This window comes from Ochotona curzoniae, unplaced genomic scaffold, assembly GCF_017591425.1.
Source record: "Ochotona curzoniae isolate NIBS_2020 unplaced genomic scaffold, NIBS_Ocur_1.0 scaffold_2587, whole genome shotgun sequence".
In the NCBI taxonomy this organism is placed as follows: domain Eukaryota; kingdom Metazoa; phylum Chordata; class Mammalia; order Lagomorpha; family Ochotonidae; genus Ochotona; species Ochotona curzoniae.
The window spans coordinates 20,990,541-21,133,963 of NW_024467096.1; the positions used below are offsets into that span (position 1 = coordinate 20,990,541).

The window sequence follows — 143,423 nt, forward strand, 5'->3', positions numbered from 1 at the left end:
GTCTTGGATTCACCAGAGCACAGCTCTTCCAAGGGACAGGGGTGCTATTAGCATATCAATTCCCCACCTGAAGTATCGGCCACTACCTCTGGCCATTGTGGGAGGGCCTCAGGCTGATCTCTTTATCATTGAAAGGAGAGCAGGAAGAAGTAATACACATCTGCCTGAGGCCTGGAATGTCTTATGTCTGGTATCTCTGTGAGCTTTTGTCCCAAGGCCAGGTGCCACGGAAACAAGGAATTTTCTTTTTTTATGGAGAAACATCTTTGAGGGAAACCTTTAAAAGGTGCATTTCCCACACTAGGGTTTCTATTTTCCTCCTGCCACTATGGCAGGGGGTAAGGGTCTTTTCTATCTCAAAACCCCCTCCTGTCACTAGGACGGGAGTCTTCTCTTCTCAGCTTTTCTAATAAATCTTGCGTTAAAACTAAACTGTGTCCGCATGAAAATTCTTCTTTCCTGCGAGACAAGAATTTGAGGTTGCTGCCATACTCGGAGTCAAAAATCCTGCAACAAAAGGATGGAACAACAGTGACTCTACTTTCAAAGCAGGGAACCCACCAACCTCCCTTAATACAATAGGTTTTGAGAACAGGTGTGTAATGGGCTAGAAATCTAAATACTGGCTAGTGACACCCAAACAAAAGCTAACTGGCCTGAATCCTTAGAAGTGGGATACATCAACATAACTATCTCCAAAAACAAACATCAAAAAAGTTAATAATCTCCCCCGCCTTTGGATGCCATTATCATTGGAAAAACTTGTGAACTGCCAAAACACTCAGACACATTAATGTACTGTGAGGAAATTGTTCCTGGTAATGCATGCTTTTCAGCAGCCCCACTTGGAGCTTTGCAGTATACACTTCTCCACAAGTAAGTGTTCTCTTCAAAGGGAGAGGCAGCAGAGGTGGCAAAACAGAAATACAATATTCTTGGAGGTGGCTTACTTTGGACAGTAACGAAGCCTTCCTCGCTTGCATTCCATTTGCTTCTTCTAGTAATTTCTCTGCCCACATAAGCTTTTCAGGCAGGTTGAAATCAGCTACTCCCAAGCCATCTCTAAGCAGGAAAACTCTTGTTTTCCAGGTTGTGCATTTTGTGTTAAGGGATGTGAATTTCTATTTTGCCCCGATCCCTTGCTGTCTTAGAATATCTCACTGCTTTCCACTGGGTTTTCCAACACGCAATCAATCTTAACCTCTCAAAGCCCTTAAATGTCTGTTAAGTGACAGTGCACAGGAACACGGCAGAAAGGAATCAGAGGAAATAAAATTGGCCTTGGAGGGGAAGCAATCCAATACCACGCGAGGCTCTGCCACTCCCCATGCGGCTCCAGGTAATGTGCTTAATCTTCCTCAACCTCGGTTTACTTCCCTGTAAAATGGGAGTAAAACACACAACTCACAGAAGAAGCAGAAAGCAGCTCTGGAGCAGGTCCTCCGGTACTACCATCTCTCAAAAATGACAAGGGAAGAGTCAGGGAGGCAATCAGATCGATGCCTACATGGTTCCAGGGGCGCACCACTCAGGCCCCCACCGCCTGGGCGGACGCTGAGACATACACAGAGATTTGATGTTTTTCCTTTTTCTTTCTCACAGAAAGCTCCCCCCCCACCCCCCGCCCCACTGCGGAAAAACGAAAATCTGGATTGGAAAAAAAAACAATTTCATCATCTTCGTACTACGAGTGTTTCACTTTCGTCATGGTCTTTTATATAAGACGGCCACATTTTTTCCCACAGTCGCAAGCACACGGAGCCTATTTTGGCATCCTCGTCGGTAAGGTGCCGCTAGATTTATTCCAGGTGATAGTGGGAAGCAGTTAAAGACGGAGGAGCGGAGAGCTGCGGGGGTGTCAGGCTCTCTTCTGATAACGGTTCAAACCTTTCTCGTGCACAGAAACTCCACCAAGAACTCCTGTGCAATGGAGTTACCCAGGGCTGTGTCTTTAAATCGTTTGACGTCAGAGAAGGACTGCTATAGCAACCGTCTGTCAAACTGGAATTAACTCCAAAGGAAGGGGGGGGGCAGGGAGAGAAAAAAATGCTCCCAGGCGGTTCTTGACTTCAGAGGAAGCAAATTGGAGAAGTGCATTTATTTTGTGGCATTTTCAACATAAAAGACCTCCAGAGAAATGTGGGGGAAAGTGGATTGAGATGCATGTGGCGTTTAACTCATGCAGAGACTTGGCAGGGCCATCTGCGAGGCCTTCCAGTTTCACCAGGGACTCCAGTAACAAGGGCTCCCAAGTGCTGGGCGTTAACTTGCAGCCGGGCTCAGGGCGAACCCTACTTAGTATTTTTAGCACCTTTGTGAGGCAGGTGTCGCTCCTAACGTGTTTGTAATGGATCCGGGCCCCCGAGGCGGTCCCAGCAGTGATGCGAGAACAGGCCCTTCAGGGTACTCTGGTCTAGCTCTGGGCTGCAGTTTGCGTTGGTGCGTGGAGAAAGGCGCAATGTTCACCCTGGCGGAACCCTGGGGGTCCCCGCTCTACCCCACGCCCCAGCGCGAGTGCACACCGACGCCAGCGCGCTCCCGGGAGGGAAAGCGGCCGCACTTCGACGGGCGCTGCCCGGCCGAGGCGTCCGGGAGCCGAAGCCGACGAGAAAACGAAACCGCCCGGGAATTCAAAGGCCCCCTCACCCCCCTGCCTTGTAGCAGGAAACGAGACAGAAAATAGGAAGCAGAAGCTGCGCGCGGCGCCGGCTCCCTGCGGCCCCCCGCCCCTGCTCGGGCCGCGCGCTCCGGGGCTGCGCAGGCGCGTCCCCGCCCGGCCCGCGCGCCTCGTGCCTCGCGCCTCGAGCCTCGCGCCTCGCGCCACGTCCCCGCCCCGGCCCCGGCGCGCAGCGGACTTGGCGGCTGGGAGGGCGGACCTGGGTGTGGCCGGCGGAGCTGCGAGCCGCGCCGCGCTCTGCACGCCGGCTTCGTGGCTCGAGGGGCGGCTGAGCGCCGGGAGGACCCGGGCGGCCTCAGGGAGACGCGGACCCCAGCTCCATCCATCCAGGTGGGCGGCGAGCGCGCGCGAGCTGTGATCCCCGGGCTGTCGGAGGAGGGCGGGTGGCGTGGGGTCGCCGCGCGGGGCTAGCTCCGCTGGAATCCGCCCCGGGTGGACTTCGGGGCCGGCTGCCCCGGGGCCCCGACGCTGCCCTGAAGGGACCGGCGCCCCTCGGCTGCGCGCCGCTGCTGCGCCGGGACCGGCCCTCGAGGGGACGCCGTCTGGGGCACTTCCTGGGTGGCTGGGACGCCCGTCCTGCGGGTCCTGCAGACCCCGGGTTCCTCTCCCCGTTTTCTCCGGGCGGGGGATTGGGTGGAGAAGCCCGCGCGAGCTCCTGCTTGCCCGGAAAATAGCGGATGTTCGGGGCTGCCCGGGAGTGGTGGTGGGTAGAGAGAGCCGGGAACGCTCTGAAAAGTTCTCCACTGAGTGCGAAAACGGGTCGGGCGGTCTCGCGTTTTAAGCCCACCGGTGGTGGGTGCGATTTTGGGGTTTAGGGTACTTGGAAATTCACGACGGAAGAGTTTTTCTTTTGTCTTTCTCTTTTCTTCAAAACGCGAACGATGGCCTCATCCTTTGTTTATTGCTCTCCGGTGGTGAAAGGTTGTATTTTCAAAAGTTTAAGAACCGACTCTGGTTATTATTGATGGAAAGAAAAGCCTTGTGGTTTCGCCTCTTTTCCCTTTTCTGCCCTTTCTCGCTCGAGGAAGGGCGAGGGTGGATTTCTGTCCTCCCTAGCCTCTGACGGAGTTGCTGGGCAGTTTTCTTAAGATCTTGGAGATGTAATCGCTGATGAAAACTTTTATTGTCAGCGCTTCTCGGCGTTGCTGCTGGAGATGGTGACCCCGAAGTTCATCTCCTGGCAGGGAGAAGGAGCTCTCGAGGCTTGGTTAAGGTGGGGGCGGGGGTGTCGGGAGTTGGCAGGGCAGCCGGGGACCGGTCCACTGAAGAGTGTGCTCGGAGTCTGCCGTCGCACTTCAACGCTCGGCTGTCTGATCCTGATTGGAGGGGCAGAGTTTGGTTTAAAGATCCTCTGAGGATGTTCTGCTTCATTTTGTAGGGGAACTAGAAACTTTAAAAACACCATTTTGGCAACCCTTTTGTGTCTGCCCTGGTGCCAGATCGCCAAACGGATGCATAATATGGCTGGCGATACACTGGCACACTTGCTGCTCTGAACCGCAGACGTTCTTTAGCACATTATTGCGAGTCATTGGGCTCTGCTAACCTGTAGGGTCGTTTTAAATCACTGACGTTAAAGTATGTCAGCACGTATTTCTACACTTTAAAAATGGACTCTGGGGCAATCTCAAAATTAAGAATTGGAGCGAAGTGTTGGGCATTTTGCTGCACTTAGCAAGTAGCTGCTGAGATGATGTGACCCCCTTGCTGCTTTCATCTGTGTTATTGAAGTCGGCTGGCTGTTGTGCTATACCTTGTTAACTAGTCTGATCTGTGTGTAGTATAAGATTTGTTCATTGTAAAAGATTTATTGTTTGAAAGGCAGTGTTGTAGAGCTGGGGGATGGGAGGGAGGGAAAGAGAAAGATCTTCCATCCACAGATTCACTACCAAGTGCCTGCAGTGGCTGGGGCTGGGCCAGGAGCTCTGTCCAGGTCTCCCCCACGGGGTCGTTGGGTCATCTCCTGCTGTGTCAGGTTTGCAAGTGGAGCCTCCGTGCTCGCGTGGGATGGAAGTGTTGCTGGTTCCAGGCGAAGCATCTGTCCTGAGCCGGGAGCAATGCTATACATTGTTCTATTTGTATCTCTTAGTAACTTGGCCACATTACCTTGCCTGTGGGATGTTGAGTAACTCAGCTAGGATTCAGGGCAGCACCTCTCTCTCTGAAGTCCAGATTCTGTTTGTGCTACCTGAGCTTGGTGTCCGTGTGAGGAGTGACCTCAGTAACTTGTAAGTGTGTGCGTAAAATTTCCCAGACATGCCAGAGATTGCTGTGTGTTGCCTGGGCGTGACCATCACTGTCTTTCCACGCTATTATACACATTCTCACCTCAGTTCTCCTCTTCCCTCACCTGGTTAAGTGCCTTGTTCAGAATTTACGTTGATCTGTTCGTAGGGCAGAGCTTGCCCTGTTGACGTTAGTAGGTAGTGATGGCTGAAGTATTTTTCCCGAATAAGCCTCTTTTTAAGGTGAGTGTTCTGGAGTGGATGCAACTCATCAGGATGGTTACAGTTTGTGATATGAGACCCCTTTGTTAGCTCTCAAGTTAAACCAGAAAGGAAAATGTTTTTAATTATTTGAAAGGCAGAAAGAGATCTCCCATCCACTGTCCACGTCTTTTAATAACGTCACCAACCAAGGCTGGGCCTGCTCAGAGCCGGCAGCTGGCAACTCAGTCTAGATCTTCCACTTGTGTGCTGGGGATTCAGGGGGATTCAGGTGTGAGAGCCAACAGGTGCTGCTTCCCAAGGGGTGTGCCAACAGGAAGCTGGAATCAAGAGCAGAGGCAAAACTTGAATCCAACTACTCTGATGTAGAATGTGGGCATCCGAAGCAACAGCTGGCTGCTCCAGCGGGTGCGTCTTCTGGAAGACACTTTTATAATTTTCCTTTACAATTGTCCCAGAAACCACTTACTTACCTACAGGAAGTAATGGGACTTGACTAAATTGAGATAGCGGAAGGCATGGCATTGCTTTGGAAATACTTCTTTGTATAGTTTTGAGTTTTGGAAACTTGCCAATCTTTCAGATGCTCCAATATAAAATTAGTAAGAGTGGAGAGAAGCTTAACCTTAGAAATAACAACAAATGAGCCAATTGTATTTCAAAAAGGGATGTCAGTTCCCAGAAGGAAAATTAATCAAAGTGAGTTTTAAGTGTAGCACTTTGTATGCCCTTAATCTAGAGAAAAAAAGAACCGAGAAAAAGAGAATCTTGAACTCTGTGTAGTAGGCTCTTGCTTGTATGCTAAATGTATAGCAATTCTGAAACTGTTATGTGAATTGCATCATTGAGCAAATCATTGCCATTTTGAGAGCTAGAGGTTTCGCTGTGGAAGAAGAGAAATAAAAATACATATCAGAGGGGTTGACATTGTGGGTTAGACCACAGCTTGAGATGTCAGCTAGTTCAAGTCCTGGCCCCTTCCAATCCGGTTTCCTGATAACATGCCTGGGAAAACAGGAAAAGTGGCCCAGGTACTTGGACCCCTGCCGTCCACGTGGGAGACGATGAAGCTCCTGGCTTAGTTTGAGCCGAGCCCATCCCTGGCTGTTGTAGCTGTTTGTGAAGTGGATCAACAATAGGAAGATATCTCTGTCTGCCTCACCCTCTCTGTTGCTTTACTTTTTAAATAAAGAAATATGTATTTTTTTTTAAATATAGAGGCCACTGTCTCATTTGTCCCGTGGCACAACAAGTTAAGGTGCCACCTGCAATGATAGCATCCCATTTTGGAGGTCCAATTTGAATATTGGTTACCCCATTTCCTATGCATCTCTCTGTCAAGATGGCCCAAGTTCTCAGCCCCTGTCTGTACATGGGACATGGCATCTGGCTTTGGCCTGGCCTCGCCCTGGACATTGAAGGTGTTTGGAATGGTCACCAGTGGAAAGGAACTCTTCCCTTCCTCCACACACTCTCTGCCTCTTAAATAAATAAGTAAAACTTTATTGCTTTCTTCAGTTCCATATATCTTTATAAAGAAAAAACGTTTTATTTGTTTGTTTGAAAGAGCAATAGAGATAGATCTTGCAAGAACTGATGAACTTGCCAGTAGTGAGATCTGGGCCAGGCCAAAGCGAGGATCCTGGTCCGGCCTGTGCGTCTCCTAGGAGTAGCACCACCCGAACACTTGAGCCAGCGCTGGCTGCCGCCTCTATTCCTTGATCTCCCAGGAACTCAAATCCAGGCATGCTGTTTTGGGATCCCAGCTGTGCAGAGTGGTGTCTTAATCACTGTCTCTGGATAACTTGCTGGATTGGAGTTAGGTGTCGATATGTACTCATGATTAAACTCTACGCACCTGCATATTTCTCAGCTCTGATGGAGAGCCTGGAGGCAGTGACATCCAGGTAGCAGCAAGCACCACTAACACCAGTGACTCAATTGCCAGTTCCTGATCTAGGGCAGGGAATGTTGAAGATGAGCCTTGACATCTTGAATGTCAAAGGAAGGATGTATTCAAGAAATTGATGGTCTATCAGCAGGATGTGGGAGCTAGCTGGAAGGCTCTCATCCAAATGAATAATGGTAGGAATGGATTACAACCCATTCAATAAGAGAAGAGAAGGACGGAGCTCTTACTAGTAGAATGCTATTTTTAAAAATGCAGGAGCATAATAATGGGCCCGGTGTGGTAGCTAGTGGCCAAAGTCCTTGCCTTGCATGCACTGGGATCCCATGTGGGCACCGGTATGTGTCCCTGTGGCCCCACTTCCCATCCAGCTCCCTGCCTGTGGTCTGGAAAGCAGTTAAGGACAGCCCAAAGTCTTGGGACCCTGAACCCAGGTAGGAGACTTGGAGGAAACTCCGGGCTCCTGGTTTTGGATCAGCACAGCTCTGGTCATTGCGGCCACCTGGTAAGTGAATCATCTGATGGAAGATGCTCCTCTCTCCTTCTATGTATATCTGACTTTACAATAAAAATAAAAAATGAATAAAACGAAGGAGGAACAATAATTGGTAACGTGAGTTTGCAGCCATCATAGTAATACGAATACAAGTGAGTGCTCCACAGTCTCAGGTGATCTCTCTAGAGTAATGACTGGAGGGAGGCAGTTCTTTCAGCGGGGAAACCTGGCGTGTGCCACCGTGGCCAAGGAAGCAAAGCTGGCCTCACCAGGGCAGTTTCCACATGTTCTTCTTGCCGTGCCAGATCTGGAGCTTCAGGACTTCTCTGTGGTAACTGTGAAATGCATAACCAGACTCATTATCAGAAAACAATGGGAAGACCTTAATTGAAAAATCATTCTCCAAATTGGCTTGTACTGTCCAGATATGTCGGTGTCGTGAAAGGCAAAGGCTGGGGCACAGTTCCTGGTCACAGTAAACTCCAGAGGCATGACAGTGCCATGCAGGCTAGTCACTAAGCTTGAATATGTGCTGAATTAATAAATAATAGTATTGTATCGATGTTAAATGTCCTTAGCCTGATAGTTTTACTGACTTTGTGATAGAATGCCCTTGTTCTTAGAAAACAGTAAGTTTTATTTCTTCTTGTTTTCTTTTAAAGACTTATTTATTTATTTTATTTGGAAAGACAAATTTACAGAGAGAACAACACAGAAAGAGCTTCCAGCTGCTAGTTCACTGCCCAAATGGCTGCAGTGGCCAAAGCTGAACTGATCCAAAGCCAGGAGTTGCTTCCAGATCTCCCACATGGGTGTGTGGTCCCAAGCATTTAGGTCATCCTCCTCTGCTTTCCCAGGCCACAAGCAGGGAGCTGGAAGGGAAGTACGGCAGCTGGGACACAAACCAGTGCCATTAGGGATCCCCCTTTGCAAGGGGAGAATTAGCCAATTGAGCCATTTGGTGGGGGGAGGGGCATTCATTCTTAAAAGGATATGTAGTAGTAATTACATACAGTCAGGGCATATGGCACATTATCCCTAATTGGTAAATCTTAATGAAGGGCATGAAAATATACCCAGTGCTACCATTTTGAAGTTTAACGTTGAAAGGGAGAGAATCTTCCATTGGTGGTTGAGAACGAGCCGGAGGAAGGGAAGGAGGGAGAAAGGGAGGGGAGAGAGAGTGCCAGCCAGTGAGGGAGGGAGGGAGCAGTTTGGTGGTACTCCAGGCTGCTCCTCTATGCTGCTAGCATGGTATATAGGTACAGGATCTAGTCCTGGCTGCTCCACTTTTGGTTCAGCTCCCTGCTTGTGTCCTGGGAAAGCAACAGAGGATGGCTCAATTCCTTGTGACCCTGCACCCATTTGGAAAACCCAGAAGAAGATCCTGGCTCCTCGATTTGGATCAGCTCATCTCTGGCTGTCGTGGCTGCCATTTAGGGAGTGAACTAGTAGATGGAAGACCTTCTCTCTCTTTCCCTGCCTCTGTAAAATCTTCCTTTCAAATAAAAATAAATTTAAGAAAGAAAAAGGAGATGGAGAGTGAGAGAAAGAAAATGAACCTTCCATTTGTTGGCTATTCCCCAAATGGCCACAACTAGGGATGGGTCAAGCTGAAGTCAAGAGCCTGAACTTCCACCTTGTCTCCCACATACGTGACCAGGGCCCGAGCACATGAATCATCTTCCCTTGCTTTCCCACGCATCTTAGTAAGGAGCTGCCTTGAAAGTGGAGCATCCAGAACTGGAACCAGCACACATATAGGATACCAGCGTCACAAAAGGCATTTTAACTTGCTGTGACACATGCTGGCCCTGTTTAAAAATTTTTAATCTAAAATTTTTGAATGCAAAGTTAAAAATAAGACTTCAGAAAGTAATTAACTTGCTTCAAGAAATATTCTTTGGAAGATTCCATGTGGGCTATTTAATCCTCTCCTGTCTTCTGAGCCCGCTGGAGAGACTTCTCCAAGGAACCATTCCTCTCAAGCTCAGCCTCACTGGGGCTTGCAGTTACATGGGGGATGGGGGATCATGGGTGACTTCCCTATTAGCTGGGAAGCCCACCCTGTCCCATTCTCATCCCTGCGTGGGCATGATTTCTAGCTATTCTCAAAAACTAAATGATACCAAAGTCCACCCGGTGCTCACCTAAGAAGTCTGAGCAACCCTTGACTTCCCATTTCACTCCTCCTCTCCTGCTCGTCTGTCAGTGTGTAGGTCCATTTTCTGCCACAACCAAGAGCCTGAGACTAGATAATTTATGAAGTGTGCTGGGGCTGGCATCTGCAACTTTGGCGTGCAACATATGGGTGCTGGTTCTAGTCCTGGCTGCTCCACTTCCTGTCTAGCAGAAACAGAAAAGCAGGAGATGGTCCAAGTATTTGAGCCACCCAAAAACGGAGAGGAGCTCTTGGCTCAGGGTTTGGACTTGGCCCAGCCCTGGGGATTGCAGGCATTTGAGGAGTGAGCCAGCAGATGGAAGACCCCTCTCTTTCTACCCCGTTCTCTTTGTAACTAACTCCACCTTTCAAATAAATAAGGTAATTATTTTTTATAGAAAGGGGAAAGTGTGTCTTGGGTCACAGTCCTGCAGACCAGCAGCTCCAAGAGCATGGCTCTGATGAGAGTTTCTGTAGAGGGGCAGGTAGGGGTGTGCAAAGGAGACCCTACAGAGAGGCCGCTTTCCCTGATGACAACTGCTCTCACAGTTACTGATCCAGGCCTGCAACTAGTTGTTACTCCCTCTTCGTGGCCTGGCCATCTCCCAGCACCACCACCACACTGGCAGTTGCATTTCAGCATTGAGTTTGGTAGAACAGCAAGCCCTGTGTCACCACTACGTGTCAAACTACATTCCTTCCTGGTGTGGGCTCTTGCAGTGGCTGCCCAGCTGGTCTCTCAGCTTCCACTGTCTGTTTCCCAGCAGCTTGCACTTTGGGAGATGGAAATCAAGTCAGATCCTTCACCATCGATCAGAAGCCTTTGCTCTTTCTATCAAGATCAGCGGTCTGGACCTGCCGCGGTAGCCTAGCAGCTAAAGTCCTTGCCTTTCCCACACCAGGATCCCATATGAGCGCCAGTTCATGTCCCAGTGGCCCTGTTTCCCATCACTCCTTGCTTGTGACCTGGGAAAGCAGTTAAGGATGTCTGAAAACCTTGGGACCTTGCACTCTTGTGGGAGAACTGAAAGAAGCTCCTAGCTCATGACCTCGGGATCAGTTCAACTCTGGACATTGTGGCAATTTGGGGAGGGAGTCAGTGGACAGAAGATCTTCCTCTCTGTCTCTCCTCCTCGCTATATCTCTGACTTTCCAGTAAAAGTTAAAATAAATCTTGAAAAAAGAAAACCCACAAAGATCAGAGGTCTGTGGCGTTTGCCCACCTGCCCAAGCCCATCGCTCATCCTCTGGGCCTGTGCTTTGCTCACAGTCCTCCAGCCCCACCAGCTGCTGGGGACCCAGAAGCTGGGTTAGTTTCTGCCTGGGGCCCTTCACACTCATTACTCTGCTGGGAGTGCTTTTCTGCATTTAAGGCACAGCTCATTTCTTTACTTCGTTAAGGCCTTTACTTAGATTCAATCCTTTAAAAATAGCTTTCCTGGTCACCCTCTAACTCCTGTAGGTTTTTTTTTTTCCCCTCACTGGTTCTGATTTGCACTTTAAATGATGTTATCTGTATTTGGGCCTTATTATCTGTTTGCTGGGATAAAGTGGGTCCACAACGGAAGCTTTGGATTTGTTTACCATGGAAACCCTAGAGCTTGGGGTATGCCTGGCATTTGGGAGGGGACTCGGATGTTGGTTGAATGTGTGCGTGCATTGGTATTTGCCAACTCTGTTGCTGCTGCATTCTGGCTAGTTCTGTCCCAGAACAGGAGGGAGTTTGTAGAGAGTCCTGCAGCATCAGTGCTGTTTAAGGGTTTTGGGTGATGGTGGTACAGCTTCTCTAGAGTCTGTGTTGAGTATTTCTCCTCTCTCCTTTGTCTGCCCTCTGGTGGAGGTGGCAAGCAGCAAACAGGTAGAAGAGACCCAAGAACTTTGATCACAAACAGGAAAATTTTTTTTTAAAAAATCAGATGTGGAAATTTTAATTTTGCATAAGCCTCCACAGTGATCATTGTAAGACTAAAAAATGAGAAGAAATGAGACAATAGTTAAATTTGAAGAGTGACCTGCTTAGGGTAAAGAAACCATTTAGCTCAATCATCCTTTTTTGATGACGTTAAAGAGTTCTGTCTTAAATACACTTCTTTTCCTTAAAACATGTTCATTAATTTTTCCATCTTTAGTGGGGCAGTCATGTCAGTTGCTCTGCATTGACTTTTTTCTGTGTGGATTAAGGTGCGGGAAAGGAAGTGCAGACCCTACAGCTGGGTCCTGAAGCTGGTGCCCTTGGCTCTAGGCCTCCCTGTCTCCTCCCAGCTGAGGTGCCAAGGGTCATGCTGGTTCTTGAGGACTCCTTGATCCTGCCTTGTGCAACAGGTAAAACCACAGTCTACGATGCTGGCATTCCATGTGAATGCCAGCTGGAGTCCTGGCTGTTCCACAGGCACTGATTACTACTCAGTGTAGCTCTCCCCGCTGGGATAGCAGGAACCCAGTTACTGTGAGCCATCAGTGCCGCTCCCAGGAAGCTGAAATCGGGAACCAGACTTGTGAATCAAGATGTGGGACATGGGCAGCTTACCTGGTGACCGAGCCACTGTGCCAAGTGCTGCACCCTTACGTCTCTGTTCAATATTATACACACTTTTGCTTTTCCAGTTTTGGCTTTAGCAGGGTTTGTAAATACCTCTAGGAAGAGTTACTATGCCTTTTTTAGGGCAAACACTCACTAACATGACCTAAGCTTGCTTATCTTACTTGGAACTTACAAAAGGAGACTTTGTTCAGGGGAATAGCATTAGTAATAGTGTGTTTGTTTGTCAGTACTGGGAACTCTAATATTCTCTTGCTAGCTACATAGTATTCCACTGTATGAATGTACCATATCTGCTCTCCTGTTGTTTTACTGGCATGTGACATAGGTTATACACCCCGTGTTTAGGAAATCTTTATCCTTCCTTGAGATGTAAAGATGGGAGCTGGAATTGTGGCGTAGTTGGTGCAGGCACTACCAGCAACACCAGCATCCCCTGTCGCAGCTCTGGTTGGGGCCCCAGATGCTCCACATCCAATCCAACTCCCTGCTACTGCACCTGCGAAAGTGATAGAAGATGACCCAAGTACAAGGACCCTGGCCACCCATGTGGGAGACCCAGATGGAGTGTCAGGCTCTTGGCTTCAGTCTGGCCCAGCCAAGACTGTTGCGGCCATTTGGAGAGTGAAGCAGCAGAGGGAAGATCTCCACGTGTGTCTTCACTCTGTATCACTCCAATTTTCAGATAAATAAATCTTTAAAAAGTAAAGATAGTGAGAGATTGGTAGGGAAATTTAGTTTGTGATCGCATACCAACTATTCCTTTCCCTGGGAAACATCTCTGCAGAGGATTTGTGGGTGACTAAGGGACAGTGAAGCCCCAGGGATCTCTTGGGAACACTGAGGAGCCCCACTAGAGTGTGTAGCAGTGGGAGTGCCAGGGTTGAAATAGTAGTAGGAGAGTCAGGACAGCAGAAGAAAACTGCAACAACAAGTGCACGGGCTACTCAGGCATCCTGGTGACAGTGCATGCCCTGTGGGGCTTGCACTGGGGGAACACTGTTGGTGGGCACAGGCAGTGGAGGAGAGGGGAGAATCCCAAATAACCAGTCTGAGTCACTAAGCCTGAGACCGTGATTATGTGGTATGTTAGTAAATGTGACCATGAGGTATTGGAGGTAGTCTCTAGTCATCTTGGAACACTGTCGCATGGGCACATTTGCCTTTTAATGACACCCTTGCAAATGTTAGATGTAGGTCTATTCCAGTCAGGTTGCACTGGAAGACACTGGAGGCTATGTGCTGTTACTGCTTATTCTTAGTAATTATTGTATAATAGGACATTTTTACTGAAACTATGAACACAGGGAATTGTGCCCACCTTTCTTTTTTTCATTTTTATATTTATTTATTTATTATTATCATTTAATGATACAGTTCCGTAGGCGTGGGATTTCCCTTACCTCCATTCCACATCCCTTCCCCCCACTGAGTTCCCCTATATTTTTAGTATAGTTCTTCGTAAACAGTCACATGTCCATCATTGCGGGCGTGGACAATGGCAGAGAGTCCAGCATCCTATTGTCAAGATATAGTTAACTGTTTCATTGGCAGTCCATCTGGAAATAGATGATGATCTATAGAATTAGATCTGAAAGATCATCTGGAAATAGAGATGCTCACTGCATTGTATCCTCACATCTGGACATGATAATCTCCATTACATAGTTACCATACATCCCCTTAAATGAAAAGCCACATACAAAATCAACAACAGGAAGAAAAATAGAAATTTACAACACCATGAAGTTCTCAAGAGGTTTTGATAGCTCAACATTTCTGGACTGCTGGCAATCCTGCCACTCCAGTTGTGATGAAATCTCTCCAGAATCCACTGGCTGCTATGGTCCACCTTAGGGTTTCTGTCTGCCCAGTTATTCACTGCCAGTGCTTGGCTGAGGTAGTTGATCAATTTGTTCTGTCTTCCGTCCTCTGCCATGGTACCAGGTGTCCTCTGGAGGCTCCAATGTACTGCCATATCCTCCACGTGCATCTGGATATGCTGTCCACTGCTCCATCTGAGCCACTGAGGAGGCCGAGCTCTGACACATGCATTCCACGGTCAGACCATGGAACCTGCAATTCTCTCTGTGGTTGGGGTTGTGAGTCCGGCGGTTCAGTTGGTCGGGAATCGCTAAAGAAACCTCATCTGAGGCCATCCTAGACCTGGTTCTTGTGTGTGCATGCCAGTACAGTGTCTGGCACAATCTGTCACCCAAATCCGCCTACGCACACACTGGTGAACATGAGAGCTAAGATGGGGGCAGATCAGGACAGGAAGGGCCTCAACATGTGATGACCTACATGTGAGCTGGATCAGGGAAAAGCCGAGCTGGGCTGACTATACCTTCTGGTACATGCATAACTGATGGTTGCAGTTGCTGGGTCAGCTCTGTCTCCAGCCCTGTGTTTTATGCAAACCAATGGGTGTTGGAGTCCACCCAATCCTGCCCACCACGTACTCGGCCTCCATGCAAACCAGTGGGAGCTGCAGCTTAGTTGGAGCAAATTGCGAAACGGCCACCAGGCCTGCTCCCTACCCTCATTCCCGTGCTTGCCAGTATGAACAGCTGACTGGTCCAGTCAATTCCATATCCCATTCGGCTCTTGTACATGTCAATGGGCATTGAAGCCAAGTTCATCCCAACCAACCCCACTATCCAGTCCACACTGGTGCCAGTGAGTGCCACCATTTTTCTAGCCATGCCTGCGCCTGACAGAATTTGGCTCCATATCAGCATCTGCCAACTGATGTTGCGGCAAAGCCCAGGCCACCCACACACACTCTGGCTTATGCATGTACCAGAAGGTATAGTCAGCCCAGCTCGGCTTTTCCCTGATCCAGCTCACATGTAGGTCATCACATGTTGAGGCCCTTCCTGTCCTGATCTGCCCCCATCTTAGCTCTCATGTTCACCAGTGGAAGTAGTAGCCCAGTGGAGAAGGGCCCGCCACTCCCTACTGGGTCCATCCCCCTGGGGGGGTTTCACATGTATTGGTTTGGTGCTGCAGTACAATCTGGCACAATCTGTCCCACCTTGACATTTGCCAGTGGGTGCTGTAGCCTGGCCTTGCCTTGCCCACCCTCAATTCCAGCTCATGCTGGTGGTGGCTACAGCCTATCCCAGCTCTGCCAGCCCCCAGTCCTGGCCCTGATGTGGACTGGCTGGTATTGTGCCCCAACCTGGCCTGACCCATGTTCCATTCTGGCACTTGGATTTGCCAGCTGATGATGTGGATTAACTCAGCCTGGCCTACCCTGGCCTGTGCCAAGTGTATGTTGGTAGGTACCATATTTTGGCCTTGTCTGGCCTGCTCCCTGTCTTGGTTCTTGTACTCACCTGCAAGGACTGTATCCCGACAGAGGAGTTTCCCAAGCTCCTCCATCAGGATCTCTCCCAATGCCAGATCTCGTGCACACCAGTGGATCCATGGGCCAGCCCTGCTTAGTCTACCTCCTGTCCCACAGGAACAGTGACCTTTCCTGACTGGCCCTTACCCTATCTGGTTCTTGTTGGGTGCTACAGTCCAGCCAAGCCTGGTCCGTACTGACACAGCTCATGCCATGGCTCAGCAGGGGCAGAGACCTAGCCAAGCCCATCCTATACCCACCCTGGTTCTCACGAGCACCAGATGGTGCTGGAGTCTAGCCCAGTCCAGTGCATCTCAGACCCAGCCCACACCCATGCCAAGGGACCGTGCAGCCCTCGCACTCACCAATGGGAGTTACATCCCAACCAGGGTGTTCCCTTTGCTTCCTCCAGGCCTGTTCTCATCCACAGATCTCATGCATGGCCTGTAGTTGCTCTAAACAGGCCTGGCATAGCCCCTCATCTATCTTAGTCTTTGCCTTTGGATGCTGTAGTCTGGCCTGACCTAGCCAACCCCTAGAACCAACTCTTGCTGGTGGGTGCTGCAGCCTGGCCCTGCTCATCTCTGGCTCATGTAAACCAGTAGGTGTGATACCTTAGCCTGGCATACCCTGCACTCTATTCTGGTTTTTGCGCTTGCCGGTGTGCTAAGATTTGCTCGGTCCTGCCCTGTTTGCTCCCTTCCAAAACCAACCCTGACACTTGCCAACGGATGGAGGTACTTTGCCCAGCTTGCCCGACCCCTAGGTTTGGACCACATGCTCAACAGTGGGAGCTAGGACTCCATAGGGGAGTTTCCCAGATTCTCCCACTTGGCCCACTCCCAGACCCAGATCTCATATATGCCAGTGGGTGTTGTGCCCTTGTCCGGCATAGTCTACCACTCCATCTTGACCTTTGTATGAGCTGGTGAATGTTGTGGGCCTGCCTGCCCCACAGCCCATTTTGGGATACACATGCAGGTGCTGCAGCTTGGACCTGCCCAGCTTATTCTCAGCCCCACTCCCTATGAGTGTTGGCGGGTTCCATGTTCACATGTAGCTCAGCACATCACTACCCCAACTCTTGAGCTACCCAGTGAGACTTGTATTTCCGTAGGGTTGGGCCCACTTATCCCCCACAGAATCCCCTGGACCTGGTTCTATCACATGCTGGTTAGTGTTATGACCCTGCCTAATGAGACTCTGGCTTAGGGATCCAGAATCAGTTTGTCCTATTAAGCAATCCAGAAATGGTAGACATGTGGCACAGACCTTGGGACACTCACCTCCCACATACGAGTGCCTGTGTCCCATACCTGCTGTAGGTTCCTGACTCCAGCTTCCTGACAGCATGGACCCTGCCAGGTGTCTGTGATGGCTCAAGTGGTCAGAGTCCTGCTACCCACAGAGGAGACCTGGAGCCAGTTCCAGGCCCAACCCAGTCCCAGGCCATTGAGACTGCTACGGAGTGAGCCAGTGATTGGAGCTAGTGCCTCTCAAGTGAGTGAGTAAATGTGAATTCTAAGAGGTGGAAACACTCAAGTTGTAAATGAGGCAGGCCAAGGATATGACTTGTGAATCAGAGATTTATAATTTACATTGCTAGTATTTGGTTTACCACATCTTAGAATATTTAAGCTAGAAGTTCTTGTCAGAGAAGATAATTTTAGGATGAAGTAAAATAAAATCTTTTTTTAAAGATTTATTTTTATTATTTTTTATTGGAAAGGCGGATATACAGAGAGGAGAGACAGAGAGGAAGATCTTCCGTCCAATAATTCACTCCCTAAGTGAGTCCAACGGCCGATCCTATGCCGATCCGAAGCCAGGAGCCTCCTCTGGGTCTCCCACGCGGGTGCAGGGTCCCAAAGCTTTGGGCTGTCCTCGACTGCCTTCCCGGGCCACGGGCAGGGAGCTGGAAGGGAAGCGGGGCTGCCGGGATTAGAACTGGCGCCCATATGGGATCCCAGGCGTGCAAGGTGAGGACCTTTAACCACTTGTGCCACCGCGCCGGGCCCAAAAATAAAATCTTATACTGTTTTACAAAGCTCACAGTTGTTAAATTTGAAATCTTTGGTACGTAGAGTTCACACTTGATTTTGGTATCATATTTAAAATTCATTCCCTTTCATAGCACTTTCACCCTAATACAACTGTTGCTGGTTATCTGTCTTTCTCAAGAGCTAGTGAACTTTTCTGATGGCTTAGGTTCCTGTGCCTCGCAAAGTAGGTTTAAATCTTTGTGGAGTAGATGCATGAATCACATGGTGATTAAGTTTGATCATAGGTTAGAATCGTGTTCTTATGTACTTCATGACAGTAGATAAAAGAAACAGGCATAGTACAATAATTTTTTTTTCTTTTGTAAGGCAGCATTAGAAAGAAAGAAGGAGAGACAGATTTTTCATCTTTTAGTTTACTCCCCAAATGGCCACAATGGTCAGAGCTGGGCCAGGCCAAAGCCAGGAGCCGGGAGCTTTGGCTTATTTTAAGACGTAGTAAGAATGTGAATAAGTTTTAATGTCTTCCTATTTTTTTCAAGGATTTAAATGTTCTATTTGACCAGGAAGACATGGTGCCTGTTGAGTTGTTCCTAGGAATTTCTTAATGCATGAGCACACATTCCTGAACTTGCCTCCAGTCATGGTTTTAGACTGCTTGGTAAGTAGAGTTGAGACCCGTGGTCGTCTGGTGGCATCACCTGCCCAGCTTGCTGAGATGCTCACAGCTGCGCCTACCCAGTTTCTGATTCTCTGGGCCTGGGAAGGGGCTTCTCCTTCGAATTTGTTGCTTCCTTTATTTGTAAAGATTTATTTATTATTATTGGAACAGCAAATTTAGTGGAAAGAGATCTTTCCACTAGTTCACTCCTCAACAAGTAGCTGCAACGGCTGGGAGCTAATCTGATGAGAAGGCAGGAGCCTGTTTCAAGTCTCCCACTTGGGTGCAGGGCCCCAAGGTTTTAAGTCTGTCCTTGACTGCTTTCCCAGGTCACAAGTAGGGAGTTGAATGGAAAGTGGAGCAGCCGGGATACGAACTGGTGCCCATATGGGGCCCTGGCACTTTCAGGGTGAGGATTTAGCCATTGAACCATCGTACCAGGTCCTCTCCTTTGAGTTCTAGTAAGTTCCTACATAGTCTGCTGCTTTTAAGAAACAAAAATTTATTATTGATTTTTTTTTAAAGTGAACTGCCCAAAGTAGAATATGAGTTTTTATTTAATTAATGTAGTTTTTTAAAAAAGATTTCTTGTATTTATTGGAAATGCATAGTGACGGGGAGGGAGCAAGGAAGAGAGAGAGACATATTGTATCACTGTTCATTTCCCAGATGGCTGCACCAGCCTGGGCTGGGCCAGGCTGAACTCAGGAGCCTGGAGCTATGTGCAGGTCTCCCACGTGGGTGGCAGAGACCTCTGCTGCCTCTTAGTGCACAGCAGCAGGAAGCCGGATTGGAAGCAGAGGTGCAGCTGAACCTGTGGCAGTCCTAGGTGGGATGCTGGTGTCCCGGGCTGTGGCTTAACGCCCTCGGAAGCAATACCTGCCCCCCAGAAACTGCTGATTTAGACTGGCTGGTGAAGTTTGCAGCTGCCAAACACGTTCTTCCCTGGCACACACTGGAAGGAAGGCTCAAATGCTGAAAGAAGCACCTCAAAGCACCCGGCTCCCCGAGGTGAGGAGCTGCCAGTGGGGTGTCGGGGAGGGGCTGTGATTATCAGGCGGCCCAGATACCTTAGGGAAGGCCGTTCAATTGATAGGACGTGTGGACTTTTGGCTGGCAATGATTTCATTTTCCTGTTTAAAAAAGAATAATTTACTTTAACGACAGTTGGAGGAGTGGGGAAGGCTTCACTTGCTGGTATGCTCCCCAAATGGTTGTAGCAGCTAGGACTGGACCAGACTGAAACCTGGATCTGAACGCCATCTGGTTCTCTGACCTGGGCGACAAGGGCCCAGGCTCGTAGGCAATCCTCTGCTGCCGCCTTAGGAGAATTAGCAGGAAGCTGGATCGAAATCAGAGCAGCTGGAATTCCACCCAATACTCCCGTGTAGGATGCCAACAGTGCAAGCTGTGGCTGTTAACCTGCTGTGCCACAGTGCCATCCCGTATTTTCCTTTTCTGTTTAGAACATTTTGTTATCGTATCTATCACACAACAGCTATGGCTAATATTGTGTAATGTTCGCGGTTGTTACTTCTTCAGTGTTTTCCTTGCAGGGCCAAATGAGCTCTGGTTAAGTTCCCAAGGACAACCCAAGTTCCCACACATAATTCTGAGGTAGTCGTTAGTGTCCCTGCTGTACAGACAAGATAATTGAGGCCCAGAGAAGAGAAACTGTTTCTAGGATCACACTGTAAGAGTCGTCACCTTCAGGTGTCATGAAGTTGTATGAACTTGGGTTAAGTTCATAACCTCCTTGTATTAAGTTTCCTCTTCTGGTGCTGGTGCAATGACATACCAAGCTAATCCTCCACCTGTGGTGCCAGCATCCCAGATGGTCAGTGGTTTGTAGCCTGCCTGGTCCACCTCTGATGTAAGCTCGCTGCTCATGGCCTAGGAAAGCAGTAGAGGACGACCCAAGTGTTTGGATCCCAGCAACCATGGGGGAGCCCAGAAGAAGGTCTGGCTTCTGACTTCAGATTGGCTCAGCTCTGGCCATTGTAGCCATTTGGGTAGTAAACCAGCAGATGGAGGACCTCTATCTGTTTTCCTTTTCTCTGTAAAATAAAAATACATCTTTTTAAAGAAATAATCTCTTTCATAGAACTAGAACAAGGGTGATTCTGTTGCCTACTTCCTAAGGTTGCTTGGAAATTTAGTTACATGTAATGCTCTATACAGTGTGCATGCACGTGAGAAGTGCTCAGTAAATCTTCTCTTTGCTGGCCAGCTTCTCCTTTTAAATTTAGAGGTGATTTTACTCCTGGGCACATCCTATGCATATCCTCCTGGTATGGATTAAAAATCAGTAATATTTTGTCCACAATTTGGACATCCGAGAAAACTAGTTCCCCTCTCCCAAATCCTTTAGCAGCAAAACTTGTGATCTGAGCACATTTGATGGCAGTGCAATTCACATCCATATGAAACTAAGTACCATCTTTTTTGTCTGCCAAGTATATCCCTGCTGCAGCAATGTCCCTTTCTGACTCTCTGAGGTGCTATCCTGGCATCCAGGTAGGATGTTGATGCTGTATGGAGTGAGTGCACTGAGAACTTCCAATACTGAAACACACTTGGCCCTAGATTGAGATGACAGATTGTAGGCCTTTGTGTGGATGGGACCTGAGCTTATTCATATGTGTCCTGAGTTTCTGGTATGTTCTGTAAGAATGAGTCTATCAGGCCATAACTGCTAGGGGAAGGGGCAGAGAATGTGGAGGGTGGTGCCTGCTGCTTGATTGCCTGGCACACAGTACAGACAGCCTGCAGTTCACAAGAGGTGGAACTCACTTACTTTGAGGATACTTAATGCTTAACATCATGCGTAAGCTGGTAGCAAAATCAAAACAGAATTTAATGCCTTATGCCACAGTTTCAGCTTGTTCAACATCTACTTTCTTGTGTCTGCTTGCTCCATGTAGCTCCAAGTTTGTGGTCAACTTCTTGAGAATATTTTATTCTTGGAGATATTTGTATATGGAATGCTTCGGGTGAAGGGGCATGTGTAGTTTTAAATTCTCAGTTGAGAAAGATCTATAAGCTTTAAATACCTGATTATTTATGGATTTTAAAGCTTATTTTTAAATATCTCTTTTTAATGAGAAAGACAGATTTATGGAAAGGACAGATAGAAAGAGCTAGTTCACAGATAATCTGCTAGTTCACTCTTCAAATGGCCACAGTGGTTGGAGCTGAGTTGACCCAAAGCTAGGATTGGCTTTTTTCTGGGTCTCTCATGCAGTTGCAGGATCCTGAGGCTTTGATTCATCCTCTGCTGCTTCCCCAGGTCACAAGCAGGTATTGGGAATTGGGGTATCTGGGACACTAACCAGTGCCCATGTGGGATCCTGGCACCTGGCAGGCAAAGGGTTAGCCACTTGAGCCATTGCACCAGGACTTACAGCTTATTTGTTCAAAGTACAAGAAATATAAACCTGAAAAGTGAAGAAAAATTCTAAAAAATTTAAAATTGACTTTACTGATGAATAGATATCGATTTTTACATTTGTTTAAGATGCCAGAAGAGAATGAGAGGGGTTAGAGTTCCTGTTTGCTGATTCACTCCCAAAATGCCCACAATGGTTGAGGAGCAGGGCTGACTGTGGGAGCCTGGAACTCAGTTCAGGCTTCACGTTGGGCAGGGTTCCCTGAGCTCTCCCTGCTGCCTCCCAGCATCTGCAGAGGAAGAGAGCTAAAAGCAGAGCCAGCAGCAGGTGACAAACCCTGGCACTACAATGTGGGGTGCTGGCAGCCCAATAGGAGTCCTCACCTCCAGGGCAAACACTTCCCTCTGATGAATAAACCTTTTTGTTTTTAAGATTTATTTAATCATTTATTTGAAACTCAGCATGCCAGAGATCAGAAGAAACACATACATACAATCTTCCATCCATCCATATAACTGCCTCAGAAGGCAGGAGCCAGGAGGTCCACCCAAGTCTCCCGTGTGGGTACAGGATCTCAAGCACTGGGCCATTATCCGCTATCTCCTGGGCGTGTAGGCAGGAAGCGGTATTAGAAGTGGAAGAACCATGACTTGGAGTGACAGCTGGACATTGGATTCAGGAGTTACATACTGTGGCAAACCTACATCACTGTACCCATTGCTGATGAAGTCAGGTTTACAGAGAGAAGGAGAGAGAGCAAGAGAAATCTTCCATCCACTGGTTCACTCCCCAAGAGGCTGCAATAGCCAGAGCCGAGCTGACCCGAAGCCAGGAGCCCAGCGTGGATACAGGATCCCAAAGCTTTGGACCATCCTCTGCTCTCCCAGGCCACAAACAGGGAGCTGGATGGGAAGTGGAACAGCTGGGATACAAAACTGCACCCATATGGGATCCCAGGCACATGCAAGGTGAGGATTTTAGCCACTAGGCTACCCCACACTGGGCCTGATGAATAGACTTTTAAAAAACAGAAGTTTAGATAGGAGGTCATGCGTATGGGGCACGGAGGAGACCCCAGAGTGGAGTGGGAGGTCAGGAGGAGGCTCGCATCCCAACCCTGAAGACTCCCAGATCCTCACCAAGCACCGCCAACATGGACACCAAGGACTACATCCCAACCGCTAGGGAGACCACAGGGCATAGGAGTGCCTTCAGAGGCTGAGAACTCTGAGGTCACCCATCCCCATCTGGAGCCTCCACAGGGGATGGAAGAAGTTCAAACTCTGCAGTGCAGAAACCAGTGCCATCGGAACGACGGCCAGGAGCCCTGAGCGATCTGCAGAAACAGAAGAATAATAAACTTCCTCTGGGAATAAGGAGGCGAGCTCTCTCTGGTCCTAGCCTGGCTCTGGCTCTAGGTCCCCACCCTCCCTCACAGTGACCATTAGGATCGCTCCAGTAACCCCTCAAAACAAACAAACAAATATACATACAAACAAAAAATCTAGAATGGACAGACAACAACATGGAAAGCTTAGAATCAGACAGGAAACGCCCAGCATGGACCCAAACAGGCCTCACTAGGTGGGACACAAAGATTAGTAATGCCTCACTAGGATATTGGGGATTTCTCTGCACACCCATCTTAAATTAAAAAAAAAAAAAATGTATTGTACCTAAACTGATAACTGTATGGAATCAGGTTGAATACAAACCAAAATTGAAATGTCTATGAAGAAGTCATAGGATGTAGTTAAGAAACCGCATCTTCCTATCAACATACTGTTAATCAGTGTCATGTCAATTGATGCCATGAGGTTGTAAATGGCTGTTGAGGTCATGTCAGGGCCTTTAATCGTTTGGGATGATGCTTAGCTGGATTTACCTTCAGACCAGAGATGGTCTCACCAAGAAATCGTTGAACCCACTAGGATAATAAGACACTGGACTTTATGCTTGATAAATATTTCCAATGAAAGAACCACAACTGAATTTGAACTGTGGTAATGCAACAAGGTGGAGAAATCCACCCTGGGGAGAGGGTTCGGGGAGGGGTGGGGGGAATCCCAGCGCCCATAACACTGTGTCACATAATGCAATACAATTAATAAAATTTATAAAAACCAGAAGTTGAGCCCGGCGCGGTGGCGCAGTGGTTAAGGTCCTCGCCTTGCACGCCCGGGATCCCATATGGGCGCCGGTTCTATCCTGGCAGCCCCGCTTCCCTTCCAGCTCTCTGCCTGTGGCCCAGGAAAGCAGTCGAGGATGGCCCAAAGCCTTGGGACCCTGCACCCCCGTGGGAGACCCGGAAGAGGCTCCTGGCTTCTGATCGGCATAGCATCGGCCCGTTGCGCTCACTTGGGGAGTGAATCATCGGATGGAAGATCTTCCTCTCTGTCTCTCCTCTCTGTATATCTGCCTTTCCAATAAAAATAAAATAAATCTTTAAAAAATAAATAAATAAAATAAAAAAAACCCAGAAGTTTAGAATTTAAAAATTACCATTTAAGGTATTTGATGTCTTATATTATCTTTCCTGATCATGAAAATTATTAGTCGCTAAGAAATAACTTGTGTTGCTTTGTCTTGCATGGATTGAAAGAGCTGTTCACTAACAGCAGAATAATTATGCAGACTACATAATGCTGGCCTTTACTGAAAGTTCTGCAGACATTTTAAGATGTAGAGTAAGAAGGCCATTGAATTATGCAACTGGATTTTTTCCCATTTTATCTTAGACCGAATTGGCTTAGATACAATGGCTCATTGGTATCTTTTGATATTTGTAACTGGTACAGCTGAACTTTCAGAAGGTAAGCAATGGGCTGCTTTCTGCCCAGTGTAACAATGCCTCCACTTTACTCGGAGAGCGTCATTTAAAACGTGTCCCAGGAATCAAGTATTCATGTGGAAAAAGAACTCAGTCAAGTTATGGTAATTGAAAATAAGATCACTGTGCTTTTTAATCAAAGTCTGTTAAACTGTCAGTTTAAAATTGCTTTAGTCAGCAGTTTCAGTACCAAAGATAGTGATAAACAATTCCAACACAACCTTGAGCAAAACTCACCATCAGTGAAATTCCTTAGCTATTCCAGTGTTTCTTGCTGATTTTTCTTTTTGGTAAAGGAAGGAATGGTTCATATATGAGAATATCTCATACTCCTATTTATCATTCCTTCCTCCTAAAAGTTTCTTTATTAGCTGATGGAAGATAGAACGCTGGCAGACTTAACGTAGATACCTAAGAAATGAATGGAATTTGTCCTACAAAGGGGCAAATGCAGGAGAACCAGTGTGGGGTCATGAAAGTCATAGGAATACATTTTAAAAAGATATCATCAGGGGATGCTGGACTGTCTGCCATTGTCGGTACCAGCAATGTCAGGACACACATAACAGACTGATGGACTTATGACTGCTTATGAAGTAAACTCTCCCATCTCCTCTCCCCGCTGCCCATCACCATCCATTGGCTGTATCAGCTAGAGTGGAGCGGATCCAAAGCCAGGAGCCTCTTCCAGACCTGCCTAGTGGGTACAGAGGCCTACAGTTCCAGGGTATCTTCTGCTGCTTTCCCAGGCCACAAGCTGGGAGCTGGATTGGAAGCAGAGCATCTGGGGCACAATCCAGCATCCTTGGGATATTGGTGTCAAAGGTAGAGACTCAGCCCGCTATGCCATTGTGCTGGCCCCACACAGGATACCCTTTAAGAAGAGCCAGAGGCCAGCATTGCGGCACGGTGGGTCAAGCTGCTACCTGTGACACCAGCATCTCATAGGAGCACAGTTCGAGTCTTGGCTGTCCCACTCCAGGCTGGCTCCCTGTCAATGTGTCTGGGAAAGCACCAGAAATGGTGCCAGTGCACAGGCCCCTGCCACCCATGTAGGAGACCAGGAGGAAGCTCTGTACTCCTGACTTTGGCCAGAGGCAGCCGATGGAAGATTGTCTCTTGCTCTATCTCTCCTCTCTGTAACTCTTGTTTTCAAACAAATCTTGAGAGAGAAGGAAGGGAAGAAAGAACAGAGTGAAAACAGTGAAGTGATGAAGAACCTAGGTTTCATGGATAGTTGGATTTAAACCCCAACTCTACCCTAAACTAGAGCAAGTTATTTAATGTAAGTCCGAAGAGTGCAAAAATTACCAATTATGTGTGTTCCTCCTAAATACTGTTCTATTTTTCCTATGCTTTAAGAAGAGGAAGGAATGAAGGAGTGACGGAAAAGGAAGAAAAAGGAAAGGAAGGAGGGAAGGAAAGGGGGAGGGGAAGGGAGGAGAGAGGACGGAGGGAAGAAGGGAAAGTTGCAGGGGCAGCATTGAGTACCATGGGTTAAGTGCTGCTTGGAATACCAGCATCCCATGTCAGAGCACCAGTACAAGTCCCAGCTACTGTGATTCTGATCCAGTGTGCAGCTACTGCTCCTGGGAAAAGCAACAGAAGGTGATCCGAGTGTGGAGGGTCCCTGCCATGCACCTGGGAGACCCAGGTGGAGTTGCGGGTTCAGCTGTCCCAGATATCTGGAGGAAGACCCTGCAAATGGCCAGTGTCTTTCTCTCGTTGTCATGCTGCCTGTCCAATCTTCAAAACGAAAAAAAAGTATTAAGCTATTTATTTGGTTTAGCTGTTTTGAATTGTGTATAAGTGATATTCTGCTAGCATGTGACTCCTGGGACTTACTATTTTTCTCCTTAATATCTTCACATTCATCCGTGTTGTATATAATAGTGTGCTCACAGCTTTGTAACAGTTCACTGATCACGCATGCCAGTTCTTGACTTTGTCAGTGGGCATGGTGTTCTCTCTAGTTTATTGTTGTAGAACACTTTACACTCTCCACTTGAGTTTGTATACAGTCTCTGAGGACTCGTACAGGTGCAACCAGAAGTGGAACTGAACTGTCAGGTTGAAGAATAATGCATATCTAGGCCCCGGCACGATGGACCAGTGGCTAAATCCTCGCCCAGCACATGCCAGGATCCTGTATGTGTACCAGTTCATGTCCCAGGCGCTCTGCTTCCCATCCAGCTACCTGCTTGTGGCCTGGGAAAGCAGTCAAGGATGGTCCAAAGCTTTGGGATCTTTTATCCATGTGAGAGACCTGGAGGAAGCTCCTGGCACCTGGTTTCGGATCAGCTCATCTCTGACTGTTGAGGCCCCTTAGGGAGTGAACCAGTGGATGGAAGATCTGTCTGTTCTTTTCTGTAAACCTGCATGTCTAATAAAAATAAGTACATTTTTAAAAAAGAAAGATAATACATATCATTACTTTTGTTACATGATACCAAATTGTTTTCTAAGGGATTATCTTGGTAGAGTGTGAGTTGACATTTTCCGAAAACCTTGTTAAACTTTGAAATTTGAGAAAAAAATAAATGTAATCACTAATATATGTGAAATGGTATCCTGGCTTAAAGTTTGAAAATTATTTATTCTTATTTGAGTGGCAGAGATATAGAGGAAGTTCTGCCAGCCTCTGGCTCATTCCATAAAGTCGCAATAACCATGGCTGAGTCTGGCTGAAGCCAGGAGCCTGGAACTCAGGGTCTCCACATGAGTGGCAGGGGTCAAGCACTTGCTCTTGCTCTCCCTGGGCTCATTAGCAGTCAGCTAGATCAGAAGAGAAGCCACCAGGACATGAGCTGGGGCTGGTGTGGGATGTTGGGGGCTGGTGTGGGATGTTGGTATTGCAAGCAGCAGCTGCGCTCCTCGTGTCATTCAGGCTGCCTTAGTATCCAGAGACTCGGTGTCTTATTTGCATATTGTCCTCTGCTGTTTTCCTGCTTTTGTTTACCAATTCATATCTTTGTATGTTTTCCTATTGAATTGGTAGTCTTTTCTGTTACTAATCTAAAGGAATCGTTTTCTTTTTTAATTTTTTTAAGACTTTTTTTAAAATTAGAAAGATATACAAAAAGGAGAAACAAGAAGATCCTCCATCCGCTGATTCACTCCCCAAGTGGCCACAACAGCCGGTGCTGAACCAATCTAAAGCCAGGAGCCAGGAACTTCCTCCAGGTCTCCCACGTGGGTGTAGGATCCCAAGGCTTTGGGCCGTCCTCGACTACTTTCCCAGGCCACAAGCAGGGAGCTGGATGACAAATGGGACTGCTGGGATATGAACCAGCTTGTATATGCCATCCCAGCGCTTGTCAGGGGAGAACTTTAGCCAGAGGCCACCATGCTGGGCCCAGGAATCATTTTCAAAATTCTTGTTCTAAGGTGTTACTTGAATTTTCAACTTGCTGCTATCCTCTCAAGGCTGACTAGGTGTTTGCTTTTCCGCCGTGGTTGATTCTGCATTAGTTTCTTTTTGGTTTGCCTTCCGATTCTTTGTTTCTCTGTGGAGTAGAGGAGAAAGTATTCTTGTGGATAGGTGTGCTTACGTAGCCCCAGCTGCTGGCACCAGCAGTCACCCTTTTGTTAGTCTTCTCATGCTGATATTTAGGGATTGTTGTTAAAAATCAGCAACAGCACATGCTTGTGCGTGGCGGGCTGTGGGCCAGGGTGCTGGGGAAGGAAGCTTCAGTGAGCCTTTGAGCTGTTGGCCTTTAAAGAGATTCTCTTCCATATGCCAGAAACAAAGGAAACGCCTGATTGCCCGCGTCTTTAGCGTTGCAGCCCTCTGATCAGATCTGTGGCCTTGAGGAAGTCCCGCTCGATTTTCTGTTTTACACATGACACATGTAGATGGAACAGATTTCTGTCTAGAGTCACTTCCTTTTTTTTCCCCTCTATGATTCGGAGGAGGGCTGATAAGAGATCGCTTTTTGATTTCCGTTCCTAGATTGGAGATTGTCCTGAGCTTGGAGCAGGAAGGCTTGGGGTTCATTTACATTGCTGTTGGCCTAAGAGGTGGGGACCACTTGTCATCTCCAGCAGAGGTGACTGTCTTCCTTCCCCCAACTTGCCTTTCCCCGCCTCCGTGGGTTTTCAGGGTTTTAGGCAGTAGTTGGCTGCTCTCCTCCTTACTGTCCCTTGTGAAACTGTTGTGTCAAATAAGTGCAGGCTGAGGAGTTAGGCTTTGCTGTCAGCTGTCACGGTCCGTGCCACGGAGGACTTTGTTTCTCTGGATTTGAACCTGCTGGAGGTGGACTCACCTATCATCTGCGAGGGACTGGTATTGCATTGTTGTGTAACCAATCCCCTCATAGCCCTTCAAAAGAATCTGGGGCTCACTCTCTTGTACCTGGTCGGGTGCTTCCTTTGCTCTGGCCATATCCAGGACAGGTAATCTCCTGAGCATGGTCCCTGTGTACTGCTTAAATGGGACAATGGATATAGCAATGTTGTTTCCGGTTTGTGTGCTGTCAGGAGTTCCAGGAGAGGTGAGGCCTAGCAGTAGTGGAATGTGGGCAGAGAAGCCAGGGAAAGGTGAGTGTCTGCAGCTTTGTGTGTCCAGGTTACTCATTGCATGTCCCTTAGGATAACTTCTATTGTTGGGGAAGCTGGGACATAGGTCTTCAGCTTAATGGATGGACTTGAGGGTAATGACCATTTGTTACTCTGGGGATTATGATTGGTTGGATTGCCATATGGACTTGTGATTTGCTATTCTCGTGTGCTCTATTATCACCAAGCATAGGTAATAAAGACTCCTTAATAAACCTTAGACATGTCTGGTGTGATCTCGCTCGCACCCTACAATGGCAACACAGTGCATTCCATACTAGTTGTTCATTATTTGTATTTTTCCACTAACATGTTTGAAGATTTTTCATATATACTATTTCAAGGTGTTTTGTTGTTGTTGTTTGTTTTTGCACCAAAATAAACCTACGCTCTTGTCCTGCCTTTTCTAGCAACACAACATCTTTCGTAGACACAACGTCTGTTTACTGCTAACCCACTTTGGAACCTCATCTTGAAGCACAAAGCAAAGAGACTGAATCGCTTTAGCTTTCACCTGGGGGGTGGGTCTTGGCCCACACTGTCCTTGGCTGACTCCTGGCTTGCCTGGGAGTGGTTTACCATTGGTTTCTGCAAATTCATGTTTAATCGGTGCTCTCAGGAGTCCTGACACTGATGAATGGGCAGGAAAGATCAATGCGGGAATCCTGTGTATTCAAAGTGTTCTCTCTCCCAAGTGCCAAAGCTATTTTTTAAGTGACGAGTTAGCTCCTCTTTTTAGCAGCACAAAAGAAAGAAGGGGGACAGGCAGCTTGACATTTCTTTTCAGACATTCAGAGAAAGTTGGCATTTATCTGCTGCAAGCAGTCCAAGGGTTCTGATTTTGCAGCTGACGGCTCTGACTGCCCTGTGCCTTGTAACTGCCCGTTGCTCCCAGGCCTGCTAAACCTAACTGAAGTCTGTTGCCAGGAATGAGGTCTCAGAATTCAGAATCCACATGAGGGGAAATGGGGTCATGTACAGGCAACTCTCTTGAAAGGTCTTTAATTATTCAAGGGAGAAAAAGGACTGTGGTATTAGTGAATTGTGACATCAAGCATTTCTCTATTTTCTCCTCAAAGGGGAGACTTGAGCGTGTTTAACCACTGATGCGGAAACTCCACAGGTCGTTTAGTGGGTGAAAGTGGGGTAGGGTTTAACTTTATAGTTGTCAGTTTCAGCTGCTGCTACCTGAACATATTGACCCATGTTATCGTCAGTAAAAGGCATTCAAACAGATGTGAGGTTTGTTGTACTGCACTAAGATATGAAGTTGGATCCCATCACCTGGAAGGATATTTGCCAGTATGGGTAGATGAGACCTTAGTAGAGTCAGGTCTGTGGATCAAACATGCTTCCAGGCTACAGGCTGTCTGGGAGATGAAATAGACAAGGTGAGCAGGACCAGGAGGAAGCCAGGAGAATGAGGGGTCCCCTCTGGGACAGGTGGCCCAGTCTCCGCATAAATTAACAAGGAAAAAAATTTGGAGAGGCTTAGCAGACCTGATCAAGTGTATCATGTAGTCCTTAATTGTATCTTGATTTGCACAAATCAAATATACAGAAAGACACTGGTGGACCAGTTAGGGAAGTTTGAAAATGAATTGAGTAATCAATACTTACTGTTTTGGCAGCTATGATCATGAAATTGTGGTTTGGTAGAAAAATGTCCTGGTAGTTTTAGGAATGTATGAGAAAATTTTCAAAAAGTTTATGGATAGGGCTGGCACAGTGGCAAACAGGCTAATCCTCTGCCTGCAATGCTGGCTGCTCCACTTCTGATCCAACTCCCTGCTTATGGCCTGGGAAAGCAACTGAGGATGGCTCAAGTCCTTGGTCCCTGCACCCACATAGGAGCTTCACATCAGCTCAGCTCTGGCCCTTGTGGCTGTCTGGGAAGTGAACCAGCAAATGGAAAATCCATCTCTCTTTCTCTCTCTCTCTCTCTCTCAATTTAAATCATTTTAAAATAATTATACATTCTTCATTAACTTTTTAAAAAAAGAAACAATGCACGGGTTTCAAAATTTCTTTGATCCAAAGTAAACTTAACCTTTTAATTGATTTTCTTCTTTTTTTTTAATGACACTTAATATTTAACTTAAAAGGCAGAGGGAGAGACCTTCATCTATTGACTTATTCTCCAAAGGGCTGCAAAAGCTGGGCTAGACCAGGCTGAAGCCAGGAGTGGAGGTGTTACTTGGGTGTCCCATGTCGGTGATGGCTCAATGACCTGGACCAGCTTCTGCTGCTTTCCCAGGCATATGATCAGCAAGCTGGGATCAGAAGTGGAGCAGCCAGGACTGGAACTAGTGGTTCCCATATAGAAAGCTAGCATTGCAGGCAGTACTTTAACTCTAACTCATGCCACAATGCCAGCCCCTAACTAATTTTCTGAAATATTTCAAGTACCCTTGTGTATTGAAGTATTTAGTAGGAAAATGTTTTGATATATGCAATTGACTTTAAAGTACTTACCAAAGACAAAAATAATTGAAGAAAATACAGCAAAAACTTAATATTTTATACATTACATGATGCATAATATAGATCTTTAATATGCTGATTTTTCTACCTTTGTACTAAAAAAAAAATTCCCAATAAAAAAGACTAAAGCAATGTAGGAAAAAAGGGGAAACAGATTGAATATCCTATAATATTATAAGATTCCTGAAAAGGTAGGAGTTTAAAAAACTGGCAAAGAAATTGATCCAATTTTCAAAAAGGTCAGTTCAGTTACTGGCCTACTCAGCAAGGTGGCAGCAGTGCTCTGGCTCCCTGGCACATTGCTTCCCTCAACAGTGCCCTATCAACCAGGGGGTGGCCTTGCAAGGGAACTGCTTGTGTCTGGGTTTGCCATTTGTATTCACCGTACCTCCATCCTGTTGGGCACTCAGCCTGGCAAATCTCCTTTAGTTTATGCAGATCTTTGTGTCAAGTAACTGCTGAAGACAGCTTTTGCTTTATGTATGTGGCTGTGTGACGGGACTGTTGTAGGTGAGTGGCAGGTGGCTTTGAATGTGCTTAAAAGTTTTGAAACAGGTGGGCCTCCTTGATACTCCTTTTCAGCATATGAGCAACTCAATAGGAGGAGCTTAAACTAATCTTGGTTTCCCAGGATTTTATTTTGGCACCCAGAAAATAGGCATCAGAATCTGTAGGATTTTGGTTCCAAGATAGCACATGCATGGTCCAATGTGGGCAAAGGTTGTGACACAAGATTTTGCATATTGTTTGGCAGAAGGAAAAAAAGATGTAGGAAAGAAATAGAGAAAGTTTTGATTAGTAGGTTGATAGAGCACAGTGTTAAATTGGAAGGGAAATGTTCAAATGATTCCAGTTCTTCTCAGTTATAGTTACGTGCCGTACCAGTCATTTCCACTGGATTTCTTTTATTATTATTATTGTTATTTTACTTCTTTTTATCATTATCATTTTATGATACAGTTCATTGGCCCTGGGATTTCCCTTACGCCCAATCCCCTCCCCTCTCACGGAGTTCCCCTATATCCTTACTGTAGTACAGTTCTTCATACACAGTCTCGTGTCCATCGTTGTGGCGTGGACAGTGGCAGAGAGTCCAGCATCCTATTGTCAAGACAGAGTAACCAGTTTCATTGGGAGTCCATTTTTGTCTGAAGTAGACATGCATACTGCATTGTATCTTCACATCTGGATATGGTAGTCTCTATTACACAGTTACTATACATCCCCTTAAATGAAAAGCTGCAAAACAAAATCAACAACAGGAAGAAAAAATAAAAAAGAAATTAACAACACCATGAATTTGACAAAATAATTTTAAGCTTATTTCTGAAAGAGTTAGTGTATTTTTTTTTGCCATAATCTATGTGACTGGAAGATAGGTGCTAGAAATGAATTAATTCTTTCTTGGGGCATTTGGAGTTAAGGCAGTCATTTGAGGCTAGAACTGTAAACCAAGGAGGTATGAACTGGGATCTAATGATTGGAGAAGCAGAGAAGATCGTTCCTTGGAAAGAGGAAAACAGCAAATGCGAAGAGACTGAGATATGGAAGAGATGCCAGGGGAGTCTGGTGGCTTCCTGTCCGAAGGTAGTGCTGTTACTGTCTTTGGCTCTGTTTTATCCTAGCCTTAGAATGAATCCTCCTGGGCCCAGTGCAGTAGCCTAGCAGTTGAAGTCCTCACCTTGACCGCGCCAGGATCCAATATGGGCACCAGTTATAATCCCGGTAGCTCCACTTCCCATCCAGCTCCCTGCCTGTGGCCTGGGAAAGCAGTCGAAGACAGCCCAAAGCCTTGGGACCCTGCACCCATGTGGGAGACCCAGACGAGGCTCCTGGCTTCAGATTGGCGCAACTGCAGCCGTTGCGGCTGCTTGGGGAGTGAACCATCAGACACAACATCTTCCTCTCTGTCTCTCCTCCTCTGTATATCTGCCTTCCCAATAAAAATAAAATACATCTTTAAAAAAATTGAATCCTCCTTTATTTGTCAGCCTATTATAAGCTAGTTTATTTGCTGGAAACCAAAGCGTTTTAGATGCTCGTAATATAGCAAAGGATAAAGCAAGCCAAGACCCTGCCTCTAGGACCTTCAGTATTACCAGGAGAAAAAAATCAGCTGCAAAAAAGTCAATATAAGCTCGATCATATTGAGTCTTACTGTGAAAAATGAGGCAGGTGGGAGGGACCTAGAGGGTAGAGTGGTTGGGTGCATTTGTGTTGGCAGTGATGGGTTTTCTGTGAAGGCAGCAGCTGAACAGGTGTACGGGAGCCAGCAGTGATGGCCCAGGTGGGGCAGGTGTTAAAGACATTGTGTTCAAGGAACATCCAGGAGGCTTTCAGACAGCTGGGGCAGGGTGAATGAGAGAGGGAAATGAAGTCAGATACACAAGGTGGGGTCTCCCTTCTGCCCACCGAGTGTGTGTCTGTGTCTAAGAGATAGCGGTTGCATCCGTGGTCAAGATGGAGAGCTTAGTTGGCTGAGGACTGTGAGCATGAGTGGTGCTTACTGCAAGGGCTCACTGGTTGCTGTGGTTAGACTAGACGGAGAGTGGGCAAAGACAGCAGAATGGAGGCCAGATGAGAGATGATGGTGGCATGGACCGAGCAGTGAAAGTAGGTCACAATCATATCTTTTTTAAAAAAAGATTGATTCATTTTTATTCAAAAGGCAGATTCACAGGAGGAGAGGCAGAGAGAGAAAGATCTTCCATCTGCTGATTCACTCTCTAAATGGCTGCAGTGGCGGAAGCTTCCTCTGGATCTTCCACATGGGTGCAGGGGCCAAGGGACTTGAGGCATCCTTCTCTGCTTTCCCAGGCCACAAACACAAAGCTGGATAAGAAGTGAGACAGTTGGGGCTCCAGCCAGCACCCGTAAGGGATGCCAGTGCTTGCAGTTGGAGGATTAGTATGCTGTGTCACCATGCTAGCACCAGTCAGAAATTTTTTTTTAAATAATTGACATGATTTCCAGTAAATAAGATGGGGAAAGATATGAAATGCAAGTTAAAGGTGATAGCCAGGAGCTGGCATTATGGCGTAGCAGGTAAAACTGCTGCCTGTGACACCAGCATCCCATATGTGTGCCAGTTTGCCTCCATAGCCCTGACTAGGCCACTTCTTACCCAGTTCCCTCTAACGGAGGGGTAAAAGCAGACCACTGCCACCCACATGGGAGACCTGGAGAAAACTCCTGGCTCCCAGCTTTAGACTGAGCCAGTTCTTGACCTTGAGGTCACTGGCGGGAATGAACCAGCAGATGGAGGGTCTCTGTAACCCTTCCTCCCTCCCTCATTCTGCCTCTTAAAAAAAAAAAAACAAGCAAGCAAAACAGATTTTTTAACAAACAATTGCAAGGAGAGATTGTCATGTACTGAATAAGGAGGGGTTGGCGTGGGGCAGGGACAGGTTGGAAGCAGTCAGTGGGTCACGCTGTTTCTGCTCCCCAGATGGGGTGCCTGCCAGTGCCCTGGGAACTGCTGCCAAGTGTCCCTTCCCGATTCCCCGCCAGTCGACCTGGAATGCTGTGACTCCGGATTTCTCTTCTGTCTTCTCGCTGCCACCCTCCACAGAACCTTTCAGAATAATCCAGGTCTCCGTTTACTAAATAAATAACTTAAAGCTCTAGTCATAATTGCTATCTCACTTTGAGTTTCAGAATGACCCAAAAGGAATTAGCATTTCACTATTACTAAAGGTAGATTAAACCCAGGCAGGTGTTACACTACTGGGAGAAAAGCAGCCATAGCCTTTCGATAATGCCAAATTTATGATAACTGTACCAGTGTGCCAGCATAGTTGCGTATTCTAATTCTTTTAAAAGATACATGGGGAAGATGACAAACACTGGCCTGGGACATGCCACCCCGGTCCCCTAGGGCAGGGACACTGCAGATTGCCCAAGGAAGGGGCCTTGGAATGGGAGCAGCTGAGGGCATGTTTGACAGGGAAGAAATTACTTCTGGGGTCTTCCATGGATTGGGCCACTGCCCTTGCAGGAATACAAGAGAGCTGAGATGAGGTGGTGTCGAGGAGTGGAGCCAGAGGGCATGTCTGAGTCAGGCCAAGGCTTCCTCCCAGGTGGGAGACTTGGGGTGGGCTAAATAGCATGGCTTACTGCACACTGATACTTGGAAAAGCTGGGGCTGGGTGCATGCCTGGCTGGGTTAGGGCACAGTACCTGCCTGCGAGTGTTAGAGCAGGAGGTGGCTGACATCACGCTGCACCACAGCACCCACCAGAACATGAGAGAACCAGATCTAGGAGCAGATTCTGTAACGGACTTAGGGCTTGCCTCTGAGGGACTGCAGCACTCGCTGGTTTGTGTGACAGCTAGGAGTGGTGACAGGCTGGACCCCAGGACTTACCTGACATGCTAGGGAGCTGAGCCTGCGAGGAAGCTGGGCTAGGCCACAGCAGCATCTGCTGGCACATGCAAAGGGATTGAGGGAAGACTGTGCCCAGCAGGGCTGCAGCATCTGCCAGCATGTGTGATACCTAGGGATGGGGCATGCCTGGTAGGGGACTTGGGGAACTCTCCTGCTAGGCTGCAGCCCATGCTGCGGAACACAAGAACTGGGAATGGACCATTCCTATCAGGGCCGAGGCACCCGCCAGCATGCATGATACAGCTCATGCTGGGAAGCACAAGAACCGGGACTGGGGATAGACCAGGCCAAGAAGAGCCGCAGCACTGGTCAGCATCTGTGTGGAGGCTGGGCCAGGCCAGGCCGTAGTAGATGCTGGCATGCATGACACCCAGAACAGAGTGAGCCATACGCAGTTTATGAAGAGAGCTGGTTGTGGTGCAGGCCAGACCAGGCTAGGCCACAGCGCATGCTGCCACACACACAAACTGGGATTGGGGGTGGGCCTGGTGGGGATTTTGAGGAGTCACCCCAACTAGGCTGTGATAATCACTGGTGTGTGTGTGTGAAGACTAGGCCTGTTGCAGGCTGAGCTAGGCTATGCCAAAGCAGCATCAGTTCTCATGAGAGGTGGGATTGGAGGCAAGCTGTCCAAGCAGCTGCATCCACCACTGTATGCATTGGCTGGTACAGGTGACAGACCATACCTGACCTGTGCTGGCTGGTGCACATAAGAGTCAAGTCTGAGGTCACCTTGGGTGAATTCTTGAGGAATTCCTTAACTCGATCAGTGGACTCAAACACCAGCCACAGGGAAAACCACAATCTATGTGGTCAGACCTTGGAGTGCATGCATCAGGCTGGGCTCCTCAGTTGCCGATGCCTGTACAGTAGACAGCATGCTCAGATGTACACAGGGGACATGCTAGCCAACTCATCTAGGCCAGTCGAGGACATCAAGTGCCTCGTCAGAGGATAGAAAGAAGAACAGGATGGACCACTCTCCTGGCCAAGATTTGCCACATGTTCTTAGGCCTGGGGATGCACTAAGGTAGACCTGATCAGTCAGTAGACCTTGGGAAGATTTTCTCAGCCTGCATACAATGAAGCTGACAGCATTTCAGAACTACCAAAATCACTCAATTAACATCCTCAGAATGCTCTTCCCCACATTGGGGTCTCTAAGGCGCATCAAAGGACTGTCCCCGTCCCTCAGTGCTGATAGACTTTGACGGCAAGGAGTGGCTCCCTATACTCTCTCTCCTTCCCCTTTCAAAAAAAATGGGAACATTAAAAGGAAAATTAAATTTTAATAGGTAAATAGAAGATTGAATCAAACCTAATCTCCCTCTGTCTTGTCTCAGTTTTATTTGGTAGTGGCTGAAGTAACAGGTTGGAAGATGAGTGAATTGGAGCAGTTGAGGCAGGAGGCAGAACAGCTGCGCAATCAGATCCAGGTAAGACTGTTTCCATTTTGCAATGTTTACACTTGTATTTACTATCAGCCATGTACAACATTTGCTCATTAGTTTGTCAATGTGCATATAAAATCCTTTCTAGGGCCAGCCAAGATTTATGTGTTTTTAACATGCTTCTATATAACTCTCCCAAACTCATTCCTACCCCATTCCTGTGTGGATGAAGGGCTCTTGTGTTCCTGCAAAGTCAGGAGTCTCTCTCTGACTGCAGCTGTGAGACAGACTCTTTCCCTCCTCACTGCCCCAGAACCCTAGATTTCGGGTGCAATATTACCAGGCAGTCACACTAGGAACTTATGAATCTCTAGAATGTTTGATTACAGAAACATTGAAACTATTAGTGACAAAATCAAGACACTCTGACATCTTTTGCCTTTGGAAATCAAAACAGTAATGAGGATGAGCTACAGCTCTAGCAGAATGGAGTTGTGTAGAACTTCACACCATAATAGGATGGGGAAGAGCTGCCAAGTGCACTGATGCAACAGCCTGCGAGAAGGTGCTGGGGAAGCGGCCTGCAGCTGTAAATCTCATGCAGAGTAGAGAGCATTGTGGAAGGGCCAGTGCAGGCAGCCCTTCCCTGCCACCACGGAGCAGAAGCTTCCTCGGGCTCTGCTGGTACTGAGGACTGCTAAGGAAGGCAGGTGCTGAGAGTGACATGACAAAGACATTCCATCTGGGAGGAGCTTCTGAGTGAGCAGGTTTAAGGCAGACTGGTGATGGCAGCCTGGCAGCTGTCTGCTTCGTACTCAGAGAAGCGAAAGCTAAAATAGGGAGCTGGGCACTGGGCAGGGAGACTCTAAAACCAAGCCAGCTGTGATCCTTTTTCAAGGGGATGCTCTCACAAGAGCTGTTTCCAAAGAACTTGCTTAAGTGAAAAAATAAAATCTGAGTAGAGAGAATGCAAGAAAAAAGAAAGGGGCAGGAAAAGCAATGGCTTCGGGAAGAAAGCTCACCAGAAAAGTGTTGATTTCAAGTGGAGTAAAGTCATAGCCAGACTTACTGCGAGGGTTCCAAGGAAGTCCGCATTCAGATGGGAATAGTGCGAAGTGGGACATTTTAAAGAGCGAGACTCTCAGGAGTGAGCCTTGACATCATTCTTCATGACCTTGGCTTAGGTAAATATGGCCAAAAGTACAAACAACAAAGGGAAGGTAGACAAATTGGACTTCAGCATAATTCAAAACTTGGTGTCAAAAGACAGTAGCAAGAAATGAAGACAGCTCATAGCACAAGAGAAAATATATACAAATCACACATCTAAGAAGGATCTAGCATGTAGTATGTACAAAGAACTCCTATAACTGAACAAGAAAGCTTAATTTAAATATTCCCATAGGTTTTGCATACATACTCTTCCAATATAGATACATGTACAATGTATGTGTGAAGGGTCTTTCAAATGCTTCTGGGAAGTGTGTATTATAAAATTATGGATTCTTTTTTAAAGAGATTTTTATTTTCATTACAAAGATATACAGAGAGGAGGAGAGACAGAGAGGAAGATCTTCTGTCCGATGATTCACTCCCCAAGTGAGCTCAACGGCCGATTCTATGCTGAGCTGCAGCCAGGAGCCAGGAACTTCCTCCAGGTTTCCCATGTGGGTGCAGGGTCCCAAGGTTTTGGACCGACCTCGACTGCTTTCCCAGGCCACAAGCAGGGAGCTGGATGGGAAGCAGGGCCACTAGGATTAGAACTGGTGCCCATGTGGGATCCTGGTGCGTTCAAGGCGAGGACTTTAACCACTATGCTATCGTGCCAGGCCCAAAATTATGGATTTCAAATTCACTTTTAGTTCTGTTTTGTCACAAACTTTTTTAAGTACCCTGGACACTGAAAAGAATTAAAAATCCAGGTGTACACACAAAAGCCAGTATATGAATGTCCATAGCATCATTATTCATAATAGCCCAAAATGGAAATAACACAAAGTTCCATCTCCTTTCATCGACAGACTGAATGTGCTGTATCATGCAGTAGAATATTAATCATCATAGAGAGGAATGAAGAGGTACTGACATGTGCCAGAATTGGGGTGGGCCTAGAACGACCATGCTTAGCCAAAGAAGCAATCCTGGAAGGACCGCATGGTGGGACTCCCAACTTTACAAAATGCCAGGCTCTGGAGGAAGAACATGAGTCAGTGATACTAACGGGGCGGTGGTAGTGGGAGGTGGAGAGAACAGGAATCCGTGGGGTGCTGAGTTTATTTCTTGGTGTGATGGGAATGTTTTATTACGTGTGTGTATGTATGTTAGCCAGATGTTTATTTGTTCATCTCTTGCCTTTGAAGTATTCCTTGATGAAATCCTTGGCTTGAGACTCTTAGCCATAGTCCTTAAAGACTGCACAGCTGCAGCCAGCCCCTTGACGGGGCTTCCCCTCAGTTTATTTTACAGAGGCCTACTGTCATTCCCCATATTTCTTATCATCATCCTTAGGAAGTCTGATCTGGTGAACAGCTCACAGGGCTCCACCAGTTTGACACACATAGGCTCATCACAGTTGGATGTAGGCAGGCCCAGGGGGTGTGGCACTTGTCTAAGGCTCTAGGTCTTCAGGGATGCCCGCGCCAGGCCGTGGTGGATGAGGGCGGTCTTCAGTACCTTTTGTGAAGCAGCGTTCCTGTCCACTGCACCTCCAGCAGCGATGCCTTCCTCAGCCATAATATGGTGGGTTATGAGTGAAGCCAAAAAGATTTTTTTCATATTTATTTATTTTTATTGGAAAGTCAGATTTGCAGAAAGAAGGAGAGACAGACAGAAAGGTCTTCTGTCCACAGCTGGTTCCCTCCTCCAGGGGCCACAATGGCCGGAACTGAGCCGATCTGAACCCAGGAGCCAGGAGCAGCTTCTGAGTCTCCCAAGCAAGGTCCCAAGGCTTGGAGCCATCCTTCACTGCTTTCCCAGGCCACAAGCAGGGAGCTGGAAGGGAAGTGGAGCAGTTGGGATATGAAGCAGTGCCTGTATGGGATCCCTGCACATGCGCTAGGCTGCTGCGACAGGCCTGTGGAGTGAGTCTTGAATGCACTTGGGGCTCACCTCCGCAGCGACAGCCGAGAAAGGAGAATGCTTTCGTTAGATAATGACATTGGGTACACAACGGTATAAATGTACTCAAAAGCACTGACTTACATGCTTCCAGTTTTATGGGAATTTATTTCAATAAAAATGGAAAAACAAAGTGTGATATAGTGTTTATTTGTAAGTTGACATTTTGAGAAGAAAATGTTTATTCCTATCCAGAGGTTCAGATCTCATTGTGTTGTAATCGGCTTCCTCTATTTCAGGATGCCAGGAAAGCGTGTAACGATGCAACACTGGTGCAGGTAAAGTGTTTGTGTTTGCAACTGGATACCAATATAAATTACATTCAGATTCTTTTGATTAATACTTATTTAGCAATAATAAAATAAAGCATATGAAAACATTTTATGATTTGTCATATGCTATACAGAGTATGTATTTTTTTAAAAATTGTTAAAATATGTGTGAAACAATAAATTCCATAAAATATGTAAAAATTTTTTGTTATAGGGAGTCTTAGGAAAGTTTCATTAGCCTAATTAATATTAATGATTTCCATTAAAGAATTTTATATTGTGTGAATATAAAACTTTCTTATGGACAAAGTTGTGACTGTCTTAATACATAGTACTAAATTTTCATTTGTGGCTGATTTTCTATTAAAGCTTAAAGGCAGCAAAATTATTCTGTGAGTTACCTACTGTAGGTAAGAGAGAATAGCACATAATGTAAATTAATCATTTTTGTGAGCGATGTGTTGATTCTACTATGTTCTGTAGAATTATTGCAGTATCTTTAATTACTGTGTATTTATTGTATGTCTACTTTTTAAATTGTCTAAGTGTTTCTAGTTTATCTTTTGAACTATTTCTAAGGTAAAAGCTAATTTTGGTTGCTTTCCAAAGATCACATCAAACATGGACTCCGTTGGCCGAATACAGATGCGAACAAGACGTACCCTGAGGGGTCACCTCGCTAAGATCTATGCCATGCACTGGGGATACGACTCGAGGTTTGTCCGTGTCATTTGTAAACTGTTGGCACAGTTATTTTCATTCGGAATCACCGTTTGCCTTTCTAAACGAATTTATATAAAAAAAAACCTATATGCAGTGCTTGCAGAAAACACAGCTGCTATGAGCATGTGACTTTAAAGCATCATTAGCATTTTAGAGATTTTAAAATCTTTAATATGGAAAATGAATTTGCCTCTTCGAAGTATCCTTATCAAATAATCTGGAGAAACTTTTATTTTAAAAAGACTTACTGATTTTTATTGGAAATGCAGATTTAGAGAGAGAGAAAGAGACAGAAAAAGATCTTGCACTGCTTCAGTCCCCAAGGCCACAGTGGCCACAGGCCACAGCTGAGCTGATCCGAGGCCGGAAGCCAGAAGCTTTTTTCAGGTCTCTCAAATGGGTTCAGAATCCCAAGGACTTGGGCCATCCTCTGCTGCTTTACCAGGTCATTAACAGCTGGGATGGACCTGGAGCATCCGGGACCCAAACCTATGCCCGTTTGGGAGCCTGTTGAGCCGCCTCACCAGACCCCAAACTGGAGAAACTGTATAAGATTCTTTTCTTTGTTTTATGGTATTGTGCTTTCTTTGTAAAAACGCCCAAAAGCAGTTTTATTAGGGAACCTGAAATTTCAGATACTGATTGTATACCATATGTATAAGTAACTGGATATTGCTGAAGCCATTTCTTACTTAAATTCACAAAGGATGGAATTAATTGAAACAAAGATATTTTCATCACATGTGGCTTTCACTTCTCCAGGCCCAACCATAGACACATGTGCTCTGAGTACAGGCACTCGCGTCGAGTGCACACGGGCGTGCACAGTGCCACCTGGCCTGCAGCTGGACAGTGCGGTCACCATGACTGTGCCCCCGGTGTCACAGTGCGGCCTGGCCTTTGTCCAGACTGTCTAGCAATGGCAGGTCTGCTTGCGGTTTGGGCTAGTCCTTTGATTAATCTTATAGGACAATGTCCAAACCAAGCAATTATGTTATTATTTTTTACTGGTAGGACTTACACATCATTTTCTCATAGAAGCCTCACTTGGTGCTCTCCGATGTGAACAGAATACCTCAGTGCAGAATGCAAATGTCTCTTAAGGAAGGAATAAATTTTTTTTTTAATTAACTATGATAAAGTTAGGATGAATGTTTCATCTTTTTCATAAAGCATCTTTTTAAGTATTTATTTTACTTGAAAGTTAGAATTACAGAGACAGACAGATATTCTGTCTGCTGTTTCACTCCCTCCCTCAATGGCTGCTAAAACCAGAGTTGGGCTGGTCTGAAGTCAGGAGCCAAGAGATGTCTTTGGATCCCTCACACGGGTGCAGGTGCCCGAGGCCTGCTGCTTCCTGAGGCCCCTAGCATGGAGCTGGAGCAGAAGTGGAGAGCTGGAAACCAAAGCAGCACCCACGTGGGATGTTGATGTTATAGACAGAGAATTAGCCTGCTACACCGTGGTGCTGGCCCCAAAGAATTTTTTTTAAAGACTTTGAAGAATTTTGAGATAAAAATAACTTGCCTGTTGACATAGCAAAGTTTTAACTCAAAATAGAATCACTTGAGACCTTGGTTGTTGCTTTCCTTAAACATTTCTCAAGATTATTAATCCTCATAGAGAAACAAAAGTATCACCCAGACCTTCTTATCTTGTCTTCCCACCCATTTTGATTGCCAGCCCATTACTTTCTGTTCTTCCTGACTCATACAGTGATGGTAGCAGCTGATCTTGAAGGAGTGTTTAGTCCTATCCCTTACCGTAACATCAGATCTTCCCTTTTGTAAAAGTAACAGTGGCTGTTGCAGAAGAGCCTGCAAATGTTTCCTTAGAGGGAAGGGAACAGTGCTGGGGGCAGGCAGAGGATAGTCATTTTTTTTCTCTTTTGTATCATTGTGGATACACAATTTTAAACTATCATAAAAAATAATACTATAAAAGCCAGATCAGTGACTAATAAATTGTGTAATAGAGTTCATACACCATAGTCTGTAAACAAAGCTTGGAAGTGTAAACCCAGCCTGCTTTTCTCAACTTGCTTTTCTTAGTTCTAGAAACACTATAGGTTCAATTCCTGAAACTGCTGCATTTTCTGTCTCTTGTCATTGATCATTCTTACACCCCTTTCCTCAAATACAGGCTGTTTTTAGCTCTCAGAAATCTGTTTTTTCATGACACGTTCTTTCTTGTTCCTCTCTTAGTAAGTTTCCTGTGTAATTTTAAGTGCTATCATCACCCCTCTGGTGGTTTGCACTTACTTGCTTTCTTACAAATATACATAAATGTCCCAGCAGATGGTAGAGGCTCGAGAGAAGCTGTGTATCTTGAGTTGAACCTGTGACATTGATGTTTGCCAACTGAACGAGATGGGATTGTCAGGCCCATGGGTCCTAACTGGATTGTTAGGAAATTTCAGGAAAACATTAAACTAGTTGGCTAATATCTACCATACTCTAAAATAATAACTAAAATTTTTGTCGCCATGAAAAAGAGCATAGCCAGGGACATTTTGGTCATTGTTTTATTTTATAATTTAAACATGTTAGAAATTTGGACAGGTAGCAATAATTTTTTAGGAGTTGAAAGAATTTTTGGTATAAAGATTTAAATTAGAAAGATTGTATCTTTTCTGAGCTGTTCTATTTTAACGTGGTGCATAGCAAGCTACTTTTTTCCTTTGTGTATCAAATTATTTTTGTGTTTGTTCCTCTAGGCTGCTAGTCAGTGCGTCCCAAGATGGAAAATTAATCATCTGGGATAGCTATACAACAAATAAGGTAAAATTTCTTATCATTCTTTCACATACTCGTATATTTGTTTGCTGTCCACCAATTCTTTTATTTATGCTGACAAATTTAGTTGCTTTTTAGGATAAGTTTATTCCATTTATTTTCATCTATAGCATTTCTTTAGTCATGGTATTAACTTTTGATAGTTGGCCCTTTCCTATTTCCAAGCACGAACTATGGGAACATTCTTTTGTTTCAGTCTTATATTTCATACTTGAAATATAAGAGTACCATTTTACATATAAATGAAATTATAGAGAAAGCTCTGATTTCCTGGTAACACAAGGCTCCTGAGATTTTGATTTCTCATTGTGGGTGAACTACACAGCTCATGTGAAGCTGTCCTCGGCCGACTCCAAGCATTGAGCTGTTTCTGGACTGCTCATTTGCTAGGTCAGAGGCCAGGTACGAGTGGCTGAGGTCTTCTGGTGGCCGAGACGGTGGAGTCTCTTCATGTGTCCACTGGAAGGAATCCCTGATTAAAATTTGTTGAGTGTAAAGAAGAAGCTTTGAGAATATTTTCCTAAGTCCAATACATTTATACTCTCTGTAAACATACACTTATTTTTATTAAATATTCAGAAATAGTATTTGTACCAATTGAGCAGTGCCCTCAGAGCATGCCCCACACTGGGGACCCTGGAGTGGCTGGGAGGGTCGGTGGGGCTTTTCCTTTTATCTCCCCCTGACCCCAGATACAGGGAAAAAAGAAAAAAGAACGTGGAAACAATGGTGTTACCCACATTCCTGTCGCTCTTGACCCTTTGTGCTCTAATCAACTATGTAAAGATTATCAAAATAGAATAATAATTTAAAGATAATAAAATAAAAATTATATTTGTGAAATAAAGATGGAAATTTTTAAAAGCTAGATAATGATAATTTTTAAAAAATGTGAATTAGCATTAAATATGCCCCAACTGTATTTTCCTAAAACAAAAACAATTGTGCTTTTACAGATTACCCTTTTAGGTGAGTTGAGAGTGCAGAGTAAGCAGGAGGCATACTGATGACTTATAGACTGTTCAGACTTGGCATTCCCTCGCACCTTACAGTTTTCCATCTGCTAGTGGTGGGTGTGAGGGTACCAGGCCACCAGACAGTGGTGACCAGATCAGTACAAGACTGCCACCAGCGTTTGAGAGAGATCTACAGAACGTGCCTTAGTAGGATGGTGGTGCCATCTCTTCCCGGGAGAATCATTTTATCACCTGAGAAAGTTGCTTGTTCCCTCCTTGTGTATTGTTCAGTGGTTTGAAGGAGGAAATTCCTCCACGCACTAATGCAAAAGCCATAGAATTTTAGTAAAATCTTTAACACGTGACACTTAATTTTCCAAATGGCTATATTGGCATTGAGACATCTTTATGCCCTTGCTTCTGTTGAAAGAATTATTTCTGAAAGGCCATTTTGTAGTTCCAAATGGTTTGATAATTTAGAAAAAATAATGGGCATTTATTTTTTTAAGGTTTGTTTATTGGACAGGCAGATTTATAGAGAAGGAGAGATAGAAAGATCTTCCATCTGCTGGTTCATTCCCCAGATGGCCGCAATGGCTGGAGCTGAGCTGATTCCAGATCCTTGGTGCAGGGTCCCAAGGCTTTGGGCTGTCCTCCTCTGCTTTCCCAGGCCACAAGCAGGGAGCAGGATGGGAAGTGGAGCTGCCAGGACACAAACCAGCACCCATGTGGGGTGTTATTCTAGGAGATGGAGGATTAGACAGTTAAGACAATGTGCTGGCCCCAGTCATGGCATTGTGATGCATCTTATGTTTTGTTTGTCATGGCTGATTTTCTCAAGCCACTTCATATGTTGTATTTGGCATGCTTTTTTTTTTCAGATGTACTTATTATTTTTTTTTTAGTAATATTTACTTCCCTGTAAACAGTTCAAAAAAATAAAAGCCCATTCTTTTGTTCTTAATCCTAACCCTTTGCGTGTGGCCTTTGTCCTGCAGATGCACGCCATTCCTCTGCGGTCCTCCTGGGTGATGACCTGTGCGTATGCGCCTTCTGGTAATTATGTGGCTTGTGGCGGCCTGGACAACATCTGCTCCATCTATAACTTGAAAACCAGAGAGGGAAACGTGAGAGTGAGTCGGGAGTTGCCGGGTCACACAGGTGAGCTGCACTGTTTTGTTCCTCCCTTTCTCTCCTGCGTCCTTCCGTAGAATGCACTCATCAAGGACAGTGAGTGACACCTACACTCCCCCAGTCACACCTGGGCGATAAACTGAGGGAGAATAGAAATGAGTCTAAATAAGGGAGACAACTGCACTGGCCAGTAGAGCCAGTAACATGGACACCGCGAGGGTCTGGGGATGAAGCACCGACAGGAGACCAGTGATGGTAGAAGTCTCTCTGAAGTCTCCCTTTATTACTTCTTATATACTCTTTCTCCCAAGCCCTTTAACAGAACAGTAGGATGCCAATGAGTCTGATTAGACCAGGTGCTTTTAGCTTCAAACCCATTTCCTGTAGTGCTCAGCTTAACGAGTGCTAATCAACTCCTTAGCCCACAATAGACAATTGCTTTTTATAATCCTGTGTTTGCTGAATATCATTTTACTTTTCTTTCAAAAATAGTTGCATTATTTGAGTGGGTGTTTAGCAGTTAAGATTCCTGCGTCCCATATTGGAGTTTCTGCGTTTCAGCCTGAGCTTCAGCTCCTGGAAGGAAGAAAAAGTCCTGCTGCAGTAATTGGGGCCTTGCCTTCGTGTGGGGGACTTGGATTGAGTTTCCAGCGCCCTTCCTCAGCCCCGCCCAGTCCTGGCTGTGGTGGACATTTGGAAGTTGATCAGTGGATGGGATCTCGTGCTCTCACTCACCTTACTTATGTGGAAAGTGGATGAGACAAGTGCAATCTCCTTTTCCTCTCTGCTGTCTGGGGGAACTTGAGAGAGAAGGGAAGAGGGCTGCTCCCAGCAACCCAACAGCATCAGTATCCAAGGATGTGGGAGGGCCACCCAGTGTCCTCCCGGGTCTCCAGTGTGGAGCATGTTCTGAGGATAATGCTTAAGTGGTTTTGATAGTCTTGAGATGCAGTGATTTCATCACTCCAGGGTTGTGGAAATCCTTCCAAGGTCCATTGGCTGACATAGTCCTTCTTTTTTTTTTTTTAAGATTTATTTTTATTATTTTTTTATTGGAAAGGTGGATATACAGAGAGGAGAGACAGAGAGGAAGATCTTCTGTCCGATAATTCACTCCCTAAGTGAGTCCAACGGCCGATGCTATGCCGATCTGAAGCCAGGAGCCTCCTCCGGGTCTCCCACACGGGTGCAGGGTCCCAAAGCTTTGGGCCGTCCTCGACGGCTTTCCCGGGCCACAGGCAGGGAGCTGGAAGGGAAGCGGGGCTGCCAGGATTAGAACCGGCGCCCATGTGGGATCCTGGGCGTGCAAGGTGAGGACCTTAACCACTGTGCCACTGCGCCGGGCCCTGACATAATCCATCTTAAGAGTCTTCATTGGCTCAGATATTTGTCCGGGAGAGCTGTCCAATTTGTTCTGCCCTCCATGGTTCTAGTTGTCCTCTGGAGAGCTCAGTGTGCCTCATGAGCATCTGGGCGTGCCATCCACAACACAGGCACCAGCGACTGTGGAGAACCATTCTGGCACATGCACTTCATGGGCAGACCAGGTCCTGTGCTTTTCATTGTGGCTGGAGTTCTCAGTCCAGCGAAGAAACCTCGTCAGAGGTGACCCCAACATGACCCCAGTGTGTGCCAGCCAGTGCAGGGTCCAACTTAGTCTGTCACCCACATCAGCCTACACACACATTGAAGGCTGCAGTCACCTGGTCAGTTTTGTTCCCAGCCTCATCTCATACACAAACCAATGGATGCTGTGGCCGAGCCTCACCCTGCCCACCATATTCAGCTCTCTTGCACTGTAGTGGGAACTGCAGCCTAGTTGGAGCAATCCCCAGTAACAACCACTAGGACAGTCCCCAGCCCTGGTTCCTGTGCTTGTCAGTTTCTGCAGCAAACATCCCATTTAGTTCTTGTATACATCAATGGACATTGGAGTCTAGCTCAACCCAACCTACCCCACAATGCAGCCACTCTCATGCCAGGGGGTTCCACAGCCTGCCCTCAGCCCTGGTTCTCATGCTCATCAGTGGGAGTTGCAGCCCATCAGAGAAGTGCCCACGTTTTCCCTACTGGGCCCATTCCCAGCCCTGGATCTTTCACTCTCCAGGTACTAGTTTGACAGGATTTGCTTCCAGTCTCAGCACTTGCCAGCTGATGCTGCAGCAAAGCCCAGCCAGCCTGCACTTACTCTGGCTCATGCATGCACCAATAGATATAGTTGGTTAGCCCAGCCTTGCTCTCCCCCAATCCAACTCACATGAAAGAAACAGATATTGTAGCCCTGCCCAGCCTAGACTTCCCTCAGTGTCATCTCTCACACTCATCAGCAGGAGCATTAGTCCAAAGGGGGAACTCCCACACCCCTCCTGCTGGGCTCTCCACCCGCCCCTCCCCTCTGCCAGTTGCATGTGCTGGTGGGTGCTGTGACCCAGTCTGGCATGGCCCACGTCACCTCATCATTTGCCAGGGGGTGCTGCAGCCTAGTCCAACCCAGCCAGCCCCGAGTCTCAGCCCTAATGTGAACTCAATGGTGTTGACCAACCCTGCCTATCCTGCACGCTGTCCTGGTTCTCACATCTGCCAGTGGGTACTATGAAGTGGCCCAGCCTGGCCTGCCCCCAGACCTGACCCACATGTATGTGGGTGAGTGTCTGTAACCTGGCTTGGTTCCTGCACTCACCTGCAAGGACTGTATCCAGACAGAGGAGTTCCCCAAGCTCCTCTCTCAGGTCACCTCACATCTTGTGTGCACACTGGTGGGTCCTTGACCCAGTGGCCTTGCCTAACTGGCTTGTAAACATTCCAGCTCCTGCTGTTGTGTGCTACAGCCCAGCTGTGCCTGGTCCACCCCCAGACCCAGCTCTCACATGGTTCAGCAAATGCCGAGACTTAGCCCAACTTGTCCTATACCCACTCTGGCTCTCGTGAATGCCAGTGGGTGCTGGAACCTAGGCCAGATTGGCATACCCCAGACCCAGTCCACACCTGTGCCAAGCAATACTGCAGCCATGTTCAGCCCAGTTTGGTGCCCCCATTTCAGCTGTTAACGTTCACTAATGGGAACTGCAGCCTAGCAGAGGTGTTCCCTTAGCTCCCTGGCCAAGCTCACTCCCAGCCACAGATCTTGGACATGCCAGTGGTTGCTCCGACACAGCCTGGCATAACTCATCAGCCAGCTGGGCCTTTGCTATCAGATGCTGCAGCCTGGCCTGGCCTGCCTCCAGTCCTAACTCTCCACTGGTAGGTGCTGCAGCCTAGCCCTGCCCAGTCTGCTCCCAACCCTGGCTTTCATGAAAAACAACTATGATAGGCTAGCCATATGGGAACCGGCACCTATATGGGATCTTGGCACGTGCAAGGCGAGGACTTTAACCAGTACGCTATTGCACTGGGCCCCAGTAAATTTTTTTAATGTTTCTTAAATAGTTGTGTTGTTTTTGTGAAGAAAAAAAAAGTAGAATTGCAAAAAAAAAAAAAAAAAAAAAGAAAGAAAGAAACCTGAATAGTAAAATGTACAAAAAGCAAGTCTGATTTTTAAAAAATATTTATTTATTATTTTTATTGGAAAGGCAAATTAACAGGAGGAGAAACAGAAAGAGCTTTCTTCCACTGGTTCACTCCCCAAGTGGCTACAACATCCGAAACTGAGCTGATCCGAAGCCAGGAGCCCAGAACTTCTTCTGGGTCTCCCACACGGGTGCAGGGTCCTAAGGCTTTGGGCCATCCTCACCTGCTTGCCCAGGCCACAAGCAGGGAGCTGGATGGGAAGTGGAGCAACTGAGATATGAACTGCCCAGATGGGTTCCCAGCACATGCCAGGGGAAGACTTTAGCCACTAGGCTACTACACCAGGCCCAGCAAGTAGGATTTTATGTTCTGCTACCGTGTGGTAGGAGGTTGTGGCATCTGTATTCTGTTACATAATTGGAAGCATTCGGTTTAAGATATTAAGGCAGGATTTCTCACCTTGCAGGACTTGCTGGCTTTCCTTGCCAGTGTACTCAGCCCTCTTCCAGTGTGGCTTTTGGTTAGCAGTGTTTCTGGGGAGTTTATTGCCATTCATCTGATTTCCACTCATAAATTTGTGGCAGTACTGTTTAACCAGACTTTTCCAAAAATTTCTTGGATGGATTTTTGTCATTTGAAATGCCACATCTTTCGAGTGGCAGGGGGTTGGGGAAGGACCTTGGTGAAGGGTACAGGCAACCCCAGAGCCTACGGAACTGTATCATAGAACAAAGTAAAATAAAATTTCTCATTAAAAAAGCCACATCTTTCAGAAAGCCTTCCTTGATAGTCTTCTTATTTCTCACTATTACTTTTAATCTTTCTCCAGGATCTTAACATAGTTGTCCATGGGTCACAGTGGGAAGAGTCTCTATGTAATTGCCTTTGATGACAGGGACCAGCACAGGACAGTGTCATTGATGTATTAAATTCCTGAAAAGGGTTTACTGATCAAATATATTTGAAGACCCACTAATTCAAAGATTATACTGACACTGTGTTTATAAACAGATGTATTCCTGTTTGGAGTGATTCAATCAATGATAACTTAAACCTTGTTCCTCTCGCTTCTACAGGCTACCTGTCCTGCTGTCGCTTTTTAGATGACAGCCAAATTGTTACAAGTTCAGGAGACACGACTTGGTGAGTTGCTTGCAGAGCTCTGAGTGCGGGAGAGGAGTCCCAACAGGACCTGAAGGCGGAAGAGCCGATCGTCACTGATGGTTTTTCCTTCCTTTTGATTACAGTGCGCTGTGGGACATCGAAACTGCCCAGCAGACCACCACGTTCACCGGGCACTCGGGAGACGTGATGAGTCTTTCCCTTGGTCCTGACATGAGGACTTTTGTGTCCGGCGCTTGCGATGCATCTTCCAAATTATGGGACATCCGTGACGGCATGTGCAGGCAGTCCTTCACAGGGCACGTCTCCGATATTAACGCTGTCAGCGTAAGTGAACAGCATGGCTAAAGAAAGTCTATTTTGAATTTAAAAGTGTTGTGCCCTGTGGCATGATGGTAGCAGCAAAGTGCATGTAAGAGTTCTTATTAATTATGTACTACTTCAACCTTGACTACCAAATGATAAGGAATTGGTTTCCGCCCCCCTCCCCTTCAAGCTTTGATTACTCTATGATTCTAGGTCTTTATTTTTAGCTAGATTTTTTTTTTTTTTATTCCCCAGAGTAGAAGGGATAGATCATCTTGAGCAAATAGGCAGATCAGGGATGTCCACACTTGTGTATTTGGAAGAGAAAAAAGCCCTACCCTTCAAGGTAAAGGGAGCAATGCTAAGGAAGAAAAAGGCAGCAGAGGGGTGTTAAGAATGTGGCTTCCTGCAAAGCCAGCTGTGGGAGCATGCTCATAAGCTGCTTGCCAAACTTTGTCAGCCTCACATTCCTCAGTTTTTAAAATGAGGTACTACCACCTTTATGCATAAGGTAATGAGAAGACTAAATGAAACTGCGTGGCGGCGCTCGGTAAGTGCTCTGCATTCCTTACAAGCTGCTTCACATCACAGCCAAACCCAACAGGTAGATTCTGCCAGACAGGAAGGACTCTGTATGGAGCCGCCTTTGGCACAGCAGTGAAGATGCCACGGAGAACAGCCAGGTGCCATCTGAGAATGCCTGATTCCAGTCCCAGCTCTGCCACCAGCCAGCTTCCCACTCATGTGCAGCCTGGGCATGAGCCAGTGGTGGCTGGGGTCGCTGAGGTCACTGGGTTCCGGCTACCCACATGGCCAACCCAGGCTGAGTTCCTGGCTGCTGTGGGAAATGAGCCAGCAGATGTAAGACCCATGTCGCTTTGTATTTCAAATAAAATGAAAGTAAGTAAACAAATTGACTATAAAAGCACTGGATATATGTGAGGATGAACTAGCTAGATGATTTACAAATTAAGATGAAACCAAAATAGCATTCGTAACAGCAATTCCGCTAATTGCCACATGGTCAGACCTGAGGAAGGAGCGTTAGGAGCAGGTAGGGACAGTGTGAGTTGGATAGATGGTCTGTGTCGATTATGTGTCCAGGAGATTTACACAGATATGACTGAACTTTTAAAAAGCACTGTAGTGGGGAACAGCACAGTGACCTAGCGGCTAAAGTCCTCGCCTTGAATGCGCTGGGATCCCATATGAATGCCAGTTCTAATCCCAGCAGCTCCACTTCCCATCCAGCTCTCTGCCTGTGGCCTGGGAAGGCAGTCAAGGACGTTCCAAAGCCTTGAGAATCTGCACCCATGTGGGAGACCTGGAGGAAGTTCCTGGCTCCTGGCTTCAGATGGGCGTAGCACTGGCCGTTGCGATCACTTGGAAAGTGAATCATTGGATGGAAGATCTTCCTCACTGCCTCTCCTCCTCTCTGTATATCTGACTTTGCAATAATAATAAATAAATCTTAGAAAAATAAAAAAATAAAAGTACTGTAATAGCCAGTAGCTAGGTATATAAGACGCATTCTAGTTTTATAAGAAGATTTTTGTAAAACTTATTTGCTTGTACTGAAGAAGTAGATTTACGGAGAGAAGCAGAGAGAGAGAGAAAATCTTTCACCCACTGCTTTACTCCCCAAGTGGCCACAATGGTTGGAACTGATCCAATCCAAAGTCTGAGGCCAAGAGCTTCTTCTGGGTCTCCCATGTGAGTGTAGGGTCCCGTGGGCCATCCTCTGCTTGCCCAAAGCACAAGCAGGGAGCTGGTTTGGAAGTAGAACAGCCAGAACATGAACCATACCTATATGGGATGCTGGTGCCATAGGGAGAAAGATATTTTTACAGAAACAATTTGAAAGTTTTTTTCTTACATGCACACATTAAAATCACTTTTATATATTTTATAGAGAAAATCAAAAATTAAATGCCTTGCTACCATTTCCATAAGCCCTTTTGGGGTTCAATGAATCCGAGCGAGACTCCAAGGCGAGTGAGATGAGTTTAATGTCTAGTCCGAGGGGAGCCTCTTGCCATAAGCAAGAAGCTCCCCGATGAATAATCGTGGGGTTTTTACAGTAAGAGAACCAAAAGCTACGTGACAGTGAACAAGTACATGATTAGGGGCTAACAGTGACACAAACAGAAAGCACGCAACAGGAATTTACAGCGTACAGGTTGGGGGTCCTGATCGCATCCCTTCAATGCAGGCAGTAATAAAGCAGCACGCCTCGGAGGGAGCTGTCTTTCCCGCAAATCCAGAAACTCCAGGGTTCTCCCTGTCTCCCGCCTGCCTCCTGGTCTTCCAGGAAACAGGAGCTTCACTCACAACAGGATGCAGGCATCTCCTTGGAGATGCCAGACTTCCAGGAGTACAGTCACCTTTGCAATGAACCCTTACAGCCTTCCCCTTAACACAGCTTTTTATAGCAAATAAGCATAACACTTGCCATCCCTCATCCCATCATGTTAATCAGATTATGGATATTCTCTGATATGCCTGATTTTATAAGGTTTTTCTGAGGAGAGGTAGCAGGAGTCTGTTTATTTTAGGTCAAGATGTTGGATTGAATTTTCTTAAGTTTTTTTAAATCGACCGTGAGTGTTGGGTTTTATCAAAGGTTTCTTTTCTGTATTTATTGAAATGATTATGTGGCTGTTCTTTTTCAGCCTTATATCAAAATGACAAATATCAGACTCCTTTCCCTCCTGTTTTTAGACTTGTTTACTTGAAAGTCAGATGAGGGAGGAAGGGCGGAAGAGATGTCCGCTTGCTGGTTCACTGTCCAAGCGGCCACAGCAGCTGGGACCCACGTCCAGGTCTCCCCCGGGACAGCAGGGGCGCAACTACCGCTGCTTGGGCCAGGTGCTGCAGGAAGGAGCTGGATTTGTAAGCAGAGCAGCCAGGACTCAGATCAACTCTCTTATGTGAAACGGCAGCACGGGGAGCAGCAGATTAGCCTACTGTACCACAGTCCTAGCCCTAAAAAGTATCTGTCGAATCCATTTCTCCATGACCTTTTAAAACCATCCTGTGTGGATTTGATCTGCTAAGATTATTTGATAAGCTCTACATGTATAGACATAAAGGTTGTTGTTCCATTTTTTTAAAATCTTGAAATGTTTTATCTGGCTCTGGTATCATTTAGAAGAGTTGTTATCTCTCTATTTTTCTGGAAGATTTTGTATGTAATTAGTAGTATTTCTTCTTTAAATATTTTATTCTGTGTTCCTGCAATGCTATCTGGCTATGGAGTTTTCTTTGAGGGGAATAATTACACATTTCGTGTCGTAGTAAACACAGGGCTGTTGAGGTAATTCATTTCTTTTGATTTTACTGTTTTTGTTTTAAATTTTATTTTTGATGTTGTTCACACGGTTGAGAAGGCTGTGTACTCCTGTGGGCTCCTGATTGGGGTAGGAAGGGTCATGGTGTGTACGAAAGAAGGTGGGGCAAATGTTTCCGACTTTTTTCTTTTCCTCCTGTATCTGCAAGGTTGGGCAGCGCGAGGGGGGCTGCTCCTTACTGCCAGCTGCACTGCTTCTGGAGGTGGGAGACTCGCTTGGTATCCATTTCTTTTGATAGAGCTTTGATTGTGTGTCTCTTTTTAAGATTTATGTATTTATTGGAAAAGCAAGTTAGAGTGCAAGCGAGTACCCACTGCTGTCCACTGTTTGACTCCCCAAGTGGTGACAGTGGCCAGGGCTGAGCCAGGCCCAAGCAGGGCAGAGCTCCAGCCGACTCTCCATTGTGGGTAGTAATAGCCCAAGTACTTGGGCCATTCTCTGCTTCCCTAGGTGCAGTTTCAGCAACCTGGATTAGAATTGGAGGAGGTGGGATTCGAGCTTGTGCTCAAATAGGATACTGGTACATAAGCTACTACTTAAAACTCACTGCAGTCCGTCTGTCTGTGCGGAACCAGAGCTTCCAGTGGCATTCTTGCACTTGGGTGGAGCCAGAGCTGCTGGTGGCTTCTGCCTCTTTCATGATCTCTGGGGTCTGGAGACTCACGTGGTGGCTGTTGGAGTGGACCTGAGATCACATATCTGTTTTCATCCCAAGGGCGGGTGGGAGTGGGGAGGGAAAGGGCTAGTGTGATGCCCATATGCTGTGTCTCCCAGGTGAGTGGAGTGGTAAGATCCCAGACCTGCCCATGTGCCATCTTGGGTTTCTGATGGGCAGGCAGAGCTTAAAACTCCAGGTCAGCTTGCCACCCCACCAGAAAACGGCTTGGGAAGACTGGCCTGGGGAACCATCCCATATGCTCCCGGGCACAGGGACTACGGATTGATCAGAGAAGGAAGTTTGGGAATGTGAGGGAAGGAGTACCGCTGAGGGAGTATGTTTCAGGTGAGCAGGGATTTGTGGGGAGTTCCACCTGCAAGGCCGCTGAGCCTGAGCAGTTTGGAAGGGGGCAGTCAGAGGACCTTTCTGGGGCAGACTGATGGCTCCTGGCCAAATGGGAGAGCAGAGCTGGGATAGGTAGCATTGACCACTGCTGACCACCACCCACCAGTGCACACGAAAGTCAGGGCTGGGGTCCACCTGGCAGGGCTCGATCATAGTACAATCCAGTGTGTCAGAACAGGGCATGGATCACATTAGGCTGGGCCATGACACTAACCACAACAAGAGAGAATTGGGTCTGGGGGCAGATTCTGTGGGGAGTATGTGGGCCCACCCCTGTGGAACTGCAATTTCTTCTGGTTTGCTTAAGAGCGGGCCCATTAATTATCTATAAGCATGTTATTTAATTTCCAAATAGTTAGGTTTTTAAAATTATTTTTAAGATTTACTTTTATTGGAAAGGCAGATTTGCAGAGTGACAGAGAGAAAGATCTTCTATCCGCTGGGTTATTCCCCAAGTAACCACAACAGCAGGAGCTGAGCTGATCTGAAGGCAGGAGCTTGGAGCCTCTTCTGGGCCAGGAGGCCCAACATAGGAATGTTGGTGTTGGTCCAGGATCCCAAGGCTTTGGGCTGACCTTGACTGCTTTCCCAGGCCACAAGCAGGGAGCTGGATGGGAATTAGAGCAGATGGGAGACAAAGTGATGGCCACATGGGATCCTGAGTGTGCAAGAAGAGGACTTTTGCCACTAGGTTACCGCACCAGACACGGTTAATAAAGTCATGCTTTTTATTGAGTTTTTGCTTCAGTCTGTTGAAGTTAGAGGAAAACACTTAAATGATTTCAGATTTATTGAAATTTGCTTCATTATCTAGAAAAGGGTTGCCGTGGTTTGTCCTGTGGGATTCAGGGGTTGAAAGCTTATTAGCCCAGTGGCTCAGTGGCTCAATACATAAATCTTCACCTTGCAAGCACCAGGATCCCATATGGGTGCATGTTTGTGTCTCGGCAGCTCCACTTCCCATCCAGCTCCCTGCTTACGGCCTGGGAAAGCAGCAGAGGATGACTCAAGTCTTTGGGGCCCTGTACCTAGCAGAAGCTCCTGGCTTCAGATGGGCTCGACTCTGGCCATTGCGGCCATTCGGAGAGCGAACAGGCAGACGGAAGGCCCTTTTCCATCTACCCTTCGTTCTTTTTCTCTGCTAATCGCTGTAAATCTGCCTTTCAAATAAAAATAAATACATCTCTAAAAGGTTTGATTATTTGAAAGGAGAATTCAGAGACCAGAAAGAGGCTGGCCATCAATGAGTTCACTCCCTCAGCAGTCAGAACTGGGCCAGGCTGGAACCTGGAACTCTTTCCGGGTCTGTCATGTGAGTGGCAGGGCCCTGTCCTCCTGCGCCAGCTGCTGCTGTGTTTGCCCAGGTGCGTTACTGGGGGGCTCGACTGGAAGCAGAGCAAACTGGACTTGAACTGGTGCTCAAACAGGATGTTGGCATTGCAAGGGGAGTCTTAACTGCCTGTACTACAATGCGATCCCATGACTTAAAATTTTTTTATGATTATTATTGATTTGAAGAAAAGGAAAGCAGAAAGGGACCAATAGCTCTGCCATGCACTGTTTTACTCATGTGTCTACAATTAGGATTGAGCCAGACTGGAGGCAGGAGCCAGGAGCCAGGCATACAGCCTGGGGTCTCCCACATGGGAAGGAGGAATTCGGACCCTTGAGGCTCATCCTGCCGCCTCACAGAGTGCCCCTTAGCGACAGGTGTCCCGTAGCGACAGGCTGGGGTCGGCAGTCAGGCTCGGCACCCAAGCTCTGGCAGTTGGATATGACATATGAGCATCTCAGTGGCATTGTGACCACTATGCCAAACACCCACCCACCCGTTAATTTTTGATAAAATACGGACTTTAAATGAAAACAGGGGAAAAGGGAGAGTTGGTGCGATGATTCAATTGGCTGATCCTCCCCTTGCATGCGCTGGGATCCCATGTGGACACTAGTTTGTGTCCTGGCTGCTCCAATTCCCATCCAGCTCCCTACTTGTACCCTGGGAAAGTGGTCGAGGACAGCCCAAAGCCTTGGGACCCTGCACCCACGTGGGAGATCCAGAAGAGGCTCTGGGCTCCTGGCTTCAAATTTGCACAATTGAGGCCATGGTAGCCACATGGGGAATGAGCCTTGTGGACGGAAGATCTCTCTCCTTCTCTGTGTAAATCTGCCTTTCCAATAAAAAAAAATCTTTAAAATGTAGGACATGTAGGACCAAAGTCAGTATTTGTTGAATACTTGCTGTGTGCTTCATATGTTTGTTTTCCATTCAGTGCTAAGCAACATTCTAAGGCTAAGGTTAGTTAGGAGTCTTCAGTGCCTAACCTGGTGAGTGGCCAAGCTGGAACTTAACTCTAAACCCATCTTACCACGGCACTTGGTGTCCTACTACCTGCCACGGTTTATGTATGCATTTTTGAGATACATGTGTATTGATCTTCTCTTCTAGTTTTTCCCGAACGGGTATGCCTTTGCCACTGGCTCTGATGACGCCACCTGCCGACTCTTCGACCTGCGTGCCGATCAAGAGCTGTTACTGTATTCTCATGACAACATCATCTGTGGAATCACTTCCGTGGCCTTCTCAAAAAGTGGGCGACTCCTGTTAGCAGGCTACGATGACTTCAACTGTAACGTTTGGGACACGCTAAAAGGAGACCGTGCAGGTTAGTACACAGGCCCACACTGGGTTCTGGTTTTCAGGACACAAGGTCACCCCACCTGTCTCCCAGGTTTTTGGGGGGCTTCGTGCACTGCGGAAAACCACTGGCAGTTACACCCACGGGATTGCCCTCTGAGTACAGTCAGAGCCCATAAGCCACACTTCTGTTTTCTGTAGAGACATGTTTAGTATTAGTTCATTAACATTTTATTTGGTAAGGTTTGCTTAAAAAAATTTAAAAAAAGGAATTGTGAATGATTCAATATGTTATTCTACAAACCACAATAGTCTTAACTAAAAAAAAAAGTTTTAAGATTGATTTATTTTTATTGGAAAGGCAGAAAGATCTCCCATCCACTGGTTTACTCCCCACAACAGTTGTAACCAGGAGCCAGGAGCTTCTTTCAGGTCACGCACATGGGTGCAGGGTCCTAAGAGTTTGGGCCGTCCTGCTTTTCCAGGCCACAAACATGGAGCTGGACGGGAAATGGAGCAACCACGGTGCAAACCAGCACTTATACGGGGTTCTGGCATGTCCAAGGTGACGATTTAACCACTAGACTGTCACACCAGGTGCAAAATTTTTCTTATAACCAGAAGGAAAACATTGTCGACTGCTGCTGTCATTGTCTTCCTTCCGGAGCAGCCCTACAGCAGTCCCTTCCGGACAAGGCCCATTAGCCTTATTGTCTTCTCAGGTTCTAAAATATTCAAGCATCCATCAAGCCATATGAAGATGTCATTGAAAAATTGTGCAATGGAGTGATTTAAATTTTTTCTCAAAAACTCAGTTCTACCAGGGCTGGCACCAGGACATAGTAGGTTAGCTTTCCTTCAAGGTACCAGCATCTCAGGTGGGTGCCAGTTGGAGCCCAGTTGCTCCACTTGGTGATCCAGCCTCCAGGAAGACAGGGCATGGCTCAAGTTCTTAGGTCCTTGCACCCACAAGGGAGACCCCGAGGAAGCTCCTGGCTCCTGATGGGCTCAGCTCTGGCCGTTGCAGCCATCTGGGTAGTGGACACTGAGTGGGAGATTCTCTCTGACTCTTCTCTGTAACTTGGTCCTTAAAATCAGTTGTTTACAAGATGTACTTAAAATGACACCAGAGCAGTCAGCTAGTTGTGATGGCTTGTTTCCGGCCGCAGCAGCCGCTGGGTCCAAGCCCTGCGCTCTCCCCACTCTCCCCGCGTGGCGCCCTCTCGGGGAGGACCGCAGCATTGCTGTGCTTTGGCTCTGAGCAGACCTGTTGTTGGTCTCAGGCAATGAGCATCTGGTGTTTGCCGTCTCTCTTCACCCTCCCACTTTTCCCTATATGGTATGTATTTTTAGAAAAATACTCAGTGTTTACATAATTATGGCACAGGATGTATTCACTGCTGAGCAATGAAGTATTCTGTGACTAATCTTGTTGTACAAGTCTTTTGATGGTGTAATCCTAAAATGGATTTTTTTTTTTGGTTTATACTTTGTTTTTAAATGTAGTTCTGCCAGTGCTGATAATGTCTCAGAGTGGATCTGTTTGTATTTGAGGGCCTTTTTTTTTTTTTTTAAGATTTTTAAAAAATTTTATTGGAAAGGTAGAGTTAGCGAAGGCGAGATGGCTGCAGCACACAGGACTGGGCCAGGCTGAAGCTAGGAGCTTCCTGTGGGTCTTCCTTCTGGGTGACGGGGTCCCAAACACCGTGAATGAGCACTCAAACAGGACGCCAGCACCAACAGTGGCTTTATGTGCTATGCCACAAGACCACCTCTCCTGCAGGAAGTCTTAGTGATTCTTCAATAGTCCAGTGAAATCTTACTTTGCCTTATCTTTATCTTAGTTCTAATAATACAAATCTGGACCCCTAAACTTACCTTTCAGTTCCGTTTTCCACCAATTCTTGCAGTAACTTCATACTTGAGGTTTATCTTTGCTTTTGCTTATATAGCTAGTTTGTTTGGCTCAACCAGAACTTTTGCCTTGAAGTGGAATCCTGATTTCTGGGCTGTTCATTCATTCTGTTCTCCAGTATCACTTAAAGTATTTATTTATTTAAAGATTGATTTATTTATTTAAATTGGAAAGTCAGATATACAGAGAGGAGGAGAGACAGAGAGGAAGATCTTCCGTCCCATCTGCTGGGTTATTCCCTAAGTGTCCACAATGGCCAGAAGTGAGCCGATCTGAAACCAGGAGCCAGGAGCTTCTTCCAGGTCTCCCATGTGGGAGCAGGATCCCAAGGCTTTGAGGCCGTCCTCGGCTGCTTTCCCAGGCCAAAAGCAGAGAGCTGGATGCGAAGCAGGGCTGCTGGGATTAGAACCAGTGCCTATATGGGATCCCAGTGCATACTAGGCAAAGACTTTAACTGCTAGGCTATGGTGCCGGGTGCAACTTGAAATATTTAAAGATAGTGTTAATTTATTTCAACCCATGATGATTAATTTGCTCATTGCCAAACATTGTCATACTACAAGTATTATTTAATTGAAAAAGATAATCTTCTGCACCTAACAATGAATGAAAATGACATGCTGAAAAGCAAGTTGTTTCAGAAGAGGGGTGCAGGCTTCAGCCAATCATAAATGCTACTCCCACGTCAGACCTCGGCTCAGTTCCAGCTTGCTGCTAGTGTGCCCATCTGAGACACTGGAGCTGACGGCTCCCTGCCCGCCCTGTGGGAGATCTCATTGAGTTCCTGTCTGCTGAGGCTAGCTTGGCCGAGCCAGTTGTGTTGGGCATTTGCCAAGTGAACCAGTGGAGGAAACTGCCTGGCTTACAAATTCTTACTAAAAATTAGACATTTCTCCCCATTATTGAGAATATTTAATTTGCTCCTCTCTGATGATCAGGCTATCAGGTTTAACTTTTTAAAATATTATTATTATTATTATTATTAGATTTATTTTCATTTGTGAAAGTCACATGAACAGATGGAAAAGTCAGAGAGATCTTCTGTCTGCTGATTCACTCCCCAAATGGCCAGAGCTGGTATGAAGCCAGGAGCCAGTTGCTTCTGTGTCTCCCATATGGGTACAGGGGCCTGAGGATTTGGGCGATTCTCTGCTGCTTTCCCAGGCCCAAAGCAGGAAGTTCGGCTGCAAGCAGAGCAGCTGGATATGAACTGGTACCCAAGCCGATGCTTGCAGGCAGAGAGTTAGCCTGTTGAGCTGTGGTGCTGGCCTCTCGCTTTATTAAAAAAATTATGTACTTACTTGACAGGCAGAGTTATAGAGAAAGAAGCCTTCCATCCACTGGTTTACTCGCCGAATGGCTACAGCCAGCAGCTAGGAAGTTCATCCAGGTCTCCCCCGTGGACCTCAGTGGCCTAGGCGCTCAGGCCATCTTCTGCCTTCCCAGGACTTAGACACAAACCACTGCTCAAATGGGATGCTGCTGTCACAGGCAGTGGCTTAACCCCGCTGCACAATGCTGCCCCCCACCCCAGCTTTAGCTTTAATATGCAAAAGAAATTAAAACCAGATTAATTTGATGGCTTCAAGAAATTGTAAGCAACAGCATTCCAGTGGTGGGAGTAATTTTGAAATTGCTTATGTAAAGGCAATATCAGTGACATTCATTTAATATTTTGTTTTTGTTGAAGCCAGCTTGGGTCAGTAGGAAAATCTGCAGTACCATGAACTTATCAGAGATGCAGAGTAAGCATCAAAATCCCTTCTCATATAAAGGAGCTTAATTTTGAAGCGAATTTTCAAACATCAAAATGCTACACATCAGAAATTCAAGTAATACAGAAGGCTACCTTTTACATATATGCTCAGTCCACACATCTGAGTCCCCAGGGCACTCCATTAGGAGTTAAATGCCTTCTAAGTTTTTATGTATGCATTTACTCTAATTCCAAAAGTGCTAACTTTCTTCACAACTTTTTTTCAGGTGTCCTCGCTGGTCATGACAACCGTGTCAGCTGTTTAGGTGTTACTGATGATGGCATGGCTGTGGCAACAGGCTCTTGGGACAGTTTCCTTAGAATCTGGAATTAACAGTGTGGTCTTAACCTAATTTCTGTTCTCCATTGGTATCTGGAGAAATCAATTCTACAGCCTATAGCTGTGAAAAAAGAAAATTCTACCTTATATTTGCAGGTAAAGATTTTTCTATTGAGATTATTACAAACAAAAAGCTTTCAGTCAAGTACAAAAACAGTGGAGGGAGGTGAGGCGGAGCAAAGGTGCCTGCGGAGAGCAGAAAGACCAGTGTATTAATCTGAGGAGTTAATTCAACCTTGAGGAATGTTTGCTTGCAACCAGTCTATCTGTGCAGAACAGAGTGTATGCATTTTTGCAGCATATCATTGTTTTCCCTTTTCATGAACTACATTTTTTTTTAAGTTTTGTAACAGAAGAACCATCCGAGTAGATGATACCCGGTGTGTGTGCGCGCGTGCAGCGCCCTGACCTTCCTTAGAGACCCTGGCTGCTGGCTGAGTGCCACAGGGGAGGCCGGCCGTCCTCACGCCTCCTGTGCCATACTCAGTTTAAAGAGCTCATTTTTAATTTTTTCAGGGGACAGATAATCCAAAGGCCAGAGATTTAAGATTTCATGGATATTTTAAATATATACGAAAAAAACTAAGTATTATGTGAATAAAAGTAGTTGATAGTACCTAAGTAATCCTTGTTTAGACTAGTTATGATCAGTTGACTGACCAGCACTCCACATAGCTGGATCCCTACTGATTTGGTTTTCCAGAATTAAGTGGTGTAGAAAATATTTATAGCTCAGAAGTTTGATAAATATATGGATTTTCCCTGTATCTGAAGAGTTTTCCCCAGTGTACTCTGCCAGCATGAATCTAGATGGGAAAGTGGAGTGTTGACAGTGTTAGATTTTTAAGAGACATGTAAAAATCTAACCAATTGTTGGTACGGATGTTGTGTAATTGTTAAGGTAGGTTTCTGAGTGTTGTGTTTATGTACTATAAAATCTGAACTGATGTAAAGGTTTTCAAATCTTTGTTTTCAAATTTCTTCAAGTGAAATAGTTAAGCTTTTTATTCTTCTGTATTCCTGAAGCACAAAATTACTGGTTTCTAAGTGGTTCCACTTCACACAATAACCAGATCTGAACGACCCCGTAATTAGGAAGGCAGAGGAACACATGAGCAGTGTGTCGTCGGTGCTCAGTGATTCCGGCCCCCCAGATTAGACACAAAGATACTTGTTATTTTGGGTTTGCTTGTACAAATAAATTTAAATGACTGATAATATAAGACTGTTATACTAGCTATAGGATATTCTGGGATGCAGAAATTCAGTTTGTAACTTAATAAACTGTAAATTATTACTCAGATAGGTCTGTTAGCCATAATTCTTTACCTGTCTTCATTTTGTATTGGTAGTGTGCTAATACTTGCATCAAATGAAGTCAGTTTAACTTTTATCAAGGTCAAATTGATACTAGAGCATAAAATGGATAGAGGCAAATTAGGATATAGGACCAAAACAGAATGTCGTAGATGGCAGGTGTGAATGTATATTTATATTGTGGCTAAGATAACTATGAATGTTGCTGTTAATGTTTATTGTGGACTATTATATCCCTTCATCAAAAGCAGCACTTTGAGATAAGGCAAGAATATTGTAAAGGGACACACACACACTCTTTCCAAAAAGGGGACGGTGGTGGCCGAAGGCTGCTGTGAATTTCAGCAGATTTATTCCAAAATCCTATTAAAAACACTTCTGTTATTTGTGAAATAATAATATGCTTGAATATGAGCTTAATATATCTTCTTAAATATCTTAAGCTTAAATATCTTCTCTAGTTAAAAGTTATCATAAAAACACAATACTTTGGTCAAAAAACTGCATTGTCAATGAGTCATACAGAAAACAATAAATGGTGTTTGCTTCCAGAGAGGAATGCAAAGCAGTTTCTAAAATTACATAGTGGACAACTGAAATCTAGTAACTGTGGGACACTGTGAATAATTTTACACATGAGCAAACAGTAAAAAAGTATCCTCGTTGCTGTACTAATTACCTTGGCAGTTAGACCTTTGCTTTCCAGGGCTGTAAGGACCAGGTGCTAAACATATTTGCTTGTAATGATGGTCAGCGAATGTTGTGCATGACTTCTTCCGAGTCACTTGAAGTGTGTAATTTTGGGGAACACTGTATAGTTTGGGTCTTAGTTTTTCAAGGCCTAAAATCTTGTGCATCAAGAATATCAATTTGGTGTCCAATAATCTTGTAAGAAATATTAAAATATAACATGGCGGAGCAGACTGATTTGAGATTTTGCACGAGTATTATAAAGGCATATATTATGTTCTAAATCAACATGGTCACTTTCTGGTCAAAAAAAGCATTAAAAAAAAAAAAAGCCTGATCAAGAAAACGGTTCTTGCTATCAACAGGTTAACTCCTCTGCTTGGACGGGTAGGCCTCACTTTCGCCAGCTCTGCTGTTAAACATTTAGACTAATTATGGAAGGCCCATCTGCAGCTCAGATGTTTAATTATGACTACATACAATATGTTAATAAAAGCAAAGAGCACTTGGGACTAGTGATTGAACAGCAAGAGAGCTAGTAGGTAATTCTTAGTTTAGACACAGATGAACTGCTTAATACTGCATGACTTCTTGAAGTACAAGATGTCGGTGCTTTGGGAGTAAGTTAAAGAACTTTTAAAGTTAACCTACCTATTAGAAGAAAAATACATTTTCTCCAGTGGCAAAAGATTTTCTGTTTGCTAAAAGGTGTGTGCAAATATTACACAACAGAGCTCCTCCAACAATTCTGATTTCATTGACATTAAAGAAATTGCTGCTGTGATGTGAACATCTGATTTAACCTAATACAACTGAATAATTGGCTGTTTGTGTAACAAATTGATTATATACAACAGTGAAGGTGTTCTTTCTAGGACCTTCAGGGTCTGAATCAAGATGCTTAGAAACTTAAATTTACATATTCTGGGCTCTGCGGGGTAGCCTAGCAGCTAAAGTCCTCACCTTGCATGAGCTGGGAGCCCATATGGCACCAGTTCTAATTCTGGTGGCCCTGCTTCCCATCCAGCTCCCTGCTTGTGGCCTGGGAAAGCAGTCGAGGACGGCCTTAAAGCCTTGGGACCCTGCAGCCGCGTGGGAGACCTGGAAGATGTTCCAGACTGGCTCAGCTGTGGCTGTTGTGTCCACTCGGGGAGTGAATCGTTGGATGGAAGATTTTTCTGTCTCTGCTCCTCTGTATATTTGGCTTTCCATTTAAACAAAAGAATTAAGTATTCCATTCAGCTTCTTTCCCTTTTGCCATGGTAGACAGCAGCATTTTAAACTATTTCTTAACCCCCTACTACAGTTATCAGAGAGCAGCCACAAGCTAGACCATCTTCCGTATAACAGCAAATGAAAAATGTGGCATTTGAAATTGGATTAAGTAGAATATGAACTACATTTCAGAGTATCAGTTTTTCTCCCACTGATCATGCCGTGTTGCTTCAAATTCAGTGCTACATTTATAAGTACTCATTAAAATGAGTTCAACTAGTTAAGCTAGCACTCTTTTAAAAACTAAATTATTAATCAGATTGATAGTACACATTGTATTTAGCAAATGTTTGCCTTTCAGATTTCCTAAAAGTCAGTTTTCTTAAACTTGCTAATGCATTTCAACTGGTTTTAAATGTACCCAACAACATCTTAGATACTTATCGAATATTGAATTGAGCCTCAGTGATCAGCTGGTATTTGTCTTGTTCTTACGTAATGGTGCTTCTATTTTTCTCTTTTCAAAGAGGTCTCTGAACACTTGGCATTTCCTTATCCCAAGGCGTCCACATTTAAGTGCTATTAAAGTTCATCACAGTGTTTTCACAGCATTTTGAAGTGTTTTTTCTTCACCTAGAATGATTTGAGCATGCTTACGGCCAACTGACAGTGAATAAAGGCTTTAAACCATACAATAGACTTGTACTATGATTAACAGTATTCTTCAATCTTTCTTACAGTGATTGATTCATTTGTACAGTTACTTTGTGAAATGTTGCTGTGAACTGATATTGTAATCAATAAAATACTTTTAACGTGACTTTATTGTCATCTTAGTTTTTAAAACAAATCATATTAAGTCATGCCCAGTGTTTCATGCTTAGTCCCCAATTCCTTTATCTAAATATCTTCAATTTTTTTTTTCATGAGAAACTGTAAGCAAAGAACAGACTGGAGTATTACTAATCCATCCTTTCAGATTACAAACTATAGCTTATTATTTTTAAGTTTTTTATTTCCATCCTGTTTAAGAGAAATCTTCCATTCACTGGTTCACTTCCCATAATTTCTGTGATAGCCATGGCTGGGCCAGGCCAACGCCACAAGCTGGGAACTGAATCTGTGTCGCACATGGCTGGCAGGAACTTGAACCGTCACGTGCTGGCGCTGCACGGCAGCAGAAAGGCGAAGTGGGAAGGAGAGCTAGGACTTGACCTAGGCACTCTACTACGGGATGCCAGCATCTGGAGCAGCAGCATCCTTGCTGTGACCTGGCCCAGCCCATCTCAACATTAGAAAGCTACAGATTCTCATTAAAAAGTAAAATGTTTCTTCCTCTATAGTTCTCTTACAGCCAGTCCTGCTTACAGTATTGTTAAAATTTTCTTATGTTCATTTATTATAATCTTGGGGGAGAAAATTCATAAGACATTTCAGATGATGTTGCATTCCATGAAGAGAACTAGTATCCTACGATATGTGCAACTTTCACTTACCGTTCAGTTCACTGCTAGGCGCACCCGGCAGCAACACAATCCTATGAGCAAGTCAACTCACTTTGTTTGCCTACTCTAAGTGATTAGAACTCACTAAACTACCAGAAATACAAAATTTATCAACTATTAGGCAAACGGGTTTTATTTTCACCTTGTAATATTGCATACTTAGAAAATGTTTTGTAAAATGTTAAGATTATACAAAGTGTATAAATAATCCTGCAGACATAGTAAACAATAAAGCATGTTTCTATATCAGCTATAATTACATAATCTCTGGTGGCCAGGTGGTGAGTATGTGTCCAGCCACAGGAGCTGGGCAGCAATGTCTGAGTGTTCCGTTTGCAGACTTCGTCAGGCAGTGCGACACTGACACTAGTGAGGAGCACACTGCCCACAGCGCCAGCACAGCAGTGAGCACACATTTCAGGATGTGTCAGATCGGCTGGCAAGCACAGAGCAGCACATTGTGTAGCACCTCTGATTTCTGAAGGCCTGGGCTGAAACCACTCAGAGCCTACGTTTTTCTTAGAAGTGATACTGGTAGGATAATCCAAGGGCCAAACTTTTGAGTCCAAACCACCACATTTAACGTAGCACAACACCATTATGTGACTTTAAAAGTTAAAGGGGTTAATAAAAAGGTTAAGGGCTTGAATTTCTAACTTAAATCAGCAGTACCCAGTTTGAGACACTTTTTCCTACAATCTCACCTAATTCAATTTGTTGATAAGAAAAAGCTAAAAATTATTATTCATTTGTAGTGGGATTATATTGCCTCCTAGTGTCTGATTTATAGAGAACAGGTATGTTTGACAGACATTTATACGGCCTAACTATTTATTTTCTCTTAAAATATCTATAAAAGTTGTACTGTTCTTAAAAAGACTGACTAGCATCCAGGAGCCTTAGAAGGTACAGAAAATAAGTATTTAAAAAAAAACAACTTGAAATTTTGTCCTCCAGCATAAACTGTACTTGGCCAAATATACTATGTATTTCCATTAAGTGCCTGGATGGTGCTGATCTGCTGAGTCTATTTGTACAACAAGGAGCTAGAATGTCATTTTTTTCAGTGTTTCTTCAGGTTCATGTTTTATCAATTATAAGCAATAGGATACTTGAACTCACAAACTTCACTGAGGTAAAATGTACAATCATTTTTAATGTAGCCCTGAAAAATTCATACAAGTAAAAGCCTCCAATGGTGGACAATCCAGCAATAACTTAGCAGATGCCTGCTGAAGGACTTTTAAACATCACTACTATGATCCAAAACCCAGCCCTCCTTAGGCTGTGGCTGTCTCTTCCGTTTCCAATTTTACTTCTAAATCTGATAAACTCTCCTTACAGGAAGCATAACTGGAGCAAAAAAAGTGCTTTTTTAGAAACAGGTAAAAAAATTGCTTAATATTAAAATACTTTTATAGGTTACCAGTTATAATAACAAACTTTTATACTGTTTTGTATCATTTTTAATGGGAATAAACAAGGAGTAAAAATGGTATTTCTTAGTGGTTTACATACCTGCCACAACAGAAGTGATTGTAACTTGCAAACTGATAGAGTCCACACCATCTCACACCCCTTCACAGTCTGAGCAATGCAGTTTATAAAACAGCATCAAAGCCAGTTTTGAGAAAGGTGAAAGGCTCACACTCCAACTCCTGGGTGCCAGGAAGCAGAGTTTTTCAGAGTCAAAAACAAAGAAAGCCCTGGTTAAGAGCTCAAGGCCCCACCCCTCAGGGGTCACACAGATGGTCTGTTAATTTTAACTAATTCATTATCTTAACAAAAATGATTTAGCCTTTCCTTACCCAAATTAAAACTAAAGACGCCCAAACACTCTTCAGACACGCAAATACCCGAAGATAGATCATTTCTAGAGTCTATGTAGGCATTTGCTATTTAGATACAATTAGTGTAATTCATGTTTTAAGTTATTTCATAAAAATAACTGTCCCCCTCTTCCAAGTTCCATTTGCTATGATGGTCAGACCAAAGCAATCTCTTACGATTCTTCTTCATTGCTTGAATGTAGAAACTTCTTCGTAAAGTTCTCAAGTTCATTTTCAAGTTGAACAGCTTTATTTCTAATTAAAAAAAAAAAATGGTGATCACAAAAGTCAGAAAATACATTCCTTCTACTCTAGAAAACTGAACTCAAATTCCACTACCAACCCTTTTCAGAATGCTTATCATATGTGCTCCTGTGGCTTTCTGGTAAACAGAAGACAGCTAACCCGTAAGTCACACAATCATGATTATCTTTAAGAATGCGATCAAATATAGGGAATACATAATGTTATTCATATATCTAAAAAATATAGGATATATATATATCTACACACACACCCAAAGAGGCTGGTAGATGTCAAAGGGGAATGAGAAAACAGAACACCTGGGGCCTCTGCATGTGACACCAACATCCAGTATGGGTGCAGGTTTGTGTGCCACTCCACATCCAGCTCGCAAATGCACCAGCAGCCCAGTAATTCGGGAAATGAGCCAGCAGATGGTTCTTAGCAAGGTGCAGTTACAACAAGGGATCTTCCTTCCCTGGTTCATTCCCCAAACAGTCCCAGCAGTGACAGCTGGGCCAGGAGCTTCTCCCAGGTCTCCAACATAGGTACAGGAGTCCATGGACATGGCCATTTTTCACTGCGTCCCCAGAACATGAGCAAACCTTCCCACACACGGGATGCCGGTGTTGCAGGCAGCAGCTTCACACATGAGGCCACAAAGCTGGCCCTTCACATGGAAGTGGCACTCTCCTCCCTTCCTCCCTCCCCCAACCTAGATACAGGAGAAAAGGCAAAAAAAGCGAAAACCGGAAATGTTTGTCCTAGCCACCTGCCCCATGCCTTGACCCACCCCATCCTCATCAGTGGTCCTCATGAGCATGCATCCTTACCAACTATGCAAACATAACAAAAAAAAGCCAGCCCCCAAAGTTCATCTTTAAACAATCCTCTCTGCCCCCACCCCGCCAAAAAAATAATGTGCTTCGTTCCAACAGCAGAGATGAAGGGATGCTCAACCATTTTTCCAGACATGTGGCAAACCAGAAAGCTGAAACAAGAACAGCTAAGTAAAAGCTTGAGGGGTGAAACCTCCCATTTTATCAGACCCAAAGAATCTTGAATATTGAGCCAGAAATTCATATTTTATTAGGAAGTCTTTGTTTTGCTTTTATTACTTCAAATTTAAGAACACCCAACACTCCCCATGAGAAAAAAAAAGCTATGGGTGTTGGTCATATAGGTCTTTAAACTCAACTTTTATTCTTTTAATTTCAACTATGTTTTAGTAGTTGATAGATAAATCTTTGTATCATTGAAGGAAAAAAAATTAAATACCTTAAAAGCTTTGAATTGTTTTGGATTTTCTCCAGCTGATCTACTTCTTTGGATAATCTAGCAATTTCTTCTTCCAGATGTCTTTGAGTAATATCAACTTGTTGGCACAGGCGAGCAAAAGTGGTAGCCATTTCCCTTAAAATAACATTAACAATCATGAATGAGCCTTAGTGGAAACTTTATATTAAAAGAACACTGAGTTTTAAAACAGAATCTCTAAGACTGTTAGAGAGGGTATGACACTCTTTTAAGCTTGATTTTGTCTAGTGCCAAATACAGATGCCTGGGTCAGGGCAGTGGTGTGCTAGGTCAAGCCTTAGCCTGTGGCGCCAGCATCCCGTATGACACCACATCAAGCCCCAGCTGCTCTACCTCCGATCCAGTTCCATTCCTAGAGCTGGGAGAGCATCAGAGGATGGCTCACGCCCATGGGTCCCAGCATCCACCTGGGACAAGAAAACTCCAGGTTCCTGGCTTCAGAATGGCTGGGCTCTGACTTTTGTGGCCTTTGGGGGAATGATCCAGTGGATGGAGGACCTGTCTGCCTCTCTGTAAATCTGCCTTTTGGATAAAAAAAAAAAAAAAGACAAATGCCTAAGAGGTAATGAGGTAATATTACCTCTTCTATATGGATGTGAACATGATGAATAAGGCATGAAAATGCAGACAGGTGGGCCTGCAAGATGGCTCAGTGGTTGAAATCCTTGCAAGTATAGGGATCCCATATGGGCACCCGTTTGTGTCCCAGCTATTCCACTTCCCCCATCCAGCTCCCTGCCTGTGGCCTGAGAAAGCAGTCGAGGACAGCCCAACGCCTTGGGACCCTGCACCCAAGTGGGAGACCCAGAGGAGTTCTTGGCTCCAGATCGGTGCAGCTTCGGCCATTGTGGTCATATTAGGAACTGAACCAGTGGCAGGAAGATCTTTCCCTTTATCTCTGTAAATCTTCCTTTTCAGTAAAAATAAATGAATCTTTTTTTTTAAGATTTATTCATTTTTATTACAAAGTTAGATATACAGAGAGGAGGAGAGACAGAGATAAAGATCTTCCGTCCAATGATTCATTCCCCAAGTGAGCGCAACGGCCAATGCTGCACAGATCTGGAGCCAGGAGCCAGGAACTTCCTCCAGGTCTCCCACGCAGGTGCAGGGTCCCAAGGCTTTGGGCTGTCCCTCGGCTGCCCTCCCAGGCCACAGGCAGGGAGCTGGGTGGGAAGTGGAGCAGCTTGGACCAGAACTGGTGCCCGTATGAGATCCTGGCGCAATCAAGGCGAGGACTTAGCTGCTAGGCCATGCCGCCATGCCCCAAAAATAAATAAATCTTTAAAAAATGATTTAAAAAAGAAAAGGCAGATAGGTATTTTTCTTCAGAAGCATAAACATTACTTTTACTGGGAAGCTTATTTCCTGGTAAACTTCCAAGGACAGTATAGACAGGAACTCCAGTAACTCCAGTGACACAGACAAAAATACATTAACACAGTGAGATTTAGCCAAGTTTCTAGCAGAGTTCCATTCAATTTGATTTCTGGCTCATGTTAGCTTTGGAAAATATCATATAACATATTTTGACGACAGCAAACATGGCGTGCGTGTGCGCGCCTCCAGACCATGGTCAGCACTGACTCCCCGCAGCTGCGCTCCTGGACCTTCATCCCTTGTGCTTCCTCCTCTCCATCTTCTCCCACTCCACCAAATTCCAGTGTTGGACAAACGAAGCATGGAGTCATCTTGCTCAGGATCCCTATGGCCTAAGTACCTTCTAGAGCACATGCAGTTAGAATGCCTTCATCTTTCCACTGGATTACTTTGTACTATCACTATTTTGTTCATTAAACTGCAGTGATCTCGACGTCAGGGAAATTTTAAGTTCTGCTTTCAATAGAAGTGTGCGTTATTTTTACTAATTACTAAAGAAATGAAACAGATACTCAAGATGTATGAAAGAAGCTGTGTATACCTACATATTTAGTATGTTATAATAAAATTCTCCTGAGATCTAGGAAATAACTTTAACACGTACAAACTGGGACTGCAACGATAAAAATGAATTCCCCCTGGCTGGCACTCACTGCTGGACTTGGTGGCTGCAGTTGGCACTCGTGAAGCTGACAATCATCTGCAGTTTTTCAGTTGCATAGTTCACAAACTGCTGCTTGAAGGCCCTCTCCTTGGCGCGGGTGGTCCAAGCCAGCCTCTCATAAAGATACAGGGCTCCATACATACTTAAGGAAACAGATATGAGTTTCCAGCCTACAGCTTTCCAAATCTGTAAGATAAAGGCATAGCTTACTCTGAGATAATAAATTTAAAAAGCAACAACAATCAGAAATACATTAAAAGGTACTGTGTAGGGCCTGGTGCGATAGCCTAGTGGCTAAAGTCCTCGTGTTGTATGCGCCGGGATCCCATATGGGCTCCAGTTCATATCCTGGCTGCTCCAGTTCCCTTTCAGCTCCCTGCCTGTGGCCTGGGAAAACAGTCGAGGATGGTCCAAAGCTTTGGGACCCTGCACCTGTGTGGGAGACCCTGAGGCAACTCAGGGCTCCTGGCTTTAGATCAGCTCAGTTCCAGGTATTGTGGCCACTTGGGGAGTGAACCACAAATGAAAGATCTTTATCTCTCCTTCTCTCTGTAAATATGTTTTTCCACTAAATAAATCAATCTTAAAAAGGTAATGTGTAGCAGGTCAGTGTTGTGGCACAAGTTAAGCCATAGCCAGTGACACCAGCATCCCATCCAAGCACTGGTTCAAGTCCAGCTGCTCTGCTTCCAATCAATATTCCCGGGGCAAACAGCAGGGGACGACACAAGTGCGTGGGCGCCACCAGCCACCAGGCAGACCTGGAAGGAGACCCTCCCAGCTGATGAAGCAACGTAGGGAGTGAACCAGCACAAGGGAAAATCTGTGTCTCCCCCTCTCCCTCCCTCTTTCAAATAAAATGTTCTAAAAGGGGTTAAATGCCTACCCTTCCTGGTAGGTCTCCAGTCAGTTATATTTTCTTTTTCTTTTTTTTTTTTAAGATTTATTTACTTTTATTGCAAAGTCAGATATACAGAGAGGAGGAGAGATAAGAGAGGAAGATATTCCGTCCGATGATTCACTCCCCAAGTGACCACAATGGCCGGTGCTGTGCTGATCCAAAGCCAGGAGCCAGGTACTTCCTCCAGGTCTCCCAGGCAGATGTAGGGACCCAAGTCTTTGGGCCATTCTCCACTTTCCCAGGCCACAAGCAGGGAGCTGGATGGGAAGTGGAGCTGCTGGGATTAGAACTGGCACCCATATGGAGTCCTGGTGCCTTCAAGGTGACGACTTTAGCCACTAGGCAATGCCGCCAGGCCCTGGTCAATTATATTTTCTAAAAATATATATTCATTCTCGATGAGAAAAACTTAATTATTCAAAATTCAATCAGGCTGAAAAGGAATCTGCCTCAGCACATAAGTACCAGGAAAGAACTTTTTTAACCTGTCAGATCTGTTGATTTAAGGCATCTCAGAACAAGAAAATTTTTTAGTTCAGAGGTTTCCAAATCAAAACATTTTTAATATGTCAGCAATATCAAAAAATTTTAAGATTTGGGTCTGGCATGATGGCTCAGAAACTAAATCCTCACCTTGCATGCCCAGGATTTGACATAGGGTGATATAGTTCATGACTGAGCTGCTCCACTTCCCATCCCGCTCCCTGCTTGTGGCCCGTGAGAGCAGTTGAGGACGGCCCAAAGCCTTGGGACCCTGCATTCACGTGGGAGACCCAGAACAAGTTCAGGGTTCCCAGCTTCGGACCAACTCAGCCCCAGCCTTTGTGGTCACTTAGGGAGTGAGCCAGTGGATGGAGGATCTTTTTGTCTCTCCTTCACTCCATAAATCTGATCTGCCTTTCCAGTAAAAATAAATATTTTTAAAATGATTTTATTTGAAAGTTACAGAGAGATGAGACAGGATGAGAGATCTCCCGTCTCCTGGTTCATTCCTCCAAATGGCTGCAATGACGAGGCTGGGCCAGGCCGACGTCAGGAACCTACAACCCCATCCAGCATTCCCACATGGGTGCAGCGGCCCAGGCGTGTGGACCATCTTCTGCTTCCCTAGGCACATTAGCAGAGGGCTGCCAGTCTCAAAGTGGTGCTATGTAGGACGCCTGCACCTTGGGCTACCCCACAATACAGCCCTAGTACGATCCCTGCTTCCCCTCTCAGGGCGCCTAGGCTCCAATCCTGGCTCTGCGCTCTCTTCTACCTTCTTGCAAATGGACATCCTGGGAGGCACTGGTGCTACGGAGCTACCTGGGTCTTGTCACCACATCGGGGACTGGGCGTGAGTTCTAGGTTCCTACTATGACCTGGCTTATCCCTGCTTGTTTCACGCATTGGTGAGTGGAACACTTGACAGAACTTTGGCATTCTGCCTTTCAAATAAATAAACTAACATTTAATACTTTCAGATGTATTGCCCTGACATTCAGAGAAAGCTAAATGGGACACTTAGTCCTTTTATGTTACTCCAATGTACAAGGAAGTAATTAAGAGGTAGTTTTAAAAACTAGATAGCTGGTGATATTTCTAAAGATACATGTGTACACACAGATATACAGATATGAGCATATTAAAATCTAAAATCAAACTTCTGAATTTACTACTTGTAACAGTTTCGTATCACTTTAAAGATCCTTACTAGAAATAAAAACAAAATACACCTTTCGTGATCTAACAGGCAGCTTTACGAACATTTCAGGTTGTATTGTACTAGTGTTTCTTACCACTCCTCCGATGACAATGATGCCCATGGAAGTTCTGGACGTGAGAGAAGCTAATGCTGTTATTAAGGTCACCATGAGTTCTTCCTGCGACGCGTTATCTGGCACTGCCGGATTGGCAGGAGCAGTGGGAGTAGAAGCCAAAGACCTAGGGAGCTAATCAATTTGCAGGAGAAAAAGATTAGTACATTTAATTGTAAATGAAATACTTACATACTTCTAATACCTATAAAATTTTCCTATATTTCTGCAAAATTCTTACTAAATCTATGGAAAAAAATAATGGCTATGTCATAAATATACAAGAAAATAGAACAGTTAAACATTGTTTTAACAATCAGTCCTGCCAAACAGTAATTTTCATATTACACACTAGGTTAAATTTTTAACTCTCAGGAATTAGAGCCCTTTTTTTAAAGTCTTATATCAAAAGCACAATTTTTTAGAAATCAAGAAAGTAAGACTTTTTGTTAAAAACAGGTACCTTTTAAATTTCACATTACAGCAAGGGAAACAGAAGGACAAGACTTTAAAAATATATTTGGAAATCATATATCCGTCTGATAGAAGAAATATTAACTAGATTATATATGATCAAGAAAAATATGGCGTTTGTAAAACCAGAAACATAAATGTTCACAGCAGTACTCACAATAGAAAATAAAAACCCAAGTGTCCAATTGATGAACAGATCAATGTTTTTTTCTCTAACAAAATATTACTTGGCCATAGGAAGGAGACACTAGCACCATACAGATAAACCCTAAAGTCAACCACATAGGACTCGTGTTTTACTGATTTGAAAGGCAGAGTTGCAAAAAAGAGGGAGAGCCAGAGAAACAGCTCTTTCATCTGCTGGCCTGCTTCCCAAATGACCACAACAGCTGGGGCCGGGGCAGGCTGAAGGCAGGAGCTTCCTCCGGATCTCCCACACGGGTCCTGGGCCATCCTCTGCTGCGTTCCCAGGAGCATTAGCACTGAACTGGATTGAACCAGAGCAGCCAGGCATCACAGGCCGCAGCACACCAGCCCAGGCCATATTTTTATGTAATCCCATTTACAGGAAATGTTCAGAAAGGACAAACGCAGGTGTTGGCATCATGGTGTACCAGGTTAAGCAATGCCTATTACATTAGCTTCCCATCTGGGTGACAGTTTATGTTCTGCAGCTCTACTTCCTACATAGCTCCCTGCTAATATACCTGGGAAATAGTGGTATACGGCCAAAATTTTTAGGCCCTGCCTGGCACTCCTGTGGGAGACCCAGATGAAGCTCTTGGCTTCAACCCTAACCACTGTAGCCACCTGAGGAGCAAACCAGTAGATGGAAGATGCCTCTCTCTTCAAACATATATATATATATATATATATATATATATATATATATATATATAAATATAAGCAAAGGTAGATATGTGGTGGGAGTGGAGGCAGGAATATGATTAACTACAAATGGACATAAGGGTCTTCTTGGGTTCACAGAATGTAAAACTCAAATGTGCTGGTTTTATTCTATTTTGTGTAAAGCAACTGCATTTATTCTAAGTTATCTGAACTCTGAAAACCAAAATTTTTTTTTTTATTATTATTTTTTTTATTGGAAAGGCGGATATACAGAGAGGAGAGACAGAGAGGAAGATCTTCCATCCGATGATACACTCCCCAAGTGAGCGCAACGGGTCGATACTATGCCGATCCAAAGCCAGGAGCCTCTTCCGGGTCTCCCACACGGGTGCAGGTTCCCAAAGCTTTGGGCCGTCCTCGACTGCTTTCCCAGGCCACAGGCAGGGAGCTGGAAGGGAAGCAGGGCTGCCGGGATTAGAACCGGCGCCCATATGGGATCCCGGGCGTGCAAGGCGAGGACCTTTAACCACTTGCGCCACCGCGCCGGGCCCGAAAACCAAAATTTTTAAGAAAATAGAAAACAGTGTCAAAAAATGAATGTGGAACCACCTAAAACAATATTGGATAAAAATCTTTCAGGTGGCCCTTCCGTTTTGGCATGGTATACCTAACACAGAAACAGGAAACAGACACAAATAAATGTATAGATTTGGTAAAGCTCATTATATTAGAAAAATCAAAAAAGAAAAAAAAAATGGAGAGTTCCATATGGTAGAATCAAGCTCAATACCTGAAAGATAGGCTCTGATAATCCCAGGAGCACCCTCTGTGCGTTTGTGTGGCCAAGGAATCGATGTACAAGGGAAGACCAGCCCAGAGAAAAACGGAATACAATATCCTCTTGGAAATCTGAACATAGTTTGTGGCAATTCAGGTCATAGCTGAGATCAAATTTCTTGCATGGGACCAGTGTATGTAGATTATTCTGTATACCAGCTGGAAGCAAAGGCTTTAAATTTTCTAGAGAAAACAAAACGATGACATTTATTTTAACAATCAGAAAAAAATGTTTTTATCTTCTAGGAAATAGACAAAGGAAAGCAGACCAACACTATCACACTATGTGTAGGCATAAATATTACCAATAATTTCCTGCTGGGATTGAAGCATTGAGGCATTAACTTCACTGGTGCACCGATCAGCCAAATTTCTTCCCATACCATCTTCTATGTGCTTATTTAACTCCTGTTAACAACAGTATATGTCTACATTATTTCTTCTCCAGGAAAACTTGCTGAAGTACAATGTCTACCCCTCAGTATAATATTTAACTTACACTTTTATATACTTTCAACACACTTGGAGTAGGATGAAACTCGGAACAAAATTCATCAACCAAGACAGACAGCCGACAAATTTCATCTGTCATTGCACAGGAAACCTGAAAATATAAAAAATCTTAAAAATATTCCTCTAAGCTAAGGAATAACATTTATAAAAATGAAAAAAAATGATTGCATTTTCAAATATTTTAAGAATACAGTTACTGTCACTCACTTTATTTGCCACCTCCTCAGTAACCGCCTTAATTTTCTTCTTAACATCCAATGTCAAAAGGTTCATCTGGTTCCGTATGAAGTCCAGTCTATCAATCTGATCTTCCCTCTCTTCCAGGGAATAGACTCTATCATGGTATGCAGAGTAATCAATGTTCAGGGCATATTAATGTCCCAAAACAATCAAGCAATGACTCACGTTAAATGTATTGAACCAACTATTAGTAGGACATAAGAAAAAAGAAATCCTGAATACCAACAAAATTCAAATATTTTAATTACAGTTAATTCAGCCAGCTTCCAGTTTTTATTAAGTTTTTTCTGGAACAGTCACAAGTATTTGTTCACTATCTAAGGCATGTGACTTTTGCTCTAAAGCTGCAAAAGAGTATGATTCTCAAAGCCTAAATTTACTAACTTCTTTTTACAAAGTTTGCTGGTTAGGCCAGTGTGCCAGTATAGCACCACAGTTCTCAGCCTGCAGTGCCAGCATCCCAAATAACACTGGCTGTTCCACTTTGCATCCAGCTCCCTGCTAAAACCTGGGAAGGCAGCAGAGGATGTTTAAGCACTTGGGCACTGCACCTACATGGGAGACTCAAAAGAAGCTCCAGGCTCCTGGCTCTAGATCATCTCAGCTCTGCCACTGTGACCATTCAGGGAGTGAAACAACGAATGAAACATCTCTCTCCTGTCCCTCCTTCGCTCTGTCAATCTGCCTCTCAAATAAAAATAAATAAACCTTAAAAAAAAAAATCTGTTGATTCCTAGAAGACATAGGAAAACAAGATCTTAAGATCCTTACACTATATATTTTTAAATTTTTACTGGAAATGCAGATTTACAGAGAGAAGGAGAAACAGAAAGAACTTCCACTCATTGGTTCACTCCTCAAATGGCTGCAACAGCTGAAGTGGTGCTGACTCAAAGCCAGGAGCCAGGAGCTTCTTCCAGGTCTTGAAAGCCGGTACACCGTCCCAAGGTTTGGAGCCATCCTCCACTGCTTTCCCAGGTCATACATAGGGAGTTATATGGCAAGTGGTGCAGCCAAGACATGAACCAGCACCCATATGGAATGCTGGAGCTGCAATGCAGAGGATTAGCCAGTTGAGCTATTGTACCAGTTCAGAGATCCTTTTAATATCTTAAGCAAAAGCTACATAACTATGGTTATATACATAGCTATGGTTACATAAGCTACATTCAAATATATCTTCTGTGTGTCATATTTACTTTTACTTTAACATCATATATAGACTGATGCAAATATAGTTTTACATATTATTTATATATTTCAAAGGCAGAGAAAGCCCCCATTCACTGGTTTGCTCTCAAATGCCCTCAACAGCCCCTGGCTGGGACCAAAGCCAGGAGTTAGGAACTCAACGCAGTCTCGTCCCATGGGTGGCAGGCAGCCAGTCTGCTGAGTCATCATCCCTGGGTCTGTGTTACCAGTTGGCTGGGGCCGAGAGCAGAGCCAGGTTTCAAACCCAGTATGAGACATGGGCATCTTAACCACCAAGCCAAACACCCAACAATAATGTCCTATATTTTTTAAATTAAAATGATCCATCCATTAGACCGAATTGGGGACATTATAATAAAGCAACTGAGCTGGCAGGGACTCTAGTAACACAACTTCATTATCCAGAAGCTGAGATCAAACCCAAATTTCTTAGCTCTGGGTTTTACATGCTAGCAGGTATCTACTGCACATGGTGGGTTTCGAAAAAGTCCCCAAATCATGTAATACTTAGAAAAGGAGGGAATGTTGTTCCCAGCAAGGGAAAATACATTTGGACTTTAATATTTGATAATTTGTTTCCAACTGAGATTTAACATGGCCCCTTCTGTCCTGTCTGATGACGTCCTGATCTTTGCTTCAATCACCAAGTCTGTTGAGACAGTGTGGGTTCTTGGAATCATTCATTTCCAATTGATAAGAAATAGAATAATACAGTACAGTATGACATATAAGGGTATTATTTACCAGAGCAATATTTCAGTTGGGAGGCACTATTACCTTATTTGTTCACCAGATGATAACACACACATAGCATAAAAGAATAATTTCAAGGTGATCAGTGTATGAATATAGCAAAGGAGGAGGCATGGCTGAATGCATGTTCTGGACTTGAAGAACAGACGCCTTCCACTGCTTTAAAGATGCTTGAAAGCCACTGAACAGTTTCAAATAATAAATCATACCGGCAATACTGAGATCCAAGGAATAGAAATGATTTGTTCAGGATTATATTTACACTTTCAAATATTCATTTAAAAAACAAACATCAGTTAAATTCACATTGTTAACTCTGGTGGGAAAAATCTTAGTTTTAACAAGTCTGACACACAAAAAAGCTAACATTTTTATTGCAATAAAATGAGCAATGCATACCTTCTCTCTGCTGCTCCCACGTTTATTGAATCCATTATGTTTTTCACTGTATCTAGTATCTGTTTAGCTCTGATAGTGTGCTGTTCAAACTTTGTTTTCACTGCTGACTGCGAGATACACTCCTGCGAGGGGCCCAAGCCATAACACATTACTGTAATTCCATCACAACATTTTCAGGAATTTAAACACAAAAAACTTGCTGTCTGTTAACTTAAAACATAAATAAGGAAGGAAAATAAATTCAAATACAAACAGAACTTTAAGTTATGAAACATAAAATTACGAAGAATCAAAATAAAATAAATTTTAACAGCAAGTTCATATCTTTGTGTATTGTTACACAGTAATGTGCAGTGGTCTGACTATAACAAGGAAAAAAATAAACAAATGGCACTGTTTGTGCTAAGATTCTCCAACAGCCCTGCTCATTTTGTGTGGCTCTCTTAATCTAATTCTATTCCATCTATCTTGATTTTTCTCACACTTGTAATAACCTAAACAAAGTTCATAACTGAATTGTGAATTAGTATTCCACCTTTTTTCAAAAATTAGTTAAGGTTATTATTGATGTTATGTTACTAAAAAGCATGCCCACTGATTAGAAGTGAACAACTTTAAAAAGTCTTCAGTGACCCTGATATATTTCCTAATTCATTTTCTTGAATTTTGTATCATTAGCTAGTACAAGCTTTAGTGAATAATTCCTGATTTTCAATATAGTCTTTTCTTGGTAAAAATGAACATCTCCCAAGCTTTAAAATAATATTCACCTAAAATTACATCATTATTAGAACTACATATCAGTACATATTAGTATTACATAATTCGAAAGTTATCAATATAAAAGATGGATTCCCAAAGAAACTGTTGGACAAGTGTAGACAATAAGATGCTGAACTGTCTGACATTGTCTGTACCAACAATGTCGGGGCACACTTAAATAAGAAACTGATAGAATTATGATTCCTTATGAAGGACTACACTATTCTAACAAAATGGGAAAAATCTGATAGGGGTTGGGAGTTGAGGGGGGAATCCCCGCCTATATGAAATTGTACCACATAATTCAAAACTCAAAATAAAAATACATTCAGTAAAAAATAAAGTTATCAATGTTACATAATCACTTGTAACCTTATGCTTAAGTGTTCATGTCAGCAATTAATTTCTGGGCCTGGTATGGTAGCCTGGTGGCTAAAGTGCTTGCCTTGCACTCGCCAGGATCCCATATGGGCACCGGTTCTAATCCCGGCAGCCCTGCTTCCCATCCAGCTTCCTGCTTGTGGCCTGGGAAAGCAGTCGAGGACAGCCCAAAGCCTTGGGACCCTGCACCCACATGGGAGACCCAGAAGAGATTCTGGGCTCCTGGCTTTGGATCAGCTCAGCTCCGGTTATAGCTGCTGCTTGTGGAATCAATGGATGGAAGATCTTCCTCTCTGTCTCTCCTCCTTTCTATATATCTGACTTTCCAATAAAATTAAAAAAAAAAAAAAAGAAATTAATTTCCATTAGTAAAAAATCTGTCATTTTGGCTCTCTCCTTTAATTTTGTTTGAAGTCAAGAACACAGAAACAGATTCATTTCTTTAGCTACAGGGCACATGAGCGTACTTTAGTCAACAGGTGACAAAGCGGGTTCAGCTCACACTCCCCAGTATCACAGAGCTTTATCTCTACCCGAGGGGCATCACTATTCCTCCAATCACTGTGACTCACTCAATTTCACAACTGATGAGTGGACATTGTTCCCCATCTGTGTGTGCCCAAAGAAAATGTCAAACGCTGCTATATACTTCCTCCTTTAAAACCACAATTATGTCACGCTAAACTTCTGAATAGTAAACTACTTAATTTATAATGACCATAACTTTGGTTTCATGTTAAGTGATCATCTCATAAATGTGCCAAGTTAAACTCCAGAAAAAAATTGTAATGAAAGCATAAAAATATTTTAAAAGAGAAAAACTAAAAGAAATTCTATGTTCCTCGATGAAGCAGATCTAGATATCAGCAATGAAGATGTAAATGTGTGGGCACAGCACAGTGTTAGAGCTAGACAAGACAAGGGGAGACATCTCCACAGTTATCACACAATGCTACTTCTCAATCAAAAACATGTGACAATGGATAAGTACAGATGAGAACAGCATCTTCTTCTAATTAAAATGCATCCCACCAGTTTTCCCATTGGTCTGTACAGTATTAAGAGGTACCCTGAAAAAGGAACATGCTATTCACAAATGCAGTATTGGGAATAAGCCCAATAGTTTGTATTCTGGGTCAATTCTTAGTATCCTTCATATATATTTATACATATATGAACCTCCTCAAGAAACATCCACATATTATGGGAAGCACTTCCCAGACTTATTTCATTGGGAACCCTACATTTCCAAGATATTTAAAATACTAAGCAAATTCAAATGCCAGCTTGTCATAGTGTCCTACTGCAGACTATTGAAAAGCTTCAGCATTTATTCACATCCTAATTAAGACAGTTTTGATTTCTCCAAAACATGTACAGGAGCTGATAATCACAGTTATATATTTGAAAACATCAGAATTTATCTGTATAGTTTTAAAAACATAACCAACAACCTTATCAAGTCTCCTTGACAAGAAGTCCCACAAACACTGACTCCCAAGTATTATTTCAATATAATATTGAAATAATAATGCCAGTATACTTTTTAATCTAGAAGTTCAACAATTTCAGTCTCGCTTGCTTGCCTCTCCCTTGCTTTACACAAGTCTAACAGTTTCATTCATTATTTCCTTCCCTTGCTAAACAATTTCACAGGTCACTGCAACCATTATGACCTCATTGCTAAATACACACCAACACTGTCTTCTAAAGGGGGGGATACCTTCTCACACATTCGCCAGACAGCTATATTTAAAACATTCACCGCTGGGACAATACTATTACCTAACACTACTCCACATTCAAATTTCACCCATCACCCCAGGAATATCCTTTACCACAAACATTAAAGACATCTTAGAAAAGAATTATTTTATAATCCTATTTCCTCAAATAACCAAAAATTAAAAATAGAGATGGGAAAATATGTTTAAAAATAAGAATGATAGAAGCTTCTCAACAATTAGAGACCCTTTATCAACACAGTGGGTTTTCTTAAACAAGTCTTCATCTAATGGTCTTTTCCCCTTTCATCCAAAATAAAGATGAGGAACAGTAAACAAATTATTTATTTTAAAAAATTTGCCACGTACAGTCATTACTCACATCTCTTTTTAAGGGAGTTACTACTTACATGGAAGAATAGCTACAGATGGAAGTTTCTTCAATTCTCAGGTTTTTGTTTCGACTCATAAAGACAAGGTGACATGGAATCTATGCAGAATTATATTAACTAGGGCTAAGTAAGAGTTTAGATTCCCAGATTCCTAATGAATCAGAGCTATATCAATTATTTTTGTATTCATTCATTTGCTCAGCAATCTTTCACAAAATGTGCAGATGAACAAGTAACAAATGTCTGAGTAAAATTTTACCAAATTAACATTAGCCACGGTCTGTATCTCTATAAATAGTATAACAAAAAGAAAAAAGATGATTTTCACTCCGCTGTGTTATAACACAATCATTTGTCCTAGCTCCACATGGCTGAACATGGAATTTCATTAACTGCAAAACCTAGGCAAAACTGGAAAACAGCTTCTCCTTATACGAGTAAGTATTTAAGGAAAAACAAATTAGGATCTTTAATTCTCAATGCTTACACATCATCCATTTTGCACGGGTTTCCTTTCTTGCAAATTTCCTTCTTTCAGTAACTGCACTAAATAACAGCAAAGGTTACTGACAAAGATAAGTAACAAAGATTTCACTCTCCAACCAATATGAAAGTTTTACATTAGCCAATACAGTCACAAAATTCCTACCTCAAAGATTTGTTCAAAATTCTGAAACTCCTGTAGCCTTGCCTGAAATCCTTCAGCAAGTGCCCCACCTGCAATACACGGGCAAAGACTGTAAAATCTAGTAGAGTCATCCACAATTATCAAGGGGATTATGTTCCAAAAATTCCAGTGGGTGCCTAAAACCGAGAGTGCTATTAAGACTTAGCCACACTGCACTGGGCTTTTTCCTGTACATACAGAGCAATTTAACCCATTTTCCACCATCACTAATCACTTCTCATGCACTGTGGCCATAACTTTTGTGGTTGGAAATGCAACAGCAAGATTAACACAAATTTCTTTTTCCTTGTTCTCATTTTTGTGGACAGAAGATTCATTCTTACCATTGACCTTAGCAAGCTCAGCACACAACTTCTTTCTTCCCTAATCGAGACAAGAGTTTTCAACTTTTCTCTTAAACAAGCAGTCTAAGTTTGTCTTTAGCACATATCCAACTTTCCAGAATTACTATTCTTGAAGTTTGCAGTCACAAAGAAAACAAGGGTTACCTGAACATAAATAAGTACTACAATCATCATTCCATCAACTTGGTAAGTGATAACAAAGTGACTAAAAGGTGGATAGCATATCCTGCACAGAACACTGCACAAACATATCCTGGCGAGGGCAAGATATCACTGCAATATTCAGAACAGCACAGAATTTAAAACATTTCTGTTTCTGGAAATTTCCACTAATGTTTGCAGAGTGGGACCATGGAAAGAAAAGTCATAAAACGGAAGAGCCAGTATATATAGTAAGATAAGATGCTGTTTTCAAAACCTATACTTGTACTTCAAAGGAAACCTGTAATTATACATACCACCTTCTGGCATTCCCTGTGCTTTATGCTTTCTTGCACTAAGAACTTCTTTTGCTGAAACAAAAAAGATACGATTCTGTGCTTCTAATGGACCCACAACTTTGAGCTCATCCACCAAGAAATGCAGGCATCTTTCCATGTGCTGCCTACGTACCTACAAAGAAAAAAAGAATATCAAACAAATATGAAAAACTTCAACAAACGTAAGTAAAACCAGCTACAGACCGATATTACATTTATAATGAACATTTAGTAATAGTTCCCAAATTCTTGACAAGTCTGTGAAATTTCAATAAATAAAGTTTGATGTTCTAATAAAAGGACATCTTTTTCTTAAATTAAGCATTCTCTTTTGAGCAAGTATTTAAATTTCTGATGGATCATCACCAAACCCTACACAAGTATTATAAAACATTACAGACAAGCACACTGCACAGCAGTGTAAGCATCCTGTACAACACTAGTGTCCCACGTGAACTGCAGTTGGGAAGGCAGCAAACGACGACCCAAGTGCTCGGGACCATCACCCACACGGCACACACAGATGGAGTGCCCAGCGCGCAGCTTCAGCTGGACCAACCTGGATGCTGCAGCCTTCTGAGGAGTGAACTAGCAATGGAACATATCTCTCCTTATTTCTCTCCCTATATATAACTCTTTTTTTTTTTTTTTTTTTTTTTTTATTGTTGCTTACACTGTATTATGTAGTACAGTTTTATAGGCGCTGGGGATTCCCCCCACCCCTCCCCATACCCCTCCCCCCATGGTGGATTCCTCCACCTTGTTGCATAACCATAGTTCAAGTTCAGTTGAGATTCATTGCTTGAAAACACATGCCTAGCATAAAGTTCAGCGTCTTATTGTCCAGATAAGTTCAGTGGCCTCTTGGGGAGACCTTCTATGGTCTGAAGATAGGTCTAACAGAGTAAAGATCCGGTCAGTTAAAAGCCCCAACAAGGCCTCAGTATCAATATACAACATTATGGAATTAATTGACATAGTAATGGGTAAACAATATGTTAAGAATAATGCGAGTTCCATTCTTCGAAACATCTGGGTTGAGACAGTATCAATGACAGGTTCAAAAAATAACAAACAACCAAACAAAAAATTACAGGTTAAATCAAGGCAAACATGTGGTATCTAATCTTTTGGGATTCACTCATTTCCCTTAGCATTATAGTTTCCAGTTGTGCCCATTTAGCCACAAAGAACTGCAATTTGTTTTTTTTAATAGCTGAGTAGTATTCCATGGAGTAGATGAACCAAAGCTTTCTTATCCAATCTTCTGCTGATGGGCATTTCGGTTGCTTCCATGTTTTTGCAATTACTGATTGTGCTGCAATGAACATAGGGATGCATGTTGGTTTGTCGTAAAACTGGTGTTTTGGATATATTCCTAGGAGTGCTATTGCTGGGTCATATGGCATGCAGATTCCGAGTTGTTTGAGTGTTCTCCAGACTGATTTCCATAAAGGCTGTACCAATTTGCAGCTCCACCAGCAGTGGAGTAGGGTTCCCTTTTCCCCGCATCCTCGCCAGCAAGCGTCGTTGGTGTTCTTGTTTATGTGGGCCAATCTTACTGGTGTTAGGTGGTACCTCATCGATGTTTTAATTTGGATTTCCCTTATTGCTAGGGAGCTGGAACATTTTTTCATATGTTTGTTTGCCATTTGGACTTGTTCCTTTGTGAAATGTTTGCCCATTTCCCTTGCCCATTTCTTGAGTGGCTTGTTTGTTTTGGTTTTTTGGTTGTTTTGAAGTTCTTTGTATATCCTGGAAATTAGCCCCCTATCGCCTATATCGTGTGCAAAGATCTTCTCCCACTCTGTGGGTTGCTTTTTTACTTTGTTGATTGTTTCCCTTGCTGTACAGAAGCTTCTTAGTTTGATGAGGTCCCATTTGTTTATTCTGTTCTCAACTGCTATTGCTTTTGGTGTCCTTCTTAGAAAGTCGGAACCTACTCCTAGGTCTTGCAGTGTATTTCCTACATTTTCTTGTAAGAGTTTGAAGGTTTCTGGATGTAGATTTAGGTCTTTTATCCATGTAGATTGGATCTTAGTGTATGGTGATAGATGTGGGTCTATCCTTTTGTTTCTATATATAACTCTTTCAAACAACTATATACATCTTTGCAAAAAAAAAAAAATCACAGATAAGTGTTGATTCTAGTGGCACATAAAGTATCTCTCAATTTTCTATTAGTGACATATGTGGTTATGTCATTTTAAAAAACCTAAATATATGCAAATTAATGCTTCTGACAGACAACACTCAAAGCAAGGGTGATCCTCACCAATGTTTTTGAAAATGACTGTTCCCATGCCTGGGAGATGATGCAGTGCGACAGCAAGGAGTGGGGCACTTTCTCCTCCCTCTTCCAGTTCCCCCAAAACACAAGAGGGAAAACCAACATTTATCTCACCCATCTTCTGCCTCCCTGCACCCTAATGAGAACTGGAGACCCCAGGTGAGCCTCATGCTTCGGAAGAGCCTCAGCGTTTCCTGCTTCTGTGATTCCTGCCTTACCTGCTTGGCCGGGGGCAGTGTGAACTCCAGGCTTGACAGTCCACGTGACACCCAGCAGGACACCTGGGCGGTCACGTAGGCAGAGCACTCCTCAGGAAGGAGGTCCCTGGTGTTAGAGAAGACCCACTGCCCTATAGCTCGTCAGACTGTACATTTTCAAAGTTGCTTGCTTCAAATCTACCAATAGAAGTCTGCCAACTTACTCTTTTTAAAAGTTAACAGTTAAACTAACCAATCATGACTGTACAATTGTATGGAATTGGCCTGAAATGTATAAAAACCCTGTGCTGTTGAACCTCAGCCCTTTCTTTCCTCAGGCCCTTCTTCTGCCCTTTTTGCTGCTGATGCTGATTCGGTTGTTGCTGCTCCCCATCCTGTGGGGGCGAAGGGGGGGAGGCGATGGCTGGGAGCCTAGTTTAGTTTGAATAAACTGCTTTTATGCATTTGCATTGGCTTCAGACCCCTGATGATTTTCTGGCGTTTGCAAAATCTGGCTAATCCTAGGCATCACCTATGGGAACCAGTTCATGTCCTGGCTGCTCCACGTTCCATCCTGCTCCCTGTTTTTAGCCTAGGAAAGTATCAGAGGATGGCCAAAATGGTGAAACCATGCACCAGTGTGGGAGACCAGAAGAAGCTCCTGGCGCCTAGCTTCAAAGCAGCTTAGTTCTGGCAGCTGCAGCCATTTGGGGAATAAACAGATAGATCTCTCTCTCTGTCTCTCCTTCTCTCTGTAAACCTGCCTTTCCAATAAAAATAAAATCTTGAACAACCACAACAAAAAGGAATCAAAGGGTCACATGATTGTATAAGTTCCTCACCTTTATAATAAATATTTAGAAGTTTTTAAAAATTTATTTATTTTTATTGGAAATGGAGAGACAGAGAGGAAGATCTTTGTCTGCTGGTTCACACCCCGAGTGGCCACAACAGCCAGAGCTGAGCCAATCCGAAGCCAGGAGCCAGGAGCTTCTTCTGGGTCGCCCACGCAGATGCAAGGTCCGAAGGCTTAGGGGCATTCTCGCTTCATTCCCAGGCCTGCTTTAAGCAGGGAGCTGGAAGTAGAATAGCCGGGTTAAGAACTGGTGCCCATATGGGATCCCGATGCATGCAAGGCAAAGATTTAACCACTAAATGACTGGCACAGTAAATATTTAAAGCTAAAAGTCACTATCAGCTATCAGCATTATGTCTAACATAAAAGATTTCTTTGTTACAATTTAGGAAAATTAAGCTAAGGTGGAATGCTGAGCTCCTGGGGGAGATTAATTTGTTGGTGGTATTTTCTAATTTTCCAATGATTAAGTGAATCCCAATTGAAATTATATAATTACAGGAAATAATAAAAGATACAAAATTGTGTGTTAGATAAAATTCCAACTTTGGGGGAAATAAAATCAAATAATCTAAATATGAACAATTATGGGAGAGAGGAAGTTTTATTTTCTAAGCTTTCTATCATACCTTTATACTATTATTAAAATCAAAAAGTGTCATGCAAATTACATTTTACAGAACAATGTCAGAAATTCTATTATTTTTAAGAAGTTTCTTTTTAGAGACCAGCCTTGTTACATAGCAAGTTGAGCCTCTGCAGAGCTGGCGTCTCATGAGGAAGCAGCAGCAGATGCAGCCCACGTGCTCAGGTCTCTGCCCACTGTGAGACCTGGAAGCTCCAAGCTGCTGGCTGCGCTGGCTTCAGCTTGGCCTTGCCTAAGCTGTTGCAGCCATTTGCGAAGTGAAGTAATAGATCAAGATTCTCTGTCTCTCATCCTCTCTCTGTATCTCTGTATCCTCTGACTTACAAACAGTTTGCTTTTTTTAATTTTAAAAAGACAAAATTTTTGTGCCCAGCACAGTAGCCTTGTGGTTGAAGTCCTCACCTTGCATGCACTGGGATCCCACATGTGTGCCGGTTCATATCCTGGCGGCCCCACTGCCCATCCAGCTCCCTGCTTATGGCCTGGGAAAGCAGAGAATGGATGACCCAAAGTCTTGGGACCTTGCACCCGCATGGGAGACCGAGAAGAGGCTCCAGTCTCTTGGCTTCAGATCAACTCAGGTCAGCTATTGCGGCCCTTTGTGGAGGGAATCAGCAGACAAAAATCTTCCTCTCTGTCTCTCTATGTATCTCTGACTTTCCAATAAAAATAAATATAAATTATATTAAAAAAAAGTTTTTGTAGCTACCAATGTGACTCAAATGAAACAATACAAAGTGCTGGTGAAGATGCTAATCAACCTGAATTCTCAATCCACCGATACAAGGACAAACTGACTTTACAAAACTCTTAGGCTCTGTTTACTGAAAGTAAATATATTCTTAACCTAAGATATCCTCAAATACTGGCCTCTACATTACTAATGCTTTGGGTCGCATAATCTTCAGAGGCTTGTATTGCATTGTAGGAATATATAACAACATCTATAGCCTCTACCTTGCAAGATGCAGTAACGCACTATCCCCGTTGACAACAAAAACATTCTCAGGTCCCACGGCCGCCATTCGGCAGCCGGGGTCCCCGGACCGGCCGCTTCTAACCCGGTGAGCTACCATGCAGTCCCCACGTCCACTCGGGGGGCCGCTAAGGGCGGCCAGTGCGCCAGGCTTTGCCTGCTGGCCGCCCGGCCAGGGAGCCCTGAGAATTTGGTTCTCTGAATGCTGCTCAGACAGCTCCATGCCGAAACTGCAGTGGTTTGGGGACACCAAGCAATCCTAAAGATTTCCAATGACAGTAAATCTTCCTCAGATGAACCTGCAGCTAATACGATCTCACCCCACATGTTTTGAATAATTGTAATTCCCAATATACTGCCAATTCCTTGTGATACACAGTAACTGGGGGGGAGCACAGAGAAATCTCTCATCTCCTTTGAAAAAGTTAGGAAGCCGCGTAGTGTAACCTACAGGAACTGGACAGGTATCTTAAAGTCGATAGATTCAGATCAGCATTAGACAATAGCAAATACTACAATGACATACAGGGGGAATCAGGAACGACCCAAACAATCTATTAACAGGTGGTCATATGCACAGAATAGGGGAGAACCTCAGAGCGGAACAGCGGGACGGGAGGAGGCTTATATCCCACCCATAAGGACTCCCGGACTCCCACCAAGGTCTATTAGAACGGACACCAAGAATGTCATCACAACTGCCAAAGAGAACACGGGGAACTGGAATGCCTCCGGATGCCAAGAACCCAGAGGACAGACGTCCCCACTCTTTGGACAAACTACACGAGATGGAAGAAGCCCGAGTCCTTCCACATAGGAACCAACATCACCAGAACAACAGCCAGGAACCACGATCGGTCATCAGAACCAGAAGATCAATAAACTTCCTGCGGGACAATGGGAGAGGAGCGTTCTCCAGTCCTTACCTAGTTCCAGCTCTGGGCCTCCACCCTCTATAATGACCAATAAGGTTCCTCCTGAACCCCTTCCCACCCAACACACACACACACACACACACACACACACACACACACACACACACACACACACACACACACACACACACATACACACACAATTAGGAATAGATAAGCAGAGAATAATAAAGAAAGATAGGTCATCAAGGACTCACACATGCCCTGCTAGATGGAACACAAAGAATACTCATCACCAAGGTATGAGAGATTTCTCTGCAAACCCCCCCAAACCCGTTATGAACCTCAATGGTTAAAATGTCATTGAAATAGTCGCAGGAGGTTGTGAAGAACTTACATGTAATTTTAACTAATTGTTTACTCAATAGTATGTCAATTAACTCCATAACGAAATATACTGTTGCTGCTGGAGCTCTTAATTGATCGGGATCTTGCTCTCTGGGCCATGCCTGCAGACCAGGGAAGGTCTCCCCAAGAGGCGGATGAACTTATCTGGATAATAAGATGCTGGACTCTATGCTAGGTATATGCTTGCGGTGAAGGTGTCTCAACTGATCTTGAACTGAGGCCGCACAACAGGGTGGAGAAATCCACCACGGGGGAGGGTTGGGAGGGAATCCCAGTACCTATGGAACTGTATCCCATAAGCCAATGTAACCACTAAGTTAAAAAAAAAAATTCTCAGACATTGAGGAATACTTTCTGGCGGTCACAGTCACACAACCCCACACTGGCAATTATCCACATATTCCCAATTAAAATGCATACATATGCACACAGAAAGACACGTACAAAAAATTACACAGAATCATTATTCGTATTAGCTAAATATAGGAACTTTACCCAAATTCCTACCATTAGTATATTCAAATTATAGAATACTATTCAGAATGAAAATACGCCAGGGGTCCTATTTTCCTTAGTGGGTTAACCTGCTGCAATTCCAGCATCCCATCTGGACACAACTTGAGTCCTGCTGCTACACTTCTCACACAGTTCCCTGTAAAACACCCAGGAAAGTGGCAGAGGAAGACCCAAGTGCGTGGGCCCCCACACCTGTGTGGGAGACCCAGCTAAAGCTCCAGTTCTGCTACTGGAGCATCTGGGGAGTATACCACTGGATGGAAAATCCCTTTTTCTCCCTCCATATTTCTGCCTCTTTCAAATAAATATTTTTTTAAAGGAAGAAAAGAAAATGCATTGCAACATCACATAACAATATATATGTTTACAACAATATATTTGATCAAAGAAACCAGAAAAGTCAGATACTCTGATTCTGTCCCGTAAAACTGAATACCAGAAAAAGTTATCTTGTTAGAAATCATGGTTTTCATTAAGAGGAAGGGTAAAGGATAACAGGAAAACAGATTCTGATTATGGAAATATTCTGTCTTCCAACCTAAATCCCCAAGCAACTGCATTAAGTTTATAAAATGCACTGAGCTGGCAGGTGCAATTCACACATTTTTTGGCTATACATAGTACACTTAAAAAAATTAAAACGAGATTCCAAATTCCCAAAGAACTATAAATCAACTTACCCCCAAAGTAGCTCAGCTGTTCTCTGCTACATGCATGTCTCATTTCTATGACATTTTTCTCTACAAATAATAGTTCTAGTCTACAAATATGTTGCTTTCTCAGATAACAATGTACATGCCTACATTTCAAAACAATGAGAAAAGTAACTTACGTCTTCCATGTATTCTGGCTCTGATGCAGAGGCATCCCAACGATTATTGAGGATGAAAATATTAGGCTTGGAAAGCCGCTCATTCACCTTGTGAAAAAAGTGTTTTTCCTGAAAGAAAACAAAATCTCAATATTCACTTATAAAGTATCTTATATTACATTAATAATTGACAAATCATTTTGAAGGTGTGAATCACTGAGTCAACTGTGATTAAGACCCACTGAGAGAAGATCCTAAAGCATTCTTGAAAGCTTTAAAATTTTTGAAAAAAAAATCAACACATAAGAAGGCAAATGAAAAAAAAAAAAAAAACGGGGAGGGAAAGTGAACATTTTCCTGATCCTGTCTTAGACTTTTAAAATTGTTTAGTTTGTGTGTGTGTATGTGTGTTGTGTATACTAGAATGAGAGAAAAAGAGGACGCATGCACACTCACTTGCTATTTGATCCCTCAAATGCCCACAAGAGCCTATCTGAACTTTTTTTTTTATTATTATTTTTTTTTATTGGAAAGGCGGATATACAGAGAGGAGAGACAGAGAGGAAGATCTTCCGTCCGATGATTCACTCCCCAAGTGAGCGCAACGGGCCGATACTATGCCGATCCGAAGCCAGGAGCCTCTTCCAGGTCTCCCACGTGGCTGCAGGGTCCCAAAGCTTTGGGCCGTCCTCGACTGCTTTCCCGGGCCACAGGCAGGGAGCTGGAAGGGAAGCAGAGCTGCCGGGATAGAACCGGCGGCGCCCATATGGGATCCCGGGAGTGCAAGGCGAGGACCCTTAACCACTTGCGCCACAGCCACCGGGCCCGAGCCAATCTGAAGTTCAAATTACCTAAGCCATCACCACTGCCTGCTGGCGGCTACAGTCAGGTACTTAATCAGGACACTTCAAGGTGGATGATGGTGTCAAACGTGAGCCAAAGTGCTTGCTCCCCACTAAGCCTATTTAAAAAGTCAATTTAGGGTCCTGGCAGAGTGATATAGCAAATAAGGCTCCCACCTGCAGCACCAGCATCCCACATGGGTACCAGTTCAAGTTCTGACTGCTCCCCACTATTGACAATGGAAAGCAGTGCAGAATGGCCAAAGTGCTTGGCCTCCTGAACCCACAAGGGAAACCTGAAAGAAGTTCCTGACTTTACAACTGGCCCAGCTCTATCCACTGTAGCCATTCAGGGAGTAAACACGATGGAAGATGTCTGTCTGTCCTTCTTTCTGTAAATCTTTGAAATAGAATAAGTAAGTAAATCTTAAAACAAACAAACAAACAAACAAAAAATCGGGGCCCAGCACAGTAACCAGATGGGTAAAGTACTCGCCTTGCACACACCAGGATCCCATATGAGAACTGGTTCTAATCTTGGCGGCCCCACTTCCCATCCAGCTACCTCCTTGTGGCCTGGGAAAGCAGTCGAGGACGGCACAAAGCCTTGGGACCCTGCACCCACGTGGGAGACCCAGAAGAGGCTCCAGGCTTTGGATTGGCTCAGCTTTGACCATTGCAGCCACTTGGGGAGTGAATCAACAGATGAAAGATCTTCCTCTCTTTCTCTCCTCCTCTCTTTATACCTGCCTTTCCAATAAAAATAAAATAAAAGCTTTAAAAACGAAATTTTAAAAATTCTTTAACATTTCAGGAGGCCAGCATTGAGGTGCATTTCATTAAGGTCCAATATGTAGGACCATTGTTGTGCTGTGGTGGAGCGCCTGGCTCCTCCCTTGGGCTTGGACTGGCCCTAGCCATTGCAGGCATGTGGGGAGTGAACCAAAGACAAAGACCAAGACACTCTCACACTCTCTGCCTTTACCGTCAATGAGTTAATCTAAACCGTTCTCAGTCTGATAGTGACTTAAAGTACATACAAGTGGACTGGAACCTACAGCGTACATGGATAAAGTTGGAAAAATTGACAAAACTGAAAATATCAAGCCTTCCTGGACAGCAACTGTTCATACATTATTATTTTATTGAGGAGATAGCATAACAACTCTGGCCCCCATTTGCTGAGACCAACAATATCAACACTATCTATACTGTCATTGTAAATTCATAAAGATTTCCAGCAGCTAAAGCCTAGAAAGCTTCGAAACCTAGGAGCACTACAGAAAAATAGAGATGGCCTCTAGTCCTATGAAAATACAAATCCCTCACCCCATATGCGAATGCCTGGGCACAAACCACAGCTCAGCTCCCCATTCCAGCTTCCTGCTAATGTGCACCCTGGGTGGCAGCAGAATGCTCAAGTGTTTGGGATTTCCGTCTGTGTGTGTGTGTGTGTGCGTGCGCGCGCGCGCACGTGTGCACGCCCCACTTCCCTTGAAATACAATTTAAAATAAAATCTTTGAAGGATATCAGTTAATTTCCCACTATCCAGACAATAACTGATTAGATCCTACCGTGTTCATTAGTGTTGATTCAGAGTTTGCAACCAAAACGAAGACATCGGCATCTAAGCAAAATTTGTCAATCCAGCTATCCAGCTCTGTGGTGACATCTGTTCCTGGGCTAATGGGAATAAGTAAAAATTGCATCAGGTGAAATTTTTAGAAAAAAATTCTGAGTCACAGGCATAATTTACTTTTATATATTTGAAATCTAAGGGACAAAATTTCTGCCGTTCATTATGAAGCCTAGGAAATTTTTAACCCAAGACTTTTAACATAACAGGTTATATGGCCAATATTTCTACCTTACCCATCTTTTATGCTTTGAAAGGCTGCAAACTAAAACATACAGCAAACTAGGCTAACATAATCAAAAACAGCACAGGACCGATGCTTTGGCAGAGCAGGTGAAGCCATGGCCTACAGTGCCAGCATCCTACATGAGCCCTGGTTCAAGTCCTGGTTGCCCCACTTCTGACCCAGGTTCCTGCTAATCCGCCTGGGAGAGCACCAAAGTCCTTAGGTCCTTGTATTCCTAGCTTTGGGCCAGCCTATGTCTAGCCACTGCAGCACTTTGGTGAGTGAACCAGCTGATGGAAGAATCCTCTGTCTCTCCCTATAACTCTTTCAAATAAATACATAAATCTTATTTTAAAAATAAAATAATAAAAAAACACAACAGTGGTGCAATTAGCTATGTCCAGTCAGCTCAGAAATCTGGGTGTTTATAAACAAATAATAAATCATAAAGTACCCTCCATGATACAAAGTTAATATACCACTTATATTATAAAATCTTCAGTGAAGTCTTGTCCCCTGCATGAGATCTGGATTATGTCCATTTCAGGCTCCTGGCTCCAAGATGACAAGGCCCTCACCAGCAGCCATCAAAGAAGCAATTCACCAGCTTCCTGTATCTCTCAAATTTAACATAAAAAGGGCCCAGTGTCACAGTAGTGGCTATGGCTAAAGCCCTTGTCTTGCAAGCACTAGGATCCCACATGGGTGCTGGTTCATATCTCAGCTGCTCCACTTCCTATCCAGCTCCCTGCTTGTGGCCTGGTAAAGCAGTCGAGGATGGCCCAAAGCCTTGGGTCCCTGCACCCAAGTGGCGGGCCTGGAAGTGGCTCCTGGCTTTGGACAAGTTCAGCTCTGGCCATTATGGCCATTATGGCCACTTGGACAGTGAGCCAATGGGATGGAAAATCTTCCTATCACTCCTTCTCTCTGTAAATCTGACTTTCCAATAAAAATAAATAAAATTTAAATAAATAATAAATACAAGTCATTTTTCTAAATTGCAATGAAAGATATGCCAACTACCTGTCTAAGCTGGTTGGATTACATATAGTATGGTCATGAAATAAAACAAATATTTTTATTTCCCAAAGATCTCTCTCACATGAGCTACTTCCATTGATTCCTTGAACTATGCTTCCTGTAAGAGGCAATCAAAGAGAAAGAAGTCTTTCACCTGATTCATTCTACATATGGCCACAATGGTCAGGCTTAAGTCAAGAGCCAAGAGCTTCATCTACGTCTCCCATGTGGGTGCAGGGTCCCAACCACTGGTGCCAACTTCTGCTGCTTTTCCAAGCCATTAGTAGGAAGCTGAACCAGACACCGAGCACCGGGGACAGGAAGTGGCACCCATATGGGATGCTGGTGTGGCAGGTGGAGCTTTACTTGCTATACTACAATACCAGCCATTCTAAGTTCAAAAACAACAAAATGCTATATTAGTTATCAGAGTTATTTGGGGAAACTGTCTCAAGAACTCACTACTGATTAAGAAAAATATCTACTTAAAGAGCAGGTATTTGGCTTAAGGACTAGGAATCAGCATCTCTATCAGAATGTCTGGGTTTCAGTCCTGGTTCCATTCGAACTTCAGCTTCCTGTGTTCGCTTCTGCAGCATATACATGAAATTCAGCTCCTTCTACTGCCCATCTTGGGAGGCAGCAGGTCATGATCCAAGCACTTGGGACACCGGGACTGAGGCCCTGGTGCCTCGCTCACGACTGCCCCCTCCCAGCTACTGCAGGACCCGAGAGAAAACTGGAATGAGGGAACTTATGCATGTGCACTCTATCAAGACAAATACTTCAAGTTACCTTTACATAAATTCTTCTCAAATAGTTCATGTTTACTCTATGTACACAATCTCTAACACCAAAAAACTTAACCCAAATTATGAAGTTAATCTAAAGAAACTTCAAAAAATGACTATCTTTAAAATTCCTTAAATACAATTAGATGAAAAGTTAGAAATTTTTTGTAAATATTTAAACAAAAAACCAACACTTTATCAGATTCCTAGCAATTTCAAGAAGGAAAAGAACAACACAACATCTTAAATGTCTGTTCTATCCACTAAGGTAAGTGGCATCATTCTAGTAAATACATGTCTAATAAGGAAAAACATAATTCACATGTAACTTTACCTGTCCACTAAGACCAGGTCATCTCTCAAGAGGGCACATTTTGCCTTTGGCCAAAACACATGTACAAGACAGCCAGCTTTCAAATCCTTGTCCATGTGAAGGGCATGGGCCAGCTGGTTAACTGTCTAAAGCAGAAATAAATAAATAAATACTCGATTTGTAATAAAATCCAATACAAGTTAAAATACTACAGTTTGGTATACTTGATTTTCCAACATGCATGCAACACGTACAACTTTAAACAGTCGGAAGTAAAAGCACCTGAACCAGGTCGAGAAACTCAAACCAAAACAAGAACAGTTTCCTTAAAATAGCACACTCCTTGTCTCCCACAGAATTAATCAGATTTAGAAACACTACAAATGTCCAATAACTTTCGCGGCACATGCAATCCTTTGGAACTCGCAAAATTTCTATTTGGTTTGTGAAATGTGTGAGAGTTTAGGGTTTCTTATCTTTGGCTATTTGTAATTTCTAGCTCTTCTGAAATGAATGCGTATTGCTTAGTAATAATGGAAAATGGCATTATTAGGGGAAATATAATTGTTAAAATAGGTTTAGATTAAATCTCTTTAAAGTAAAGGCAATCAATACAGGAGGTCTACGCATATTCACTCTTCTTTCTGCTTTTTCGTTAAGATTTACTCATGGGTCCAGTGCAGTAGCCTAGTGTCTAATGTCCTTTCCTTGCATGCAGCAGGATCCCATATGGATACTAGTTTGTGTCCCAACTGCTCCACTTCCTACCAGCTCCCTGCTTGTGGCCTTGGGGCCCTGTACCCCTGAGGGAGACCCAGAAGAAGCTCCTGGCTTCAGATCGGCTTGGCTCAGCTGTTCCGGCCACTTGGAGAATGAATCAGAGGATAGAAGATGTTTCTGTCTCTCCTTCTCTATGAAAATCTAACTTTCCAATAAAAATAAATAAACCTCTATTAAAAAAAAAAAAGATGTACTCATTACCTATTCGAGAGAGAGGAAGACAGAGAAAAGAGATATTCTCTCTGCCAGTTTATTCCCCACATGAAGGCAACCGCAGGGGCTGGGCCAGACCAAAGCCAGGAGCCTGAACTCTCCTTGGTTCCCCCTGTGGGTACAAGAGCCCAGGCACAGAGCTGGATCCGCTGGATCAGAAGCCGAGCAGCCAGGACTCAAACTGCCATCCTCATGGCAGGGTTGCAGGGGGCAGTCAAACCCAGTTTGCCATATTGCTGTCTCCCATTTATCCCATTCTTAATGAAGGACTTTCTCAGCAGCTGGGTCTTGATTCACACAAATCTGCTTGAAACTAATGAGTGCCTACAATATCTATATTATCTGACCTAAAGCTCTAAAACCAATGCTTTGCTTTAGCACATTTCCCGTATATATTAGGTGTAAAACAGATTCAGAGTGTTTATAATAGAATCAGTAACTAAACCAGGAAAGGGAACCAGCACACACACCTCATTTAGGATGCAGCATCACATTGCAAAGCCAAACATGTATATACAAACGAGCAACACAGCTCTGATCAGCGTTGAGTACATTTCTATGGCGACAATGCTCAGTAGTTTTTGTAAACCTGTCCTGAAGGGCCAGTCACGTGGTGAAGCAAGTTAGGTTGGTGCCTAGTATGTCAGCATTCCTGATTACTAACAACTTTTCTAAGATTTATTTATTTTTATTGGAAAGTCAGATTTACAGAGAGGAGAATCATGGAAAGATCTGTCATCTGGTTCACTCCCCAAATGGCTGTAACAGCTAGAGCTAAGCCAATCGGAACCCGGAAGCCAGGAAGCCCCGCCAGGTCTCCCACGCGGGGTGCAGGGTCCCAAGGGTCCCAGGGTCCCATCCTTGGCTACTTTCCCAGGCCACAGCAGGGAGCTGGATGGGAAGTGGAGCAGCTGGGATATGAACCGGCACCTATAAGGTATCCTGCAAAGTACCAAGGTGAGAACTGAGCCACTGAGCTGTCACGCTGGGTCTGTCAGCATCCCTTATAAGCACCAGTCGAGTTCTGGCTATTACAATCCCCATCCAGCTCTCTGTTACTGAGTCTGGGAAAGCAGCAGATGACACAAGTGCTAGTGCCTGGGCCTACTGCTTTGGGCTAGGCGCAGATGTGAGCACTGTAGCCAGCTGACAAGAGAGCCAGCAAATGGAAGATTTCAGTGTCCCTCGCTGTAATTTAGCCTTCCAAACACAAGAATTAAATCTTTAAAAAGCATGGCTCTGAAATGCTGCTGTTTTCACTACAAAACTAAGATAATAAAAGTAAATATCTAACACAGTTGTGGGGAGGTTAGTATAACCACAAGTGTTTAGTGGCTGGTGCATAGCAAGTACTCAACAACATATTAGCTATTTTTGGTGAATTTATTTTACTATGTAAACTAGACTGAAAGTCTATACCTTATAGCAGGTCACCACTTGAGGGAAGCAAATTTAAATTTGGGTACAGGACAAAGAAAGGGAAAGAGTGGAAGAGAACTGCAGTATGGAACATTTATTAAGAGAAATGACCAACTGCTTCTTTAAATTATAACACTACCACTTGCCTTTGAGACTCTACAAAGTCAAGGTAGTCTGAATTGTAATTTGATAAAAAAAAATTATCAGAAAAAAAAACCTGATTCTTTTATTTGTATAGGTTTAAGGGGTGATGAATACCACAGCTCATCTGGATATTTCAAACAACACTCTCAGGCCACACAATATTTTAATTAGGATCGGCAAGGCAGTGTAATGGGTAACGCCATTGCCTGCAGCACTGGTATCCCCATATGTGTGTCAGTTCCACTTCTGATCCAGCTCCCTGCTCATGTGTCTAGGAAGACAGCAAAGCACGGCCCAAGTGTCTGGGCCCCTGCACCAACAAGGGAGACCTGGAAGAAGCTCCTTGGCTCCTGAGCTCAGTCTGATCCAGTTCCTGCTACCATTTGGTGAATGAACCAACAGATGGAAAAATCTATCTTCCTTTTCTCTGTAACTATGTCTTTCAAATAAATTTAAAAATCTTAAAAAAAAAAATCAGCTTGGGGCTGGTGTTGCAACACAACACATTACACCACAACCTGCCTGGCTGGCACCCCATACGGGTACCAATTCAAGTGCCTAATGCTCCACTTCCATTCTAGTTCCTTCTCTCTAATGTGCTGAGAAAAGTAGCAGAAGATGGCCTAAGTCTTTGAGGAGACTGAATCCACACAGAGAATACACAGAGTCCCAGGCTCCTGGTGTCTACCAGGAACAGTTCTGGTGATGGTGGCCATTTGGGGAGTCAACTCCACCTCTGTCACTGTGCCTTTGAAATAAATAATGAATCTTTTTAAAAAAAATTAGTTGGTGGTCTGGTGTGAAAGCAGAGTGGCTGAATCTTCCCCTGCACGGGCCAGGATCCCATACGGGTGCCAGTTTGTGTCCTGGAAGCCCCACTTTCCATCCAGCAGCTCCCTGCTTGTGACCTGGGAAAGCAGTCGAGAATGGTCCAAATCCTCGAGACCCTGCACCCACGCAAGAGACCCATAAGAAGCTCCTGGCTTGGCTTCGGATCAGAAGCTCTATCTCTCTTTGTAAATTTGACTTTCCAATAAAAAAAATAAATCTTAAAAAACAAAACTGAGCTTATGTGTTCATAGGAGAAAATTTTAGATGTAAGAAGTAGTGACCAAAAAAAGAAATAAGTGCTTTTAGCAACTACTTTCATTCCACGATGGACATTCTACATTTTAATTTTTCTTTTTTTTCCCTTCCTTTTCTTTCTTTCTCTCTCTCTACCTAACTAGTTATCTAACTATTATGGCTGAAAGAGTTTACTGGCACTAAACAGAGAAATTTTTGAAAGTAGTAGATTGCCATTAGCCCTTTCTGATAAAACTGTAACATGTATCAATGAATCTTTTCACTAAGTTAAAACAGAATTTCTAAAAAACGAAGGCATTTATCAAAGCAGATTCAGGAACTAATTTTTGAATAAAGCTTTCTTTAAAAAGAAAAATTGAACATTAAATGAACACAAAATACTAACAGTGTTGTTCTCACTGAAAGGTTTAAAAATGTTAAATTCTAATATACTCTTATTTTAAGTATAAATTTTACTTTCACAATTTACCTTTGAGGCAAGACAACTGATAACTTAAAATACTCATGATGGCTTTGGAAGTTATGAACAGAAATACCAACAGCTCTTCCTGCTCCAGCAATATAGACGTCAATAACAATGTTTTTAAAAGACCATATTAAGGACAGTATTTCCAGGACATCCTGTGGCTAAAGGTTCATGATTATACCTTCACACTCCTTTTTTCATCTGACCCTTCTGTCATTAAGTAGGCTCTATCTCCATCGGTGCCTTCCACGCTCAGGAAACAGTTGGTTGTATGGCCAATCCCACTAGGGAGAACTTTATCCCACAACATTGCATTGATAACAGAACTTTTCCCACTGCTTGTCCTGAAGAATACACAAAATCAGAAAAAACAAGAGTTAAATTGTTTTTACAAGGTCTAAGGCCAACTTTTTCAAATTCCCAATTTTCTTAAAAATTTCATCAGATTGTACTTTTTATAAAATAGTTGATAATCTGACTGACTCAAGTATCAAAATGTACCCAAGCATTTCAGGGAGCAAAGGGTCAGGAAAATAAACCCCACATTTCCCACATAGCTATCCCCCTGGTTATTCTTTCATCCTTCTCATGACAACTTAAAATCATGTGTAAAAATTCTGGGACATTCCTTCTACCACATGACAGGATTTAATGTCACATTTCCTTAAATTTGGGCTTGTTTGTAACTGCTTCACCAAATATTTATAATATATAGATACAGATAGAATATAAAATATATCTATCTCATTTACTGAACCACATGTACTTGGAGCTTTGGCACTTCTAACTACCCTGAGTCTGCCACGCTTCAAGGAAATCAAGCTAAATGGAGATGACTGGGCAGGTGCACAGTGGACAGTCCAAATATCCAAGTTAGCCAGCTTAGGAACAAGGCACATGGAGGAAGATGTCACACGACCCCCACTCTTGGCCACCGAGCCAGCACAGACTGCTATGTCTCCTTAGTTGCGGGTCCAGGCATCTTGGAGCAAAAACAAGACATCCCTGTTATACAGTGTCTGAATATTTAACTCACATACTAAGTGAGCACAATGAAACGGTTGTTTTAAACTTGCTAAGTTCTAATTTGTTTTTATATAGTCACAGAAAAGCCTTTTACTTCACTACAAAAACAGCATCTATCTTTATGAAATACAACTTGGTTTTTCCAGGGAGCCATCTTGCCTTAATCACATCAACACTGACTTATATAATGACATTAAAATTTTTTTTTAATTTTTATTTTAAATTTTCAATTTTTATGGTATAATTATGTAGAGTCTGGGATCCTTCTTGACCCACTATGACATTCTGTCAGAATACCAATAAGCTCCCTTGAAATTGATACTTCTATTAATTAAAAAGAAAAATTGATATTTCCAGATGATCCAAATTCTTGAGACTACCCACCCACGTGTGAGACCTAGAAGAAATTCTAGGCTCCTGGCTCTGACTTGGCCCAGCCTTAGCAACTGCATCCATTTAGAGCATGAACTGGTAGAAGAGCTCTCTCTCTCTGTGACCTTTAACTATAGCTCTCAAAACAAATTTAAAATAAATAAATAAAATTACTCCTTCCAGATCCAGTCAGAAGCCTGCACTTCCTTTAGTCCCTCTACCCCACATCAGAATTATCTGGGGCGCATGTGGGGAGTGGGGTGCTGAGGCACTCCTGGGATTTGGGAGGAGCCATTGCAAGATGGCCCAGGGCCAGGGCCAGGAGGCAGAGTTGGTCTTGCCAGAAGGTAAACAGGAAGTCACAGGGATAGGCTAATGCCCATGCTGCAATTATGTCATTGCTACCGGCCTATCAGCACCAAGTGGATCCACGGGGAGAAGTGATTGGTGGAGAACAATATAAAGGTAGCTGGTAAAAGCTAGGCGGAGGACAGACAGATGAACGACACAGGACTGGGGGACGACGAGGACAAAGACTGGGGAAAGAACGACAGACGGAACGGGATGAACAGGGCAGCAGAGCAGGGAAGAAGGGTTTAGATCCTCGGGTGGAAAAGTTAAGGCATATGGGGAGGAAAAGCGGCAAAGCGGAATACAGACAGAAGCAGTAAAAGCAGTATGGACAGACGGGGACAAGAATGGAGGAATGCAGCAGAAAGTATGGGAAGAAATATGGGAAGGGGGGGCGGGAAGAGGCTGGAGAAGTGGGAGGAAAGCTTAGACCAATGAGGACAGGAGCAGAGGAGATAAGGATTTAAACGCAGCTGCTTTTGGCAGTGAGGGGTCCGGTTGAGATTCCGGCTTTTCCCGGACCCTCAAGAGCGTGCCTTGTTGTTTTAGTGTCTCCGCCACGCGCCGACAGGAGCCCACTAACAATGCAGACTCCTCAGGTGCACCTACAGAACATGACTTCAGAGATGCTCCCAGAGTGATTAATACTAATGTTGTAGACACCCTGCTTTCCTAAAATGCCTAAAACAATTACGGTTAAAGAGTGCTCACTCCAGCAACACATATACTAAAATTGGAACAATTATGGTTAAAGAAAAAAACGGCCTGGCACAGTAGCCTAGCAGCAGGTCCTTGCCTTGAACGCCCCAGGATCCCATATGGGCACCGATTCTAATCCCGGTGGCCCGGCTTCCCATCCAGCTCCCTGCTTGTGGCCTGGGAAGGCAGCTGAGGATGGCTCAGGGCCTTGGGCCCCTGCACCTGTGTGGGAGACCTGGAAGAGCTCCTGGTTCCTGGCTTAAGATCGACTCAGCTCAGGCCGTTGCAGTCACCTGGGGAGTGATTCAATGGACGGAAGATCTTCCTCTCTGTCTTTCCTCCTCTCTATCTGCCTTTCCAACAAAAACAAATAAACCTTTAAAAAAAAACTTTAAAAAAATGGAAAAACAAACTTTCTTTATTCTTTTTTTTCTCTATTCTCACAATTAACACAAAACCATTCTGTGTCGAGCTAGGACCATGACAGAGCAGGTTAGTTAAACCTCTGCCTGCAGTGCCAGGATCCCAAATAGCTGACAGTTCAGCCCTCGGCTGCTGCACTTCTGATCCAGCTCCCTGTTAACAGCCTGAGAAAGCAACAGAGGATGGTCTAAACCCTTGGGTCTCTGCGCCCACATGGGTGAACAGCAAAAAGCTCCAGGCTCCTGGTTTCACTAAGGCCCAGTTCTGGCTCGGGCTGTTACAGCAGTGAACCAACGGATCAACGATTCTGTCTCTCCTTTCTCCATAAATCTGCATTCCAAATAATACTAAGTAAATATTTAAAAATAAAAGAATAATTGAGAAAGACTATTTTAGACAATAGTCAGGGACAACATTTTTTTTTTTAGTGACAAGTTTTGAGAAAAACATTTAAGGTAACATCTGAAGAGTGACAAGGCACCATACAAAAACAAAAAGAATTCCAAGGAATAGGAAACTGGAAGTGCAAAAGTAAGTTTCCTGGCAGATGAGGGGCACCTGACAAGGCCTGTGAGTTTAGTTTAAAAAAAAAAAAAAAAAAAAAAAAAAAAAAAACCCATGGTATTTGAGTCACCAACTGCAGGACTAGGCATTCGTCTTTACAATACTTAACAGTACTTAACATACCACATGGTCCTCATGCAGTTAGCAAATGACAATTAAATGAATGCGTAGGCTGGTGGAATGAGAATACTCTATCATTCTGGGTAGTTAATAGTGGCATAAAACACATCCTACTCCACCAGTGGGGTTAGCAGTCCACCAAGCAGGCAGAAGTGATACTCAATGTAATCTTCAAAAAGTCACAAATCATGCTTATCATTTATCTACATCTCCATTTTTTTGATCGACCAAGAGTCAATTCTTAGAGGTACATTCTTAAAAGGCAGAAATGTGGTGACCTTTATAAAACCTCATTTTTAACCCAGCAGCTAAAATGAACAAAATCTTCTACATGCTAACAGCTTTAACATCCAACATAAGTAGAAACTGCTGAGGGAGGAAAAGAGAAGAATATTATTTGCTGAAACATTAGACACACGGCTCAGAAGATCAAGAAACATTGCCTTCTAGAAACTAACCTTAGAAGAAATAATACAGGATTACCTGCCAAAAAATGCCACTTTCATGTGTCTTCGAGACAGCACCTCACCAATGACGGAAATCTTGTGCTTATACCCTTGTATTTCAAGCAAATCATTCTCAGTGGCTATTCGATCAAGTTCTGGATTCTTAAATGTTGCTGAAAAATTGAAATGTTATTAGAAAAAGTGGTATCGATTTATTATAGCACACTATAGCCATATATTTTGGCTCTGTGCTATTATAAAGACAGCAGAGTCCAGTTCTATAATGCTACACGTTAAGCCATCAGTTGTTATGCTGGCATCACAAAGGGCAGTACTGCTTCCTGTCCAAGCTACTGGATTCGACCCATTTCCCTTCTAATGTACCTGGGAAGCCAGCAGGAGACGGCCCCAAAGTGTGGGCCCCTGCTACTCATGTAGGCGGCCAGGAGGAAGATCCTGGCTCCTGGCGTCAGCCTTACCCAGCCATCCCTGTTGGAGCCATCTGGAGAATCAATCCAGACGGGAGATCTCTTGCTCGGTCTCTACCTCTCTATATTTAACTCTGTCAATAAATAAACCTTTAGGGCCCAATGCAGTAATCTAGTGGCTGAAGGCCCTGCCTTGAATGTACCGGGATCCCTTATGGGTGCTGGTTCTAATCCCAGTAACCCTGCTTCCCATCCAGCTCCCTGCCTGTGACCTGGGAAAGCAGTTGAGGATGACCCAAAGCCAGGAGCTGCAGACTCAGTCTAGGTCTCCCGTGTGCCCACCCGGGCCCAGCTACTTGAGTCTGCAGCTCCTGGCTTCAACCTGGCCCAGCTTAGGATGCCGCAGGCACTTGCAGAAGGCACCCATGAGGAGGACTTTCAAATAAATCATGCAAATAAACAGTGATAAGACAATGAATATCAGATTACCTCCTGCTCCTGAAATAAAGACAAAATGAAGATTTTTCTTCGTAAGTTCAGTCTCCATTTTCCAAACATCTTCTACATAGTTGAGAGGGTTACATGCCAATGTGAGTCTGATAAGGGTGGGGATCCACCTTCTTTTTTGTTTTTGACTAGGGTGGATGGCTACCTCTAAACCTAACAGAAACACAATAGGTGGGCCCAATGCCATAGCCTAGTGGCTAAAGTCAATGCCTTACATGCACTGGGATTACATATGGGCACCAGTTTGTATCCCAGCTGCTCCACTTACCATCCAGCTCCCTGTTTGTGCCCTGGGAAAGCAGTCGAGGACAGCCCAAAGCCTTGGTACCCTGCATCCATGTGCAGAACCGGTGCACATATGGGATCCCGGTGCATTGAAGGCGAGGACTTTAGCCGCTAGGCTACCACACCGGGCCCTATTCAGTACTATTATTTCAAAGGCAGAGTTACAAAGAGAGGGAATGACAGAGGTATCTTCCAGCCGCTGGTTCACTCCCCAAAGGAACACAGCATTCACCCCTGGGCCACACCTAAGCCGAAAGCCAGGAGCTGCTTCCTGGTCTCCCACGAGGGTGCAGAGGTGCATGTTCTTGAGCCATCTCCCACTGCTCTTCCAGGCACATGAGCAGGGACGTGGATCAGAGGTGGAGGGTTCAGGACCCGAACCAGAGCCCAAATGGGACACTGGCATCAACGGCAAGCAACTTGACGTGCTCCACCAACAATGCCGATTCCTTAACTTCATTTTCATTTCCCATCGAGTTTTTTTATCGAGTTTTCCCATCGAGTTTTTGCTAATGTCTTGTGCTAACCCAAATTCTTGCCAAAGCATAAACCTTCAATGACAAAACTTGGAAGTGTAAAGTTCAGTTGCTAGGATTACAATAAAGCAGAATTCCTGGTTAAAAGGAGTTAAAATGTAGCAAGAGTTAGGAACAAGGGAACAAAAGCTTGATTCTGAAATTGACATTGTGACAAAGTGGGTGAAGGACCAGTTCAAATTCCAACCTTTTCACTTCTGATCTAGCTTTCTGCTAATGAGCCTGAGAAAGCAAAGATGGCCCACATACCAGGGTCGCTAGCACTCACAAGGCAGAACAAATGTATTCCCAGACTCCTGCCTTCTATCTGGCCTACCCCTCAGTACTTTCGGGGAATCAGTGGATGGAAGATCTCTCACTTTTTCAATTAAATAAGTCTTAAAAATAAAGAAAAAACAGGTTGATTGTACCAACCTACCAAATGTCTCCCACTGTCAGCTGTGAATCCCTCCCTTTTCTTTCTTTCTTTCCTTTTTTTTTTTTTGGCTTTATTTATTTTTATTGCAAAGTTAGATGTATAGAAAAAGAGAGAGAGGAAGATCTTTCGTCTGATGATTCACTCCCCAAGTGAGCACAACAGCTGGAGCTGAACCAATCTGAAGCCAGGAGCCTGGAGCCTGCTCAGGTCTCCCACGCGGGTGCAAGGTCCCAAGGCTTTGGGCCATCCTAGACTACTTTCCCAGGCTACAAGCAGGGAGCTGAATGGGAAGTGGAGCTGCCAGGACTAGAACCAGCGCCCATATGGGATCCCGGTGTGTTCAAGGTGAGGACTTTAGCCACTAGGCTACCACACGTAGCCCCAAATCCCTCCCTTTTTCATTGCAAATTTGTCAATCACATAATTTTAAAATCCAAAAGAAATTTGATACCTCTACAGTCTAGCACTGTGGGGCAGCAGGTTAAAACTGCCTGTGATCCAAGCATCCCATACTTAGGTACCAGTGGAGTCCAGGCTACTCTGCTTTCAGTACAGCTCCATAGATTATGATGGGGCAGGCAGCAGAAGACAGCCCCAAGTGTCTGACTCTTACTAGGAGCAGGGGAAACACAGATGTAATTCCTGGCCTTTGGCCTCAGCCTAGCCCAGAGCTGGCCGTTGTAGCCATCTGGAGAGTGAAGCAGCAGACAGAAAACCTGTCCACCTCCCCTCTCTCACTCTGTCTTCTGAACAAACCTTTAAATAACAACCACAAACAACTTGCAAAGTGCTGCAAAGGAAGATATGCATCTCATCGCTGCTGCTGGTTCCGCAGCTGCACTCAGCTGATGAAAACTCCTTCCTGCCTTTTCCATCTCTCAGCCACACCTGAGAGAAACAGGCCTTAGGTGACACTGAGCCACAGAGCTGGCTAACTGTAGGCTGCCTGATTTGCTATTTGAGCATTTCCTAGTTGTATAATCTTGAGCAACTTGCTTAACTTTTCCATCACCTTTCTTCACCTTTCAAATGTGCATGATTACAAAATGCCATTGGTGACAGGAGCAGCAAATGAATTATTAATACAGATGTAATTGACAACATCAGTCGTTCTTAACAACATCTGAACTTCCTCTTTCACAGGACTGACATTGGCTTTACTCATTCTGGTATCCCTCACATACTATACAGCACAGTCCCCTGTATGGGTATGCGTTCAATAACTAGATTGAAGAAAAAAGTAACTGTATATATTTTCAATGATCATCATGTCAAGAACTTAAAAGGGGAGTCTGGCACGATAGCCTAGCAGCTAAACACACCAATTCTAATCCCTGTCAGCTCCACTTCTCATCCAGCTCCCTGCTTGTGGCCTGGGAACGCAGTCAAGGACGGCCCAAAGCCTTGAGTCCCCGCACCTGCACGGGAAGACCTGAACAGGCTCCAGGCTCCTGGCTTCAGATTGGTTCAGCTCCAGCTGTTGCGCTCACTTGGGGAGTGAATCATCAGATGGAAGATCTTCCTCTCTGTCTCTGCTCCTCTCCGTATGTGACTTTGTAATCAAAATAAATTAAAAAAAAAACTTAAAACAAACTAACCTTCAACAAAACGTGAGCCTTCGTTCACGAACTCCAGTAACTGGTCAAAGATGGTGGTGATGGCCTTCTTCGCCAACACAAAGTGCTTCAGCGGGGACGCAGTTTCTGCCATCACGCTGCTAGCACACAAATACAAAGGGAACCCGGCATCAGTTAGAACGACTGAGAACAGCATGTCAATTAGTAACAGCTTGTAAGTTCTTCATGTAACTCCCCAGTGGAACAAACTCCCCAAACATTTCTAGGTAGTTGTTTGGGAGGGGGGAGGGGAGAGACAGATATATTCCAGTTGGACAGTTAAGGACTACTTCTCAAAGCTATTTCACTAAAATAAATGAAAGTGACTAGCCAACATTTCTACTTTATTTCAATTTCTACTTTTCCCTCTGGGGAATACGAAACTAATAATGGCTGAGTTGTGACTGCATGTGACTTAGCACGTCAAGCGACTGAGTAGCAGCCAAGTACACAAGCGTAATTAAGTTTCTCAACCTGGAGCTGTATGTGGGAGGGAGCAGGTATGCAAAGAGAAGAATCAGAATCCAGGATCACAACATAAAACCAAACGCTGGGGAACACGCTTTCATCACAATACAGGACGCAACACATTAACGCTCCCAACCTGACTGCCGGAAACTTGGAGGAATGCCAAACTTTTTTTTTACTTGCCCTGACGTTTTCCCACGAAAATTACACCCAGGGCAAACCACTACAGCCGCGCCGAGCACAGGTGCGCGCGGAGCGGGGCGGCCCCGGGAGCCGGCGGGCCGCAGCCACCTACCTCGGGCGGAGCCCCGCCACGCCGCAGCCCCGGCCGCGGGGGCCTCGTCCGCCCGGCTCGGAACCCGACCCCGCCGCCCCGCCGCCCTCGCGCGGCTCCGCGGGCCCCGGCCGGCCGGCCGCCCCGCTCGCCATCCGCCCGCCCGCCCGCTCCCTGCCCGCAGCCGGCGGCGGCCGCAGCGCCTCGTCACGGCTGCCCGCCCCCTGCCCGCCCCAAGGTCACCCCGAGAGTCGGGAGCGCGCCGGCGGCAAGGGGGCTGACACGCACCCTGTCCCGCCTCGCGCCTGTCACTCGGCAGCCACCGCTTGGCCCCGGCCCGCAGATTGCCTCATCGTCCTCGCTCGGGATAAACCCGAACCGGAGGCAGGAGGCGTGGCGGGAGCGCCCACTTCCGGCCCGTGGTCCTCTAGTGTTCTGTTTGCTTTCGTCACCGGAAACGCGTCGAAGCCAGACGCCATTTTTCTTAAGGGAAGAAGGCTAAATTGGCCGTGGGCAGAAATTACACATGGCGGACTGGATTCTGGTTCCACGGGACAAGTTCCTCTCCTCCTCCCCTCTTAAAAATTTTCAAAGCTCTGTTCCGGCCTAGGCTGTGGCTGCCTTACAAGGGAGAAGCTGTGGAGTTAAGGGGCTGTGAGGCAAAAAGGCCACGTTTGTCACAAAAGAGGCAATCGAGGAAAAGCATTTGACCTAATCCATGGTTTTTGCGTGATTGCGTCTCTGGAGTACAGACAAGGGGAATACAAACAGACAGAGATGAATGACCTTAGAGGTGAGACCTAACGCTTGGTGCTTAAGAATTATCTGGAGAGGATCCGGTGCTGTGGCCTAGTGGCTAAGTGGGATCCCATATGGGTACCAGCTCTTATCCTGGCTGCTCCTCTTCCCATCCAGCTCCCTGCTTGCAGCCTGGGAGAGGAATTCGAGGATGGCCCAAAGCCTTGGGACCCTGCGCCTACCTGGGAGACCCGGAAGAAGCTCCTGGCTTCGAATCAGCTCAGCTGTGGCCATTGTGGCCACTTGGGGAGTGAGCCAGTAGATGCAAAATCTCCTCTCTGTATATCTGCCTTTCCAATAAAAATCAATCCTTAAAAAAAATTGTTTGCAGAACTTGTTAAACTGCAAATCTCTGTTGCTCACAACCCTATCAAAGTGTTGTTGCTATTCCAGGCTCAAGGGATCATTCTAGCGTGTCTAATCTAATTTTTTAAAGTCCCTTCCCACTTTTTAAAAACATTTGCTTATTGAAGGCAGAGTTATAAAGAAAAAGAGAATGCAGAGAGAGTAATGTTTTATCCACTGGTTCACTCACCAGATGACGGCAGAGGCCGAGTCTGGCCAAATGCAAGAAGCCCAGGACACCAGGTCTCCCACAGGGGCCATGGGGCCCAAGGGCTTTCCCAGGCGTATTGTCAAGTAGCTGGGTCTGGATCCGAAGTGGAGCATCTGGGACTTAAACTGCCACTCAGATACAATAAAGGCAGTGGCTCACCGAGGCTGCCACAGTCTTGCTCCATTCTGGGGATTATTCCTCAGAGTTGCCCAGTGTTGTGTTCTCCCAGGTGAAACCATGCCATCTGTTTGTCTCAGAAACTCAATGTATAAACCGATATACTGATACTACCTAGCATATTTGAGAAAATGGCATGGGGAAAGGCTGGCATTGTGGTGTGGCATGTAAGTCCAGCTCCTGTGATGCTGGCATGCCGTATGATGCTCTGTTTCTTTTAATTTTTTAATGATTTCTATTTTTTAAAGATTTATTTTATTTTTTTATTGGAAAGGCAGACAGACAGACAGACAGACAGACAGAAAGGTCTATCTGCTGGCTTAACTCTCCAAGCAGCCACAGTGGCCAGAACTGAGCTGATCAGAAGCCAGGAGCCAGGAGCCTCCTAAGGGCTTTCCATGTAAATGCAGGATCCCAAAACCTTGGGCCATCCTCCACTCCTTTCAAACCACAGTCAGGAAGCCGGATAGGAAGTGGAGTAGCCAGGATATGAACTGGCACCCATATAGGATACTGGCTGAAACAAGGTGAGATTTAGCCACTGGGCTATCCCACCAGGCCCAGTGATTTATTCTTATTGGAAAGGCAGATATACAGAAGAAGAGAAAGATCTCCCATCCACTGGTCCACTCCTCAAGTGGCTGCAATGGCCAGAGCTGAGCCAATCCAAAGCCAGGAAATTTATCAAGGTCTCCAACACCAGTGAAGAATCCTAAGGCTTTGGGCCATCCTGAACTGCTTTCCCAGGCCACAAGCAGGGAGCTGGATGGCAAGTGGAACAGCCAGGACATGGACCAGTGCCACTGTGGGATCCCAACACTTGCATGCAGTGAATTAGCTAGTGGTGCTGTGTGCTATACCTTTACACTCCACTTGTGACCCACTTCCCTGCTGATGCCCAGGTCCTTGGACCCTGTGCCCGTGAAAGAGACCTGAAAAAGTGTCCTGCTTCCTGGCTTCTGACTTCAACCTGGCCCAGCCCTGGCTGTTGTGACCATTTGAAGAATGAACCAGTGAATGAAAGACTTCTCTCTCCTTCCGTGCCTCTGCCTCTCCATCTCTGTAGCTCTACCTGTCAAATAAATGGATAGATTAAAAAAAAAAAAGAGTAAATATTGTTTTTCCCAGTGATTCATTCCCCAAGTGACCACAACAGTTGGAGCTGTGCTAATTCAAAGCCAGGAACTCTTCCGGGTCTCCTACACAGGTGTAGGGTCCCAAGGCTTTTCGGCTGTCCTCAACTGCTTCCCTAGGCCATGAGCAAGGAGCTGGATGGGAAGCGGGGCCACTGGGATTAGAACCGGCACCCATATGGGATCCCAGCACGTTCAAGGTGAGGACTTTAGCTGTTAGGCCACTGCACTGGGCCCTTGTTTGCTTGTTTGTTTGTTCGTTTGTTTGTTTGTTTTATTGGAAAGGCAGACTTACAGAGAGGAGAAATATCTCTGGTTCACTCCCCATGTAGTCACAATGGTCGGAGCTGAGCCAATTAGAAGCCAGGAGCCAGGAGCTTCTTCTGGAACTCACAGGGTCCCAAGGCTTTGGGCTATTCTGCACTGCTTTCCCAGGCCACAAACAGGGAGCTGGATGGGAAGTGGAGCAGCTGGGACATGAACCACTGCCCATATGGGATATGGGCACATGGCAAGGTAAGGATTTAGGCACTAAGTGATCAGTCTGGGCCCTGATATGGGCATTTAAACCCTGAAGTGCTGTGTTAATGGTTGATGAATTAAAGGTGGAGACTTTATCTACTTACGGAGACAAAGGAGGTGGGACCAGTACAAGGTGTTTAGGTCCTTGGAGGTTTGCCCTTGCAAGGGCAGATTGTTAACAGGCCTGGTCATTAAGCCCAGCTGGCCTCTTTGTTCTGCTTTCTGCATCATCGTAGGATTGTTCCTGCACACTTGCTCTGCCCTTGCCAGCCTGCGCCAGAAGGCCCACTGACACCACTGACTCCTGAATGGTGAACCCAGAAGGAACCTTTTCTTTCCCAAGAATCCCAGAAGCTTTTAGACTCTGAGTGCTAAGATCAGAGGAGTTGGTGGAAAGAGACAAAGTTTGCCAAGAAGATCTTCTCAAACTTCTTAGTCAAACACAAAGCTGAGCCACAAGACCGGAGAGTAACTAGATGTCATTTACTAAAACAAACAAACAGAACCTCGCTTTGAGGGCGGCTGTGCGCCAGGCTGACCTCTGTTTCTTATGTCATGTGAAAGAAGAGCACCCATGCCGACAAGTAGGCAAGGTGAGTATTATTAAAGCTAGAAATATGCCGCTGCATAGTCAGAAGAGGGGGCTCCAAAAGACGAAAACCCCCAAATATGGTCCAAGTGAGGTCTCAAGCACAGTTTTTGAGGAAAAAAAAAATATGTAACAGTATAACAGAAGGACTCATAGGTAGTCAAGGTCACCTCTTTATTGAAATGAGAAGGGCCTGGCAAGGTAGCCTAGCAGCTAAAGTCCTCGCCCTGAATGTGCCCTGGATCCCATATGGGCTCCGGTTCTAATCCCAGCAAATTATAACCCCGCTTCCCATCCAGCTCTCTGCCTATGGCCTGGGAAAGCAGTCGAGGACGACCCAAAGCCTTGGGTCCCTGCACCTGCGTGGGAGACCCGAAAGAGGCTCTGGACCCCTGGCTTCAGATCAGCTCAGCTCCACCTGTGGTGGTCATTTGGGGAGTGAATCATTGGATGGAAGATCTTCCTCAGTCTCTCCTCCTATGTTTGTATCTGACTTCACAATAAAATTCAATAAATTAAAAAAAGAAAGAAATGAGGAAAAGGTAAGTCTCTAAAAGTTTGCAAAATGCTTGCTTCTGTTCAGAAAATACTTTTCAACAGGACAAAAGTGCCTTCTGTCTTTAGCATGTCGTAAGAATGGAAAGAAGTTACCAGTCAGTCATGAACAAGAACAAGTTAGACAGGATGACAACTGTGGCCCTTTCATGGGCTTTGTCCCTGTCCTCTTGTGGTTAGCCATTGTCCTGCTCACCTGAGTTATAAAACACTTCTTCCACCTTTTGCTTGAGTCGCTCTTCAAAACCGCCCTCCTGATGCTGTGTAGGTTTCCATCTCTAATATCTTTTTTTAAAAAAATGATTTACTTATTTATTTTTAGTGGAAAGGCAGAGATACAAAGAGGAGGAACAGAGAGGAAGATCTTTCATCTGCTGATTCACTCCTCAAGTGGCTACCATGCCTGGAGCTGCACCAATCCAAAGCCAGGAGCCAGGATCTTCCTCTGGGTCTCATACGTGGGTGAAGGATCCCAAGACTTTGGGCCGTCCTCGGCTGCTTTCCCAGGTCACAGGCAGGGAGCTGGGTGGGAAGCAGGGCCACCAGGATAAGAACCTGTGGCCGTATGGGATCCTGGCACTTGCAAGGCGAGGACTCCAGCCACTTGGCTACCGCACTGGACGCTCCATCTTTAGTGTTTTTAACGAGTTTCACTTTGCACACTGAAATTGTCCATATTAAAGTTCTTTCGTGTGAGACAAGAACTGAGGTTTCTTTCAATCTTTCTTGTGAAAATTTCCACAATAACAGCAGTGAATGATCATTCGGGAAGGTGGGAACACAGACCACAAAGGGCAGCCCCCACAATAGAAAATAACAGTAGGCGGTTTTCTGAAACACTTCTGGGACGCGTCGATAACCTGATGTTTACCATGACCTTGGCTTCTTGGAAAGACCCAACAGGGGAATGAGAGCTTATCTCATTCCAAGTGGAGATCTTGGTTTTCTTTTATAGCTCAGGCTGTGAGCTGAATGAACCAAATTATTTCCTGTAAGTAGAATCAAAAGGCCCTGTTTACCTAAATCTGTTGTTTGCTATTAGGTGGCCCTGGTTTTAGGTGCTAACTGCTCCACTTCCCATCCAGCTTTGTATTAAGTGCCCAAGTTGCTGAGTTGCTGCTGCCCATGTGGGAGACCCGGATGTAGCTCCTAGCCTTGGCTGGCCCAGTGCTGCCTGCTGCAGCCACCTGGGGCCACGTACCAGGAGATGCAAGTGTTCCTTCTCTCGGTCACTTTGACTTTCAAAATAAATAAATAAAACTCCCCCCTCCCCAAAAAAGTTTCCTAAAATTTATTTGAAATCTTTAAATTCATCAGAAAACCCAACAGAACTCCAAAAGGACATAGAGAAGTTTACCAAATGAAAAATGGCAAATATGTATGTTAAGCTACTCAGCATTGTCTGTAATTACATAAGTTCATACAACAATAATATCCTGTATTATATCCTTCTGATTTTCTAGTTGCAGATAATGACGTAAAGAAACAGGGTCTGATGAAAGCATAAATGGCTGCCATCCTGTGCAATATTTTTAAAACATTTAATCTTTAAGTATATTAATATTAACACATACATGAGTGCTTATGGTGGCAGTATAAATCAATATTTAGAAACAACATTCCCCTTAACTGGCATTTAGAAAGGTGATACTTTCCTACATTACGTGGTATTTTTCTTTGATGCTGAAAACTATAGCCTTTTTATCCCAAGTGCTTGACTTAATCGTAGAAGTATTTTACAACTGTTTTTTACTTTCTTTATTTTTTGAAACTTATTTTTATTGCAAAGTCAGACAGGAGGAGAAACAGAGAGAAAGATCTTCTATCTGATGATTCACTTTCCAAGTGAGCGCAACGGCTAGAACTGAGCCAATCTGAAGCAGGGAGTATGGAGCCTCCTTCAGGTCTCCCATGTGGGTGCAGGGTCCCAAGCCTTTGGGCTGTCCTTGACTGCTTTCCCAGGCCACAAGCAGGGAGCTGGGGAGGTGGGGCTGCTGAGATTAGAACCAGTATCCATATGGGATCCTCATTCTGAAAATGAGGACTTCAGCTGCTAGGCTACCTTGCTGGGCCCTAAAAGTGTTTTTTGTTTTTAAATTTTTTTTTTTTGTTGTTGGAAAGGCAGATTTACAGAGAGATAAAGATCTATTGGCAGGTGCACTCCCCAACTGGCTGCAATGGTCGGAGCTGAGCCAATCTGAAGCCAGGGGTCCAGAGCCTCTTCTGGGTCCCCCACGCGGGTGCAGGGTCCCAAGGCTTTGAGCCGTCCTCGACTGCTTTCCCAGGCCACAGGCAGGGAGCTGGATGGGAAGTGGGGCAGCAAGGACATGAACCAGGTTTCTGGCGCTTGCAGAGGGGAGGATCAGCCATTGAGCCATCGTGCCAGGCCCAGAAATCTGTATTTTTATGTCTTTTTAAGAGTTTTCTCTGATTCCATGTATCACTATTTTTACTTCATAGTTCTTTAAATCAACTTGCTCTTTTTAAAAAGTGGTGTATTACTTAGCTTTTCACTGAAATCCCTGGGTGGAACAACTTAGGGGGGAAGGTGGTTTATTTCAGGTTGTAGTTTGGAGGTTCATACTCCGAGACGGGGCTGCTCCACTGCTTTAGCCGTCTGGTGAGGCCAGCTGGCAGAGGACCCATCACAAGGTGAGCAGGAGCTGCGTGCGTGTAATTTTCATCACATTTCTACTGAGATGAATTCACTCAGCTCACCTCTTTCCATGAGAAAACAATGAGAGACCATCCAGGTAAGACTGATTCATTTTCTTATTAAATAAACTTTCATAACTTGTGATAACAAAAATTCCTTTTTAAAACTTTTTAAGTAATCACTCCTCTTAGATAAAATTAACAGGTAATCCTCCTGTTTTGCAATGTGAGAAAACTGCTTCTTCTTGGAAAATCTCCTTTTACACTTTTATTTGGGATTCTAGTAGTTAGCAGTTTAACTCCAAGATTACTGAAGAGATTAAAATTCCTACGGAAACTTGGTGATCAGGTCTTCAATATAAAAAAGCTTCAATCAGAAAATTATTTTTTAGATTCCTTATATGAAGATTCCAAACACTGTGATAGGTTAAACCCTTACCATCTAAATTTACAACATTGAACATACAATTCACAAACACATGAAAATTACATGTGACAGTGTTCAGCTTTTGGAATTTATATTTTAAGCCATAGACAGGTACATCTTTTTCTCAGCGTTAAGTACTGTCTTTAAAGTTTAATTTATGCAAAGTTGAAGTATATTAATTCATAAATTCAGTGCCATGAATACATTTTTTTTCATGACTCCTCCTAGCTGCTCTGCCTCCAGTGTAGCTCTCTCCCTAACATGAAAGCAGCAGGAAGTTGGCCCAAGTGCTGGGCCCCTACCACCCACACGATTCTAGTGCCAGCCTTGCCACTTAGGGCGTAATCCAGGAGATTGAAGATCTTCGCCTTTCTCTCTAACACTGCCTTTCAATTAAATAAATCTCACTTTTTTTCTTTTGATAAATCAATCTCTTTCCCAAGAGGATTTGGCTACTTCATTTCAAAGAGCTCTGTCTCTCCTTTTCACTCTGTAACTGTTTCAAAACAAATCCTTTTAAAAAGAATATTTAATTTGAAAGGCAGATTACAGAAACAGAATATGGAGAGAATCTTCCATCTGCTGGTTCACTGCCCAAATGGCTGCAAAGGCTGGAGCTGGGTCAGTCTGAGGGCAGGAGCCAGGACTTCGTTCAGGGTCTCTCCCATGGGTGCAGGTGCTCAAGCACTTGGGCCGTCTTCTCTTGCTTTCTTCAGCCCATCAGTGGGAAGCTGGGTTGGAAGTGGAGCAGCCAGGACGTATGGGATGCCCAGGTGGAGGCCAGCCCTCTAAAGATTTGTATCTTTATGGACAATAGGGGATGTTTTAGAATTTGAACTAATAATTCATTGCAAGGGGGAGATGAAAAAAGGCAAGAAAAACTACGAGGACCATCAGTAAAAGTCACTGTTAGCAAGACTTCTATTGTAGTGTTGTATCAACTCAGGTAACCTCAGAGTGGAACTGTGACTCGAATCCCAAAAGAATGCAGTGGAAACGTGTCTCTGAGGAGACACAGAAACCCAGAAGTATTTTAAAAGTTTTAGGAAGGTCTTTTTTTTTTTTTTTGAGGAAGGTCTGTTTTTTAACTGAAGCTCATTAAGCTAAAATTACACACAAACTACTTCCGTGAGTGATGGCCAACAGATTTATCTGAAGAGTCATTGCAAAAATTCTTATGAGACAGATTGTCAGCGTGATATGGCTATACACTGCAGATTCTTCAAGAAACACATAATTACATGGTTCTAAAATTTCTGACTTACATCTCATTAAGTAGTTTCAGTACAATATGGATTTGATTATGAACACCTGATGAAACATAAGGCAGTAAAATACAGATTTTTAAAAAATCATTTAACAAGTTTCCTAAAAATAAATGCCTGAAGTTGGGTGTACATAAGTAAATAGAAATAATAGAGTTATCAAGAAATCAAGTAAATGGCTAGGTGAGAGTCATGCAAAACATTCAAGAGGGCCCGGTGCCGTGGCCTAGCGGCCAAAGTCCTCACCTTGAATGGGAACGGGATCCTATATGGGCGCTGGTTCTAATCTAGGCGGCCCCGTTTCCCATCCAGCTCCCTGCTTGTGGCCTGGGAAAGCAGTCGAGGATGGATCAAAGCCTTGGGACCCTGCACCCGTGTGGCAGGCCTGGAAGAAACTCTGGGCTCCTGGCTTTGGATCGGCACAGCACTGGCCGTGGTGGTCACTTGGGGAGTGAATCTTCGGACAGGAGCTCTTTCACTCTGTCTCTCCTCTTCTATGTATATCTGACTTTGCAATAGAAATAAACCTTGAAAAAAGAACAAAGGTTAAAATCATGTTGTAACGGGAACATTGGGCTGTAATCCAAATGACCTGCATTCTACTACTGTGTCATGTAACTGGTTAAATGTCCTTGGCCTTAGGACAACCCAATTTTCTATTTTTACTTAAAATTTAAACTCAAGATTTTCAAGTTTTTATGAAACATTTGTGTATGATGGCCCTACCAGAAATGTTAAAATCAGATAGAGTGAGCGTCTAGGACAAGCATACACATAAGACAGAGATAGAAACGAGGAATTCGGAGAATCCCAGCTGCAACAGATGTCATACGCAACACCCATGGTTCCCCGAGGGGGAAACCACTGGTTGAAAATTGTTGTTTTCAACTATACAGAATAACTGGACAATATTTTTAGCAGCGATGTTTGTGACATTCAAGGGCAATGATATAAATAACTGTGTTCCTGATACTGCTATTTCAGAAGCTGTGACTGAACTGCAGTTGAACTGTTTACTCAAATTGATGTGCCAAAGCCCTATGCCTTAGCATGAGACCCTATTTGGACATAGGACCATTGCAGTTAAGATGAGGCCTTTAGGACGCACCTCAATCCAGCGACTTCTTCCCACAGCCCCCAGAAGACAGCAAATCTACCAGTATCTTGACTTGAACTTCTGGCCTCTAGAACTGTAAGATCATAAACAGATAATTGCTATGTAAACAACTCAGTTTGCACAAATGTTTGATAGCCACAGGAAACTAATATAGATGCTAACGTTAATTTAACATTATCAAAAATAATTTGTACATCATGGTAGTAACTCAATACTCAGATTTAACTGTGTATTAATATTCTGTGGAATTTCATGTTGGAAGTTTGGGTATGACTTTACAGCTTTACAACTGAAAATAGAATGGAAAAACACTGTGACTTTGAAATGGTCACATTTTTCTTGTCTAAATTCTTACCAGCTCCCCTCCAACCCTATCATAAATTATCCAACACATAGATATGGCCTTGAAGAAAAAAAAACAAAGATGAAGATTACCATGACAACCACCTTTTCTTAGGCAGAACGAGTCTGCTAGTGATGTGAGAAGAAGCGGAGCCCGCTGATTGCTTAGGAGAGGACTGCTGGCAGGAAGGGAGCATCAGTACCTGGATCGTATACTGTGTTACACTGTATTTCTACAGCGCAGTAATCCAACGATTTCATACACAAAAAACTGATCTCCTCATGAGTTTTTAAAAACAGTGAATAGCACCTATTGTTAAGGAAGGACAACTGTAGTTAAGTTTCTTTCATATCTGTTTTTCCCTAGTTCATTAAATCAGAGCACACGCAAGAAACTGGATGAGTATTATCAAGAGTGGTTAAAATCATCAACTACCACGCAATTGAAAATGCCATACTTAAGGTACAATCATATACTGGACATTTAATGTAGCAATGCCCAAAAAACAGGGCAATTAAAAACTCATTTGTTTTAAACTTATTTGTTAAAGGCAAATCTCATTATCATGTTTAAAATCATCCATTTTAACATCTCCAAAGTTGAATTTATTATTTTACAAAAACGTTATGTAAATCAAAATAAGAACTAGGTTGTCTCATGAACGGCAAGGTGACTAATTAACTCCCTTTCATTTGCAAACCTCATCAAGCAGTCACTGCATTTATGAGGCAAGTCAGCAGAATGCTTGAAGTCTAGATGAATTTTAAGATCTTCAATCTGTCCTGTTGAATATTCACAATATTGACATAGATAAATCCCTTCGGACAAATGCGAATTTAGATGCTTGCAATATTCTAGCATACTTGAAAAACCTTTGCCACAGTCATCACAAACATGGGGAAATATTTTAGTATGTTCAATAGCGACATGCCTGTTAACATTTGTGTGAAGTCTACTCCGAAAGCCACATACTTGACACACAAAGAAGTTTTTACATTTGTCAAAGGTAATTTTGCTTAAGAGGCTGTACTGTCCGTGTTGTGCACTGTTGTACTTGTCACTCAACTCTATCAGCTTACAGGCATGTTCATTCACCACATGGCTGTGCAGGTCCTCGGGATCATTCGTTTCATGTTCACAGAACTGACATAAATACTGCTCGTCACAGCTGTGCTCTTGGAAGTGCAGGTAGAGCTCACTGCTGGAGGAGAACTGAACATCACACTGCTCGCACCAGTAGAGGTGATCACTGAAATGGGTGTCTGCAATATGTTGGCTGAGGTTTTCAAAAATCACTGTCTTATAATCACAGTATTTACAGATGTAGGGGTCCTCTTCGTGGAGTTTCGCATGTTCAATCAGAAGCATGTTGCTAGAGAAACTTTCTTTGCATACCCGACACACATTTGAATCCGTACGTTTATGTTTCAGGATCATATGCTGCTTTAAATCGGAAAAATACTTGCTGTTGAACTCACAGAGCTCACATTTATAGAGGCCACTGCTGTTAGCTCTTAGTAAAGGCCATTTTTGCTGAGCAGGCACATTCAAAGCTGGGCTCTTGTCAAGAATCTTACAAAGCTTGGCTGGTGGCTCCTCATCGGTTTGGTCTTGGAGGCTCTCGGAGGAATTGTTTTCGGTGTCTATATCGTAATCCTCAGAAATTGCATGGACTTCCACAGCAATCGGGACATCTTCAGCCGTGTGCACTTCTATAGGACTCTCTTCCTGAGGCTGCTGGCTAACCGATTCAGGCGAGTCACATTCTTCATCGCAAATCTCAACGTCAGCAGATTTCTCTGAGAAACAAGAGCAAGCCCATTATTATATTGCTAATACTAAGGAAGGCCCACTGGCTAAACACAATAAGCAGGGTTTTGTTCATTTACTGACATAGCGAGGCTGATACTCTTGCTGACCTGTAGGGAAGCCAGTGTGGTCTAGAATTCTAAGTACAGGGCTGGGAACCAGGCAGTTTTGATTTCTGCTTCTGGCCTTGATTCCATCTGTAAATTTTGGCAATTCATTTGATGTCTCCGTATCAGAATCATCATCTGTAAAAAGGGATTTTGAAAAACACTCCTATTAAATGAAGTATTAGTTATTATAAGTTTGAATTACCCTAGGAACAAAGGACTAAGATTTAGCCATGAACATAGACATTAGCTATAAACGCAGAAAATCGGCCCAAATAACCAACTGGGTTTGCTTTTGTGCTCAAAAGGACTAAAATATTCTTTCTGAAGTTCCCTAGGAATGTGAAGTTTATCAGTTACTGCGTTTGGGTGGATACTGTGTTACAGCAGGTTTTCCACTACTTGGGATACAAGCATCCTCTAACAGTGGCAGTTTATGTTCTGGGTGCTCCACTTCCGATCCAGCGTTCTGTTAACGCATGCCGGGAGAGAGCCTCTGCCACCTACACTGGATCCAGTCCAGTTGTGCCTTCAGCCAGCCCAGTCTGAACGGCTGCAGCCATTTGGGTAGTGAAGCAGGACACAAAATCTTTAAGTCAACACTATAATGTCCAATACTAACACATCATTGTTATTAAGCCCATACTTGGGGTCTCCATTGTCCCTACTCCACTTCTGAGAAGGAAATCTTTATGTTCAGGAGAGTTATGTTCCACCTCGGAGTATCCATGTAAACAATTTGGAATTATTCTTTAAGTAAATATACCTCTCCCCTCTTGTCTATTATTCTACTGTTATATTAGAAGGAATTTATCTTAGATTTTTTTTTTCTTCACCTTATTCCAGCCTCAGTTATTGGGAGCTCCTTCAGTTAGGTTGTGGGTTCCTCCAACATAACAAGTTTGTGGGTGTGTGTGTAAAATCCCTACCTCCCACACTGTAAGACTGCCCTGTATTTCTGCCCCAGATCTACAATCAGTTCTTTCCTTGAGGAGCTACAGTTCATTGTAAGTAAGAACTGTATTAGAAACCAAGATCTGGGCACAAAATGTGCTCACTGCTACTAGTATGTTTCTTTCTTTTAGGCTCTTACCTAACAGAGAAAAAATGTGTGTGTGTGTGTGTGTGTGTGTGTGTGTGTGTGTGTGTGTGTGTGTGTACAACACCTTCCATAAGCTAAACATGAGTCCATCCCAAGGACTCTGACCCTCTGTTTGTCATGTTTCCTTATGCTCTGTGCTTCTAAGAGGATCGAGGGGACAGGAAGTGTCAGTGATTGCAGAGGAAGACAGGAGCTCAACACTAGCTTTCATTCATCTAGTGCTTGAAGAGGCATCAGCGGGAGGTGCCACTCTGTCACTCCTGCTGGCCGAGAGGAACAGCCATGCTTTCACACCTTCCTGCTCCTGTCGCCACAAAGGCCCCCTAGGCTGCAGCACTCCCGCTGGGCCAGCGAGTCTGACGCAACTAACGTATATGTAGGAGGAGAGTGTACTTCAAAATGTATTTATCTGAAATAATGTTAAAAATTAAAATGATTTCATATAACATATATAAACAGTTGTCCATTTTGAAATCATCAGTCACATTTCAACCATAGATTCACACAGGGGGGAAATACAAAATATTTGAAGAAAAATATTTTTGAGAATGTTAAATATACCTTTGTTGTCAAAACACTTCAAGTCTGGCTGTCTCATAGAACAGACACTGTAACAATGATCAGAAAAAATCCCATTGAATCCATCTGCAATTCGGCTTATTCCAGAGGAATCTGAGCATAAACCAACATGAAAAGAAAAAGATTCAAGTACAATAAACATATTCACAATCAGTAAGTTATCCCTTTATCTAACATACACAAATTTTCAAAGGACCACTCACACTTTGAGAGGCTGGCGCAATGGCTCAACTGGCTAATCCTCCACCTCTAAGCACTGGCATCCCAGATGGACACTGGCTCATGTATTGCTAGCTCCATTTCCCATCTATCTCCCTGCCTGTGGCCTGGAAAAGTAGTGCAGGATGGCTCCAACCCTTGGGACCCTGCACCCAAGCGGGAGACCCGGAAGAAGCTCCTGGCTCCTGGTTTTGGATTGGCTTAGCTCTGGTCATTGCGGCCATTTGTGGAGTGAACCGTGGATGGAAACTTTTTCTCTGTCTCTCTTTTCTCTGTAAATCTGCCTTTTTAATAAAAAGAGATTTTTAAAAAAATTAACTTAAAATATACAAGGATACACTTATCTTGTAATCAGGATCTCACAAAATCTGTGATAAACTCTGTGTTAACTGCACACCATGGTGAGTTACCAGAAGACAAGCCCTAAGTGTGGGGAAAGCGTAATGCACAGGATTCAAGTCCAACTAGTCATGTTCAATCTTGCCTAGGAAGGATCAGAAAGCAGTGGACCAGATTTCTATCCTTAGATAGAAATACCGCGTAGGTTGGGGGACTAACACGTGTGCCGCAGACTGTCCAAATATGTGTACACAAGCGGTATTACAGATGATCAACAAAGCACTTCTCTCATAGTGCCAAGACAGCAGAGCCGATCTCAATCACACAAAGCAAATAACAGAAAATAACAAAATAACTGAAAATAACAGAAAATAACAAAGTCTCATCTGCCCCCTTCCCCAATGATGCAAACTACCTTCCACTTAGGTATCTTGAGCACAGCCTTTGACTCTGTCTGCATAAAAAAGGAACCTTGGAGGTGGGCATTTGCATTAGTGCTTAGGAAGCTGGTTCAGATGCCTGCTTCTTGTCATGGTGTGCTGAGTCCCAGTTCTCCCTCTGCTTGAGGCTAGCTTCCTGCTGCTATAGACTCTGGGAAGCAACAAGTTCCGGTAGCTGAGTCCCTGCGACCTGTGTGGGAGACCCAGACTGAGTTCCTAGCTCGCAGCTCCTGTCCGGCTCATTCTGGCCATTGCACATATTTGGGGAGTAAACTAGCAAAGGAGCTTGCTCTATCTCCAGCTCCCTCTAGGACTCAAAACTAAACATCTCAAAATGAAACATGTTTATCATTTTCACAAAAAGAAAATAACCTTGACTATCTAACTTCAAACACTGATAAACCACAACGTTGTAAGGGTTATGTAAAATAACGTCTGAAGGAGGATGTTTGGTACCTGAGTTAAGATACCACACAGGACACTCACACCGCAAATCACAGTGCTTGGGTTCAAGTTCCAGCTGCTTGCTAATGCACATGCTGCGAGGCAGCGGTGATGGCTCAAGGACATGGGTCCTTGCTATCCAGACAGGAGATACAGTGAGTCCCCACCTTCCAGCTCTGGACTTGCCGACCCCCAGCTGCTTTGGGCGCTGAAGTTATGAATCAGGAAACAAAAGGCCTCTTTCCTGCTGACTATCTCTTAGAACTTTTTTTTTCATTTTAAAATAAAATAGTGTCTGTAAATTTTTTAAGGTGTTCTCTAGCCTAAAGAGTGAGCCAGACATTAAGTCTTATTTGATCATCCAATTCATGAGAAAGTAGATGGATTCCACAACTCCAAAATAAGTCAGTTATATACTAACCTGAATAACGAGACGGGTGTAAAGTCTTCCTTTTTCTTTTTTTAGGATATTCATTCATATCTTTTCAATCTAAAAAAAAAAGAGTCATAAACAGCAACTGTTACAAGTTATATAAAAATCATTTCTGGGCCCAGCGTGATGGCCTAACGGCTAAAGTCCTCGCCTTGAACGCGCCAGGATCCCATATAGGTGCTGATTCTAATCCCAGCAGCTCCACCTCCCATCCAGCTCCCTGCTTGTGGCCTGGGAAAGCAGTCAAGGACAGCCCAAAGCCTTGGGACCCTGCACCTGCGTGGGAGACCCATAAGAACTCCTGGCTCCCTGCTTCAGATTGGCGTAGCACTGTCCATTGTGGTCATTTGGGGAGTGAATCATCGGATGGAAGATCTTCCTCTCTGTCTCTTCTCTTCTCTATATATCTGACTTTCCAATCAAAACAAATCTTTAAAAAAATCATTTCTAACCAAAGAATTTATTTGCAACAGGAAATCTGTCATATGACAATCTATTCTATGAGCCCTGTGCAATAGCCTCGTGGCAAAATCCTTGCCTTGCATACTCTGGGATCCCATCTGGGTGCCGGTTAGTGTCCTGGCTGCTTTACTTCCCATCCAGCTCCCTGCTTGTGGCCTGGGAAAGCAGTGGAAGATGGCTCAAAGCCTTGGGACCCTGCACCCGCATGGGAGATTCGGAAGAAGTTCCTGGTTCCCAACTTTGAATCAGCAACTCTGGCTGTGGTGGCCACTTGCAGAGTGGACCAGTGAACGTAAGACCTTTCTCTTTGTCTCTCCTTCTTTCTGTAAACCTGCTTTTCCAATCAAAATAAATATTAAAAAAAAAAAAGACTTTATGAGAGTAATGTCAAACGAAGCCTCTGTCAATATTTTGAATTATTTTCCCAGTCAAATTTAAAGACAGAACAGTGATTATTCTTTAATAAGATTGAGAAACTCTTTGCCCTTTATTTTTGATACACTCCAAAAATACTTTTCATTTGGAAAAACATGAATGGTAGAGGCCTGGGGCTGTCATTGTGAGGAAATACTGCAACCTGCCATGGGCCCTGGGAAAGACCAGCAAGGCCGGACTCCCCTGCTGTGCCTGGGCTTCAAAGGCTGACAGAATCAAGAGAGCCAGGAAATTCCTAAGGACAATAAACTTCATACTTAAATTATTTTTTAAGGATTTATTTATTTTTATTGGAAAGGCAGGTAAGATTTATGGAGAGACAGAGAGAAAAATCTTTTTTTTAAAAAAAGATTTATTTTTATTGCAAAGTCAGATATATAAAGAGAGGAGAAGAGACAGAGAGAAATATCTTCCGTTCAATGATTCACTTTCCAAGTGACCACAATGGCTGGAGCTGTGCTGATCTGAAGTCAGGAGCCAGGAGTTTTTTGGGTCTCCCACACGAGTGCAGGGTCCCAAGACTTTGGGCCATCCTCGACTGCTTTCCCAGGCCACAAGCAGGGATGGGAAGCAGGGCTTCCAGGATTAGAACCGGCGCAAATATGGGATCCTGGTGCGTTCAAGGTGAGGACTTTACCCACTAGGCCACCACGCCCGGCCCTTCATGTGCCTATGCCATGATATTAATATGAATTATATAGGGACTGACTTACAGTATAGCAGGTTGAGCTGTCTGAGACGAGTGTCCCAGCTGTTTTAATTCTTTTTTTTTTAAAGATTTATTTTCAATTAATTAATTAATTGATTTATTGGAAAGTCACATATACAGAGAGGAGGAGAGACAGAGAGGAAAGATCTTCCATTTGTTGATTCACTCCCCAAACAGCCACAATGGCCAGAGCTGCGCCAAACTGAAGTCAAGAGCCTCCACCAGGTCTCCCACATGGGTGCAGAGTCCCAAGGCTTTGGTCTGTTCTCCACTGCTTTCCCAGGACACAAGCAAGGAGCTGGATGGGAAGTGGGGTCGCTGGGATAAGAACAGGTGCCCATATGGGATCCTGGTGCATGCAAGGCGAGGACTTTAGCTGCTAGGCTACCACACCTGGCCTAGTTGTTCTAATTCTAATGCAGTTCTCCAAAGTGCCTTGGAAAGCAGCAGAAGATAGCCCAGGTGCTTGCAGCCACCCACATGGGAGACGTGGATGGAGTTTTTCCATCTCTTGGCTTATAGCTATCTGGGGAGTAATGGGCGCTGGTTCTAATCCTGGCAGCTCCACTTCTCATCCAGCTCCCTGCTTGTGGCCTGGGAAAGCAGTCGAGGATGGCCCAAAGCCTTGGGAATCTGCACTGGAGGAAGCTCTTGGCTCCTGGTTCCGGATTGGTGCAGCTCTGGCATTTGTAGTCACTTGGGGAGTGAATCATTGGATGGAAGATCTTCCTCTCTGTCTTCTCTCCTCCTCTCTGTATATCTGAGTTTCCAGTAAAAATAAATAAATCTTAAAAAGAAGAAGAAAAGTAGAAAAAATACAGAGCATCTCAAAATCTAAGTAATTTAAGAAAACGAAATCATTTTTACATGTTCACATTCAGTATTCTACTAAGAACAGAACAGGTATGGTAACCATGTATGATTAAAAGTTATGATCTATACAAATTTAACTTCACTACATTTTACTTACTTGGTATAATTCTTTAATTTTGCAGTGAGAAAAAAAATAAAATGAATCACAGGGAAGTTTCCTCAGATGGTAAAAGATGCCTGTAAATAAAGCATACAGAAGTCACATAAACATACTGTGCCTTTTCTCCAAGATTCAATGACATGCCCATCCCACTGCAAAGTTACAGAATGGGAATTCGGGCTTACTGTTCTCTTCAATATTTTGTACTGACTACCAAAAGTTGTACACATTCGTAACTGTGTGATTGCATTCATACTTTTCTAATTTTTTTTTTAAATTAAATTCACCTTCTAAAGTTAAATCTTGACACCAGAACTGGAATATAAAAATCTGCATAGTTTATTCTGATATAAGAATGGAAAGGTACCAGAGAGCCGACATTAAGACTCAGACTTCACACTTAAGGTTCTCAGAGATTTAGTAATAACACCTGTTATCTACCAGGCCTAAACATGTTTTATGTCATTTAATGCTATAGTATCAAAATTAGTTCCTGAAATTAGTTCATCGTTATTACTGATAAAGAAACTGAGGCATGGTAAGGTCAAGTCAAAGTTGGATACTCAACTTTGAGTGGGGAATTAAGCAAAGTCTAACTTATTTTAAAGTGCAGGCTTGCAATCCCTTTCAGCCTAGCTTGGAATGCAAGTGGGGAGATGAAATGATCAGCTCAATTCCAGCACAGGCTAACGGTCAGATTCAGCAGGACCTCTTCCACCTCAGAGGGCGTTTTTCCCACTGCATCACCAGGCACATAACAACGGGAGCAACAAGCCGCACATGGGGCTTCTCTCACCGCCAAGCACCGCAGACAGAGCTAGAACGTCCACACCTCATTTCTAGGAGTAAAGCACTTGACGTATAGGCGCCTGTGACGTGATCATATGGCAGTAAGACTGTTTCTGTTAAGCAATCACAACATTCCATGGGGGATACAAAGGCACCACCAAACCCACCTCATGTTTACTGATGAGGAAACAGGCTCAGTGAAAGCCAAGTCAGGGGGTGGCAGGCCCAGAGATGGAGATCGTGTCCTGAGTCGCGGGCACGGAACATGCGTGAATCTTCTCTGCTAAGCACCACTACCAGCAAGCTACATTCTGCTTCCAGTGCTCACGTCGTCACAAACTGGTGAGGGAATCACCTGAGGAAACTGACAACCATGAAATTCACAGAGATGTTATGAGATGCAAAATAAATGCCTTACCTGCTAACATAAATAGCATTCTTGTAGTAACCACTTCAACCTTGCATTAAAAAGAAATAATAAATGAGAAGCTGTTGTGATCTTATGTAAAATTCTAAGACTCTTAATAATTCATTGTATCCTTCCAGAATTTCTAAGAACAGCCAAAAAACTTTACACCTCATATTCAAACGATATTAGAAGTATGAAGAAGTAGTCAGCACATAGTGAGGTAAGTCAGTGCCTTCAGGACTGCTGTCCCACGGTGGTGCCAGTTGGGGTCCCAGCTGCTCCACTTCCAATCCAGCTCCTCTGCTAATGAGACGGGAAAGCAAGGGGAAAAGGACCAAGACCCTGGGCCCCTGTCATCATGTGGGAGACCAGGGAAAAACTCCTGTCCCAGCCTTGGTGGTTGTGGCCACGTGCGGAGCAAGCCACAGGATATGAAGATTTCTCTGTCTCCTCAAACTCTGTGTATCAAATAAATAAATTAATTAATTAAAAACAAGAAAACAGAACAAGCATTGTGGAAAGCCAGTAAGTGCAGTGCCAGCAATCCTTCGCGAGTGGGGTCCAGACCCAGCTGCTCCACTTCCAATCCGGCGCTCTGCTCATATACCTGGGAAGCAGTGAGAGACGGTCCAAGTACTCGGGCCCCTGTCAGCAATTCCAGGCTCCTGTCTGCAGCTTGGCCCAGTCCTAGCTGTTCAAGCCATTTGGGAAGTAGACTGCCAGATGGAAGATCTCTGTCTCTCACTCTAATTCTCCTTTCAAATAACAAACCAGTCTTACATAAACAATTAAATTAAGTGAAGAACCTGCATGAAAAAGAAAAGGAAAGTAGGCATGGTAATAAAATGAACATTGCAAGTCAGCCAGGATTCAAACTGTCAAGTGACAGGTGGGAACACTGATGAGAAGGGGTTCAGCTCATTGAGAGGATGCTCATTCATCTCCCTCCAGCACAGTGCTAAGATGCAGCTTCCAGGCCAAAACTGCTGGGCCTGGCGTGATAGCATAGTGGTTAAAGAGCTCCTGGTTCCCGGCTTCGGATTGGCTCAGCTCCAGCCGTTGCGGCCACTTGGGGGTGAACCAACAGATGGAATATTTTCCTCTCTGTCTCTCCTCCTCTCTGTATATCCGCCTTTCCAGTAAAACAAATAAATAAATCTAAAAAAAAAAAAAAGATAAAAATTGCTAACCACTTTTCACCTTTTTTACGTGTCTTTCTATGCATAATCACCTTGAAGAAGAAGCTTGGCATTTTACTCTTACACACTAAACAGAACATTCTACTGCAGGAAAATTAGAAGATTAAAAAGTGCCCGAGGGCCCGGCGCGGTGGCGCAAGTGGTTAAAGGTCCTCGCCTTGCACGCAGGGATCCCATATGGGCGCTGGTTCTAATCCCGGCAGCCCCGCTTCCCTTCCAGCTCCCTGCCTGTGGCCTGGGAAAGCAGTCGAGGACGACCCAAAGCTTTGGGAACCTGCACCCGCGTGGGAGACCCGGAAGAGGCTCCTGGCTTCGGATCGGCATAGTATCGGGCCGTTGCGGCTCACTTGGGGAGTGAATCATCGGATGGAAGATCTTCCTCTCTGTCTCTCCTCCTTGCTGTATATCTGCCTTTCCAATGAAAAAATAATAAAAATAAATCTTAAAAAAAAAAAGTGCCCAAAATGGAAATCATAGTATTTTGTTGTATATTATCTAGGCTTTTTTCTGTGCTAAGTTAACTGGCATCATGCCATACAAAACTTTTTATATAATATATATGTATATATATATGTAAAAAAAACCCAACAAAATAATAGATATACATCAGCTTTTCCTCATCTGTCATTTTTATTTAAGGTTTCACATATTTGCTACTGAGCCAACCACTAGTCATGGCCCCAAACACACACGTTCAACTGTCCGGGTATTTTTCTTTCTTCTAAACCGAAAATACCTATATTCAAAACACAACACACATGACAGTTGGAGTATATTAAATCGCTGAGTTTTTATAGGTTTTTCAGGCAACGTGGTCTTTCTTCCTAAATTGCATAATAAGTCGTTACTACAAAAAGCTACATTCTAAAGGAGTTTTAACAAGGCCAAATTTTTCTTTTCAGCCTCATAAAAACATGCACTTTCCAGGTTTTAAAAAGAAATGCAACACGCATGCACAGACATGTTGCATGAGGGCTCGAACTCGAGGCAATGTTCACTCAACTATGTGATCAAAGACTCAAAAGCAGTTACTTTTCAGGCTGGCACAAATTTTTATCTTTGCAGAGATACACTGTTTCAACTAGGGTCCCTAGGCCCTAATACTTAAAAGCAAAAGCAAATTCGGCTTAAAAAGCTACCGCCAGGAGCGTCTGGGTGGCAGGGCCGGCGGAGGGCAGCGGGAGAGCCACAGAGCCAGCGGGCCGGGTAGCCAGCGTGGCACCCAAGGTTGGCCGAAGCCCAGAGGCCCAGACACTGCTGCCCTCCGACCAGCAGGCAAAGAGCCACCCCGTCCAGTCGCCTCCAACCCGGGGCCACGCACCTGTCCCGCCCGGGGCCGACGACCGGTGTCGCGCGCTGAGAAGGCTCCTAGGATCTGAGCCCAGAGCGGACTCTAAGGAGAACAGCAGCAAGGCGCCGCCGCGAGTTCGGGGTCCGGGCGTCTTGCAGTGGGCCTGCAACTGCCTTGGAGTGGGTGGGGTGGGGAGGGGAAGCCCTCTCTCCAGAAACGAAGCCAGGATTTCAGTTTCCAACAAGCATCCGGCCTTTGCTGTCGTCCTCCATCGGGCAGACACGCCCGCACGCCCCGGCTCCCCTGCAGCGCTCGGGCGCCGGGTCCGCCCGCTCCTCCCTTACACTCACCAGTGCCTGCGGGCCCGCCGGGCCGGTCCAGGCGCAGCTCCGAGGGGGCGGGCGGCGGGTCCGGGGCCCTCGAGCCGCAGAGGGCTCGGCCTGGCCAGCCCCTCGACCTCCAGCGCACCCTCGGCCCGGTCCGCAGGCCCCAGCTCCGCCGCCGCACTCGCGGGCCCGTTCCGCGCCTGCGCGCCGCGCACCTCAGGGGGCCGCCGAACCGAAGGGCGGGGAGGGGACGGGGCGAGGTGGGGGCAGGGGAGCGGACCGTGCGGCCACCGGGCACCCGCGGCTCGGGAAGGACCACCGGCCCGCAGCCCCGGGGGTGGCCCGGAGCCCCGCGCCCCCCGCCGGCCTCGCTGCGCCGCCCAGGGCCGCTGCAGGCCGCGGGGAGGCCCCGGTGACGCGCCCCGGGTGATTCCAGTCCCCGCGATGGCCGCCGGCCCGCCCCGCGGCGAACCGGTTCCACCCTTCCCCGGCGTTCCCTCCCGTTCTGGAAGAAAGTGGAAGAGGCCCCTTCCCCACCCTGCAGCTCCGGGGGACTCGCGACAATGGCCTTGTCGGGATTACGCCGCGCAGATGGCGTTTCATTCCCTAAAATACGCGGGGAACCTGCTGACGACAGAAAGGAACCGTGTCCTGATCTCTGAGCCCAACCTGGGTTATGAGGCGTGAGAGTGGCCCTCGTTGAAGATCGTTGATTAAAGTGTTAGATTCCTTAGGTCGAAAAATCTTGGCGGAATGGACGTCAACTTTCCACGGCATTGGCTTCAATTATTTAATTTTTTTTAATCTTGAGTTTCTATGAACAGATGTACAAAACATGCATCCCCAGTCGGGTCTCAAAGTAATAATCATAAATAAATAAGCAGCGATAACTTTGTGAAAATTGTTTCAAAAATACGTGAGCATTGTTTCAAAAACAACCATTCTCAAAGTGTGATACTGTTTAAACTTTCTTGCAACCAGTTGGTGTTGTTAGTTTCAATTTACAAATTAGAAAAAGTAATCTCGTCAGAGGGGGAAGACTGGGGTTTTACTCAGTTTTGGCACGTGAGCATCTGGGTTCAACTCTTTAGCAGGGTCCCCTGGACGCTTGGCTGTGCTGTTCCTAGCAAGCACATGCTAGCCAGCCAGTCAGTAATCGCAGGGCGTGGGTGAGTCCCTTCTCTATGTCCCAGGAGATGAAAGAGGGGTTTCGGGCTTCATTGGCACATATTTTTCAGCATAGCTGGAATAAAGTAAGAAGAGGTTTAGAAAAGCCCTTAATCCTAGTTTGGGTAGTACTTTGCCCAGATTAGGGACTGAACACAAGTTGATGACAGAACACGAGGTGTGTGCTATCCTTTCCACTCCTGCTTGGGTGTTCTTCCTATCTGACTGGTTGCCACAAGGGGGTGTGCCGAGTTCACCTTTAGCTAATGGCTTGCTTAGTACAGCCTTCTGTGAAACAACCTTTACATTGTAGGATGAAGTTTCATTTACAAGTATTTTGTGGTAAGAGCACCCCTACTTCTACAAGTGTAATATCTTCAAAAATTAAAAAAAAAACCCTCCACTTATCACTTACAATAGCAGATACCCTTTAATGTGGTAACAAATTGAGTGTAAAGGTCTTGGATTAGCTGCAGTATGTCTTCCAGTTTTATTTCTGAGGCTGTCTTTTCCTCTCCTCCTCCAATGCAAGGGAAAAAAAATTAAAAATAAAAACCAAAAGACAAAAGTGCTGAAATGTCAAAAGAGTACTAAGTGGTAGGCCCGGCGTAATAGTCCTCCCCTTGCATGCCCAGGATCCCATATGGGCGCCGGTTCTAATCCCGACAGCCATGCTTCCCATCCAGCTCCCTGCCTGTGGCCCGGGGAAGCAGTGGAAAGCCTTGGGACCCTGCACCGGCGCGGGAGACCTGGAAGAGCTCCTGGCTCCTTGTTTTGGATTGGCTCAGCTCCAGCTGTTGCGGCTGCTTAGGGAGTGAACCATTGGATGGAATATCTCCCTCTCTATCTCTCCTCTTCTCTGTATATCTGACTTTCCAATAAAAATAAATAAATCTTAAAAAAAAAGAATACTAAGTGGCACAAGCATTGTCATTTTATTGCATTTCACTTTGGGGATACTACAGCTTATACACGTGATGGTTTGTGGCAACCCTGAGCCCGCATTATCCCAAGGAAGGAAACTCACTCTTTAGGTCTGTGGTAGGGACTGTCTGTTAATGAAATGCAATTTTGCAAAGCTCTGTACTTCAGACATACTTATACTTGCTTGAAGCTAGAGGTAGTCAGATGCTTCGTTTCATTGAAATGTCAGCAGAAGTGTTATGTGTCCCTTGTCGGTGGAAACATGTCATTTGTATTATTCAGTTCCTTCGTGCTCTCTGCTAAAGTTATCTGAACTATAGCAGATCCTTTGGAAACATGAAACAAAGTTTGGTGTGTTTACACGCTAAGCTTTGGGGGTTGTTTGTTATTACAGATTCATCTGGAGTAGTTTATTAACTTTTTCAATAAATAAATCATATTTCTAAAATATTTATTTGTTTTTATTGGGAAATCATATTTACAGAGAGAAGGAGAGACAGAGAGAAAGATCTTCCATCTGCTGGTTCACTCCCCCAGTGGCCACAACTGCCAGAGCTGAGTTAACCCAAAACCAGGTACCAGGAACCTCCTCCAGGTCTCTCAAGCAGGTGCAAGGTCCCAAGGCTTGGGGCCATCCTTGACTGCTTTCCCAGGCCACAGGCAGGGAGTTGGATGGGAAGTGGAACATCTGGGATATGAACCAGCACCCATATGGGATCCCAGCGCAAGAAAGATGAGGATTTAGCCACAAGGCTACTGTACTGGGCCTATTAATTAAATTTTTTAAAATAAAGATTTAATTATTTATTTGAAAGAATTAGAGAGGGGGAAGAGACAGAGATCTGCCACCCCCTGCTTCATTCCCACCATGACCACGATAGCCGGGGCTGGCCCAGGCCATAACCAGCAACCAGGAGCTTCTTCAGTCTCCCACGTGGGTGGCAGAGGCCCAAGTACTTGGGCTACCTATTATTGCTTTCCCCTAAGCCATTAGCAGGGAGGTGGATGGGAAGTGGATCAGCTAGTACACCAACTGGCACCCATGTGGGATGCTGGTAATGCAGTCAGTGGATGTATGCACTGTACCGCAATGCTGGCCCCAGATCTGGATTAATTCAACATACATTTATTAAAACCTACTACTTCCAAGATAAACATGGCAGCCACTGTAGAGGAGGCAATGCAAAACATGTCTTGGGCTGGTGTGGTAGCCTATGTGCTAAAGTCCTCACCCTGAATGTGCCAGGATCCCATATGGGTGCTGGTTCATGTCCCGGCTGCTCCTCTTTCCTTCCAGCTCCCCGCTTATGGCCTGGAAAAGCAGCAGAGGACAGCCCAAAGCCTTGGGACCCTGCACCCACGTGGGAGACCTGGAAGAAGTTCCTGGCTCCTGGTTTTGGATCAGCTCAGCTACAGCCTTTGCAGCCACATGGGAAGTGAATCAGCAGATGGTAGCTCTTCCTCTGTCTCTCCTCCTTTCTGTAAATCTACCTTTCCAATATAAATAAACAGATAAACAAACAAACAAATGAAGTTGTCTTTAGTTACTTCCACTGTGTAGCTTCTCTGCCTTTTGGCCAAGATCAGGTGTGGGTGCTTCCATTGTAGTCTTACAGAATCAAGTAAAAAGGACTTTGTAAATCTGTTGAAACTGCAGTTCAGCAGGCATATTTTATGTTGCAGTTCTCAAGTCTTAACACCATGTGGTGCAACATGCTAAATGGTAACTACAGGAGCAGCTGTTTTTTGTTTTTGTTTTTCTCAGATGCAAAAACAGTCTAATACATTCATAATTTGTTCCAGATTCACTTCATACTGTTTCAGCAGAAAAGCTACTCTGTGGAAAGTCTGCTGATCAGGCGCTCAGGGGAGCAGCTCTGGTGATCGGGAGTATCCAGAGAATTTACTCACTGGGATCCTTGGATTAGCCCAAACCTGTGCTGCTCTTCCTGTTGTTGCCATTGGGAGTAAAAAAGCTCAAAGGCAGAGTCATTTGTAACAGTCCTTAATGGCAATCAAACCAGCCTCCTTGCAGGGGGTATGGGAGTCCGGGTATCTTTCCAGGAGGAATGTTACCTTCTGAAAAGGCAAGAAAGGTGTGTATCTGCCTTGTTTCCTTCCAATGAGAGCCTAGCACAGGGCTGGTACGGAGAGATCAACGACTAAACCTGGATTACATGAGTAACCACCAAGGGAGGAAGTCACAGAATCTTTAGCACAATGTCAATATTCCTACAATGACTAGTTTATTCTATGTATCCAAACTATTTTTAATAGCAAAAGGCTGACTTTGTTAGTATTTCTCATTTTTTAAAATTTTTTTTGAAGATTTATTTTTATTATTTTTTTATTGGAAAGGTGGATATACATAGAGGAGAGACAGAGAGGAAGATCTTCCATCCGATGATTCACTCCCCAAGTGAGCGCAACGGCTTTGGGCTGTCCTCAACTGCTTTCTCGGGCCACAGGCAGGGAGCTGGATGGGAAGTCGAGCTGCCGGGATTAGAACCGGCACCCATATGGGATCCTGGCACCTTCAAGATGAGGACTTTAGCTGCTGGACCACAGCGCCAGGCCCTTTAAGCAATCTTAATAAGGCACAAAAGAATTAACAAAATTCCAGATCAAACATGGACTACTAATGAAACTACTAGCTGTATCTTGACAACAGGATGCTGGACTTTCTGCCATTGTCTATGCCTGCAATGATGAACATGAGACTGCTTATGAAGAGCTATGCTATAGTGCAGTAATAACATTTGGTAGCAATTTGGTAGCAGGGAGTTGATTTGGGGAGGGGGCTAGGGAAATCCCAGGGCCTATGGAACTGTATTATAGAATGATGATAATTTAAAAAGAAGTTAAAATAAATTTTTTTAAATGAAGAAAATTCAGTGGCATTAGGAAGACAATTCACAATATTAACAAGAAATTCAGCAAAGACAAAAATCATAAAAAGAAATAATCAGAAATTTCAGAGCTAAATTACTCATAAAAAATTTTAAAAATACACTGAAGAAATGCAATAGCAGAACTCAACAGGCAGAAGACAATTTTCGAGCTTGGAGGCAAATTTTTTTTGAAGATAGATGTTTTATATGTATATAAATACACACACATATATACTTTTATTACCCTTTAACTCCATAATATGTCAATCATGGGCTAGTTTTCAGAAAAATATGGAATTTTCATCAATTTGCATGTCATCCTCATGCAGGGACCATGCTAATCTTCTCTGTAGCATTCCAATTTTAGTATATGTGCTGCTGAAGCAAACATGAGGACATATCTTTTTAAATAACCCAGGGGTTGGTGCTGTCGCACAGTGTGTTAAGCCTCTGCTTGCAGTGCAGGCATCCCACGAGGAGGTAAGGTCAGAGACCCTGACGTGGGGAAGAATGTTCTGAAGGTGTTACTTGAATGGTTTTGATAGTTCTGACACATTGTTGGCATTGTTGCCTCAGTGCTGTGAACATCTTTCCAAGATGTATTGGCTGATCATGACTGCCTTAGTGCATCCAACCCCAGACACTGCTGCAAAGCTCACCCAGGAGAGTTGTCCAGCCTCTTCCGCTTTCCATCCTCTGACGTGGCACTTTGCCATCCTCTGCTGCCCTAGATGAGCTGGCTGTCATGTTTCCCATGCTGGGCATGCTATCCATTCTAAGACATCGACAACTGGGGAGGCCCAGTCCAAGCTTGGACCACACATCCTGTGATATTTCTTGTGACTGGGGTCTGAGTCCAGTGATCTAATTAGGGAGTCCCCCAAAACCTCACTTGGAGTGACCTCAGACATGTCTCTTGTGTGTGCCAGGTAATGCAGTGTCAGGTTTGGTCTGTCACCTGCACCAGCCAATGCACACACCACTGGGATGCAGCTGCTAGGTCAGTTCTGCCTCAGTTCCATATCTCACATGAACCTATGGGTGCTTGCTGCATCCCAGCCCAGTTAGCCTGCCACAGACCAAGTCCTCATGTGTACCAGTGGGTGCTGTGGCTTAGTCAGGGACAACACGTTCCCAGCCCTCTTCCCCAGGCACTCTGTAGCTCCCTGGCTCCTTGGTGATGTGTGGTGTGTCTGGGGGTTAGGGTGGTGTGTCCCCGCCTTGTGTCCTCTTGCTTTTTGTTGTGTGGTGCCACACAGTAGTGTGCAAAGTTTCTCACATATCACAAAACAAAACAAAACAAAACAAAACAAAACAAAACAGAATAGGCAGCTATGCTGGCACACTAGCATAGTTAACACAAATTTAGTATTAACCAGGCCAGAATGCCTACCTGCTTTTGGCTGCATTTCTTCCACCAGTGTAACATTTGCCTACATACAAGCAAAATTAGGCAACTGCCTATAGCTGGGGTGATCCTCATTCGATTAATAGCAAGCTTCTCAGCAGAAACCTTATAAATCAGAGGAGAACTGGAAAGAATATTCAAAGTTCTGTAAGAAAATATTTCTAGGCTAGAATATTACACCCAGCAAAGTGATCCTGTGGAGAAGAAGAACAAAGCATGACATCTAATGTCAAGTAAAAACTGATGGCTTTAATTGGATGGGATTATATTCTGCCAGCTTTGCTTTCAGACGAGAGATGGTCTCCCCAAGAAACTGTTGAGTTTATCTGGACAATGAGAGGCTGGACTCTATGCATGGTACACGCTTGCAATGAAAGAATCTTGACTGGATCTGAGCTGTAATACTGCAACAAGGTGGAGGAATCCATTATGGGGGAAGGGTCAGGGAGGGGTTGGGGCAATCCAGAGCTTATGAAACTGTGTCATAAAATGAAATGTAATTAATAATTAAAAAAAACCTGATGGCATGTATCAGACTGTTCCTAAAAGAAATTATTAAAGAAGCTTTATATTAGAAATGCAAGAATAACTACTGCCATAATGAAAGCACAAATTCCAACAAAAAGAGCAGATACTAAAACAATAAACAAAAACTGACTGATTCATATCTTTTCTGGATTTGATTTGCTACACTCACATATTTTGTTCATAGTTAATATATATGTATTAATTAAGATTATAATTCATATTTTTTTCCCTTTGCATTCAACTGGATTTTGAAATCTGGTTTATTTGATCTATTAAAATGAGTTGGAAAGCATTTGATAGTTCTCTATTTTCTGAATGAACTTGTTACTATACTATTGTTTCTTCCTCAAATGTTCAGTAAAATTCATCAGGGAGACTACTTAGGCCTTTAATCATTTCTGGGAGAAGATTTTAAAAGTAAGTTTAACACATATGGGGATGTTAAAAATGTTTTTCTGTTCACATCAGTTTTCTGAGTTTGTGTTTTTCAAGGAACATGTGTGCTTCACATCAGCAGTTGCCAAAATTATCGTCAAAAATTGCTTAACATTCTTAAAAATAGACAACTAAAAATAGTGCTACCCTCTGATGCAGCGATCCCACTGCTGGGTGTGTATATCCAGAGGGAATGAAGTCAGTATGTTGAAGAGCTGTTTGTTCTCCCATGTCTACTGCAGCACTATTCACAATAGTTGAGATGTGAGGTCAACCTATGTGTTCATCCACAGACAGATGGCTAAAGCAAGCATAGGGTATATATATACAATGGAATGCCCTTCAGCCATAAAAAGCTTAAAATCCTGTCATTTCTGACACCTGAATGAACCCTGGGAGGTACTAAGTTTGGTGAGATAAGCTGTGGATAGAAAGATAAGTACTGGATAATCTAATTCACACAGGGATAATTCGGATAGCTCATGGTAGGCTGGCTACAGTTAACAATGGTGTATAGTATACTGGGGCTCAGGTTGTGGTGATTGGGTTAAGCTGCTGCCTGAGATGCTGATTCTATCCTGGGTGCCTTGTTTCTGTTCTGTCTCCCAGCTAATATGCTTGGGAAAGCAGCAGAAGATAATACAAGTATTTGGGTCCCTGACACCTACGTGGGAGATCCAGATGAAGCTCCGAGCTCCTGGCTTCCGCTGTTGTACCATTTCAGAAGTGGATGAGCAGATGAAAGGTCTCTATCACTGCTTCTGTCTCCCCACCTCTGTAGCCCTGCCTTTCACATAGAGAAAACAGATCTTTAAAAACATCCTTTTTATAAAAAAAAAACAACTTATTTTTATTAGAAAAATATAGATCTTCCTTATTGGAAAGGCAGATTTATAGAAAGAAAGAGAGGCAGAAAGAAAGACCTTCCATTCATTAGTTCACTCCCTAAGCAGCTGCAATAACCAGAGTTGAGCTGATCCATAGCCAGCAGCCAGGAGCTTCTTGTGAGTCTCCCATGTGGGTACAGGGTCCCAAGGCTTTGGGTCATCCTCTGCTGCTTTCCCAGGCCACAGAGAGCAGGAAGGAAAGAGGAACAGCTGGGATATGAACCAACACCCTCTGGGATCCCAGTGCATGCAAGGTGAGGATTTAGCCACTAGGATATGGCTCCAGGTCCTAACAAGGTTCTTACCACAAACAAATGGAAAAGGTTGAGGTGATGGATCCATGTGAGTATAGGTTCCAAGGCCTTGGACCATCCAGTCATCAGCATTGGGGTGGATTGGAAGTGGTGCAGCTGGGACTAGAACCAGCACCCATAGGGATGCTGGCTGTTGCAGGTGGAGAACTTACTACACCACCACACTGGCCCCCAGATAAGCAATTAATATGGGCTACCAGTATGAATATTGTACTACTTCAAGAGAAATATGGAAAACTAAGTGAAAGCCCTTTCAGCATCTGAATTTAAAACACATCATGATCTGTACATGCATCGTGGGCATCAGGTTAAGCTGCTGCCTGTGCAGACCCAGCGCGGTAGCTTTGTGGCTAAAGTCCTCGCCTTGTACGTGCCGGGATCCCATATGGGCACTGGGTCTAATCCCAGTGGCCCCGCTTCCCATCCAGCTTCCTGCTTGTGGCCTGGGAAAGCAGTGGAAGATGGCCCAGAGCCTTGGGACCCTGCACCTGCGTGGTAGACCTAGAAGAAGCTCCAGGTTCCTTGCTGTGGTTCAGCCCAGCTTCGACAGTTGTGGCTGCTTGTGGAGTGAACCATTGCAAAGAAAATCTTCCTCCCTGTCTCTCCTCCTCTCTATATATCTGACTTTACAGCAAATAATTAAATAAATATTTAAAAAGAAAAAAAAAGCGATGCCTGTGATACAGGCATCCTATGCAAACACCAATTGGAGTTCCAGCTACTCCACTTGCAATCCAGTTCCCTGTGCGTTCACCTGAGACAGCAGCGAAAGATGGCCAGAGGATTTGGACCCCCTGCAATGCACCTTGGAGCACTAGAAGAAGCTCCGGGTTCCTGGTTTTGGTCTGACTTAGTCCTGGTTATTGTAACTATTTAGAAAGTGAACAAGTGGGGTCCGGCACGGTGGCCTAGCAGCTGGAGTCCTCGCCTTGCAAACGCTGGGATCCCATATGAGTGCCGGTTCTAATCCTGGCAGCTCCACTTCCCATCCAGCTCCCTGCTTGTGGCTTGGGAAAGCAGTCGAGGACGGCCCAAAGCCTTGGGACCCTGCACAAAAAAGGGAGACCTGAAAGAAGTTCCTGACTCCTGGCTTCTGATCGGCACAACATCAGTCATTGCAGTCACTTAGGGAGTGAATCATTGGACAGGAACCCTTTCTCTCTGACTCTCCTCCTCTGTATATCTCACTTTGCAATAAAAGTTAAATAAATACTTTAAAAATTCTTATATCTTTCAGTGGCTGAAAGAAGTCTCTGTGAAGTCTGGAGGTCCTGCTTTATTGCTCCTTGACCTCTCCTTGACCTCTTCTTGTAAACTCTCCCCCCAGGTCCTAATTTAGCCAGGGTATTGGATACAGATGAGTCCAATTAGTCTAGGTGCTTTCAGCTACAAGCCCAATTCCTGTTCCTGCCCATCCCAACCAGCACTAATCAATTCCTTAACCCACAACATTAGGTATCCAATCCTGCACACCTGTGACTCACCTATCACCTGCGAGGGGGCAGTATTGCGTTGTGTAACCACGCCCCTCACAAGCCTCTTTAAAAGGCCGGTGAAGTGTGGGTCTCACTGTCTTTCTGGTCAGGTGTTTCCGCTACTCTGGCGCCTCGACTCTTGGCTGACCCAGGACAGGTAAGCCCCTGCGCATGGTCCCTGTGTACTGCTTAATTGGACAATGGATACAGCATTGTTGTTTCTGGTTTGTGTGCTGTCAGCAGTTCCAGGAGAGGTGAGGCCTAGCAGTAGTGGAATGTGGGCAGAGAAGCCAGAGAAAGGTGAATGTCTGCAGCTTTGTGTGTCCAGGTTACTCATTGCATGTCCCTTAGGATAACTTCTATTTTTGGAAGCTGGGACATAGGTCTTCAGCTTAATGGATGGACTTGAGGGAAATGACCATTTGTTCCTGTTAGGATTATGATTGGTAGGATTGCTGTATGGACTTGTGATTTGCTATTTCAAGAATGTTCTATTACCAAGCTCGGTTAATAAAGACTCCTTACTAAGCCTTAGACATGTCTGGTATGATCTCGCTTGCACCCCGTAACATTTGGAGGCCCCGGCGACATTAGAGATCAGAGGGCAGTTGGCATCCTGTGCTCCAGAACCTGGCTCAGTAGTCTGGGGAGGCCACCGTGATGGTTAACACGGCCCCAGCACCTGATCCTGGCTTTTTGGCTCACAGGATTCACACTGACCCTTAGGAGGTGTCACTCAAGTCTGTATGACCGGTCATTGGTGAGTTTACCCACAAGCGGGGCTCACTATCTGACCTGATTCTGTTTCTGGGAGTGCTCATAATGGGACTTGTAAAGAAGGCTGGACCGTACAAGACCATTGTGCGGGCCATCTGAGTTGGGAGTCCCAAACTTTAGGTTCCCAACGTCTGGTTTCTGGATTGTGTGGCCACATGTCTGTCTTGTTTTTTTGTTAAGTGTATGTGTGTTTTG

The 143,423-nt window shown here is 44.5% G+C and overlaps 3 protein-coding genes, 1 non-coding gene and 1 pseudogene across 8 annotated transcripts; 1 reads left to right on the forward strand and 4 right to left on the reverse strand.

The window, feature by feature from the left end:
• The first annotated feature begins 2,851 nt into the window (after positions 1-2,851).
• Positions 2,852-64,781, forward strand: GNB4 (G protein subunit beta 4). Its single transcript, XM_041002600.1, has 10 exons — positions 2,852-3,007; positions 37,233-37,325; positions 40,637-40,675; positions 41,279-41,385; positions 44,109-44,172; positions 46,142-46,304; positions 50,861-50,927; positions 51,032-51,233; positions 58,072-58,288; positions 62,159-64,781. The coding sequence occupies exons 2-10, from the start codon at positions 37,269-37,271 to the stop codon at positions 62,263-62,265; spliced, it is 1,023 nt and encodes a 340-aa protein (XP_040858534.1). The 5' UTR covers positions 2,852-3,007; positions 37,233-37,268; the 3' UTR covers positions 62,266-64,781.
• Positions 39,622-40,013, reverse strand: LOC121171128 (annotated as a pseudogene).
• A 1,927-nt stretch (positions 64,782-66,708) lies between the features above and the next one.
• MFN1 (mitofusin 1) lies at positions 66,709-110,590 on the reverse strand. 3 transcript variants are annotated; one of them, XM_041002611.1, is made up of 18 exons: positions 110,509-110,590; positions 109,461-109,576; positions 105,726-105,861; positions 101,869-102,031; positions 97,601-97,725; positions 95,168-95,276; positions 92,772-92,879; positions 85,155-85,308; positions 84,314-84,381; positions 80,406-80,527; positions 78,009-78,135; positions 77,788-77,892; positions 77,594-77,696; positions 77,242-77,471; positions 75,111-75,263; positions 72,421-72,617; positions 70,349-70,483; positions 66,709-69,082 (listed from the first exon to the last, which is right to left on the reverse strand). In XM_041002611.1, exons 2-18 carry the CDS (start codon positions 109,570-109,572, stop codon positions 69,001-69,003), a joined length of 2,229 nt encoding a protein of 742 aa, XP_040858545.1. In that variant the 5' UTR covers positions 109,573-109,576; positions 110,509-110,590; the 3' UTR covers positions 66,709-69,000. The 3 variants fall into 3 exon arrangements, with proteins under 3 accessions (XP_040858545.1, XP_040858546.1, XP_040858547.1); XM_041002612.1 differs by having other exon boundaries at positions 109,461-109,579; positions 110,509-110,581; XM_041002613.1 differs by lacking the exons at positions 109,461-109,576; positions 110,509-110,590 and having other exon boundaries at positions 66,711-69,082; positions 105,701-105,780.
• Positions 110,591-120,814: 10,224 nt separating this feature from the next.
• On the reverse strand, positions 120,815-132,532 carry ZNF639 (zinc finger protein 639). 3 transcript variants are annotated; one of them, XM_041002862.1, is made up of 7 exons: positions 132,447-132,532; positions 129,365-129,561; positions 128,406-128,485; positions 125,818-125,886; positions 123,937-124,047; positions 122,277-122,411; positions 120,815-122,156 (listed from the first exon to the last, which is right to left on the reverse strand). In XM_041002862.1, the coding sequence occupies exons 4-7, from the start codon at positions 125,873-125,875 to the stop codon at positions 121,003-121,005; spliced, it is 1,458 nt and encodes a 485-aa protein (XP_040858796.1). In that variant the 5' UTR covers positions 125,876-125,886; positions 128,406-128,485; positions 129,365-129,561; positions 132,447-132,532; the 3' UTR covers positions 120,815-121,002. The 3 variants fall into 3 exon arrangements, with proteins under 3 accessions (XP_040858796.1, XP_040858797.1, XP_040858795.1); XM_041002863.1 differs by lacking the exon at positions 132,447-132,532 and adding an exon at positions 130,214-130,230; XM_041002861.1 differs by lacking the exon at positions 132,447-132,532 and having other exon boundaries at positions 129,365-129,950.
• Positions 132,533-137,689: 5,157 nt separating this feature from the next.
• On the reverse strand, positions 137,690-137,791 carry LOC121171413. The gene has a single exon (XR_005886124.1). It is a non-coding gene; the product is annotated as a U6 spliceosomal RNA (small nuclear RNA).
• Between the last annotated feature and the right edge of the window lie 5,632 nt (positions 137,792-143,423).

Excerpts from the sequence above, each read along its gene's own strand:
- GNB4 (XM_041002600.1), top strand. The coding sequence starts at position 37,269 with ATGAGTGAATTGGAGCAGTTGAGGCAGGAGGCAGAACAGCTGCGCAAT. Across the intron at positions 46,305-50,860 it reads GGAGTTGCCGGGTCACACAG|GCTACCTGTCCTGCTGTCGC; the intron begins GTGAGCTGCACT and ends TCGCTTCTACAG. Across the intron at positions 50,928-51,031 it reads AGTTCAGGAGACACGACTTG|TGCGCTGTGGGACATCGAAA; the intron begins GTGAGTTGCTTG and ends TTTTGATTACAG.
- ZNF639 (XM_041002862.1), bottom strand. The coding sequence starts at position 125,875 with ATGAATGAATATCCTAAAAAAAGAAAAAGGAAGACTTTACACCCGTCT. Across the intron at positions 124,048-125,817 it reads ACACCCGTCTCGTTATTCAG|ATTCCTCTGGAATAAGCCGA; the intron begins GTTAGTATATAA and ends GTTTATGCTCAG. Across the intron at positions 122,157-122,276 it reads CCACACTGGCTTCCCTACAG|AGAAATCTGCTGACGTTGAG; the intron begins GTCAGCAAGAGT and ends CTTGTTTCTCAG.
- MFN1 (XM_041002611.1), bottom strand. The coding sequence starts at position 109,572 with ATGGCAGAAACTGCGTCCCCGCTGAAGCACTTTGTGTTGGCGAAGAAG. Across the intron at positions 97,726-101,868 it reads ATGAAAAAAGGAGTGTGAAG|ACAGTTAACCAGCTGGCCCA; the intron begins GTATAATCATGA and ends TTTCTGCTTTAG. Across the intron at positions 72,618-75,110 it reads TCATTGTCATCGGAGGAGTG|ATTTGGAAAGCTGTAGGCTG; the intron begins GTAAGAAACACT and ends TTTATCTTACAG.